Raw genomic sequence first — 144,179 nt, 5'->3', positions numbered from 1 at the left:
TGGCGTTTAACCCTTTCTAACGATATAAAGTTATGTGTATTTATTTCTAAAAATGAGAGAAATATTACGTTTTTTATCTTTGTATCGAAGCGGGCCTTGATTTTGTGTTAACCTATAGTTGCCTAATTTTTTTTATCACAATTTAATATCAAAAAGAAGATAATTTAAGAAAAAGTAAATCAACATTCTATAAGTATTACCATTTATAATTAAAAAGCCAGGGTTCCAACTGCACTATTAAATGGAGAATTTAGAGAGAATTGGATTGGAACAAGGGATCCCATATCTTGATCTGCTAGGTCCTGTGATGTAACTCCTTTTGACTCTTTTTATGGGGGAAATTAAAAGGCCTTATGTATAAGGGAAGAACCATTGGGACGAGAGATGAATTACAGAAGGCTACTAGGCAAGCTTTTGGACTTATTACACCACTTCGCCTAATAAATTGTTGTAACTCTGTGCGCAAAAGATGTTTATTGTGTATTCAACAAGGGGGTGCACATTTTGAACATCTTTGATGATTTTTTTTTAGAAAACTATATTCGTCACTCAAAAAATACTTTTTTTAGTTTTATTCTTTGTTTATTGTATCGATTTCAATTGTAATTACTAATACTAATATAGAATGTTAATTTACATTTTTAAAAGTCTTTAATTATGCAGATAAATAATAATATAGAATATTAAATTGTGATAATAAATAATTACGCAAATAGGTCAACACAAAATCAAGGCCCGCTTCGATATAAAGATCAAAAACCTAATATTTCTCTCATTCTTAGAAATAGATGTCCATAACTTTAGGCCATTGGAAACGCCAGCATTATTTTAAGTTCATAGCCAACTATGATTTCCATTTAAAAATTATATTTTTTATTATTTCTGACCAAAAGAGCAAGCATATAAAAAAACTGACTACGCCACTGAATTGTGCCTAAAAAAGTGCCTTAATAACGTTTTTACAGAATTTTATTATTCCGCAAAATAAAAAAGTTATGGGTAATTTTCAAAATGGTAAAAAATTCAAAAAGACCCCGTGTCGCGGTAGGCAGGGAAAATATCAAGAGGGGGTTTACGCCATTAAACGTCTCTCAGAAATCGAGCCCATGGCATGTATGTCGGTTTTGCTCTATCTAGTCAGAAAATAGGTTTTCTCTGTTAAAACAGACCAATCTTGACCAACCTGTACATACACAATTCTAAAAGTTTTATTTCACATTTTTTTACATTTTAAGTCAATGCCGCGTTCTTTTTTTAAACGTTTTTCGAAATTTAAGCAATTGTTTTCTTTTAACCGCACGATTTCACCTAAACACCATCTATTTTAAAATATCCGTTCCAGAATTAGTCAACCACAGTTCATCATTTATCCATAACCAGAAAATTATGAATTATTACCTAGACAAATTTCGCGCTACACCTCAAACCAGATGGGATTGTTTTCGATATTAAAAATGTAAATATTGCTTTTATATTGACTAAACCAAACATTACACGCGATAAACGATACAAAAACCTAGGTTGTTTTATAATTTAAGTTTTAATAAACACCCACACTGCCCAAACGGCGAAATTTTTCCAACGACTGAAATCCTTTTATGAATGAAGCGGTCAATGGCCAATATAAACTATATCTATATCACCTTAACCAGTTATATTTTCTATACGTAGTATACCTTACCTTGTTGGCATTACGAGCCGCGGCATTTGCAGTTTAATACGTGCAAAACATAGCAGGAACGAAAGACAAAATGAAATTTTGACCGGCAGTAGAGAAAATTGGTAAAATAAAACGTTTTGAAGCTAAAATTGGACAAATTGATGGTTTCTGGGAATAGTTTAGAATATCTTAGGACGAAAAAAAGTTATTTACAATAAGCATAATTTAAATAGGGTTTTTCTAATTTTCTTCTGATTTTTTTGAGGGGGCATTGACCATTTGTCGTTATGGTTAAGCCGCCGCTGCTTTTTAGTTTACGATCATTCACAATATTTAAAAAACACAATTAAAACTAATGGAATATCCTAGCAAGAGCTTGCGTTAGTCAGTTGTATCCATAGAGAAAGCCTAATATTTAGCTTATAAAACAATCAACTTTTGATTTCTAACCACAATTTCTCTTGACGAAAGATAGTCAAAGGTCAAAATGACATTTCTCAAGTATAATTAGTGAAAAAGTTAAAAGTTTGATAACTTTTTCTACTAATTGAAAATGTCTACCACTGAATGCTTACATTCAAATAAAAGAAACTAACTTCTACTTCAATTGAAACCACTAATTTATTCCACTAATTGCGAGATTCTGAATGAAGCTTTAGAAAAAATATATTAGTTTTAGAATTTAAAATCTTTATTTTCATGTTTTCTTAATTTTTTCTAAAACAGTATGGAAATTTGGAAAATTATAAAGGGTGATTTTCAGTATACCTTCCGTTTCCATTCTATATCCATTCCATATCCTTTCCGTATTTTTTATTGTATTGACGCTATAACTAAGCTTCCGTTCCGTATCAATTCCATACTTTTTATTGTACAATTTGTATCATTACGAAAGTTTTATTTTAAAAATTTTAATCTTTTGAAAAAGGTAATAGATTTAATTAAGAGGTGAAAGAATAAATAAATATCAGCAAAATGTTCACAACGCTCTTTCCGATACGCTTCAGTCCGTTCGTCAAAAAAATGTATGGGAGGAAAGGATATGGAACGGAAGGGAAACGGAACGGATCGTGTGCATTGTCCTATTCATTTACATGATATAATATTTTATGTAAACGGAAGGGAAATGGAAGGGAGCTGATACTGAAGGTATAGTGAGTATCAACCTTAAACTGGATTAGGGGCCATTTTAGAGGAAGCAATTTTTTTATGAAGAATGTATTTTTCTCAAAATGTTAATAATAAAAAAGTTGTTCCTCTTGTAAAGACAATCCAGGGACATACTGTATAAATTACGATCCAAAAAAATAGAAAATGTCAATAGTTTTGCATAATGTAAGCCATTTTATTAACATTCCGTGAGTGTTTAGTTAATAACGTCGAACAAATTTAGAGCATTCAGTTATTTCGGAAGCTAAATATCTTTCAGCGACAGAAGACGGAATTGCACTACTAAACTCGATATACTGCGAATTGAATTGAATATCTGAATATCCGATCGAGGACTCCGAGTTAGATTAAATGACTTTAAATTCAAAGCAAATTTTAATTATCAATTTACTGGGGGGGGGGGGCTATTTAGATTGACTATGGACTACATAAATGCAGCAGTTAAACCTGTGTGAAGGAAGGCGAAAAGAACGTCATGGTAGCCATTTTGATACACCTTTTTTGTCCGCTTTGTCTGAATATTATTTTGAAGAATTTAAAATTTAGTAATTTCTTAAATTTTATGTTTCATCATAATCATTATTTTCAGCTTACTCAACCATTTCCAATTAGGGTGTAACCTAACCCTCACATATATTTAGATACTTTGTTGTTGGGCCCATTGTTGTCTATTGTTGGCTATGCGGGCCCAAGTTATCCCTGCTAATTTCCTAATATTATGTTCCCATATCATGTTTGGTTTTCCTCTAGGTCTCTTGATTTCTCGTGGGTACCATGCTGTAATTTTTGTAGTCCATGTGTTGTCTATCCTTCTTGCCAGGTGTCCTTCCCATTGCCACTTTAGGGATTTGATGCTGTGGATGACATCTATTACCTGGTCGTATCCACTCTTTCGTTTTACGGTTTCTCTTGGTTATTCCCAGCATATTTCGTTCCATTGAGCGTTGTGCGACCTGCAGTTTCCTTATAAAGTATGTTTTAAGAGTCCAGGTTTCGCATGCATAGGTCATGACTGGTAGTACACATTGGTCGAATATTTTCTTTTTTAGATAGAGTGGCATTTTAGATTTAAATATAATTGAGTTTCTTCCATAAGTACTCCATGCTAACTTAATTCTTCTGTTAATTCTGGTAGTAGAGATTCCGAGCTGTGTATTAGTTGCCCCAAACATAGAGGGTGGCCCATCGAAAACGTTCCGCAAGGCATAACGGCCAGGGAATTTTTTTTTCAGAAAATCCAAAAACACGTCAATTTTGTTTGTGAGGGGGACAACTTTTGCCCCAAAAATGATTGCAAAATCTTCAACCCTCTAGGCGGGTGTGTCATCCCCCAACTTTTTTCATATGGGAAGGGGGGTCAAGTGGCGCCGCAAGGAAAAGATCTTTCTATTCTCTATATTTTCCCACTTCGTTTTTGAAAATCGGTCGAGTCATTGAGAAAATAGGAAGGATTGAAATTTGAAAAGTTTATTTAAACATTTATCAGAGTAAATGATAAGGATAAATTCCTTCGACCAATTTGCTGTTTTTTCTTGTTATTTCTAGATGTTTACGCATTTTTTCACTTGCCACAAGGTTGAACGATCATATGCGGTAGTTGCTAGATAGCTGTTCTGTGACTTGTGCGTAGAAGTTCTTCTCAATATCGTTAAACGTTTTAACAATTATGGTGTACTCACTTGCAGAAAAAGTGAAAATAATCGAACTATATTTTAAAAATAATGAATGTGACAATCGGTATGCGCAGATATTCAATGAACGCCATCCTGACAAACACCTTTATGGCAAAATTGTTCGCGAGTTAGTAGCAAAATTTCGCGAAACTTATGTCAAATAATGCGTTCCGTTATGAATAAAAAGAGGCAGAGGGAAAATCCTGTAGTAAATGAAGCTATGGAGGTATTCGTATTGGGTCAAGTTGCCATGGATAGTACGCTGAGTATAAGAAAATTAGGCATTGAGACCGGCGTGAATCGTACAAGTGTCCAAAGGATATTAAAAAAACACAAGTTCCACCCGTACAAAATTCAGTTGGTACAAGAACTCAACGAAGACGATTTTGATCGTCGCGGGCTGTTATTTTTGGAAATTCTATTGTAGGTCAGTTTAACGATATTTGCTGCCCTCCATTCGCAAACTTCGAGTTCCGGGCTTTACGCCCTGGGGCTACTCGATAGCGGTTCTGAAAGGAGCGGTGCGCGATAGCTTGGTGCCTCCATATGGCGCGGAACAGTTCTGGAACTTTATGACTCAATTGTATGGAGTGAGAATATCGCGTTTTTGAACAGTTCAGAGCTGCTCAATTGCGTGAAAGGAGGACAGCAATTGACACCGCACCTGATCGTTCAACCTTGTGGCAAGTGAAAAAATGGGTAAACATCTAGAATATATAAGAAAAAACAGCAAATTAGTCGAAGGAATTTATCCTTATCATTTACTCTGATAAATGGTTAAATATACTTTTCAAATTTCAATCCTTCATAGTTTCTCAATGACTCGACCGATTTTCAAAAACGAAGCGGGAAAATATAGAGAATAGAAAACTCTTTTCCTTGCGGCGCTACTTGACCCCCCTTACCATTTGAAAAAAGTTGGGGGATGACACCCCCGCTTAGAGGGTTGAAGTAGTAGTAATCTTTGCAATAATTTTTGGGGCAAAAGTTGTCCCCCTCACAAACATGATTGACGTGTTTTTGGATTTTTTGAAAAAAAAATATATCCTGGCCGTTATGCCTTGCGGGACCTTTTCGATGGGCCACCTATATTCTTCTACTATTTCCAGTGTTGTGCTAGAATAAACTAAATTTTATGAAAACATGAATCAGTAAGTAATCAGTAAGTAAAAGTCAAATAATGCCCATTTATTATTCGACAAGAAATAGCATTAATGTTGTAGACTCGGAAAAATTAGCTTCCAAACTTTCTTTTATTCGCTTAACAGGATTTTCTGAACGTAGTAAGTCAAATGAAATAATTGAAAAGACATCGTTAAGATAATTTATGAGGGTTTATATTCGCTTGAAGTGTTTTCACGATTTTTCTTAAAAGTCTAATTATAATCAACAGTAGTATAAATATTCTAATAAAGGGAAATTGTAAAAAATAAAAAAATGCTAGGATTTGAATGTTTTTAAATGTTGACAGTTAAACAATACTAATATTTGAAGAGATCCTTAAAATTTTAATAATAGAGCATTTGTTATGCAATTTAATTAGTTAAATATAGTTCATCTTAGGTTTGGTCTTCTTCTCGGTCTCTTAATTCCTCTTGGGTACCATGTAATCTTTGTAGTCCATCTGTTATCCGTCCTTCTTGGCAGGCGTTCTGCCCATTGCCACTTGAAGGATTTGATTCTGCAGATGACATCTATTACTTGGGTCTTTTGTTGTATCCACTTTTACGGTCTTTCTTGGTTATTTCCAGCACATTTCGTTCCATTAAGAGTTGTGCAACCTGCAGTTTCCTACAATGTTCGATTTAAGTGTCTAGGTTTTGCATGCATAGGTCATGACTGGTAGTACACATTGGTCGAATGTTCTCTTCTTTAGATAAAATGGCATTCTAGATTTGAATATCATTGAGTTTCTTCATGCTTCAAGTACTCCATGCTAACTTAATTTTTCTGTTAATTTCTGGTAGTAGAGATCCCATATATAAACAGAGAGAGCTGTGTATAAGTGGTCCAAAATATATAGAGTTCATATCAAATATGTTGTAACTTTTAGTCACGTGATTAAGATTGACTGGCACAACGTTGTCCACTTTTACATATTTTCTTTTAATCAAAACCGGAAAAGTCTAGGGATATTACAATTTTATCCAGCCATCGTCAGTAATTTTATTATTTGCATTTCTGATATAATAAAATTAAAATAAACAAATACTTTACAGGACGTATTGGAAATAAAAATGCGAAATTTACCAAATTTTTCAAATTTACCTTGATTTTTATTGAACTCAAAAAAATACACACATTTTTTTTTATTCTAAACTGTGAATTAGAAAAAAAGATAAAACCATGTTTACTTAATAAAGGGTATGGCCACCTCTACTGTTCATTACAGCCCTACATCGTCTCTCCATGCTCCTGATCAGGTTGTCGATCTCTTCTTGAGGTACAGCCTACCACGCTGCATTCACGGCCCGAACCAGATCCCTACGAGTTTCACGAGGCATACCCATTTTCAAAATTCTTCTTTGGACCGCATCCCATACGTGCTCGATGGGGTTGAGGTCAGGAGATTGTGCCGGCCAGGGTAATATGTTTAATTGATGAGCATTGAAGATAAACTCACTTACCACTCAGGCTGTATGAGGCCGTGCATTGTCATGCATGAGAATGAAATTTCTCCCAAAATCATTGGCATATGGTGACACGACAGGCTCAAGAATTAAATCACGATATGTGATTCCTGTTAGAAACCTTTCAAGAAAAACGAGATCGGTTTTTCGGCCTAACTGGACTCCTCCCCAGACCATAACTGTTCCACCTTGATAAGGGTGCACTTCCTGAACATGATCCAACCGAATAAGATTTCCCGGTTCTCTCCATACCCTAAGCCTTCTCGAATCCGGATGAATTCCAAAGCGTGACTCATCCGTGAAGAGAACATTGGCCCATTGTTCATTCGACCACTGAACATGATCTTGAGCCCACAAATATCGTACCTCTCGATTTCCTCTCGTTAAGGGTTGAGCTCTCCAGGGGCGTCTGCTTCTTAAGTTGACCTCTCTTAATCTATTGCGAATAGTGTCAGGACTAACGGTTACATTATGTGTTTCCTGGAGAATTAAACTAAGCTTTGTTACTGTAAGAGTCGGTCGGCGTCGAGCATTTAATTGTAAAAAATGATCTTGCTGAGGGGTAGTAATGAGATGTCGCCTTGTGTGCCTTTCAGCAACATCACCACTTTCACGGTAGCGTGCACTTAATCGCGATATTACACTTTGCGTTGTATTTAATGCTCTAGCTACGTCGATTTGGCGCATTCCAGCTTCAAGCATTCCCATGGCTCTTAGCATTTCGTCTCTGTTGAAATGTCTACGCTCCATAATGTCGTTTAATACTAAACACAGTTTTTTGAATGAATTCTGGCCAGTTATCATAAAAACATAGCCAGTACAGGTTAAATTCGAACAATTGATGCTAGGTGCTTTTTATACATTTGACAAAAAATGCACAAACACTTCTGCAAATATCCCAAATTTAGAAATAACTAGTGCGACTACTTCGTTTCAATCGAAGTAGAAAGAATCGGCCTACAAATATGTGGTTGTTTATTAAAAACATTTATTTTTAAATTTAATAAAATGATATCCCTAGATTTTTCCGATGTGTGTATTTTAGAACACTAAAATAAATTAATTATAATAAAAGTTATTATTTACATCAATAAAACTCAACTTCTTAACAGTACTTAAGGGACATAAAGGGCCATTACTACCGCAATTCCGTTCAAAATATTCTTATAAGGTTGTGAGGTTGGGAGCCACTAAAAGAGGTTCTAAAAAGAACAATGTCGACTGCAAGATCTGCTAGTACAAATTTTTCAGCTTAAAGTATCACAACACAATTCATTAAAACCAAAAACTTGTAACACAAAACTAAAGTGTCAAAACGAATAACAATGTTAGGAAATAAAAAAATGTGGCAACTTGACATTTTTTACAGCTTACCACCTGAATCCCCAGCGAGAAATTTAAATTCCAGTTAGTTAGCCCGGCACAGAATATGTCCATGGTTGGCAACAATGAATTTAAAAATTGCGCCCTCGATTACGTAACTAAAAGTTTAAGTGGTATCGTTTATATATAAATTGTTATTACAATTTTTTAGTAAATTATAATGTGACTATCTAAAAGCAATATGAATTGATTCTTATTTTTTTTTATTAATAACCTAACCCGCAATAACCAACAATACACTTATTAAGATGTATCCTACGAATTTTTACTTCATCATCGTTTTAGTTTTTAAAGCAACACGGTTACTTTGATGTCACATTCTTTCCCTAGCTTAATTCGTAGCGTGTTTGTTTACGAGTAAAATGCCAGGAGCAAGGTGGTTTTCGTTGGGATTCTTATTAGAAGAGTAATTGACAAAAATAGAGAGGAATTTAGTAAAATAGGAATAGTAGAGGAATTTTAAAAAAAAATAGCTTGTCAAACTCTTGCCAAATTATATATAATTTGAATATAATTTGTGTGTAAAAAAAAACAAATAAAAAGTTAAAATGTTAACCACCCTTTTAAAATATTTTCCCAAGTTCTTTTGTTTTGTTATGGGAGAATTTTTAAGTTGTAAAATAAGTTTTTAAATTGTAAAATAATTTTCCAATAACGTTTCCAATGTTTGTCTGGTTGCAGATGTACCATAATAATTTTAGAAATTTAGAAATGTAAAAATGATTTGTTGAGCTTTTCTTGGGTGCTGCACGAATATTGTTTTTTTTTTGTCTTTATATTATACCGGGTGCGTAATGTCAAAAGTTGACATATGATATGTCATTATATTCAAAGTGTTATTTTCTATCGAATAAAGTAAAAAAATATCGATGGTGCCATTTAAAAATCAAAAGTTGTAGTCATTTCCGTTGAAACAGGAAGTGACCGAAAATAATTGAATACGTCAATCAATCCCAATTTATGTCATATACTAACATACCAAATCTCGTTTATTTAACTAAAAAAAAAAATAAAAATGTTATAGGGGTGAGCCACTTTTGAGACGCACCCCGTATACTTGATGGTTTCCCATCATCACTTAAACAATCCAAAAATAAAGTCAAATAATCTTCTACGCAAACGTGCAAGAAAAGAGACGACAACCCTCGTTTGCCATCCATAGATTACATCCATTTTCACATTGAAATTTAAAATAATAACAGATGATATGATATGAGTCTTGTCATTTATCAATTGTTTCGCACCTTCATGTCATAGATTTTGAGTCGCCAAATTGTTTTGGGTCGCGACCGAGGTACGCAATCTGGCGCTGCTATAGCGGTTGCTAAGAACAACCGCAAACAAAAACAGAAATAATTTTCATTTGTCAGTATCTCTTGTCAAAGTCAGAATCTTCAAAAATTATAAAATTTTTCAAAATCTAAACGGCTCTCATTGAAAAAATTTCGAAAAGTGTTTAAAACGTCCATTTTCAAAGTAATTACTATCTTGTGAGTTTAATTTAAGTTTTATTCGCTCAAACCCGTGATATTTGTGAAAAAGTGGTATTAAAAACCTGTGCTGTGAACTATGAACTGCAAATACCATAGTGGATCGTGGTATAACGTCGGTTTCCAATGTTTCATAGGAATTTCGTACATGTAATAATATAAAATAAAGTTTTTTGTATGCAACACACTGTATTTTATTTATAAAATCAAAAGAAAATAATAATAAATTTGAATAAATAATATTTGGCGATATAATTTCGGAAAAAGCCGAACCGCTCTGAAATTTTCAAAAGCTTTGGGTCGCGACCGTTGCAAGAATAGCTCCAAATAGTGTTTACATTGTCCTTATGGGCATTTTCCAATCTAAACTTGTTTTATTTATCTATGTTTCATGTTTAAAAAATTGAGACCGCCGCCGCACGCCGTTGAAATGCCTTCGATTTTAGTCTCCTGAAGATGACATAAATAAATTCGGAAAGCTTGACAATTAACAAAGTGTATTAATTTAGTCCATACCCTTCCGATTGCAACCCCACTAGTTCTTAGATTCTTCTTCGTTTACATTATATCTTACTAGCGTGTACCAGCGACTTCGTCGAATTGTAATGGTGATGAGCAAAGCTAAGGAAGAATTTCCATTAACATACAATATTCCATTAACATACATTTTCTCACATGAGAAAAAACAATATGGCGATATTATTATATAACTTGGTAATATTTGAGGGGTAGTTTCATCTCGTTGGAATTTGACTTTCGAAAAATCCGTTTGCCAAAAATAAGCTTTTTACGTGAAGCAGTTAAAGCAGAATCGTGGTTAAGAAATCACCCAACTTTTTGGAACACCCTGTATGATTTTTCAAAAAATTTCAAAATATGTAAAAAAACCTAATAAATTATGCTTGTCCAAGCGTTTTCGCGAAAGACTAACCGTTTTTTAAATAACAAATATTCTAATATTTGAGGGGCGTTTTCACATATTGTAATATTGAGGGGCGTTCTTGGAATTTGATATTCGAGAAACCCCTCCTTATCGAACCTCTACACTCCACAGTCAATCCGTTTGCCAAAAATCAGCTTTAAACGTCAAGCAGTTTAAGCAGAATTGTGATTACTCAATGGTCATATTTTATGAAACACATGTATAAATTTATAAAAAATCTTAAAATATGTAAAACAACAAAATAACATATACGTATTTAAGAGTTCTTCCGAAAAACTCACCGGTTTTTAAATAAAAAATATTTTCATATGTGAGGGATAGTTTCACCCCCTTAGAATTCGAGTTTCGAAAAATCCCTTCTAATCGAACCTCTACACCCTAAAGTCAATCTGTTTTCCAAAAATCAGCTTTTTACGTCTAGCGCTTTAAGCAGGATCGTGATTAATCAATGACCAGACTTTTCGAAACACCCTGTACACATTTTTAAAAAAAATTTAAATGTGTAAAAAAACAAAATAAAATATACGTGTTTAAGCGTTTTTTCGGAAACTTGACCGTTTTTTAAATAAAATATATTGTAATATTTGAGGGGTGGTTTCACACTCTTGGAACTGGAATTTAGAAAAATCCCTTCTTATCGAACCTCTACACCCTAGAATCAACCTATATGCCAAAAGTTGCTGTTGAGCTTCTTACGTTGAGTGGTTTGAGCAGGATCGTGATTAATCAGTATGTCAGTCACTTAAGGATTTTATATAAGTATAGATTACAAAGTCAAACTTTAATCCAGTAAGTTTTTTTATCTATTTTTAGTTTTCAGTCGTATTCTAAAAGTTTTTCCCTTTTTAGTTTGTGTTGCAATGTTGCAATGCCAACTATATTTTAAAAGTTTCGGCTTAGAAGCTAAAAAGTTTCACTGCTAAACGGCATTAATTTGAATGTATCATGAATAATCGGGAATTCCGAGTTGCAACTTTTGACCGTTGAAAAATTTAGTGACTTCCTAAATTTTATGCAACCTTTGCTCTGCAAAGAAAATTCAATTATAATTTTATTTTAAATTTAGTCGAAAAATTTGTATCTAAGAAAGTTCTATGAGTTACAAATAACAATAATAGTAGTGAAATATATCAATAAATTTCAAAATCAATAAATATGCACAAACATTTAATCATTTACAACATAAGATATACAGTCTGTTGCATCACATGGAAATAGGAAATCCATGTAAATTTTAAAAATGGTGAATAAGTTTTCCACATTTAATTTTACATAAGAATGTATTTGAAACTTTTTTATATAACTCCTTAAAATAAAGCAAACGGTACATTTTCAATAGATTCTTTTGCAGTATTTTTCATACTTCCTATTGCAGTATTTACAACTCATGTTAAGGTTTTAGCATATTCAATGAAGCTAATGAGATATGCAGTTTTTACTTGGAATGGGGGGGGGGGAGATATGTTTTCAAGTAACTACAATTAGTGGAGAGATTTTCTTGTCAGTGTTTTAATTATAACATAATAAGAAATAGGAAGATATTTTAACTATATACAGGGTGGCGCACCTCATTCGCCTCGGTTGATTATAGTGATGTGTCGGTAATTGAGTAACGCGATTTTGAAGAGGTATTTTTTTGTAACGCCGTGTCGCGCTCCACAACGAATGGGGAACCTGTTACTGAAGAACGACGATCATAATGACGACAAAATTATAAATTATTTATAATCCCTCTTGAAGTTAGCTTGAACCGTAGTAACCGCATAGCGACGTGTTTAGCGTCCAGCCGTCGCGATTTCGTCGGTCGCCTACAATAGTTACTGGAACTGTACGTAGAGTCGCGCGTCGCGTGGTCTCGATGGCGACGGCGACGTGTTCGCTCCAGCCGTCGCGCTCCTAGAGTTGTAGTTCCCTGTCGCGTAACTGCTGTAACTGGGCATCGATGCTCGACCTCGGCGGCGCGGCGCGACGGCCTACTTCGCTCCAGCCGTCGCGCTCCTAGAGTTTTAGTTCCCTGTCGCGAACAGAAGTAACTGCTGTAACTGGCTATCGACGCTCGACCTCGGAGGCGGCTTACTTCGTTCCAGCAGTCGCTGGAGCGCTTCTAGGGTTTCGTTTTCGCTTGTAGCAATTGGGTCGGTTACTATTGGCGTTGGTGCTCCCGTCGCTACGTTACTTTTGAAATAGCGATTTTGGTATGTATTAAGTATGGTATAAAATAGCGTTGTTTAAAAGATGAAACGTAAAAGCAAATAAAATAAAATGAAAATTTTATTTGATTTTATACATTTATATAAGTTTTATTGTTTTTTTCTATTTTTAAGGTCTGATGATGGCTGGAATTGGCGAAACCGGTCACCAATAAAGATTTTTTTTGACAGTGGTTTGTGGGACTAGGTAGGTAGTATAAAATAAAAGTAGGTACCAACGCCAGAAATACTACATAAGCGAGGACCGCGACACTTAGGAAGTTGGAACCTCGATTACAAAATCGCTGTATTTTGTCGCGGTATTTTTCCGGAACGGTCGCTATTGTAACGCGACTCATGTGGAACCGGTATTCCCATCACTAGTTGATTATACGAAAACGGAAAGATGTAGAAACAATTTTTTTTATGGGTATATGTAGAGAGGTAATGTGCATAATTCAAAATTATTTTCAAATGTACGGGGTGTGTCAGAACTAAGATCCATACCAAAGTTGTATTTTTTCTTACGGAACACCCGGTATTTTATTTCATTTTTGGATTCTTAGGCATAAAATAAGGCATTTATTATAAAGGTTTAATATGTTTAAATGCTTTGGTTTTTAAGATATTTAAAGATATTTAAATATGCATGCTATAATAAAAACGTTTGTCAACACCCTGTACATTACTTTTCAGAGTTCAGAGTTAATTCTTGTGCTGACTTTGAAGCCAGAAAAATAAACTTTACTAAAAAATGTTATTGCTTCCTTAAATGTATACAGGGGTATCAAAAATTGCTGGGCTATTTTAAATAAGTCGAAGCAGATTTAAATGCTCTTTCAAACTATATTAGGGTTTCCTATACCTATCTGGCTCAGATTTTGAATAAAAAGCGATTTTTCAATAAAATGGCAATCAAGATGGCTGGTGTCGCCATGGCAATTTGCTAGTGACAGTTAGTATCTATTTTCAAAATCTACATTACTTGATGGACTATTTAAATTTATAAAAGTTAACTTTTATTTAATTTACCTACAATATCGAAAAATCGCGTTTTATTCAAAATCTGAGCCAGATAGGTATAGGAAACCCTAATATAGTTTGAAAGAACATTTAAATCTGCTTCGACTTATTTAAAAAAATACATAGTGTTGTATTTGAATAACGAAGTTTTTATGTAAAATAAATATTTAAAATAGACCAGCAATTTTTGATATCACTGTATATATTTAAGGAAGCAAAAACATTTTTTAGTAGAGTTTATTTCTCTGGCTTCAAAGTCAGCACAAGAATTAACTCTGAAAAGTAATGTACAGGGTGTTGACAAACTTTTTTATTACAGCATGCATATTCAAATATCTATAAATATCTCAAAAACCAAAACTTTTAAACATATTAAACTCTTATAATAAATGCCTTATTTTATGTCCAAGAATCCAAAAATGAAATAAAGTACCAGGTGTTCCATAAGAAAAAATATAACTTTGGTATGGATCTTAGTTCTGACACACCCTGTACATTTCAAAATAATTTTAAATTATGTACATTGCCTCCCCACATATATCCATAAAATATTTTGTTACTACATTTTTCCGTTTTCGTATAATCCACCGAGGCGAATGAGGTGCGCCACCCTCTATAACATAAAAACTGTATGTACAATTTAAATGTAGTAGGGGAAGGTAAAATATATATATGGCAGCTAGATAGACAACATTTTTAATAAAATACGTATAATTTAATAAAAATAATTATTAGAATTATTCAATTGAAAATCTCCATATAATTATATAAAATTGATAAAATAAATACATAAGAAAAAGTAAAAAAAAAACATTTTTTTGTAAATAAATATGAGCTACTTTTCGTTTCTTGGATAGTGTTTGACAAACATTGGTGGACTTAGTAAAAAAATTAACCATATAAAATAGTTTATTTTAAATATTTTTTAATACTTTTAAGACTCCCTTAAATATGTGTCTTAAATATGTGCAAATATTTTTAGGGGTAGTATATTCCGACATCAGAAACATGGAGGTTTATAGCTTTTTAGCTTATAGGTTATGAGGTTTTTCCACAAAAAAAATTAAAATTTTGAATTTTTCGAGAAAAAAAAATTGGAATATTTTTTAGTTAGAAAACATAATTTTTTGATAATTTGGCAACATAGGTAGTAGATTAAATTTACAAAAGAGAAAACTCAGAAAAGATCCTGTGGTTCCCAAAATTTAAGCAGAAAAATAATTTTTTTAAACTTTCAAAGTAAAATAACTCGGTTATTTTGGACTTATTTGATAAACAATAAGAAGAAAATATGTTTTGTTTATCGGGATCTACCAGTCCTTGAAATATTTGTACTTATTTAAGACCCCCACTGTTTAAATATATTTTTAACATTTCTGCATAATTTGATGCGCTCTGATTAACCGTTTATAAATATGTATAATATATTTTTTTTAAATATGTATATTTTTTACTTGAAGGCATGTTAGATCAAAATTCGTTTATTTAACTAAATTGAAACACATAAAAGCCTCCATAACAAAGGTAAAATTTGACAGAAATCTGGACACTGGATTTTTATAAAGACTTAATGATATGCTTAAGATTTATGATTATCATTACTACTATTTTGTTAAAAATAATTATAATGAATAATTATATTAAGAGTTATTCATTTTTTTTAATTCATGTTTTGCTGATATTTTATAAAAAATGTTAAAAGGCATATAAAAGGTCAATTATTTTTGAATAGTTAAATTTGTGATAATGAACTGATAATAGAGAGTATTGGTATCATACTTTTATAATATTTCTTTATTTGTTATTTTACTAAAATTATTAAAAAAAAATCTAAATATTATTGAGTTTTACGTAATAATTTGAAATGTTTTAGAACTAATAAAAAATCACATATTATAAAAGTTATATAATTCTTACCTTTATAAAACTTGTAGATTTTTTGTGCGCTGGCAAACTCAGAGCTTCTGTTTTCCAAATATTTAAAATATTGCTTTAATATCACAATCGCTAGAAACAACAGTACTAATAATATTCAACAGTTATTTTTTGAATAGCACTCGAAGCAACAATGTTTAATGTCTTTCTCTAACACTAATATTTGCTCTACAGTTATATCACGAACTAACTTTCTTATTATAAAAACGTATCACTTTCTGATTTACGGTTATATTTTTAAGACGTATTTAACAATTTGAGCTATTTTGAGCAAAAGAAGTATCTCGTGATTGATTTTATACGAACACGAAACCTAAGGCCTATTTATAAAACTGGTCTAAAACGTGTAAAAGCGATTTAACAAAGTCAACTGATCACTAAAAGTGGACCTAAAAATGTCCAACAAATACAACGTCACATTTATTTTTACCTTATAATTAAAATATTGTAACAAATTTCAGTTTATATAAGGTTAGAAAATATTGCTTCTGATTATGTTGAGGTTGAAATATGTATTTGGCGGGTTTCAACGAAGATGGAGCCACATGTTGGTCATATAGATTATTGATTTTTCCTGCACGCTGCTCGCCTGGGAGCCAGTCGACAGTTGTGCTTTTTGCAGGAAAAATCTCTAGCTGAAAGGATTCAACTAGGTCATTTCCATCTATGTGCCGTAAAATTAACTAATCGACAATAAAATATATATATATATTACTTTCAGTAAGCCTCCTTTATGTATACCATTTTTTATATAAGTACTGCCATTTATGGAATACAGTTTAGCTGTAATACTAGATTATTGATCATATACTGGGTGTCCCGCTTAAGATGGATTAGAATTTTTAGAATTTAGAATGAGTGGGAGGGGGGTTAATCACTTCGACCTTACAGATCCATTGTGTCCCCCTTTCTTGAATCATAACTCATCATACAGTCCCAGGGCTATGACAAAAGCCAGTATCTGGGACGGTTTTATAGAGGGTAGTTCTCCATCTCCAATATCAGTCGTACCAAAATTCATGGCACGAGTGGTTGTCGTCTCAGCTGCACTCCAGTGATGAGGTGTACTGGTGTTTCACCATCTTCCCCGCAGAATCTGCATTCGCCGTTTCTTCTTAGTTTCAATCTACTGAGGTGTTCATTGAGGAGACAGTGTCCTGTTAAAAACCCCGTGACAATCCGAAGATTGTTCTTACTCAGACCCAGGAAGATCTGTGATTTTTCTTGATCATAAGCCCTCAGAAACTTCTTCGAGCTTAAGATGGATACAAGCCAATATCTTGCCAATAACAAGCCGATGCTTGTTGAGCGTTCTTTTTCATCTTCGGCAGGAGGCTGTATGGCTATAAGACGTACATTTTGCCCAGGGTAAGAAATGCGATACTTCATAGACGTACGTTTTAATGGGGTTTGATATTTTTCGAGTCAAGAGTAAACTTAGGACAGTATTTATTTCAAATATGATAAATTACATTTAATCCTCCTTACCTAAGATACTTAAGTTCTAATTGAGATAAATATTGATACAGGGCGTGTCATTAAAGTAAGACATTTTTATTTTTATTATATTTTTTTTAAGTACTTAGGTTACTTAGATTCGCCCAAATTTTATAATAAATGCATTCGCCCAAGTTTTATAATAATTTAAATTTTTTTACTGTCAATGTATTTGTGTACGGATTTATGTTGCTTTTGTAGTCAAAGTATACTTGCTTTATTTAATTTTTATGGAAATTTAATAAAACTAATGCGTGCAACTATGCGTGTGTTAATAAAAATAGAATAAACAATAATTGATGACATGTTATAGAGAGTTAGTTATACAGGGTCCGGCAATAGTGCGTCGGGCATCTGTAGAATTCGGCTCCTAGAATAAAAAAATTGGAAGTGCAAACCTAAAATATGTTCTACGATGTATTTCAGAAAAATATTTTAACTTCGACAGGGTTGCTCAAAAAAGTGTGAGTGGATTGAATTAATTTTTTTAACATGGCACACCCTTATATTATTGCATTTTTGGCTTTCTTTTAGATCACTTTACATAATCCTAAGATAAAGTGAGTAAATATATTCTGATAGTTCCAGAGATGTTAATCAATAAATAAAAAATATATATTTTTAAGCCTTTCTTAAAAAAATCATTACAAATACAAGAACTGTCCTGAAATCAAAACTATAAGAGGTATTTAATTTAGATGGTCTGTACTTAATTTGCTATAAATATCATAATATTAAATCATACAGGGTATTCTACGCCAAACTACAAAATTCTACGCCAAACTTTCTAAAATATAAAATACTTTTTCATAATTTTTTTTTTAAATGGTACACCTGTATATTAATTTTTTTTTGATGGAGAATTAGTTTTTTTGTATTTGCAGTATTTTAAATTTTTTAACGATTTCGCAGATACTCGCGGTATTATTTAATATAGTTCTTTCATTGGGCGACTTTGATAAAAATTTACTGTCGAAAATGCCATATGAAATATAAAATCGCAAATACCTGCAAAACTGTTAAAATTTTTGAAATACTCTAAATAAAAAAAATGTTTATTTTTTAATTCTCCATCTATTAAAAACTGATATAAAAGGTGTTCTTTAAAAAAAAGAAGAAAAATTATTTTATATATCAGATAGTTTGGCGTAGAATTTTGAAAACCTTGTATGATTTAAGATTTCGGTATTTATAGCAAAGGTAACAAACCATTTAAAATAAATACCTATTTTTTTTTATTTCAGGGCAGTTCTTGTATTTTTAATAATTTTTTTAAGAAAGGCTGAAAAAAAATATTTTTTATTTATTTATTCATTTTATCTTTGAAACTATTGAAATATATTATTTACTCATATCTTAGGATTATATAAAGGTGATCTGAAAAGAAGTCAAAAATGCAATAACATACAGGGTGTTTCTTTAAAAAATTATTCCGGTCCACTAACACATTTTTGAGCCACCCTGTCAAAGTTATAATATTTTTCTCAAATACATCCTAGTACATACTTTAGGTTTGCACTTAAACAAAATTCCCAAGTTTTTTTATTCTAGGAACTACAGATGCCCGACGCACTATTGCCGGACCCTGTATAGAATTTTCTTCGTTTTGACAGTAGACATCGCGAATGGTAATGCTATGGCTCAAACAAAAAATGAGCGGACATTGAACTTAAATGGTATCTAGGGTAGACGCCAATAATGCAAAAGCCAAAAGTTTTATATATTCTTAAAAAGGAAAACTATGTTTCTGAGAAGTTAATGTATACCAAAACTTAAATAAATAAAAAATAAAACAATTCAAAACTCTAGAGAACTTTTTGAACGTAAGTTTGCTTTTCGTTCTTGTTTAGTACAACAAAAACGTGTTTGGAATTCGATTTTTTTTAAATTTGGGAGATGTGCTTAGATTTTGTAAAATAAATAAAGCAATTTATAACAGTTTATTTTAAATAATTTTTATAACAGGTAAAAATATAATTTTTAACATTAGATACTAGAGAAGTGCTCTTACATCAATATTTTAGTACAACCATAGAATTTCAATAAACATTTTAATTTGTATATTTATTAGTTATCACTGGTACAAAATTTAAAATATTAATTCTTAAGGCACATTCAGGCTGAGAGCGTCGAGCGTCGCGTCGCATTTGCATCGCGTCCGCCCCATTGAACTCGAACACCGACGGTTAGCGGACGCTAGCGCAACGCCAAACTTAATTGATTCCATTTCGACACGCGGACGCGACGCAAACTCGACGCGACGCTCAACGCTCTCAGACTGAATGTACCTTTATTCTTAGTGCTTATAATAAGCAAATATTCCCACTTTTCCCTAACGAAACTTACATTATGGTAAATATTTAGATAATATTTCATTTCAGTTGGGGGTTGTTATTTTTAATATTTTATTAGAAATTAAAATATTATCAAAATGTCATTAAACCAACACAATAGTTAATAAAATATATGTCATATATTAAAAAAAAATGTATTTTGTATCAAGAACCAAAAAAAACTTCAGACCAATAAAAAACATACAACAAATCTTATAAAAATAATGTGCAACAAGAAGAAATTATTAGATCAAAAACTATTTGTTTTTGTCCAAAAAATTCCTTTCAATGGTAAATTTGTGGCTTTTAGAGGTATTTTTATAGTATTTTTATCAAAGAGAGACTAAGTATAATTTACAGTATCATTAACTGACTAAGTAGTCAATAAATAGTAGTCATATTATTAGTTAAACTTAACATTAATTAAACTTAAAAATAAGAAAATTATACACTTCCACACTACACTAAAACATTTTTATACCGGGTGCGTCTCAAAAGTGGCTCACCCCTATAACTTTTTTATTTTTTTCAGATAAATAAACTAGATTTGGTATGTTAGTATATGACATAAATTAGGATTGTTTGACGTATTCAATTGTTTTTGGTCACTTCCTGTTTCCCGGAAATGACTACAACTTTTGATTTTTAAATAGCACCCTCGGTATTTTTTTACTTTATTCGATAGAAAATGACAATCTGAATAGAATGACATATCATATGTCAACTTTTGACATTCTCGCTTAATAAAAAATTGTATTTTAAAATCCAATCTGGAGTGCCATGGCTATGTTAAAAACACTAATTCTCAATCAAGGAGCCTTGGAAAAATAGATTTGATCGTCTAATATTTTTATTGTCTTGTCCTGGCCAATTAGAAAATGCTCAAATCATATTTTAAATCATATCTCAATTTTTTCAAATGGAACGAGGGTGGCTCATCAGCATATTTGGAAAAAGCATTTTTTTATGAATAATTTGATACCACACACTTGGTATTTTGAGTCAAATTTTCGTTACGAACCGCAAGTTATAATTTCAAATAAATAATATGCGAAAATGTCAAAAGTTGAGATGTATGTCATTCTATTCAGAGTGTTATTTTCTTTGGAATAAGGTAAAAAAAATACCGAAAGTGCCATTTAAAAATCAAAAGTTGTAGTCATTTCCGGTGAAACAGGAAGTGACCGAAAACAATTGAATACGTCAATTAATCCTAATTATTCATGTCATATACTAACATACCAAATCTCGTTTTTTAACTGAAAAAAGTAAAATGTTATAGGGGTAAGCGACTTTTGAGACGCACCCGGTATATTATTATATTTCTATTATGTAATGTATAGTCTTTTCTGCCGTAACCATGATTAATTATAATTAGTTTTTATTAACCTAGCCCAAGAGTAATATAAAAAAATGTTTAGAGGAAATAAAAATGCATAATTTTCTGTTGTAATATTAAAAGTTTTTGCCTAAAAGTTAATTTAAATCTTAATAAGGACACAATGAATGCCTATTTTTAATAAATAATACATTTTACTACCGAAACTACAAAAAGAAATGCCTATAAAATTGACATCTAGATCTAGACAACATATCTAGTATCAGCATAAAATTATTTTCTGTTTGAATCCTAATATTTGATACTAATGCATACCAAGTGTTTAAACTAAAAATATTTAAATTATTATGCTATAGTAGAGTTGTCTGAAATAAGGAACTAGATATTTCTTCTTATATTTTTAGGATTTACTTTATAATATTAATTATATCAGTAATATAGAGTGAGTCTTAAATAAGTGTAAATATTTTCAGAGCTCTTTACCGTTAAGTCCAAAATAACCAAAAAATTCTAATAAAAAAATCCAAATTTTCCGAAAACAAATTTCGCGAAAAAAAACCATAGCCGCGTTTCTGAGGTAGTATATTTCGAATACTACCCCTAAAAATATTTTTATTTATTTAAGACTCACCCTGTATAATTCAGGAAAAAAAGAAGGTTGTATTATTTTAGTTGGGAAATGATAAAGATGAAAATAAATTTAGATAACATTAATTTTGAATTACTATAAACATTTAAAAATTATACTGTGTAAATATAAGCTGTTTCACAATTTAATACAGCCTAATAAAACTTGCGCATTAACAGAGGCTATAATATATTTATTAGAAACTAAATATTTGTCTAATTTATTAAAATATAGTTATGTGCTGATTAGAAAAATCACTAAAATTAACATTATGTTAAATAATATAAGTGCATATATACAGGCAAATTATAAGATAATAGAAATTACAAAATAAAAAATATTTTGTACCAAATATTTGTTTTAATAAGTAAATGAAAAATATAACAAACTTATTGATTGTTATTTTAGTAATCTCTAATAATATAATTCAAGGTTTACGTATCAGATATAATATCATGTAGATTAGTACCATTAAAAAACTTTGTACTATAAACGAATATTCATATAACTACATATATTACTAAGAATATGAATCTAATCTTTCAGTATCACATTCCGGTATTTAGATAATATATTTATTCTTTGTTTCTATTCTATATACAAATTTTAAGAGAACCGCATTTTTTCAATAATGCCTGCATTATTGTGTAATTACAATTAAAGTAATTAAGTTATTTGAGTTGTACCAATACCATGAAGTAAGTGACCACAGCACCAAGAACCTGAAAATATTCAAAAAATTATTAAACAAAAATATAAGTTATTATACAGGGTGGCGCCTCCCATACGCCGCGGAGGCTCCAAATGACGCAAAAACTCAAATATCTAGGAAAATCTTTGTCTGAGGGGTAGGCTCAATAATTAATTATAATATTTTGAAGATATATAAATTCCCCATTGAACACCGGAAAAATATACACCTTGTACAGTGGGATAATAATTGTTAATAAAGTGTTAACTATTTTTTACATTTCATAGATTATAAATTTTTGAAGAGAAACTTCTTTACGCGCGCTGGGAGTAAAAATTTAAGGCCGTGACACACGAGCTAGTGCGACGAAATGCGTCACGAAAAGTGGTAACGATCGAAAAAGTGGTAAGTCAATGAGGAAGTTGAGATGGGTCTTTAAAGCGTCGCGTCGTAACTCGGGCTCTATGTGTGTATTTCGACGACGTTTCGTGCACTATGAAACCTCATCATCAATAGCGAAAAAATCGTCCGATTTAAATGAAACTTCATGAGTCGATAGATTGGACCAAGGCAAACTTGACCGTATCGACACGTGGCATAGTGACAGTTAGTTTTGCCGTAATGAATGTCAAAAGTTGATGTCGTCCGATCTCTATCAAATTTTGTGGGTAGGCTACAAGAACGGTAAACTAATAGGATTGCTCATCCTTATAATTAATAGCAATAAGAGGCAAACGTACGTTTGCCTCTTCCCGCATTTCAGCTGACAGTTGTGACATCATTGTAGTCCTTGTCATGATAGTGTGTATTATTGGTTGCCTATGGTAAAAAATAACAGCTGAAAAATGTTGAGTTAATTATTTTATGGATTTTAAAGGTGAAAAAGGTGTTTTTAAAGTTTTTAGAGCTATAGAGTGTATAAATACGTCCATTTTGTGTTATGGATTGTGACTAAGTGCTTACTAACTGCCTATGATATTGTTTATTAATTATTTTAAAGCAAAATAAGGAAGTACTCTAAAAAGAATGCCTGCGAAAGGCAATGCTGGGAATTGCTGTTCTTAAAAATGCATTATCCGAGTGTTTAATGCGATTTATACAGTTAATTTTCTATACTGCATACATACAAAGTGTTTAAATAAATAAACTAAATAATAAATGTTTTGCATACGGCAACCAATATAATACATACACTGTTATGACAAGGACTACAATGACGTCACAAAACGAGGAGTTTTGCATGCACCTGGCAGACACTTTCGACTGAATGAGCAATCCTATTAAGTTAACTGTTCTTGGGTAGGCTATGCGAGCGACAGTACACACGGTCTTGCCCTGCAACGTTGGATAAGATGTTTTGTTTACATCTTGATCAGGGGTGATGACTAAGGATTTGATATTGAAAAAAAATATGGGTCGATTTCGGCATAACTGGGGACGGGCTACAGGATGACGCCCTCGACGTTTCGAACCGATGCTTTTAAATAGACGAAATCATCAGGATTTTTCTAAATCATGAGTCGATTGGAACCAAACTCGGCATGTGGATAGAGGTACCCGAATGGAGTACTCATATGGACAGACGGTCATTTTAATACAAATTTTGTGAAAGAGAATGAAATTATTTATTAATTTTTAATGTATTACTTTTTCAGCATTCCAAACTACACTCTTTCAAACATGTCCTTCAAATCCTTCAATTTAATAGCTGTTAGTAAGAAGTTTCACTTCAAATATGCACACATGTGCATATTCAATTTTTTTTAATTTTTATTTTAAATTAAATTTTAAATATAAACAATTTAGAGAAAAGAGCATGAAAATATTTTACTTACTGAGGCAAACAGATCCAATGAAATGGTAAAAAATTTCGCCCCGGATATTGATAGAGCTTTCTGACATTGTTGACATACGATCTGAACAAACGTTTTAGCTTCCTCTGATCCGTCATACCAGTGGCAACTGTAGGCTGCTTCCATAACAGAAGAGCTCTAAAATTGCAATTTTTGAGTTATCGTTATAACGCATGATTATAAGATTGTATCGAGTAAAAGTGATTTATTACCTCTTCAATCAGACGGTTTCCGAATATGCAAAAGTGAAATACTTGAGCCAAAGAGTAGATTAAATATCCTAATGTAGTGGCAGCGTAAACGTTGACTCCATCAATCTAGAGAAATATATACATTTTTTTTTATAAATTTTTTAATTTATTAACATACATATATACATTATATACATTTTTTAATTTAACAACAAACAACAAAATATATAATGACCAAACAGTAAGTTTTGGATGTCAATACCTAAATAATTTATAAAAATAATAGTATAGAAGAGATGTATTTATGTAATATTAAGGTATCGATTAATTTTTAATAATTCTGTCATAACTATTCATTTTATATCCATTTTACTTGTATTAGTCAGTTTATTTGCATAATAAATTAATAAACTATATGTACAGTTTGACAAATATAGGAAGAGACTTAAGGATAGCACCGGTCGCGCACACGATAGAGAGAGAACGCATTCGGCGGAAGATAGATGCAGTTACGCTACGACAAATCTGATCAAAGCAAATTTGTTTGCTGTTCACTGCGCATCGAGGGGCGTCTCTTATTTTTTTTATATTTCTCACGTCTCCAGCTATACTTGTTAAGTTGTACATATAGTTTACTTATAGTTTCTACATTTAAGAGCATTAGCCATACCTAGAAACACCTGAACAAAAAATGTTAAATTTAAGGGTAAAACTACTTGGTATCAATGAAATGGTAAAGAATTTCTCCATAAAGAACATTATTTATTATTTATATAATTATATTACTTAATATATTTATTATAAATTTATTAAGATTATTTAAGAAAGGGAGATTTTCACAAATCTAATATTTGTCAGCATCCATGGGACACAGGGCACAGAATAAATTTTAATATCGCCAAAATTATAATGAAAGAAGTTCTACAATCTTCTACAATCTAATAAAAATAAATGTATTGCTCATGCATCTGTAGATGTTAGTAATGTATGGCAATCGCTTCTTTGATTTTAAATGACATAACATAACTAAACATAACATACGTAAAAATTAAAAATAATTATACAGAAAGTTTGGTTTGGTTTGACTTTTTGGTTTTACCTTATTAAGTAATTGTTATCAGGTAGTAATTGTTAATTTTGAAGTTTAACTTGATATAATGTCATTTTAACAGAATGTCAACTGTTTTTGTAGACGTATCTGTTTTAAAAAACTAAAGTGTTCTCGAATAGTTGAATTTAAATATTTTAAATAGTTTTTTTCTTTTATTCTATTTTTTCTTTTAACTGTTCGTTAGGCAAATTTGTATATCTGTATACCTAACTTCTGATAAGTAGTTTCCGTTTGGAATTAACGCAGAAGTGTTTACAAGTTCATATTAGTTTTAGTAGTTCATATATTATGAAGATAATATGTGAGATAATACAACTAAACCAGCAGATTACTAAGATAAGTATACTTTTTAAATCTAACAGCGTTGAAAATTAAATCAATTATTTAACTTGTTTTGATTATAAATATGCATAAAATGGTTCTCATAGTCTCACAAATTATGTCTGAAGGTTGAATATGATATAAGTAATATAAATAAAAATATACCTATGACGTTTACTAGATGTAAACATATTTTATAGAAGTAAATTAATTCAAGTGTTAAATGATAATGTAATACTCTTTAAATATTTAGCTTATTTTAGTACAGTTCTAATACGTCTATGATATTATAAACTTTATTGGTGTAACATTAATTTTATTTCCTACATCGCTCATTTTAATCTGTGTCTCTGTCTGTTAACTGAAGAATAATACCGTATGATCGAAAAAAAAATGGCGTCCAGTTGGCTTGGTAATGACGATCTTTGTGTTTTTAAAGCTTCAACTTATTAAAACCTCACCTCAAACCTTTGATATTTGAAAGTTACATACATAAGTTACATAAACTACACCCTCTACATAAACTACATTACATGTAGTTAATGTAATGTAGTTTATGTAGTTTTTAAAAGTAACATTTTGTTTTCCGAACCCTGCTTATATACTTTAAAATCCCGGTCAGGAACTTGGTTGGTATATCAGTTGTAAATGTTCAAAGAAGCATTCTGAATGTTTTATCAATGTTTGTAAAATTTATTTAATAATGAGCGTTTATGTAAACAAATTTGACTCACCTTTGTTGCTTCGTAGGCTAAGAGGGTAAGCATAATAGTTGCTGTTAACATATGCAGAAGAAGTGCTACCCCATATGCGTCACCTATAGCTGTTACCAATCTAAAATATAAAAGAAACGACTAATTAGATATAAATATACAGAGTGTGTGTTTAAGACTAATTAACTTAAAACTCTAATTTAAGACAATCCAAGACAAAATTTTCAATAATCAGTTAATTTTATGCGATTTTCTTCGAATGATTGTCAAGTGCCCAACATCTAAAGAAACACGTTGCTAAATCAGCTCCGTTATTGGATAATTTAAAAAAGCATAAACTTTTCTTTATGATTATTATTGCTTCCAAAATTGGATAATTATTTACTATCCGGTTTTTTACTATTTTGCAGTTTTTTTAAGAAACTACCTATACAGGCTTATAGCCTAGTCAAATCAGAAAAATCGGTGGAAAAAAATCCCACAGTTTTGAAAATGGTTTTAAATGAGTCCTCTAGGCTTGGGCTGATATGTGTCAAAAGTCCCCGAAGATAGACAATGAGCTTGAGGAGAGGGGAGGTGTTAAATGTCACTTTTATAACATTTTAGCGGCTTATATCTCAGAAAATATGGCACTTACGAAAAAATACTCTATATAGAAAATTCTCTACAAAATTGGTTCAATGCATTTTTTCATAGGTCTAGCCTTTTAAGAGTTACAGTGTTGACAAAATTAACACTATTTCTCATATTGTATTTTCACATTTAAAATAATATTAATGTCTAAATTTAACCTTTCATATTAATTGAAGTTGTATATTAATTGATGATATTCTACATCATTTCTTCCTATAGGTATAGGTGTATTATTTACGTACTTGCACTACTCAATCCATTTCGCAAATATAGTATCAGTCTTTCCTCGCATAATTTCAAAGAGTCTTAAAAGCGCATATCGTCGGTGAAACGTGATAAACTGCTAACTCCATTATTCCTAATTTTACAGGAGAGCAAAAAAACGGTACAAAAAAATATGGACACATGTAGGAAGTATTTTGATGCGTTAATATGATAAAGAGATAAGAATTTTATTTGCTGGGGAACAATAAAACTCAATATTTCGTGTTACGTCATTTTTTTTAGACACAATAGGGACATAGCAGATATTCGTCTTGCAGAAACAAGAAATAAAAATATACTTCTGGAGATAGCAACCTTTATTGTTTAAAATTTTGAAAATGGATATGAATATTACCCAAACAGATGTAGAAATAATCAATTAAATTTAAAAAAATATGATATTCATAACCATATATTTATAATATCGTCGGTCTAGAAGTAAAACATACAAGTCCAAAAACGAATAAATTTTTAATGAAAATTTTAATTTTTTTTGCATTTTAGTGAAGTAGCAGAATTTTTTTACTGAAGTAGCAGAATTTTGGACTTGACTGAATATGAAAATAATTTAAAAATTAAACTTATAATTCTTAGAAAATATGGTAGAATCCTTCCATGCTTATCCTAATTTTTATACAACGGTAGTAGACCGAGCTTGGAAGACCAGTGCGTGATTTTATTAAATTTTTATTACTTTTCTCCTTATTTTTTTAATTTTTATTAAAATTATGTATCATTTACGTGAAAAAACGTTGAAAAAAATAAAACTGATTAGGTATTATAGTTATATAGTAATGTTATTTAAACTATTTATAGCACGCCGATGAATTGCTCGTATATAGAATTTCGTGTTTCCCCTTACCTTACTTTACGGATACCCCGTATTTAGGGTCGGACTGGCCATATTATATAGATAACTATTAGGGGGAGCCCAGTCTTCGAGAGCCCCCTTTATAGTTCATTATTTATTCTTAACAATATTTGCTTTTGCATAGCATTATGGAATTTGCATTGCATGGGTTTACCTTGCATTAGGGTAGTTCCCTGATTTCTATACAGGTTGAGTCTTAAATAAGTGCAAATATGTTCAGGGCTGGTAAATCTCGATAAAAGAAACAAAATATTTTCTCTTTACCGTTTTTTCAAATAAATCCAAAACAACCGAGTCATTTCACTTTTAAAATTTCCAATTTTTTGCTATAATTTTGAGAATCATTGGATTTTCTTTCTTGTAAATTTAATCTACTACCTATATTACCATATTACAAACAAAGTATGTTTTTAAAAATTAAAAAAATATTCAATTTCGTTTTAATTCCAAATTTTCAAAAAAAAACTCACGCAAAAAAACCTCATAATCGTGTTTCATGGGTCGAAATATACTACCCTAAACTTATTTAAGGCTAACCCTGTATATAATAGGGAAAAATTGAACAAGACGTAAGGCGAAAAAATACGCAAAAAAAACATACGGGCCCCTCCTTACATTGCCACCCGGACCCCTTTGGCCTAGTGCGACCCTGGATCGACGTACTGTACTAAAAAAACATACGACTAAGAATCTGCGTGTTTGCTTTTGCGTGAACGTAACAGAAATTATGGAGTTAGCAGCATTTCGGTGGCTATTTTAGATCACTAGGAGTTAGCATATATTATTGAGTTAAAATAAAAAATGTTCTTTAATGAAAAAAAATGTGTTTGCTTTCCCTACTTATAGAGAATTTTTTCTCTTTCTAATGGCATAAAAAAACTTATTAACGTAAAAAATGGAGTTGGCAGGTTATCACGTTTCACCGACGATATAAAAGTGTGATTTCTGAATGTTCTCAACCTACAATATTGAATATAATAATGGTATCCACATACTTCCACATTATCCGTTTTAGACAAGTAATTTGTATTCAGTAAAAAAAGTGATTTTAATTTACTATTTATAATAATGCAATATCGCTTACTTTTTTAATTTAGAAAGTCCATCATATTCTTTTTTAATTTTGTACAATATTGTATCATATATTATGAAATTTAAATTACCAAAAATCTACATTATTAAAGATAAAGTTCATTATAAAACTTTTAAATTGAAGAATTTTATGAAGGTATTTCTTATTTCCGACACAAAAATTAATTCAGAAACATAATAATTCACTATTATTATATAAATGTATTATTATTTATTTTGTTTCTTTAATATATTATATACATAATGTCAGTTTTGATTCTTTTAATTACACAAAGGTATCAAGTAAAGCAAAATAAATGAACAGAGAGCATTATCCTTGTTAACAAATAACTTGTGCAGTCAAGGAGTGATTTATGTGAACGCATCATGTCTAAAATTTATAAAATCACCCCAAGTAGCATCTATCTGACTTCGAACTAAATCTGACCTGAAGCGACGTAAGACTTTGTGCAAATTTAGGTCGGTTGCTCGTGATACGACCTGTGACGTCGCTTTCCTATTAAAAGCGACGTCGTTGGATCCGAGTCGGTAAATCCAACGATCTGTCGATGTACAAAATAACAACGTACCATTTTTATTAATTTCCCAACGTCGTTCCCACGTTGGCTTGCACGACGTACATATACTTGAACTAGCCCGACGTCTACCCGTTGTCCGAATAGGATACGTCTCACTGATAATCCCTAAACTAATGTCCAATTATATTTTGTTGTATTTTATGTTCATATTTATAACCTAATTTACGTATCTCTATTTATGTCCGTAAATTCAACCCATTAAGTAGCATTTGCGACCTAATGAACATCATGAACATAACCTAATAAAAAGTTTTTGTAAACAACCTTAAATTTTTTATTATGCCTAAAAAAACACTAAAAAGGCATTTAGACATTCATCTACATTTTACAGAAAGAGGTCGTGGCTTTTGCAAAATAATAATAGTAGTAGTGATGTCCCACCCGTAAATGCTTTTTATCCGGAAGAGATGCTGCATTACACTGGTGCATCTTAATTTCATTTTTAGCTTAGGATACCAGCAGACCCCATCCTCCTCCGACATGTGAGGTTAGGCTTAAAAAGTGGCTGCGCATTTTTTTAACGAGAAAACAAAAACTAAAATATAGTTGCACAAATCCACAAATCACTGATACGCAAAACGCAAAGTGAGGTTACGTGGCGTACGTTGGAATTATATACGTCATAATACGATTGCCGGTTGTCCGGTTTGATGACTTCGGTCGTGTGAGACGACTAATGTTGGAGACCCGGTCGGAATTGGTATATTGGTAGTTCATATTAAGTCGGACACAGAAATCCGCCATTCTTAACACGTATCCGATTGTCGGCCATTTTAAAATCGTTTTTTGTTTTTAAAATTTATATTTACATTTCGATTTCTAGTAGAATAATATTGATAAGGTTGAGTTTGGGGGGAACCACAGTACAATTTTATGATTAAACCAGCTAGAAAATTAAAAAAATATTTTGCGATTTACTTTTTTATAGATATTTTTATTTCATAAATCTACCTAATTTGGAAGGCGCTCGTGGTTTTCCGGAGTATTTTAATCAGATATATCAAGAAAGTGACTTCCTTTGACAAAACTGATATCTGGATTAATGATTCAGAATTATTATAATATGAAATTAAATAAGCACTTATAGTTATATTCGAGGAGTGATTATGAATCCATTTGTAATTAAGTAGTTTGGTTAGGTTTTTATGTATTCTTGGTAGCGAATATGAAACCAAACGTAACGTAAGTGCTTAGCGACGAATTTTAAGTGACTAAAATCCAACGTAATATGACGTTGGTAATTGGTAGAATTACATTCCCTATTAGGTCAGATACCGACGTCGAGGCGACCCGAATCTGTATTCGCCATTTAGGTGCAAATAAGGGTCGTCAGGCGGTCGAACCGACGTTGGTACCCGACGTCGGGTTTATTGAACGTGACGTATACCCGACGTTAGATAACGTCCAAATGCTACTTGGGACAGTATACTCTAAAAGTTATACTTAATACTTAAAAAATCATGATATCGTACTTCTTCAACGCTATTTGAGCTATAAACGTGCAATGAAAAAAAATGTGTTTGGTACGGATTTGGAATATGCCATTTGATTTAGTATCGAAATTTATGAAGGGCATAGTTCGGAAACCATAAGTCCGGGAACAAAAATGTATAGAATCATTTTTATAGAGAATTTTATCAGCTTTATTCGTATATATAAAGCGTTTTTCGGTAGATGTCATAGTTTCCGAGATATAAGCAAAAAAGAGTGAAAAAATTGACATTTAATTCCTCCCCACTCCTCGAGCTCATCGTCTATCTTCGGGGACTTTTGACACATATCCGCCCAAGTCTAGAGGAATCGTTTAAAATCATTTTCAAAACTGAGGGAATTTTTTCTACCGATGGGCCTATTTTTAACTAATTTGACTGGGGTATATGTTATACTGAAGATTCAATTTCAATTTATCTATTGATTAAGTTTTATATTGGTCATTAGTAGTGCTTATAAAAGAACTAATTTATACTTTTGCTAATACTCTTCGTTTTTTATTTAGAATGGGAATTTTAGCACATGTTCGGTTTCCCCTTCAATTTCAGCTCCGTTATTAAACATCGATTCCTTTTATATTTTATGCTTACGTATACCTTGATATTGAAAACTTGAGGACAGCCAATCCGATATTAGATTATAACATCAAATAACTCTAAAATTAATTATTTAAGACTAAAGGGTCATTTGATGAAACTAAAATATTATAGCGTAGTTTGAAACTGAAGAAAATAAAATGTTAAAATGATCTCTTAAAATTGGGTTGCTTTACAACACATAATGTAGGAGTGAAAAATCGAACAAATATTTAAGCACACAAACTTCATTGTTTTTTTATAGAGCTTATTAAGTGCAAATATTTTTAGGGATGGCATAATTTGCCCCACTGGTTTTTATTCGCGAAAAAATGTTGAAAATATTGTATTTTTTTAATTGTCCTGTTAAACTATAACTTATTGGTAGAAAAAAAATTAAGTAGAAAACTGCGGGAACTCTAATATTAAAAAAAATATAATATATATTTTTTATATTTTTAAACAATATAAGTACATAACTCGGCTATATTAGACTTATTTGAAAATGCAGCGAGAAAGTAGATATTTGTATATACTGGGTGGTGCATCGTCGTTTGGAAACATAGGAAATCTCATGCAAATTTTGAACTGTCTAAATATTATCTCCTCTGTTGATTTTACAGCAAAATCGTAATTAGGTTTTTAAAGGTCTGCTTATGCTGAATATGTGTGCTAAATTTGAACACTTAACAAGGCGATTTTAGCTAATTTAAGAAAATCTGCATTTTTTTTTAATTAAAACTGAATACGCAATAGTGTATGCCAGGCAGATGCTAACATACCTTAAGTTGGCAATCTATAATTTCGTGAATGCAAAATTGTGTTTTTATACTTTAGGCTTTTTCCTAATTCGAAAAAGTTTTAAATTACAAAAATACATTTCGGGGACACTAACCTTTTATTTAAAAATAAACATATTTCTTTACATTCAAAACATTCAGTTTTAAGACACTCTGTATACATAAATTAAAATTATTGATTTTTAAATTATTATCAGCAAAACCAGAGAAAATCAGACGGCGAACAGAGATCATAGGTGTTAGGTAATAGCTTATATACTACCGTTCTCGAACGTTCACAAAACTTATATAATAATAGCTTCTCTATACCGAGTGTTGCATCGTCGAGCGGGACATAGGAAATCCCATGTAAATTTTAATGGGGTCTATGTAGGTTTATTGAAGAGCACTAAAACCCACATTCAAAAGAATAACTTTAGATATTTTTGATTAGCCCGTTTACGAGTTATCACCGATTTCTTTTTAAATATTTCTCCTTTCTTATGGCCCTGTATTTACTTATGAGCACCGGTCAAGGTAAAAAATAACTGTCAAATGAAGTTGTCATTTCAGAAATTTATCTATTTAGTGCTTTATTATTATTATTATTAAAAACTCATACCTACATCGAAAATATTAGCCATGAATTACACTACCGAAGAAAAAGTATTGATGATTAAATGGTATTATCAAGGAAATAGTTATCAAAAGGTGTCGGACATGTTTGCTGCTCTGTATCCGAATAGACCGATACCTGGAAAATCTACAATCGCAAGGAATATTCAGAGATTTGAGACCAAAGGTACCCAAATAAATAACTGCAGATGTGAAGCAAGGCAGGAACAAAGAGAAGATGCAAGAAATGATACCGATTTGGAAGTTCTATTGTGCGTGGAAGAGACATGACAATGGCATGAGAATGGCATGACATGACAATGGCATGACGATGGAAAGATCAGTTCAAGAAAAATTGAGGATGAAATAGGAATAGATCACACTACAGCGTTTCGAATTTTGAAACGACATAAATACTATTCCTTTAAATATGAAAAGCACCAAGAGCTACGAGATGAGGACGAAATACGGCGGCAGGCGTTTTGTTTTGATATGATGGAAATAGCAAACACGGATAGGGAATTTTTAAAAGACATATGTTTCACTGACGAATGCACGTTTACCTTAAATAATGAACCCAATGTTCAAAATTATCCAATATTATATATTGGAACGAAGACTCTACTACTCTACTATAAAACAAATACTCGAAAATCATATTTTACCTGCTTTACATGATGCCGCTAGGGAAAATCAGGAAGTCAAAAAATCAGTACCAAATGGATGGCTGCACGCCACATAGTACCCTGGCTGTTCGGGAATATTTAGACAATAGTTTTAACGGAAACGTTATTGGCCTAAATCATACAGTAAATTGGCCAGCAAGATCTCTTGATATTTCGCCAAATGATTTCTTTCTCTGGGGCCATTTAAAAAACAGGATATACAAGGATAAAAAATACCCAAATCTAGGAGTTAAAAAATGCCATTTCTGCCAAATGCAATAGAATTTCAGTTTACCAACTAGCGAATGTAACAAAAAAAAATTATGATCGCCTGGGTTGTTGTCTAGCAGTCAATGGAGGAATATTTGAACATGTTCTTAAATCTTAAAGTTCTAACAATTTAAGAGTACCTAAATTAATAAGTTATTGAATATTGTAATAATACTATAATTTACATTGTAATTGATTACTTTATTTTACTTTAATTCATTTTAATTGGTATTTATAAATACATCTTTAAGATTTCCGATGTAGGAATGAGTTTTCAATAATAATAAAGCACTAAATAGGTAAATTTCTGAAATGAAAACTTCATTTGACAGTTATCTTTTACCATGACTGGTGCTCATAAGTAAATACAGGGCCATAAGAAAGGAGAAATATTTAAAAGGAAATCGGCGATAACTCGTAAACGAGCTAATCAAAAATATCTAAAGTTATTCTTTTGAATGTGGGTTTTAGGACTCTTCAATAAACCTAAATAGAATTATTCTCTAAAATAATTAGGGAAGTCAACAATTGACCCCATTAAAATTTACATGGGATTTCCTATGTCCCGTCCGACGATGCAACACCCGGTATAGCGTTTAACGCCTTGGGAGTAGCAAGGTACAACTTGCTATACTAGAGTCGTTCGGTATACAAGGAAGGTAATGTGGCTAGCACTACGCTTCAACCGCCTATTATTACCTCAGGATTGTGAATCCCAAGTACTCATCTAAGGCTGAGTCGACCCAAGTACCCAAACTATTTTTATTTAAAAAAAATAGTCGGCTGATGAAATGCCGGGTGTGGGATCACAAAACTTACAAACCAAAAAAAAAACGTCAAAAAAATATTTTTTTTGGATTGTAAGTTTTGTCGCAAAGAATGTTATTAAAGGGAAAGCAAATGTTTCCTCATTATTTAACTAGTTTTAACTAAAGCATATTATTTTGTTTTCCTGTTATAATATTCTGTTCTAAAGTATTTCTTATTTATTTGATTTGACAATGATGATATATAACATGTGTGTATTTTTTAATGGATTCGATTTATGCTGTGAATAATTGCAGTTTAACGGTAATCTAAATACAATCGTTTACTGTCCATTCGTGTCGATATTTTTTGTTCAGTGTGACAATAAGAGCCTTGTTGAATGTACTAAATTTTTCGACCGTGAATGGGCGAATATATTAGCTCACAAAAGAGCAAACAAAATAATAAATAGAGTAAATCATAGAATAACTCAAAATCTAAAGATATTTGCATAGAACCTTCAACTTTAACTTGAGTTCCGCAACCAGGGCATTAGTACCTGTGGGTGGGGACCCGCTAAACTGACGAAAACCTCTTCCGTTTTGAATGTAATAAATGTGACATGTTTGTGAATGTATTAAACCTCAAATCTTGGTGTGAAAGACAGTACTTTTATTATTATTATTTTTATTTTATTAAAGTACATAACAGCATAGATGGATTCTTTGGAATATTGATCAAGGTTTTCTCTGCCTTGCTTTTTTACATGTGAATTCCAGGCACTCCTTTCATTTCATTTAATAAAATAAGTAGTGCTATTTACAAATTTAGGATTTGATTTACATAACCTATTCTCCTCAAATTATGCTCAAATTTTCCAAAATATTGCTTCTGTCAAGCGCATCCGAGGTAAGTCTCAATAAAAATACTTTTAACCCAACGTAGGTTCCTTTATTTCATTTAAATTGTTTGTTATACAGTTGGCCAAAAATATTACCTCTTCAACTTTGTTGAACGAACTTGGGTTATTAAACTACAAACCTAATTATGAGTTCGCCGTAAAATTAACAAGGGAGCCAATATTTTGACAGTTCATAATTTGCATAAGATTTCCTATGTTTCTAACGACATTGCACCACCCGGTATAATTTTTTAATAAAGCATTTTTGAATTGTTTATACCTTACAACGTGCTTATGCCTTTCTACCCAGTACTTAATGGCTGATCTGACCATAAGCTCTTGCTTCTTGCTAAGACCGTTTGGTCCAACGCCACCACCTCCTTGTCCAAAAGTCTGCAAAGCACCGCTTCTAAAATTCAAATTTCCCAATTCCTGCCTTGTGCTGTAAACTCCTTTTAAGTTTAGTTCATCATTTTTGGGATTATAGTCTACGAGAAGATTTATTTGTGAAGAATTTATATATTATGGTGCGTGTTATTACCATTTTCTATCAAGTTATCATGAGATGTAGCGCTGGGTGATTTAAATAAATCCGCACTTTTGGGAACATACGTATCCAAAGAAGCTGATAATTCCTAAAATGTTGTTATTTGTCATTTTATACAGGTTGTTTCAAAAAATATGTACCATCTCTTTTGGGGAGATTCCTCGTGTAAAAATAACATTTATTTTTTATATCAACATAGATCCGATGCTGCTTTGTTTCGTAGTTACATCGGGTTAGTCATTCTCTAGTTTTTCTATGGTTTTTTTTCAATTAATTATAATTTTCTTTCATATTTTTAGCGAATAAAAATTCGATTTTGGGGTTAAAAGTTACCATAAGTGCTATATATTTTAATGATAAAAAATGTCGACATTGACTTTTTTCTTTTGTTAGCAAAATACACTCAGATGCAAAAAAATAAAGTGTTATACAGGGTGTCCCAGAAATAAGTGCAAATATTTTAAGGGGTGGTAGATCTCGATAAAAGAAACATATTTCATCTTTATCGTTTTTCTAATAAGTCCAAAATAACGGAGTTATTTTACTTTGAAAATTTCTAAAAAAAAATTTGCTAACATTTTGAGAACCACTGCATCTTTTCTGGATTTTCTTTCTTGCAAATTTAATCTAAAACCTATGTTGCCATATTATCAAGAAATTATGTTTTTTAACTAAAAACTAAAAAAAAATCCCAAAAAATTTCGAATTTTCAAGATTTTCTTTTCGCAAAAAAAACCTCACAGGCGTGTTTCTGGGGTTGAACTATACTACCAGTTAAAATATTTGCACTTATTTCTAGGACACCCTGTATATTTTTTTTAGAGCAATATTAATAATTTTTTTGAAAAGATATATAAATATATCAACTTTAATTCGTAAATTCTGTTTTTTATAAATTTTAGTATTGGGCTTTATTTTACAGGGTTTATCGAATTGTTGTTTATTACCTTAATTTTAAAAGACCCTGTGCAATAATTTCGTGAGCAAATTTTCCTAAAACAATATTTTTCTCTCAGAACCATGTCTCCTGAGTATTTACTTTTTTATCTCATGTTGAGTAAGTAAGTAAGTAAGTAACTTACTTACTTATCTCATGTTCACACATGCTTTGGTTCATTTTTGAGAGCGACATGAATTTGTCACCTACAACTCATAATTTTTTCAATTATCATTACTTTTTAATGTTATTTTTCTATATGACAAGGTAGCTTTGTTAACTATTGTCGTAATGTCATATTAAGCTGCATTGAAAACTCTATACTAAATTTAAAAAAAAACGTTAAAGAGAACGATACATTCCCGATACAGTTTTAATGAACATTAATAACTATAACAGAACTAACGATATTAAAGAAAATATACAAACTGAAAAATATTGCCAACCTGAGCTGCTATAACTGCCTATGGACGTTCGTTCATACTACCAATGAGGCTATACTGCCGGTGAGGCTATACTGCCAATGAGGCTGTACTATATCATATTGCGTTATTTTTTCCCATTTTTTTTTAAGGACCAAGCAAAGTTTATGAAGCTGGTGCCACTTCGCAACCTCTAACCTCCATACCAAGCTTTTCCAAACCTGTTCTATAGGGACCAGATCTGTCGAATATGTTGGGCAGTTCGTAGGTATATATAGTGCACAATAATCACCAAAGCCACCTCGTCGTATTGAAAAATAACATCAAAAAGGAATAATAATAAAAAAGTGTAAATTGTTGGTGGCAAGTTCATTTCGCTCTTAAAAATTAACCAAGGCATGTATTGGCATGACACAAAAAAAGAAAATGCTCCGGAGACATGATCCCGATCGAAGAATAATGTTTTAGTAAAATTGGCTCATGAAATTATTACACAGGGTGTTTCAAAATTAAGGTAAAAGCAACTTCTCAATTAACCCTGTATAATAAACTAAATAGGTACTAAAATTTATTAAAAACTGAGTTTACGAAGTAAAGTTGATATATTTGTATACAGTTTGCTAAAAAAATCATGAAAATAGGGCTAAAATGTAAAAAATACTTATGAAACTTTAAATTTCACGAAACATTTTTGCGTTGCGTTTTTTTTTACATCTGATTGTAGTATAGGCCATTTAATGTCTATTTAAAAGTTGTATCTTAAATAAATAATATCTTAATCTAAAATTAATAAATTATTTATTTAATCCAATTTTTTATTAAAATGACGATATCAAAAAAGTATCTATTATGAAGGAAATTTTGTGTGAATTTGGAATCCATGTTGATAAAAATTATACAATAATTATTTCTAGTAAACTGTAAAATATATACAAATTACCATTAAAGGCTTCATTATTTCCTTAAGATGCTGCAGTTGTTCACAGGCAAAAATCAACCACGAACAGAACAAACTGTCAAGGAGATTTGCCTGTAGAAGTGAGAACAAGACATAATATATTTGAAATACCTACAAAGAATTGTTTGCTGTTTTATTCAACCACTGGGTATAATAAATTATTGTATAAGAAAAATATTAAAAATATTACCAACGCTATATAATAAGACATTCCAGACATCGCGTTGAAAGGATACCATGATTTTATTAATAATCTCGGAATTTCTTCTGGTATAGTTTCGTTTTCATTATTAGGATCTTTTACGAAATGAACACTGTCACCCACGAAAGTAATTCCAGACCATGCTACAAAGTTATGGTATAATTATCATTATTAAACTATACAGAGTCCGGCAATAGTGCGTCGGGCATCTGTAGCTCCTAGAATAAAAAACTTGAGAATTTTGTTTAAGTGCAAACCTAAAGTATATACTAGGATGTATTTTGAGGAAAATATTTTAACTTCTATAGGGTGGCTCAACAAAGTGTAGGTGGATTGGGATGATTTTTTTTAAATAAAACACTCTGTATATTATTGCATTTTTGGGTTCCTTTCAGATCATTTTACATCCTAAGATATGAGTAAATACATTTCGATAGTTTCAGAGATATTATCAAATAAATAAAAAAATATGTATTTTTCAGCTTTTCTTAAAAAAATATTACAAATACAAGAACTGTCCTGATATCGAAACTATATTAGGTATTTACTTTATATGGTTTATACTTACTTTGCTATAAATATGGTAATCGTAAATCATTCGGATATTCAATATTCTACGCCAAATTTTCTAAAATAGAAATTATTTTTTATTCGTTTATTTTTGAAATACCCATTTAATAAAAAAAAAATAATATACAAAAATTATTTTATATTTTAGAATGTTTGACGTAAAATTTTGAACACCCTGCATGATTTAAGATTACGATATTTATAGCAAAATAAGTATAGTCGATATAAAGTAAATACCTAATATAGTTTTGATTTCAGTTCCTGTATTTGTAATAATTGTTTAATGAAGTTTAAAAATATGTATTTCTTTATTTATTAATATCTCTGAAATTGTCAAAATATATTTTCTCATATCTTAGCATTATCTAAAGTGATTTGAAAGGAAGCCAAAAATGCAATAAAATACAGGGGTGTTTCATTTAAAAAAAAATTATCCCGATCCACTCACACCTTTTTGAGTCAACATATAGAAGTTAAAATATTTTCCTGAAATACATCCTCGTACATATATTTTAGGTTTGCATTTAAACAAAATTCTGAAGTCTTTTATTCTAGGAGCTACAGATGCCCAATGCACTATTGCCGGACTCTGTAGTTTTATTACATTTTACCTCCTGCCGAAAATATTGTTCCTATCATAATTATATAAAGTAAATTCCTCATTTTTTTCAGTGCTAATGCATGATATCTGTTATTCGATTCAACAAAAAGTGGATGACTGTTGGCTTGGTTCCAAATTCCTAAGGTTCTGCAGAAACAATTTAATATTATCTTTAGTAATGAGTAAAGGTACATTCAGGCTGAGAGCGTCGAGCGTCGCGTCGCGTTTGCGTCGCGGTCGCGTGTCGTAATGGAATCAATTCACTTAACTTAAATTAGACCGTTCAGGTAGACAGCGTCGCCTTTGGCGTTGCGCTAGCGTCCGCTGAGCGTCGAGGTTCGATTTCAATGGGGCGTACGCGACGCGACGCTCGACGCTCTGAGCCTGAATGTACCTTTAGTAAATATTGAGACGGTACCTGTAAAATAGTTTAGATCTTGCAGCGAAGTAAACAAATTTGGTAAGACAGTGAGTGAAGAACAATATTGTGATGGTATTTGCAGCTAAGTCGTTTACGTTGTCTTTCTCCACCACTAAGTTGCCAAATATGCATCTAAAATTATATTTTTATAAAAATCAGTTTACGTACAAGGGTAGTTGATTAATAAAATAAGGTCTGAAATATTACGCAGTAATAAAATGACAGCAAATTTTATAATTACTTATAGCTTATATTATTTATCATTACTTACTTGCAATTCTATAAACTACAAGAATATTTTTTATATAGCGGGTGCGTCTCAAAAGTGGCTCACCCCTATAACTTTTTTATTTTTTCAGATAAAACAATGAGATTTGGTATGTTAGTATATGACATAAATTAGGATTGATTAGCATATTCAATTGTTTTCAGTTACTTCCGGAAATGACTACAACTTTTGGTTTTTAAATGGCACCCTCAGTATTTTTTTAGTTTATTTGATAGAAAATGACACTCTAAATCGAATGACATATCATATGTCAACTTTTGACATTTTCGCATATGGTTTATTTGAAATTGTAACATGTGGTTCGTAGCGACAATTTGACTCGAAATACCGAGTGTGTGATATCAAATTATTCGTAAAAAATGCTTTTTCCAAATTTGCTAATGAGCCACCCTCGTTTCATTTGAAAAAATTGAGATATGATTAAAAATACGATTAGGGCAATTTTTAACCGACCAGGACAAGGCACTAAAAACATTAGACGATCAAGTCTATTTATCCAAGGCTCCTTGATTAAAAATTAGTTTTTTGACACAACCATGGCACTCTAGATTGAAATTTAAAATACAATTTGTTTTTGAGTGACTATGTCAAAAGTTGACGTGACATGTCATTCAATTCTGAATTGAATGTGAGTGTCATTTTCTATCGAATAAAGTAAAAAAAATCATTTCCGGTGAATCCGGAAGTGACCGGAAACAATTGAATGCGCCAATCAATTCCAATTTATGTCATATACCAACACACCAAATCTCGTTGTTTTTTTATGAAAAAATAAAAAAGTTATAGAGGTGAGCCACTTTTGTGACGCACCCGGTATACATATATTTTTAAGCTTCTTTGGAAACATTTTTTGAAAAGATACAGGATGAGTCATAAATAATTTAGGGGTAGTATATTTCGATCCTAGAAACACGATTATGAGTTTTTTTTGTAAAAAAAATTGAAATTTTTTGATAATATTTTTGGATTTTTTTTTTAATTTTTAGTTAAAAAACATAATTTGTTGATAATATGGCAACCATAGGTAGTAGATTAAATTCACAAGAAAGAGAATACAGAAAAGATCCAGTGGTTCTCGAAATTTTAGCAAAAAATCATTTTTTTTTCGGAAATTTCCAAAGTAAAATATCTCGGTTATTTTAGATTTATTTGAAAAACGGTAAAGAGAAAATATGTTTCCTTTATCGAGATCTACCAGCACTGAAAATATTTGCACTCATTTAAGACTCACCCTGTATAACTCAATATCTAGTAACATAATAATATCGATGTCATCATTTCATACAGAACTGCAACACATTTGGATCTATCGTACGATCTACCGGATCCAAAAAGTCTCTCCGGCTGAGCATCAACTCAGACAAAACCGTGGTAGTGCCATTCACCAGAAAGCGAAGTCTGGAAAACTTGAAAAGAATTCATTTAGATGGAAAGAAAATACTGCCATCACAGTAAGTCAAATATCTGGGAATAAGCCTGGATAGTAAACTTCTCTGGAACAGGCATATTAAGAATTTTACTAGCAAAACCACAAAAGCTCTCATGGTATGCAGAAGACTGGCCAGAAACATTTTGCGCTGGATGTATACCATGATAGTAAGACCCATGATTACCTATAGAGCAGTTGTTTGGTATACAAAACTAGAGCAACGGACAGCAAGGCAAAATCTGGGAAAAGTAGAGAGACTGCATCCCAGGTGCCTTGAGAACATGTTCAACAGCAGCAATGAAGATCATCGTAGACCTAACGCCACAGCACATTGTCGTCGGTAGTGATTAGAATGGTCATTTTATCTTAGATAGGAACTATCGAAAACAGGAAATAGCCATCAAGCCATCCTATCCGATAGTCAAGCAGCATTAAATGCCATCAACTCAGTAACCGCCAATTCGAAGTTGGCCAAAGAATGCCTAAAGAAGCTCAAAAAATTAGGCAAAAAGAAAATAAAGTCCTTCTACTCTGGGTGCCTGCTCACCAAGGGATAGAAGGCAATGAAAAAGCAAATGATTTAGCAAGAAAAGGAGCGAACACTCCACTAACTGAACCAGAATCGTTCTGTTTTTTAAGCGGGAACCAATTGAATCCGGAACTGAATAATATGGAAGACTCCATCCGTAACCTGGAATGGACGTCCTCCAACGGTCTAAGACACTTGAAAAAGTTCCTCAGAACTTACGACGGAGATAAATCAAAGATTTTCCTTGACTTAAGTGAAAACAATCTTCGGATTTTCACGGTGTTTCTAACAGGACACCGGCTCCTCAACGTAACACCTCAGTGGGCTGAAGCTGAGAAACAACGGCGAATGCAGATTCTGTGGGGAAAATGGGGAAACACCAGAACATCTTATCACTGAGTGCGTCGACACGACGGACGACCATGAACTTTGGTACGGCAGATGTCGAGAATGGAGAGCTGGCCTCTGTGGAGCCGTCTCAGATATTGGCTTTTGTTAAGAAGTTATATGTGATAAATACTTCTTATTTTTGCTCTCTCCGACTTACTAGATTGCCATATTTAATAATAATATTATTAGATATACCTAGGTTAGATTATAGGTAATTATAGCTATGCCTTCGTGTAATATAATATAATAATTAATATTATTTGTCTACGTTACTTACCCGTATTGCAATAAGACGAACAAAAGATGCACGCAAGGATAACCTAGTCTGAGGGCATGCAGAGCTCCAGAATTATCTGCATGATAATTTAGCATAAAATGTCCCGAAGCTTGAATTAACCTAATGTTTGGCATTAGGTCGGCCACCAGGCCCGTCACTTTGAATGTGTTCATCATCTAGTTTTTATTGAAAATTACCGAAATGTTATTTTACTCTTCTAAAGCAATTTTTTATAAATATAAAAAATACAAAAACTAAAATTTCATGGAAATTGAAATCTCAGTTTAAAGATATATTTATATTCTTTAAACTGTGTTGAAATAATGTGTAGTTAAAATATATACCAAATATTGTTATCTGAATTTAAGCAGAATTTTCTAATAAAGACTTTTTAAAGAAATTTTTATTCTACAGGGTAGTTCTAATTGTATTCGGAAAACTTCGGCAACATATTCTACAAATTCCTAAAATGATTCGTTTCGGAGATACAGGGTGTAGAAGTTCCATTTATATTTGGATTTTTTCAAATAATTATTCTTTCTTTCTGTAATGAACTAACTTGATATTTGGATGAAAATTAGTGTTTGGGTGTTTTTTGACATACGAAATTTCATTTCGATGTTAATATGACTTCTCCTTGTAGAGGTCGCCTTTTATATGGTTTTGAACTGTTTTGAAAAGTAATAAGATTTCGTCCGTATTTGTATTATTACTACTGAGTGAAAACATAAATAATATTTCCGCCGTTTTTTACGCAAAATAGTTTATGTGGTAAAAAGTTGTACGAGTAATAGTTCTAAAGATATTTGAAATCGAAATCATTGACAAAATTTAAACATGATGACTAGATAGTTATTAGAAATCTGGAATTTTTTTGTGCTAAAGGTTTAACAGAAACATAATTGTTATAGGAAAATTTGTGATTAATTAAAAAAATAAAATAAAAAGTTCCCAAAATTTTCATTTCAGACAAATAACTGATGTCTAGTCAATATATTTATTTTTTAAAAAATGTCTATACCTATGTGGCGGATTCATCTCTCCAAAAAATCCTAGATGGGTATTTCGCCACTGCATTTTTAACAGAACGTCAATGGTTTTTGTAGACGTATCTGTTTTAAAAAACTAAAGTGTCCTCGAATAGTTGAATTTAAATATTTTAAATAGTTTTTTTCTTTATCCTTGGTATTTTTTTGCTTCCGACGCGACGGCGGATAAACTTTCCGAAACGGTAAGCATTTTTTTGTTCGTTAGACAAATTTATATATCTTTAAACCTAACTTCTGACAAGTAGTTTCCGTTTGGGATTAACGCAGAAGTGTTTACATAAAATGGCGAAATACCCATATAGAATTTTTTGGAGATATGAATTTATTTTTTGACAGTGGTGACATGTATTTTCCAAAAATCTTGAAAACGGTTGCTCGTAGAGATTCTTATCAAGAGACATTTTTTACGTAAAAAACCTGGAATTATATATTTTTTTTACTCAGTACTTTAATACAGGTACTGGCTGAAAATTATTACTATTCAAAACAGCTCAAAAACACGTAGGTGGTGTCCCTTACCAATAGGAATCATATTGATATCAAAATCAAATTTTCATGTCAAAAAACACCCATACACTAATTTTCATGCAAATATCAACATTAGTCTAAAAATTATTCGGAAAATATCGAAATAAAAATTACATTTCTATACCCTGTATTTCCGAAACTAAGCATTTTAGGACATACATTTATACAAATTGTTTTATTTATACATATTTTTATCTGCAGAATATGCTGGCGAAGTTTCCTGAATTCATTTCGGGTTACCCTGTATAGGAGGAGGAACTAAATATTAAATTGAAAGAAATTAAATCAAAGAATATTTTTGTAGTAGGAAGTTATAAATATGATATCCACTTCTCAAGATAAAGAGTTTTTAAGTATTTTTTACGTTTTTCGGGAGACTTAGTGAACTTTACTTGCAAATATTTTGAAATTCGATGTAGACGAAAAACTATGCTTAAATTTAGATCACTTTTTTATAGTTTGCTGGATGCAAGTAAACAAATTTATAGAAAGTCTTTTTCATATATGTATGTGTCGAACATTTACCTCTCTACTGTTATACTAAGTGACAACAAAATCGTTGCGATTGCTATTTTACTGCTTTTTGTCTAATAATAATTTTATATGGGACAAGTTCATGAAACTCACATTTTCCATAAAAAGTATCGCTTGCTAAATCTATTTTAACCGAAAATCCAAACGAAGAATTTTAATAGCCACTAGGTATATTTTATCCCATAATTTGGCACATAAAGCTTAAAGTTCTCTTTTTAATTGCGGTGTGGAATCTTGGATCTACAGGATCTACAGGATCCGCCTGCAGGATTATTACGCTCATCACGTAGTTAATCAGAATTTAATTTTTACATATTATATTTATGAATAAGGGAATATACTTTTAACAGGGTGCCAATCAAAAAGTTGCTTTATTTGCAGCAACTTTTTGGTAGTCATGATTAGTGTTGCACAAGACAAGAATTCTTGTCTTGAAAATCAATTTCTTGTCTTGTCTTGAAATTCAAGACAAGAAATTTTCAAAGTCTTGTCTTGCAGATGTCTTGAATGGCAAAGTCTTGTCTTGTCTTGCGAGAGTCTTGAAATTTTTTGTCTTGAAAAATTTTACATTCTAACAAAAAGGTAATAATATTTCTATATTTTATTTCATAGAAAGAGTCGTATACAAAATGTAATATGGAAAAATGAACAACAACGATGCTAATTTTAGCAAAAAAAATCTTAACGGACCGCAAACGAACTACGTCAACTCGCCCGTTTGACGAAACAGGATTTGTTACTTTTATTTTTTATGGTATTTATTTTATTTTTTTTATTATGGAAGATTGGTTGGAAAAGTTTCGACATAGGGTGTACGGAAAGGTCATGCTAGAGTGTACTATTTGCACTATTTAATACTACTTTTTGTTCGCGGAGCCATTTCGTGCATGAAAAGTAGTACCAAATAGTACGAATAGCGTGCTCCACGAACGCACCATTAGCTTCAACAACCGCTAGTTTTTTTTTATAATACCATTATACCAATATAATTTTGTGTATAATACCCTTGTTTATAAATTCATATACAAGGATAATACTAATTACCAATATACGGTTTGTTGCCTCGACTTTATTTTATTTCATTCTAAACTCTAAAACACTGGCTATGATAGAAAAAAATCACATCACTGGTCAATATTAATGCCGGGTTTATACAACATTTGCATAAGTAATCATAATCACAGTCTTAATCATCGTCATAATCACAACGCAATTTTAATGTGCGTTTAGAGAATATTTTCATAATCATAATTTTTCATCAGTGAAGTTGGATAACATAATTAAAGGCTAAGTTCATCGTAGATGTCAACAGGTTTATAAGAAGTGGATAGTTTAACTTTCATGATGACTATGATTGTGATTACGACTATGTAAATGTTGTATAAACCCGGCATAACTTGCGCAAAGACTCACTTAAAAAAATGTATCATTTCCAACTTTCAAGAAATCTTGAATTCAAGAAATCTTGCAAGAGTCTTGAAGTTTCTTGCATATTAAAGTCTTGTCTTGAAATTCAAGACAAGAAATTTTGAAAGTCTTGTCTTGAATTTCTTGCAAGAGTCTTGGTCTTGCAAAACTTTTTCAAGACTCTTGTGCAACACTAGTCACGATTCAAAGTCGTTCCTACTATTTTATACTAGGCCGGCAACAGTGCATTGAGAATTCAGAAGCAATTATTTGAGTAAATTAGTGGTTTCAATTACACTTTATACTTTTTAGTTTACGATCATTCTTATGTTTAAAAAACACAATTAAAATTAATATAATATCCTGGCAACAGCTGGCTGTAATCAGTTGTATCCATAGAGAAAGCCTAATATTTAGCTTTTGAACAGTAAGCTTTTGATTTCCAGCCACAATTTCTTTTGATAGTTAATGAAAGGCCAAAATACCATTCCTTTCAAATTTTGAACTATAATTATTGTAAAAGTTTAAAGTTTGTTAACTTTTTCGACTAATTGAAAATTACTACCACTAATTTTGACGTTTTGAATGCTTACATTGAAATTAGAGGGACACATTTCTATTCTAATTAAAGCTACTAATTTTTTTCACTAATTTGGAGGTTCTGAATGAATCTTAATTGAGAATTACTACCACTAACTTTGACTTTCTAATTGAAAGTAGAGGACTACTTAACTTCTACACTAATTGAAACCACTAATTTGTTCCACTAATTTTGAGGTTCTGAATAAAGCCTAACGAACACTAATTTCGATGAAAATTTCGAATTTATTAGACAAAAATCAATAAAATAGTATGTCTGTATAATGATACTGATTTCTATGAAGCAAAAAATGTATATTTTCAATTAACTATTTGTACTTAATTAAAAATCACGGAAATGTTGTGAATCTTACTTTGAGGCCGTTTCTTTTTCCGTTAACTTTAAGCGGTAAATAAAAGATTTAACAGTTCATATCACTTCAGAATCGTCTCGCACTGCCCACTCCATTCACAACTCAAAACAAAGAATAACAAGAGTTCGAACAGTTACTCTTGACAATAACATTATAGAGTTGCCGATTTTTCAATGTCTGTCGTGGACCAATCGGAAACCTTGATAATTTTGCTTGGGTGGAGACTCTAGATCCAATGGCTTGATAGGTCCAGTGGCGGTGTCAAAAAATCCGATTTAAATTTTAATAAGACATATCTGCAGGAAAACCTTATCTTATCCAATATTTCTATTTTATTAATACCGTATGATCGAAAAAAATGACGCCCTTCCGAAATCGATGCAAACGACGATCGATGATATTTCCCTTATAATTTCACATACAAAATGACAGCTATATTCATTTGCGACCCATCTCTGACGCCGGATTTTTTTTTCACATAGCATAGTACATTGTACCATATGATCGAATAAAAACGGTAAAATATGTTTGCTAAAATTTTTTTTTTCGAATTTAAAACTATACCATTTAAAAATAATTATTTTTACTCAAATAAAAATAAATTAGAACCTTCTTAAGGCCAACAGGCAGTAAGCGCCATTAAAAAAATAAAGTAATACAGGGAGGTTTTTGAAGGGAGTATGAGTAGCTACTTAGTACGTATACGGTAGCTACAGGTATAGCTCGTTACCATCTATTGAAAATATTTTCTATAATAATTTAGATTTTCTAAAATATTTTCTATAATAATTTAGATTTTCTAAAATATTTTCTATTCAATATGTATTTTGAGTCCAACAGTTAGTTATACCAATGCGACAATGATTAGAATTGTCATTGACGGAAACAGTGCTGGGAGAATTTTCAGGTCAGGGGCTTGGAACACCCCCAAAAAGAAAATTCTACTTCCCCAACTCCCAGTGGATGATACCAAAAATTTACAACTTTGAGAAACACCTCACTGTAGTATTGAGTGATAAAAAGGATTGGAAGGAAGAAACGTTTGCTCAGCATGAAAAAGACCATACCATAACGTGGTATACTGATGCTTCCAAAACCAAAGCAAGGACAGGGATAGGAGTACTTGGGCCGAAAACTAAATACTCCAAACCAATGGGCATCTACCCCAGCATCCTTCAGGCAGAAATTTACTCTATAATATTTACTCTATTACTATTATCGAAAGATGCGTACAATTTATCTTAGATAGGAACTATCGAAAACAGGTAATTGTCATCCTATCCGATAGTCAAGCAGCACTAAACGTGATCAACTCAGTAACTATCAATTCGAAGTTGGTCAAAGAATGCCTAGAGAAGCTCAACAAATTAGGCAAAGAAAATACAGTCCTCCTACTCTGGGTGCCTGCTCACCAAGAGATAGAAGGCAATGATAAAGCAACTGATCTTGCTAGAAAAGGAGCGAACACTCCACTAACTGAACCAGAACCGTTCTGTTTTTCAAGCGGGAACAAATTGAAAGCGGAACTGAATAATCTGGAAGACTCCATGCGTAACCTGGTTAGTAAGTTTTCCTTGAATTTCCATAAATTTTTCCTAACAGAATACTGTCTCCTCAACGAACATCTCAGTAGGTTGAAGCTGAGTAACAACGGCGAATGCAGATTCTGTGGAGAAAATGGAGAAACACCAGAACACCTTATCACTGAGCGCGCCGAGACGACGACCATTCGTGCCATGAACTTTGGTACGGCTGATGTCGAGGATGGAGAGCTGGCCTCTGTGGAGCCGTCTCAGATACTGGCTTTTGTTAAGCGCTAAGACTGTATGATGAGTTATAACTCGTTATAACTCAAGAAAGGGTAACACACAACAGATCTGTGAGGTCGCCGTGATTAACTCCCGTTCTAAACATTCTACATTCTACATGTTAAAATTTACGACATTCGACTTGTTGTGTTTAGTGACAATATCTAGATTTAAGATAACTCTCAAAAAATTGAGGCACATAGGGGAAAATACAATGTGGGAATTTATTTTACGATGTACTTAAACAGCCGTTAAACGGTAGCCTACTAAAATGCCGTTAATAGATATTGTGACGTCGTTCATGTCGGCGCAAAGTAATGCCTAGCCTTAAGCATTTGCAAGAGCACCTGTGGGTCAGTGGTTGAGGCTATCGCTTCGTAAGCGAATGGTCCGTGGTTCAAATCTCACGCCGACCAAGCTTTTTTATATTTTTTTTGCTTATAGCGTGATCTTATTGCATTGGTTTCACTCTTTTTGGTTGGATTGGTTTAGTTATTTGGTTATTTGGTCAGTGGTTGAGGCTATCGCTTCGTAAGCGAATGGTTCGTGGTTCAAATCTCACGCCGATCAAGCTTTTTTATATTTTTTTTGCTTATAGCGTGATCTTATTGCATTGGTTTCACTCTTTTTGGTTGGATTGGTTTAGTTATTTGACGGGTTGGTTAGCGTGGTTATTTGGAGGGTGTTAATTCATTGGTTAGTTGGTTATTTGGTGGGGTTGATTGATTTTTACTAATTTATATTTGTTTTTTATATTTTTTATCAGTGTCGAGGTTAGTTGCGTTGGTTAAGTTGGTTATTTGGTGGGGTGGATAGCGTTGGTTAGTCCTTATAAAATTCCTATATTTCATAAAACCATCAAGTGCGTTACATCAACGACGTCATACGTATTAACGGCATTTTAGTAAGCTACCGTTTAACGGCAGTTTAAGTACAGCCTTTATTTTATAAGTGTTCTTATATTTTGAGAAAGCCGATAAACATTATTAAAATTAAAGTAGTTTAACACTAAAATTTATTTTGTAATTATTTATCTATTTGAGCATCTATTTGATGCAATAGTTATTATTATTTTTATTTTGATGAGACGTCAATGTCATCTAATAGTACGCAGTCTTATAATATTTACATAAATGATTGTAAGCTGATGTATAAACTCCCAATCTACAATGAAGGTTATTATATTATTATATTTTTTTATATTAATCTAGTCAGCGATGGCTATGAAATGAAAATCGCTGTCATTTTATATGTAAATTTATATGGGAAATGTCATCGATCGTAATTTCCCAGCCAACTAGACGCCGTTTTTTTTTCAATCATACGGTACTATCTACACTGATTTTTTACAACTTACAACTACACATTTTTTACAAATTACAACTAATATATGGCTTTGAAATAAAGATTGCCGTAATTTATTATGTAAAATTATGGGTAATGTTATTACTTATTATTTCTAAGCCAACTTGATGCCGTTTTTTCATAGGGTATGCTACAGAAACAAACTATTCGATTACTATAATATTGTAGCTTGTAGAATAGAGATTATTGCAAGATATATTTAGCGTATAAAAATATTTATCTGTCTATTATTTAGTAAGATTGCAAGAGTTACAACTAACTGTCTATTATTTTACAAAAAAATGAACCTTATTCTTAATTAATCTTATAACTTTTTTATATTAATTTCTATTTATTCCATAAATATATAAATATATTTCTTATTCGGTTCTAAATTTTGAAATGGTACATAAATTAGCCAAGAAAATGCATTCACCAAAACATCAAGAAAGTTCAAGAAATAAACGAATTTATTACCAGAGACTAAACTTACTTTAAGTTAGTCTGTGGTATTACGAGTACATAATTTTTTAATAATTGCACCAATAACAACTTGAAATGTTTAAAAATCTTTTTTCCTTATTTATAATCATTTTTATGGTTCGCCACTGGATGTACTAAGTCTTTCACTACCGCACAAGTTCAGGATGAGCCGTAATTTTATCCCTTTCAATTATTAATCGGCATTTAATATTAACGATTATAGATAGAAGTTCTTTCTAGGTCTCTAATGTTTTTTCAATATCGGTTTTAAATAATGTCCCTGTGAAAACAATACTTTTGATCGGAAAGAAACATTTCTTTCTGAACGCCTTGAATTTGTGATGATTATTAAGTTTATAATTTGTTTAAAAAAAATATTGGTACGAAAAAGAAATAACAGTATATTTAGACTGGCGGATTAAAAAATCCTGATAATAAAATTTAGACAATTACAAGGTTTTAGTCATTTATACGTTTGTTCGGACAATTAATACAATAATTATACGTTATTTAAAACAAACTATATAAATCTATCACTAAAAACTGTCTTAATCTTCCACAGACAGGACAGATTGCGTTAGGGTTGCCATCTGTCAATTTTTCAAAAGGACAGTCCTTTTTTGGAACAAATTGTCCTTTTTACTTTTTTAGACCTAAAAACTCCTTTTTATTTACGTACCGGGTGGCCAACTAAGAATGGACGCCGGCTGTATCTCAGAAACTACTTATCGTATAAGTTTGGGAAAAAAATTCTAACAAGTAAATCGACTAAGAGAAATCGCTGGAAATTATTTTCAAGTTCGAAAAATATCCGCTAGGGGGCGTTTCTCTGATAGCCAATCAGAAAACAGGGGTTTTCTCAAAAATATGCAGGTGAACAGGTATTTTAAATATTACTATTGTAATCATCGGAACATTTGTAATTTTTTTGATATAGAGTTTTTTGCTCTAACTCATAAAATAAAGTGGTGGGGGAAGGTTAAACTTGCTTTTATTAAAATAAGGATAACTCTGGTCTAGATTAACCGATTTAAACAAACTAGGGCTCATTTAAAAGAGCTTTTTTTCCTTAATGATCTCCAGTGTAAATTTTGTTTCCATATTTTTTTTCGTGGTAGCTAGAGGGCGCTGTTTGACATCATAACAGATATTGTGCTTTTGCATAAAAAAATTAAATAGGAGGCTATATTTCTCTTTGCGCAGTTAAATAGAGCACAACATTTTCAAAATATTAGCGCAAACCGTAACTTTCTATCCTCCCTCTAACCGGAGATATTAAGAGAACAAATCATGTTAGGCTACCGCTTAGGATTATATGGTCTAAAAATTATAATAGTAGGCTAGGAAACAAAAAGAGGCAAATTGGTTTTTCTTGGTCGATTCTTGGTCGGAGGCAGCGATTTTTCTTGGTCGATTTACTTACTAGAATTTTTTTTCCAAAGTTATACGATAAGTAGTTTTTGAGATACAGCCGGCGTCCATTCTTAGTTGGCCACCCGTTACCTGTTCTCCCTGAGAAATTATTTACAGCAACAAGCAATATTCCTTTCGCCCAAATTTAATTAGACATATTATAAAACTTATTAATAAAATCCCGGAAATGTATATTTTTTCACTCAGTAGTTTTATACAGGTACGGACGAATAGTTTACTCTTCAAAACAGTTAAAATACATGTAGGTGGCGTCCCCTACAAAGAGGAGTTTTATTGACATCAAAATCAAATTAATTTCTCATGTCAAAAAACTTCCAGACACCAATTTTCATCCAAATATTGACGTTACTGCAAAAATTATTTAGAAAAAATCGAAATAAAAATGAAACTTCTACACTCTGTATATCCGAAACTAAGCATTTTAGAACATACATTTATACGAACTTTTTTACATTGTTTTACCTGCAGAATATGCTGCCGAAGTTTCCGGAATACAGTTCGGACCACCCTGTATATCCCCAATAATATTCAAATAATAAATTATTTATAAACAGAAAACAACTAATATTATAACAATATGTAGAAATTAACTAACAATATAATAATGGCTTTACTTTTAAAACTGCATTAAGAAAGTCTTTGGGATTTCTAAAATCATTCATTGGCTTTAAAGTGGGATATTAATTGCTGGCTAATAACGTAATTAAAAATGTTTAATGTTAATATATTTTCAAGTGGATCTTGTTCGCTGTAGCAAAAAATAAATGCAGTTTCTTTTGCTTTAGTTATGTTATTCAATATTTAGGTTAAAATATCTTAAATAAAAATATGAAATGTGTTGAATATTTCCTTTGATTCCTATTTGGAAGCATAATATGATTGGATTGGTTGTGAAATAATAAATAATATAATTACTATGCATTGGATGTTATTATCTGTCTATGTCTATAATTTACTTTTTTGTTGTCATTTTTGTATTTTCTGTCATATTTGGATAATATCTGTCGAAACTATTTTCGTTGTATAGACTGTAGCTATATACCATTGAATGAAATGAAGAACTGTATCCACTAAATTTACACCCTCAAGGAACTTTAATATGGCTAAGTTAAACTACGGCTTATCAGTGGCGTTCTATTTTTTTAAACAATTGTTAATATATAAAAGTAGGACACACTCAATAATTTGCTGATATTGTTTTACGTTGAGTCAGTCAATATTATTTATTATAGTTATTAAAATTGTATAAACATAAATTTAATTCAAATTAAATAAGTTAATATAAATATTTAATAACAAGAATACGACTCCTCTCAAATAACTACTAAGCAGACTATTAGTAAATAAATGCAAAAATGCAAGGCTAAAAACAGATAATTAGTTAATTCTAAACAAATTTTATAATCTATTGGTTTATTACTCGTAACATATACAGCTAAACTTCGCCCACAAATTGTAACTATCTTTTTTTGTATAGTACAAAAAAGACGATTTATTATTATTATACGGGGTGTCCCAGAAATAAGTGCAAGAAATTTAAGGGGTGATAGATCTCGATAAAAGAAACATATTTTCTCTTTATCGTTTTTCAAATAAATCCAAAATAACGGAGTTATTTTGCTTTGAAAATTCCAACAAAAAAATTACTTGTTGCTAAAATGTTGAGAACCTGGATCTTTTCTGGGTTTTCTTTTTTGTAAATTTAATTCTACAACCGATGTTACCATATTATCAAGAAATTATGTTTTTTAACTAAAAACTAAAAAAAATCCAAAAAATTTTTCAAAAAATTCCGAATTTTTAAAAAATTTTCTTCGCGAAAAAACCTCATAGGCGTGTTTCTGGGGTTGAATTATACTACCAGTTAAAATACTTGCTCTTATTTCTGGGACACCCTGTATTATTATATACAAATAATATACAGGGTGGCGCACCTCATTCTCCTCGGTTGATTATACGAAAACGGAAAGATATAGAAACAAGATATTTTATGGGTATATGTGGGAAGACAAGGTGCACAATTTAAAATTATTTTGAAATGTACAGGGTGTGTCAGAACTAAGATTCTTACCAAAGTTATATTTTTTTTATGGAATACCCGGTATTTTATTTCATTTTTGGATTCTTGGACATAAAATAAGGCATTTATTATAAGGGTTTAATATGTCTAAAAGCTTTGGTTTTTGAGATACCTATTTAAAGATATTTAAATATGCATGCTATAATAAAAAAGTTTGTTAACACCTCGTACATTACTTTTCAGCATTTATTCTTATGCTGACTTTTAAGCCAGAGAAATAAACTTTACTAAAAAATTTGATTGCTTTTTTAAATGTATACCGGGGCATCAAAAATTGCTGGTCTGTTTTAAATATTTATTTTACGTAGAAACTTCGTTTCAAATGCAACACTATGTATTTTTTTGAACAAGTCGAAGCAGATTTAAATGCTCTTTCAAAATATATTAGGGTTTACTATACCTATCTGGCTCAGATTTTGAATAAAGAGCGATTTTTCAATATAATTGTAATCAAGATCGCTGGATACGCCATGCCAATTGTCTAGTGACACTTAGCACTTAGTAGCTATTTTCAAAATCAATTAAACAAAAGTAAACTGTTATATATTTAAATAAAGTCCATAAACTAATGTTGATTTTGAAAATAGCTACTAAGTGTCACTAGCAAATTGCCATGGCGACACCAGCCATCTTGATTGCCATTTTATTGAAAAATCGCTTTTTATTCAAAATCTGGGCCAGATAGGTATAGAAAGCCCAATATAGTTTGAAAGAGCATTTAATTCTGCTTCGACTTATTTAAAAAAATACATAGTGTTGTATTTGAAATAACGAAGTTTTTATGTAAAATAAATATTTAAAATACACCAGCAATTTTTGATACCCCTGTATACATTTAACGAAGCAATACATTTTTTTAGTAAAGTTTATTTCTCTGGCTTCAAAGTCAGCACAAGAATTAACTCTCAAAAGTAATCTACAGGGACTAATGTTGACAAACTTTCTTATTATAGCATGCATATTCAAATATCTTTAAATATCTCAAAAACCAAAGCATTTAAACATATTAAACCTTTATAAGAAATGCCTTATTTTATGCCCGCGAATCCAAAAATGAAATAAAATACCGGGTGTTCCATAAGAAAAAATATAATTTTGGTATAGATCTTTTTTGGAATCAAAAAGTAGTCTTGGAAGTGCTTCGTTTGTCCGTTCGAGGGCACCAAACTTTAAATAAACAAATACATTTTTTAAGATATTTTAACAAGCGATATTCTGATTTGAATGAGATTTGAAGTGTATATGTTTTGCAAAGCTCTTTAACATTTAACTTTTACAAAATGCAAGAAAAAGTTCGGCAATGGTGAAAACTAACCCCACTAACCCACCCCTATATAAATTTTAGGAGATATACTTTCCAACTCCAGTAACGACTATTTTCTTTTGTAAAATTGTCCTCCTATTATTTACTACATTTTTGTCTATATATTTTCGCATAGTTTTACAAGAGATACCTATTTTAACTTAATTTAAATAAGCATTAAAAATCTAACGCCGATATGACGAAAAACTATAACTTATCTAACAGGAAGACATAATTATATCTATTTTTTACATTTTTATTATTTAGGTTGCCATACTTAAATTAACGAGATCTTTTATATAATATTTCTTCATAAATCATATTGTATTAATTTAAAATATAACAAATCCAGTAATTACTCAGAAATCGTATTAACATCACTAATGACGTTTGCAGCAATTTCTGTTACATTTATACTTATTCTTTTCTTTATGCAATACAAACGAATATGATTCAAATTGTTGTCGCGGGAGAAAGCAAACCACGTGACCCAGAAACCGGTTGTACCATTGGTCAAGTACCTTCTAAGTGGGATACGATTGGTACAGTTGGACTCATACACCTGAACGCTGTTTTAGTATAAGACGTGCTAAGTTTGCGCACTTTCACAACTCGTTTGTGGGGCATTAAACGTCTTCTGGTCAGTTCTGTGCTTTTCCATTTTAACCATTCATATTTTGGGTTGTGTCCTCATTGGAATTTAAAATAAAAATTCAAGTAAGTCATGCCACATCATTTATTCACAAATATAGGTACAAATCAAACATTTATATTTAACTCGTTAGTATCTAAATAAAGACAAATTAAACGTTTGCCTAATATAACAACTTTTTAACATTTCATAAGAATTTGTAGTATTTCAACTGCTAGTATTTACGTTTCTTCTGTAAAATTATTTAATATACAGGGTGGCGCCTCTCATACGCCGCGGAGGCTCCAAGGAGAACAACAGTTTGTATTGAAATGAAATTTTGTGAACATATGTAGGTTAACTCAGAGCACTTTTTAAAAGTATAGAGAGTTCTGCAGAGTGTCCCCAAAAAAAGTTACATATCAAAATTGTGTTTTTTCAAAGAGAAGTATATGACTAAAATGTAAAGTTTTTGACATATTTAACATTTTCTATATAGAAATAAAGAACAATTTTTAAATTACAATAAACGCTACCTAAATTGGAATTTACCCGGTATAGCCTAATATGTAGTTAAATTAACTATTGTACTTTAAATTAAATTAAAATTTGATCCAAAAAGTTATACAGGGTGAGACAAAATTAATATTGAACATTGGCCACCTTTAAAAGCATGTTACTTTTTTTATTTTAAATGGAACACCCAGTATTATTATTCCGATATTCAATGGAGAATTCATGTCTCTTCAAAATACTATTAAGGTTGCCTACCCCTCAAACAAATATTTTCCTAGATATTTTCATTTACATGATTTGATCTGAGTAGATCTTTATTATTTGATAAAATCTAGGTGGCTGTGATATGGTCTGACGTTACTTCAACATAGCTGTCTAATTAGTCCAACTTTAACAACTAGTTATCATTTTGTGTCAATGAAAACAAAAAAAATTCTCAGAAATTTGCCGAAAATGCAAACTTATCCTACATCAGAAAGAACTGATATGATTCTAGAAGTTGGTGAATGCAGTGTGCATTCAGAAATTAATAGAATACTTAAATGCTCCTGATTTTATTTAGTATGGGGTTTTTATGGGATATGTTAAAGACAGTGTTTACAAAACATGACCAACTATTGTCGACAACATCAGAGAAATTATTGTAGCTGCTTTTCGAGGTAGAACTCCACATAATGCCTTTTAAAATGAAAAGATCCTTTTGAAAAGAGAAGCATTTTATGCAGTTAACAGGAAACGAAGAATTTTGAGCATTTTATCTCATCTGGCTAATTTTTGTCACATAATTATAGGTTTATATCTAGTTTTAATTCTGTAATAATTAAAATATGTTAAAACGTGTATCTTTTTATTACCGGTGAGTACTTTACTATACACTCTTTAATTTTTGTTTTAACAAAAGGTATATCACAGAGCCACCCTAGATTTTTTCAAATAATTAAGATCTACTCAATCTACTCACTCAAAATCATAAAAATTAAAATATCTAGGAAAATCTTTGTCTGAGGGGTAGGCAACCTTAATAATATTTTGAAGATATATAAATTCCTTATTGAACAGCGGAAAAATATACTGGGTGTTCAATTTAAAATAAAGGAGTAACTTGCTTTTAAAAGTGACTAATGTTCCATATTAATTTTGTCTCACCCCGTATAACTTTTTGGGTCAAATTTCAATTTGGTTTAACATACAATGGCTACTGTAATTAAATATCAGACTATACAAGGTCAACTAAAATTTAAGTAGCTGTTATCGAAATTTAAAATTTACTCTTCATTTCGCCACCCTGTAGATTACCTATTTTTTAATTTTTTATTTTAATAAATACAAAGTGAATCAAAAATTTTATTATCATGCCTGCTTTACATTAGATTACATTAGATTGTTTAACTGTCAAAATCAACGCCTGCTTGATCAGACCTTTCGGATCATACGATTATCTACTAAATGGGATATGATAACAAATATGATAATAATTACACACTAAGTTTTTAGGAATGCTTTTAGGTATGATGAGTTATAACTCATCATACAGTCAATAACTCATCATACATGGGGATCTTCCTGCTAAAGTGCTAGAGGGGATTCCCCCTAGTAACGACAAAGTCTCGCATCTCCTAGAGGAAGAATTTTCGATTATTTAAATGCCAAAATATAGATAACCTTCATAGAAAACTGTAAAGTAATGCATCTCTTCCTATTATAAATGTGTTAACAAGCTGTAAACTAAAGCAAATTAACAGAGCAACTTTTTTTCTACTATTCTCTCTTGTCTACTAGGGAGATTTTTAGAATTTTTATTCATTGTAATAATAAGTAATCATAGAAAAATAAAGATATCTAACCGTTTTAATATTACTCAATACTACTATCGTTTAAAGGTATACTATCTTGTGTCTCTATATATTTATATGAAAGAAGAATGAAATTATTGGGCAAATCTACAGTAAGATTAGCCATGAAATATGGCTAAAATACGACTACCCGTAGACACTTAGTGTTTCTGCCTTCCGGCTTCAAATGGTGCCGTTTGCAACGTGGTTAAGCAGTAGCTCACATCGCCTAGTACCCCGTTTGCTTCCCTTTTTCTTTTTTCAGGATCGCTAGTTCATAGTTGCTGATTCCTCCTGTATTGATGAAGTCGGAAGGCAGAAACACTAAATGTCTACGGGTCAGGATTGATTGACTACGGGATATTTTAGCCATATTTCATGGCTAATCTTACTGTAGGTTTGCCCAATAATTTCATTCTTCTTTTTTATTATAATCCCCACAATAACATCTTTTGTTTATATTCATATGTATATTTTTATCAAATATTTGACTGTATTTTCGTATTTACGTACTTAAGACAAACTTACTGCTTATTTCAACGTATTATTCTAAAAATATTCTAAATTTTTTAACCAAAACCAGTTTTTGGCGTTTGTTGTTCGTTTATAACCTTTCTGAGGAGAGCTTTATTTTACTTAATGTCTATGAATTTGATAGTCATATACAGGGTGGTCCCAAATGTATTCCGGGAACTTCGGCAGCATATTCTGCAGATAAAAATAAGTGAAAATAATAAAAAAATAAGTGAAAAAGTTTGTGTAAATATATGTCCTAAAATGGGGTTAGTTTCGAAAATACAGGGTGTAGTTTCATTTTTTTTTATTTTTGCTAAATAATTTCTGAAGTAACGTCATTATTTAGATGAAAATTGGTGACTGAGAGTTTTTTGACATTAGAAATTTGATCTTGATGTTAATATGACTCCTACTTGTAGAGGGTGCCACCTACATATTTTTTAACTGGTTTGAAGAATAATAATTTTTTGTCGGTACCTGTATAAAACAACTGAGTATAAAAATGTACATTTACGACGTTTTTTACGTAAAAAAGACCTCTTGGTAAAAATCCTATCTACGAATTATGGTTCTCGAGATAAAGAATCGAAATTATCAATACCTATCATCATTGATATAAATTAAACATGTTGACTAAATAGTTATTAGACTGAAATCATAAATTTTAAATGTTTTTGTGCCGAAAGTTCAACAGAAACTGTTTTATCATCATTTTTTCGGAGAAAAATTTGTGATTAGTATAAAAAGATATAAATTTCTTAAATTTATTTTATTTCAGTCCAATAACTATCTACTATCTACTCAACGTGTTTATTTTTTGCCAATAATGACAAATGTGTATTGACTATTTCCGTTCTAAATATCTTCAGAACGATTGCTCATAGTGATTTTTACCAAGAGACATTTTTTTACGTAAAAGGTTACAGAAATGTATATTTTTTCACTCAGTAGTTTTATATAGGTATAGACGAAAAGCTATTACTCTTTAAAAGAGTTAAAACACATGTAGGTGGCGCCCCCGACAAATAGGAGTCATAATGACATCAAAATCAAATTTCTCATGTCAAAAACTTCCAGACACCAATTTTCATCCAAATACTGACATTACTTCAGAAATTATTTGGACAAAAATCGTAATAAAAATTAAACTTCTACACCCTGTATCTCCGAAACTAAGCTTTTTAGGACATACATTTATACGAACATTTTTGCTTATTTTTATCTGCAGAATATGCTGCCGAAGTTTCTAACTATTCTTATAAAATACATTTTTTCTATTCCATTTCATTTTTTATTACATGGATAATCTAGTTGCCTTTACCTAAGCTCACATTAGCACATTATTATTTATTATTTTTATAATATAGTACAACATTTTTAGCACAAACCCTTTATTAAAAGAGATATTCTATATCCAGATACGAGTTAGGTAAAGTTTATTTTGCAGATTATTAACTCTTCTGCCGGATATTTTTTTTCTAATCTACTTAAATTATACAGGTTTTCTACGTTGTTCTCTATATTTTGTGAGGACAAACATATGCGCCTTTCGGATCTTTGAAAAAGTTTAGGGTTTACTAGATATCTAAAAACTAAATTTCGACTAGTTTTAAAATGCTTCCTAATTCCATTATAATCTATTTTAGACGAAAAGTTTTCAGATAAAAGTTGTAGATAATCACATCTTTAATGAGATAGTCATTTCAGGTAAAAAAATACTTCACCCATTTCAATTTCTTTGTGTAGGGATAGAAGGAAATTTATTTATAAATAAACCAAAAATGACTTCAATTGTCAATGTGATACGTCTTAGTTTCATGGCAAACCAGGTCGTTGAAAGCGCGCACCACTGCATTGGTACCAGCACGACGGACGGTTGCCAAATCGAAAATTATTATATAATATTAAGGCTAAAATCTTGGCGATGCGTGTATGTTACAATACACAGTTAATTTTAGGATGTTGGCTAATATTTTTGTTAGCGCGTCATATTTTCTTCAGTTTGTAGCAAACGTTACTCAATGCCGCAATTACCTACGCATGTGTTGTTGGTAAATTTAATGTCTATATTATATTTTTCTTAAGCTCATTAAAATCATACTACAACTTTAATATTATGGTAAAAGTATACCGGGGCGTCTCAAAAGTGGCTCACCCCCTATAACTTTTTTATTTTTTCAGATAAAAGACGATATTTGGTATGTCAGTATATGACATAAATTAGGATTGATTGACGTATTCAATTCTTCTCGGCCACTTCCTGTTTTATCGGAAATGACTACAACTTTTGATTTTTAAATGGCACCCTCGGTATTGTGTTTTACTTTATTCGATAGAAAATAACATTCTGAATAGATTGACATAACAGCTTTTGACATTTTCGTTTAAAACAAAATTGTATTTTAAATTTCAATTTAGAATGTCATGGCTCTGTTAAAAACACTAATTTTTAATCAAAGAGCCTTGGAAAAATAGATTTGATCGTCTAATGTTTTTATGTCTTATTTTGGCCGGTTAAAAGATGCTCAAATCGTATTTTTAAGCAAATCTCAATTTTTTCAAATGGAACGAGGGTGGCTCATTAGCATAGTTGGAAAAAGCATTTTTTACGAATGATTTGATACCATACACTTGGTATTTCGAGTCAAATTGTCGTTATGAATCGCGTGTTGCAATTTCAAATGAACCATCTGCGAAAATGTCAAAAGTTGACATAAGATCGAATATTTATTATTTCTATCGAATAAAGTAACAAAATACCGACGGTGCCATTTAAAAATCAAAAAAAAAGTTGTAGTCATTTCCGGTGAAACCGGAAGTGACCGAAAACAATTGAATACGTCAATCAATTCTAATTTATGTCATATACAGTACATCTGCTAGATCTGTGTCTATGAAAGGAATGCGGACAAAAAACATTTAAATAAACAGCAATATATTTTATACGTCGATTTGACGAGTGCGTCACCGCAAATCGCTCCGCCCGCTCATTTTATTGGCTACTTGCAAATTTGTTGAATTTTTATTGATGGGACGCTTCGTCTAATTTTTTACAAAAAACCTTGAGTGAATATCGTTTCTCCTCTCACGGATACCCCGTAGCCACAGAACGGACAGACGTACTGTACTAACATACCAAATCTTGATTTTTTATCCGAAAAAAATAAAAAGTTATAGGGGTGAGCCACTTTTGAGATGCACCCGGTATACAATTATTTTCAGCGTTACAGGTGTTGCCCTTTTATAGTAAAAGTGATAGCATCTTTGTTATTTTAAATGGAACACCCGGTATATTATTATTAGCGGACCATACCAACAGGTATGGTAGGCTATTAAGATCGGAAAAAAAGTGTTTTTAATTTTACTCAAAGTGAGTTATTTGGGTCACAAATGACCTAAATACAAAATATTTTCATGGTGTCTGTTTGTCTGTCTGTCCGTCTGTAACATGATGACTCAAAAACCCGCTAAATCGATTTTAACCAAATTGGGTACAAAAATACTGTGGCACCCGAGAATCTGGCCATTAGTTTTTGGTGGGGGTGGGGGGTTGGTAAGGGGGTATGGGAGGGGGTTAAAAAATTTAAAAAATCGTAACTCCAAAATTACAGTAGGTAGCGATACGCGGTTTTCAATCTAAGATTAGGAATCATATTTGCAACAAAATTTGTAATAACATCAAAATCAGTCAAAGTCGCAGTTTTTGAGATAAAAAAAAATTGGAAAAATTCCTTTACTTTTAAACTAAAAGAACTGCCTACCAACTGTTTATTAACATATTTTAGTATGGGCGGCTATACGTGCCTCCCGGCGCCAATTTTTTTTACCTACCTATCTAACCTAACATCCCCCGGTATATTATTATTTTTTTTTGAAACTACATTCTTATCTCATAATTTTTCTATTATACTAACTTATACCTATCTCTAAGTTTTTGAAATAAAAAATAAAACCTGTGTAAAATTGACAAAAACATGATCTTGAACGATCGTTGGTTAAATCATAAATTAGGTATATTGAAAAAATCTCACAATTATATCACCGGTTCACCAAAAACTTTTTTATTATTAACATTTTGAGAAAAATGCATTCTTCATAAAAAGTTTTGCTTGTTTTAAAATTGTTAATCCTATTTTCAATGTAATTTAGAACGTCAAAATTAGTGGTAGACATTTTCAATTAGTAGAAAAAGTTAACAAACTTTTAACTTTTCCACTAATAATTATACTTCAAAATTTGCGAGTGTCATTTTGGCCTTTGATTATCTTCCGTCAAGAGAAATTGTGGTTAGAAATCAAATGTTGATTGTTATTTATTTATTTATTTATTTATAAAGTGTAATTGAAACCACTAATTTATTCCACTAATTGCGAGTTATTGATCAGTTTTGTCCATAGAGAAAGACTAAATTTATAGCTTATAAAACAATAAACTTTTGGTTTCTAACAACATTTTCTCCTGACGGATGATAATCAAAGGCCAAAATGACATTTCTCGCAAATTTTAAAGTATAATTAGTAGAAAACTCAAAAGTTTATTAACTTTTTTCCTTTGAATAAGAAGACTAAGGAAGGAGCACAATGCTATCCATGTATTCATGCATGGTGGGCGGAAAAAGCACCATAAAAGCACTCTAGGGTGGGGATCCTTGACAGTTCTGTTTGACGATTCATTTGACACATTTGAATTTTATTTGAAATTTTGTGGATTTGTCAGTCTGTACGGTGCTTATTTTATGTTATTTATTATTTATTCTACTACTGATAGTTGTATAAAGGTAGTAAATCTAGATGGAAATTGTGGCAGAACTTAAATTAACAGTGACTCTATCGCGATTTATCGTAAAAGACTCTAAAATAGTTGGTTGTGTAGCGTGCGGTAGATCTCGGCAAAAATTGAGTGAAATAATGGAACAACTTTTCGCTAGTAAGTGACTATATAATATACATACGTGTAGTAAACCGATCATTTATGAAATTCACTTAAATTAACTAAATTATATATTTTTCTTGCATTTTAGCTTTTATTTATTACTTGTCAAAGATTAGATGTCTTAGAATTTTAATAACTACCAACATTTATTCACAACGTAAAATAAAACAACAAATTATTGAGTCTACCCCACGTCTACCCTACATCATAGTTTTACATTTTTAAATAAAATTAGAACGACACTGATAAACCGGAATTTAAGTCGGCCATATTTGAGGCCCATCGCGGTGTACCTAAGATTTTTGATATGCTCCTTCCTTAGTCTTCTTATTCAAAGCTTTTTTCACTAATTGAAAATTCCTACCACTAATTTTGACGTTCTGAATGCAAATTAGAGGAACAAACTTCCAAGCTAATTGAAACCACTAATTTATTCTACTAATTGCGAGGTTGTGAATGAAGTTTTAGTCCTAAAAATTAAAAAGCCTTTCTATGGTAATAGAATTTCGATTTCATTCTTTGATAGATATTTAGTTATTATTTATTTTGATTGACGTCATATTTTTGCTGTTGTTAAGTATCACATTTTCCGATAACTATTATCACCCTTTCCGTAGCATTGAACTAAATAAATTTTATGCATCTTTAACATTTTAAAACAGCAACAAATATGACATTAATTAAAATTCTATCAATAACAATCTATCAAAGAATGAAATCGAAAAACTGTATTACCATAGAAACGCCTTTTATTTTTTTCCATATTTTTTTCTCAAAATGTCAATAACAAAAAAGTTTTTCCTCTTCTAAAGACAATCCGGGGACATACTGTATGTATAATTGACTATTTTTTAACATCACAGTTTTTTAAATTATTTAGTATTTATTTACAAAATTTATCGAAAATTATTAGACAAATACTTCTTTAATAATAAATCTCCTGACACGCTAATCCAATTGCACAAATCAGCTGTGTCCATGAACGGTTTTTCTTTACCTGAACTTTTTCCTCCTTGTCAGACCTGTGAACGATACTTTTACTTTACTAGCACGATAATTGGACCGTAATAATTATGATTAAATAACGCGAAAACATTAACTCATGAATCATCGTTCAGAAATTCAAATGAAAGTAGAAGATATCAAAAAGCTTATTAGAATCTCAGTACGCTTCTTACTATACAGGGTGTTATACTATCTAATACGGGAGAAAATATTTCACTACATCAGAAACCGATAAAATTAATTATTACATTTTTGGTTTATTAGAATTTCAATGTCACTATGACCAGCTGGCTTAGTTCTAGGAGAGTATAGAAAACTTTTGCTTTGTTAAATTTGTAAAATACAATAAAATATCGTCGTCGTCGTATCCTTTTTCGGTTTAGGTTTAAAAACCTGTTCGGCTTCACCATGTCTATAGTGGTCGTCCAATACTTCTCCTTCCTGGAGGTTGATATCGTAGCATTTTGTGTGGAATTCTATCATCTGCAATATGGCAAGTATGTAACATGCATCTAGCAAGTTACGTCGAATTGAACGAACGACAATAAGTGTGTCAGCGCACGCTGAAGTAGCGCTGTCAGAAACGTGTCATTTGTCTTTGTAGCATGCCATGCCACTGCTTCAAAAATAGATCTGGTTCTACTCTTCGCCACGTCCTATTAACACGTTACTCGAATTTAGTAAAAATGAAGGACTATTTGGACTTTAATATACGTTTTGTATCATTGATTGAGGCTTTTCTAGCTAGCACATCAAAGGTTTCTTTTTTCATTTTATAAAATGCTTGAACGGTTCTTAAAATATCTGCTTTTTTCTGTCTGATACCCTCTAGCGGTAACCTAAACGAAGCACTTTTGTACAGAGGTATATTGAGTCAAATGAACTTATTTTGATTCCAAAAATACGTAGTACCTAGTTCTATATCCACGGAATATTGGGACACCCTGTATTTTTTAATGTATTTATACATAAATATAGAAACAATATCTTAAAAACGGGGTAAATAGCAAAACAACTATTAGAAAAATCAAATTTAGGAATAGGAATTTTAATAAAAATCGATTTTTCATTTATCTCCTTTGAACTTTTCTCTTTCTATTCAAATGACAGCTCAGTCGGAAAATTTTTTTCCTTCAATCAATCGACAAAATAAAATACAAATACCTCGAAAACGATAAATAGTGAAATGAGGATTTACACCTCATTAAACGGAACTATTGAAGCTTCTCAATCGTCTAATTTAAGCTTTGTCTGGAAAACGAAGAGTTTCCGATATATTTTAAGATAAAAGTTTTCAATTGTTAATTTTAGAGGTAGAATTTGGAAGAAATCCACTTTATATTTTTCCCTTTTTCGCTTGAAATGGATAGACTTTCTTAACCAATGTTAGAACCCTTGCTAGAAGGGGATTCAGGTGGTAGCTCTACTAAAAAAAATGTCAAGTTGACCCTGAACACATTTGATTTTTTTTTAAATGTATCGATCTATATAAGAAAATCTAATTTTAGTGATTACTAAGAGCGAATAGTACTGGTAGCTGATGCTCTGAGATGGTTTTTAGTCAGTAAAAGTCTGACATAACCAGCAAGACAACTGATACCTCTGGCATCTTTAGAAGCTTTTCCACCTCCTCTCAAAAAATCTCGTGATATATGTATGTTTAACATATATTTTTTTATTTTAATTTACTAAATCCTCATCTGGGACTGATGAGCTTACTCTCAAAATGCTCTTACTACTTTAATTAACGAGTCACTCCAAAAAGGATTTTTTCCAAACTAGCTTAAGACAACATTAAATTATTCCTCTGCATAAAGGAGGAAATAAAGATCAAGCTTGCAGTCCTGCCCACATTATCTAAGATCATTGAAAGATTGGTTAGAAAAAAAGGCTTTTATATTTTCTCCTTAAATATAAAGTACGTACTTACTACCCATCAATTTGGATTTCTAAGTAACAGTTGCAGAAATGATGTTATGTTCGACCTTTTTAATAATGTATTTTAGCCTGATTAACCACCACTCTACAGCTACAATTTTCTGTGATTTCTCTAAGGCTTTCGACTATGTAAATCATAATATCTTAATTAACAAATTGCAATACTAAGGATTCAGGGGAGGGCCGCTGGAATGGCTTAAATCATATCTTGGCAACAGAAGGCAGCTTGTGTGGATTAATACGTCTATGTCTTCTTGTAAGCCTATAGAATGTGGTGTCCCTCAGGGTTCAGTACTTGGCTCTATTTTGTTTCTGGTGTTTATCAACGACATTGCAAATCTAGACATTAGCGGTAAAATCTGCCTCTTTGATACTAGTTTCACTTGGAGCGGCCCAGATGTTACGGTACTATATAATACTATATCCAGTGACTTACACCCTTAAATCTTGGTGCGATTTTAATCTCCTATGCCTCAACCTATCAAAAACTGAAGTTTTGTCATATATAAAAGTCCCATACAACCTTTTGTACTTAATAGTACCACTATTGACGTCGTGGACTCTGTGAAATTCTTATAGGACTTGTTGTAGGCAACTCGTTAAAATGGGACATGCACATCGAAGCTTTATCAAAGAAACTAAGCGCTGCCTGTTTTGCGCTAAGATCAGTTTCTAAGGAACTTAACTTATCAACCTCTAGAATAGCCTATTATGCCCTTTTTGAGTCACATCTTCGTTATGCCCTTCCCTTTGTGCTGCGCAACAAAATGTGATCGCATTTTCAAACTTCAAAAGAAGGCAGTTCGATATTTATTGGGACTGAACAGTAGAACTCACTGTCAGAATTTCTTTAAAAATTTCAAAATACTGACTTTTCCTTCTTTATTCATTTTTGAATCCGTTTGCTTAATCCACTAAACTATCCACTTAGGAATGCGGAGCACGATCTTTATCTGTCAACCCCGAGCTCAGACCTAGTTAAAGGCTCAATACTGTACAATGCCAAAAAAATGTACAATCATCTGCCTTTGAATATCAAGTCGCTTTCATTCTTTTCCGCATTTCGCAAAGCTCTGAAATCATACTTACTGAAGAGAGCCCTATATGCGGGAAACGACTTTTTTTTGTTGTTGTTTAATCATGAACAATTTTGAATTTTAAAATTTTGATCATTTACACACTGATCAAAAGTCGAGTTTACTCTTAAAATTATATCCTTTTACAATTAATTTTCCTATTGTAAAATTTTATTGATACCTATGCCTTTTTTGTGTTCCCCAATAATTGTTCATGTATGTTCTATTTGTAATTTTAATGACTTAAATATTTTTCGAATTGTATGATTTGTATTTTATATTTTTTATCATTTGTATATTTTGTGGGCTTTTGTTTGTTTTGTAAATGCTTTCTCGATGATGCTATTTTGTCTTTTTGCACAATAAAGCGTTATTTTATTGATTTATTATTAAAATACAGTCTCCAGATTTAATATTCGTTCAAATAGTATTTAACCGTCTTAGTTTAATAGTAACCCTTTCTATTTCCATTCAATGTACCAAATATGTTAAAAATCAGTGGTTATAGTGGTTATGTAAGGTACGGCTACAAATCTATGAGTCATCGGAGAAAAAGTGAATCTCGGTTTGAAATTTAACCCAAAGTAATTAAGTTTACGAGGCAAAATATACAAAAAGCAATTTTGTAATGCGTATTTCATGCTGTTCGAATGGGCTGATTATAGAGGTGTATGCGTGTTCATTGAAATGATACAAGAAATATAAGAAAATAAGAAACCAATTATCAATATTGCGAAATGCCTTCAGCACTATCTGTTTTTCTAGGCGAACAAATAATTGATATTTCTTCCTGATTTTTGAGCAATCTTTAAATAATTGATAGTATAAAATTATTTTACTTTTATTGAAAATTATTTATAAGCAGAGATTAAAGGTACAATGTACAATTAATACAATATAAGCAGGTACATTAAAATTTGGGTAAATACTATACAATTTTTTTACAAGATAATATTTTCTTTAATTTTAATTTCTAATTTAATTTCATATCTGCATACAAATAACGCTTTTAGAATATACACGGATGCGTCTCAAAAGTGGCTCACCCCTATAACTTTTTTTATTTTTTCAGATAACAAATCGAGATTTGATATTTTAGTATATGACATAAATTAGGATTGATTGACGTATTCAATTGTTTTCGGTCACTTCCTGTTTCACCGGAAATAACTCAAACTTTTGATTTTTAAATGGTACCTTCGGTATTTTGTTACTTTATTCTATAGAAAATGACACTCTGAATGGAATGACATATCATATTATGTCAACTTTTCACATTTTCGAATATGGTTTATCTGAAATTGCATCATGCGATTCATAACGACAATTTGACTCGAAATACCAACTATGCTAACGAGCCAGCCTCGTTTCATTTAAAAGAATTAAGATATGATTAAAAATGCGATTTGGGCATCTTTTAACCGGCCAGGATAAGACACTAAAAACATTAGACGATCAAAAAAAAAATTCGTGTTTTTAACACAGCCATAACACTCTAGATTGAAATTTAAAATACAATTTTGTTTTAAGCGAAAATGTCAAAAGTTGAAGTATGATATATCATTATATTCAGAGTGTCATTTTCTATGAGGTGCGAGGGTGGCATTTAAAAATCAAAAGTTGTAGTCATTTCCGGTGAAACAGGAAGTGACGGATAATAATTGAATACGTCCATCAATCCTAATTTATGTAATATACTAACAACCAAATCTCGTTTTTTTATCTGAAAAAATTAAAAAGTTATAGATGTGAGCCACTTTTGAGACCCACCCGGTATACGGGTCATATTTGCATTTTCAAAAAATACAAAGTCTATGTTCGTAATAAAAATATACACTCTGTATAAACATTGTCTGGCGGGTATGCTGAAGGTTATTCGCACCTTGCTCGGTTCATTGTCAGATGAAAACCATTCGCATCTTTGCTAATACACATTTATTGTTTACATATTTACATATTAAGAAAATACCGGGTGCGTCTCAAAAGTGGCTCACCCCTATAATTTTTTTATTTTTTCTGTTAAAAAAACGAGATTTGGTATGTTAGTATATGACATAAATTAGGATTGATTGACGTAATCAATTGTTTTTGGTCACTTCTTTCAGACAGGTCTGTTCCCAGAAGAATCTCTAACTAGTCATCACGTTTCTCATTGGTTGAAATGCGTAGAAACCTGATTCTTAGTCTGGTTTCTACACATTTCAACCAATAAGAAACGCGCTGACTAGTCAGGGATTCTAGGAACAGGGCCTTAGTTTCACCGCAAATGACTACAATTTTTGATTTTTAAATGGCACCCTCTGTATTTTTTTACTTTATTGTTGACATATCATATGTCAACTCTTGACATTTTCGCTTATGGTTTATTTGATATTATAACTTTTTCGGTTCGTAACAAAAATTTGACCCGAAATACCAAGTGTGTGGTATCAAATTATTCGTAAAAAATTCGTTCTCAGACAGCACATAATATCTTAAAGACATCTTTTTTATATCTTAATTAGATCTTAACGCCTAAAGACTAAAATAAGATAACTTTTGGACATCATTTTAAAGATATTCATAAGATGACGAAATAAAACATCTTTAGGACGTCTCTAAAATGACATTAGAAATGATTAGAAATTTTAAATTTAATTTTTTCTATTTATCTCGTTTTTTTTTCTAGAGTAGGCGATAATCATAAAAAAGGAGAGTATAATCATAGTATAATCTGGTATAATATGACAGAAATAACTAATCTTAACAGAAATAAAAAACATTATCCGCAAATATGACGATTGACAGGCGTGACAGTTATCTTCTGTGGTTGTGGTTGATGTTGATGTGAGGTTATGTGATCGAAAATCTCTGAAAGTTGCCTTATAGCAGAGCCATCATAAAACAAGAAGAAGAACCTCGCAGAAAATGTTTGTTCTTGTCGTTGTTGTAAGTTGTAAAAAGGCGCGCAAAACCGTTTGGCAAAGGGACGTGATATAAAGTTTCATCAGACAATTTACCAAAATTTCATCATTAAAGCTGATCAAAGAAGTTAAAGTTGATATTGTAGGTAAGCCAGGTAAGTTTAAAACATTTAGGTTGTTTGATATATTTGAACAATTATCTTATTTCTATGATTCATATTTTAGATGCGCATGATAACACATCTGAAGATGTCCCTCCAGTGGTTGTCCAAGAAGAAAATACCCATACATAACATTTCGGTCAGATATATCACTATTATAAAATGTTAACTGTTCACTTCATATTGGTCAGTGTATCATCTGAGAGAAACATGCTTAGTTTAAAAATTAAAGACAATGCCAGTCCAAGAATATGTTTTATTTTATAATTCACCATTGTCTCCCACTTTCATTCATATTAAAAGACATCTTAAGTACATTGTTAAAATATATCTTAAAGATATAGTACTCAAGACGTCTTAAAGATGTTGGGTTTTTTAACATCAGACGTTGGTAAGATGCCTTTAATACATCTAAAGGCAAAAATAGACGTCTTTGAGATGTCAGTAATGTTGAAACAAGTTGTTTTATAGATGTCTTTAAAATGTCACTGTGCTGTCTGGGTTCTTTTTCCAAATATGCTAATGAGCCACCTTCGTTCCATTTGAAAAAATTGAGATATGATTAAAAATATGATTTGAGCATTTTCTAACTAGCCAGGACAAGACACTAAAACCATTAGACGATCAAATCTGTTTTTCCAAGGCTCCTTGATTAAGAATTAGTGTTTTTAACATAGCCATGGCATTCTAGATTGAATTTTAAAATACGCTTTTTATTAAGCGGGAATGTCCAAATTTGACTTCTGACATTCTATTCAGAAGATCATTTTCTATCGAATAAAGTGCTATTTAAAAATCAAAAGTTGTAGTCATTTCCGGTAAAACAGGAAGTGACCAAAAACAATAATTGAATACATTAATCAATCCTAATTTATTCATATATTAACATACCAAATCTGGTTTTTTATCTGAAAAAAAAGTTATAGGGGTGAGCCACTTTTGAGACGCACCCGGTATACTTTACAAAAAATATGTTTATATAAATATTAATTTTGTTAATATATTTTCACTTCCTTGTTATTAGACAAACTTTAATGTGTATTTTTTATATTACTTAGACCTAATTAAAAATATCTAAGTAATATTTTTAGTACTTTACTCGGACCTATAAGCTAGACATCAATATAATAATTTCAAAGAAATTATTTTTTTTATATTATTGTTTTTGTTACACCGCGCCATGTTTTAATTATTATATAAAGGTGTCATATATTATTTAACAGGAAAATTTATAAAACAAAACAAAAACTATATAGGTATATCACATTACATGCTTATTATAACTCAATATTTTAAGCTATTGTAAACATATTCTGCAATACAACCATATGAATGTCTACAGATTTCTAAAGATTCATTATCGTTAAAAATTATAATAGCTTTTGTGTTTATCTAAACATTTTAGTTATACCTAATTGTATTTTTTTTCTACTCTTATTCTTATTATTTCTTTAGAATATTTTCTTTCGAGGTAATATATTTATTGTTTAAGCTTCTAAGACTACTCTACAAAGTAACTGCGATTAGTTTGGAGTGACCTATGATATTCTTTTATCTATAATTTTGATCTTCCTTCTTGGTTATTTTGATATCATTTTTGTAATTCTGGGTGGAATTCTGTTGATGCTTTTATATACAGGTGTATTTTTTAACTATATATTTCTTTAAAAGCTTGTTATTTGTAGGTATTGTGAGTGGCTAAATTTTACTCCTTACTATCTAATGACAGTCTACGATTTAACATACGCATATGTAATAAAAGTTGTTCTTATAGTTAGATGTCATTTTTATTATAGGTCCGTATGATAAAAAAAACTACGTCCAGTTGGCTTGGAAATGACGGTCGATGACACTCCCTACAGCGATCTTTATTTCAAAAAGTTTGTTGAGTTTTCAATTTTTTTTTCATTTCTTCTGATAGGATTGGTTGTATACTATATGGAATTAAAAAAACATCGTGCTCTTGTCTTAAACCTATAGAGTCTGAAATGAATTGAGAACAACTTGTCACTAATACATAAATAAAATTCAAATATCAAACTTAAAAAAGGTAAATATGGTGAATATTAAATTCACAAGACAAATTATACGATAGAAAGTATATAAAAATAATACAAAAAACTATCTATTTCTCCAAAACTGATCGATCCTATAATACCTAATTTGAATCATAAATTATTTATGTTTAATTGTCCTAAGGCTTGACACATTTTATACATTTCTTCATTGACGAAATATCGAATGTTTTTAATTAACAAACCTTGTCCTTTTTGTTAAATCTGCAAATATTTTAGATCAGCCAGAATTTTATAATACATCGGATGATCACTGAGTTTTATGATTGAGTGCATCATGCAAAGCCGCTTAAGCATTGACTTTTTGGATCATCTTATCTATAGTAAATAAATAATATTGGTTTAGTTCCTTAGCTGATTTCTTTAGTATAGAGTATTGATTGTTTAATAGTAAATTACGGATATAATTTATGTTTATAGTCCGGTCAATTTAGACATTCGAAGGTACAGGGTGGGTAAAAGGCGCTTTTAAATGGAAACACCCTTTTCTATAGGAGATAGACGAAAACTAGTATCGGTGTCTGGAGCTCAATTTTTATCAAAAACATGATGGTGAAAACCGCACATCAATATCTGTTACCGTTTCGGAGTTACGGGGTGTTTTTCAAAAATGTGCATTTTTAACAAATCGCTGTAACTTTTTTCCTATGGAAAATTTTGTATTTCTATGAAAACATTTCCAAAGCACCTTTTTACATAGAATTTAATGGTTTAAGTATAATTTTTTTAAAATTAATAATTTAAGAATTATCAAGAGAAAATTTGATTTTTTATATGGGACACTCTGTATATTTTTAATTTATTGAAAAAAATTTAAAATTACCTTTCCAAAAATATAGCACACTTGATATTTTGTTATAATCCCCTTCGAAATACAGAATTTTTAAAAAGTTCGCCGCTTTTAACTAGTAGGCTTTGGACCCCTTATTGATGATAATGCACTTAAAATGGAACTCGAAAACATATTTTTCCAGCAAGACAACGCACCGCGTCTGAACGCTAAAGTTATCAGCAAATTTTTGAAGACAATTTCAAGAATAATTGTAGCTATTCAATCAAGATCCGAGCCGTTGGCCGTCGAGGCCGCCTGACTTAGTGCCCATGGATCTAATCCTATGGATATATTGTATAATCTAGACTAGAATTAGAAATACTTAGCAGTTATGAGAGAGTATCTTTCACCCCCATCGAGTTAATGAATTCCGCGAGAAATGTTCAAAAACTGCCCCGTCTGTCCATAACAGAAAACGGTCAATCTGCCGAACACCTGTAGCAAAATCTCATGTCTTGGTTTGGTATTTATTTTTATCGTTATTAAATATAGTTTAAATGTCTTGATGTTGGTTAAATATATTTTAAATTGTTATAAAATTCTGCATCTCTCATAACAAATATTATTTTCGTTTTAATTGATACTCACAGCTAGAATTTTTTTGCATTACAGCCGGTGCCGTTCAAAGTCTACTTATTTAAAGCGGGCGAATTTTTATATACTCTATATCTCGAAGAGGAATCGAGCAAAATATCAAGTGTGTTATATTTTTGGAAAGGCAATTTTAAATTCTTTTCAATAAATTAAAAATATACAGAGTGTCCCATATAAAAAATCAAATTTTCTGTTGATAACTCTTAGATAATTATTATTAATATCAAGTGTGTTATATTTTTGGAAGGGTAATTTAAATTCTTTTCAATAAATTAAAAATATACAGAGTGGCCTATATAAAAAATCAAATTTTCTGTTGATAATTCTTCAATAATTAATTTTAAAAAAATTATACTTAAACCATTAAATTCTACGTAAAAAGGTGCTTTGGAGATGTTTTCATAAAAATACAAAATTTTCCATAAAAAAAAGTTACAGCGATTTGTTAAAAATGCATATTTTTGAAAACATCCCGTAACTCTGAAACGGTAACAGATATCGATATGCGGTTTTCACCATCATGTTTTTGACAAAAATTGAGCTCCAGACATCGATATTAGTTTTTGTCTATCTCCTATAGAAAAGGGTGTTTCCATTTAAAAGCGTCGAATTTGACCCACCCTGTACATAAATTTATGCATATAATTGTTTAAAGCTGAAAATGCATATAATTGTTTAAAACATAATTAAAAATAATATTTTAAAATTCCGCATCATTCCGGTACCCGCAAAAGAATTTATGCGAGGTCAAAGGTCAAAAATTTCAAAAAAAAATTTGTTCGCGATTTTCGGCAAAACGGTAAGTTTTATATCATACCACCATTACTCGCTGACGAGTACTTGACACGCATCAGAAGATGGTCACGCAAGGCGTTTTCTTTCATGAGCTTTTCTGTAACTGAAAAACCCGATACGTGATGTTATCTGTCTACCGCACTCCAGACATTCAAAAATCTCATTGCTTTGTTGCCTCTCTACTTTTTGGTTGTCGCTCTTAACTGACTTTACAATTCTTCTCCATTCCGTTCTATTGTGAGCTGCCTCTTCCTACTCATTCTGTAAGTTTTATAATAAAATTACCACAGAGAAAAATTATAGATCATAAAATTCTCTATCAAAAATGTAACAATACTTTTTTTCCTTAGAGTCACTGTTTCTGAGATATAACGAGTCAAATAGTTGTAATTGCCATAATATGCACACGTTTCCACGCCACCTACGAGGTAGTGTCCTTAACGCGTTTTTTAACGTTGTTTTCCCAGTAGGCCTATTCCACATGTCTATTGTGATTCTGTTTAATTGAAAACTATTGCAGAATAAAAAAAATATTAGTAAGGATTGGAAATTATAAAAGCGATGGAAATAAAAAAAGAGTAATTTACTAGTCTGATTCATAACCTTCAAATACTTCTTCATGTTGTTCTTTTTGATCTTCGTCTTGTTCGTTTTCTTCATTCTGGATGTAAGTAAATTGCGTGAATAGTGATGTATCGCATGTTTCTTCGTTGGTATCAAACGAATCCTCTACTATTGGTGATTCAACATTAGAACATGACCGGCCTTGACAATTTGTACATGCCAGAGAACAAAACAGTCCAACTTTTTTACAACTACATTTAGCACTGCATCCCTGTGTTTAGCAGTTTTTCGAGCGCAGGTGGGAGTAAAATCTGAATTGGTTCTAATCTAAGGTTCTAATGTATTGTCGACCAACTTCCAACGCCAGTCTTTTGGGTTTAGCTGATAACCAAGCCACACTTGAACTTGGTAATATACCCGGAAAAGATTTTGATGAGCAGCAACTAAGGTTGGAGGAAGACAAGCTAATTGCACCTGGTTTTTATTTCGAGTGTTTTTAACGAAACATGCATATCGATACTTATCTAGCAGGTGGTTTTTTTCGGAGCTCGCGAAGAAAGCGTTTTTCAAACATTTTAAAAACTGTTGTTTTACCCCTCCTGTAAAATACAAGCATCGTATCACAGCCAGTTATTGCGTGTAAAAATAGTACACCATTTTGACTCTTTGCAAAAGTAGATAAACTTTTTCTTTTCCTGGTTTTAAGAAGAAAATAGTTTTTTTTCAGCTGGAGTTCGGGCAGTGAGTAGTACGAGTAAGCCTGCATCTTCATCAACAACAATAGTTGTATTTGTCAAACTAAATTGCTCTATAGCTGTTTCAACAATCAATACATCTGCATCGTTATTAGCCTGTTTAACCAATATATTTTCAGCAGTGAACTTATCTTTTAACATTGAAATGAACCAAGATTTGTTGTGAGCATTTGCAAGAAATTTCTGTTGACTGGTAGGAACTGTCATAAGTTCATCAAATAGAACATCGCAAGATGAAGACGTTGCTAAAGTTTGACAACGTCGTTCTGCAGCTTTATTATTTCTCGTGTAATCATCATAGCCATCAAATACGACAGTAATTCTGGCTGTTGGACTGTTTTGTTCTCTGGCATGTACAAATTTTCAAGGACGGTAAACGGTACAAATTGTCAAGGCAGGTCATGTTCTAATGTTGAAGCACCAATAGAAGAGGATTCGTTTTATACTAGCGAAGAAACATGCGATACATCACTATTGACGCAATTTACTTACATCCAGGATGAAGAAAACGAACAAGACTAAGATCAAGAAGAACAACAAGAGGAAATATTTGAAGGTTATGAATCAGACTAGTAAATTTCATTTTTTTTTTATTTTCATCGCTTTTATAATTTCGAATCCTTACTAATATATTTTATTCTGCAATAGTTTTCAATTAAACAGAATCACAATAGACATGTGGAATAGGCCTACTGGAGAAACCACGTTGAAAAAAAAACGCGTTAAATACACTACCTCATAGGTGGCGTGGAAACAAATCAAGACCATAATTAGCTTTCCAACACTTTTTTCCAAGTGAACCCTTTAATTTGATTGGCCTATAAAAGGAATTTGCAATAATGTTTTTTTTTAACTGTTGACATATTCGGTATAGGTTTTCCGAAAACTGAACTGCGAACATATCTAATACCGCGGGAATTTCCAGCAAAATGCCGTTTAACCATCGTATCTTTTTCAGAAGCTGCGAAACTTATAATTATTATATACAAAATTACTCTGTTTGGTAACTTCAAATTTTTGTAAACAAAATGTGACATCTAATTTAACAATGACACAATCACATTTTTTGCTACCGGTATTTTAATTGTAGCTTTCTCTGGACCGTATTATAAATTTTACTAATTAGAAGGTAAGCTTTTTGCAAATAACTTTTAAGTGACTATTCCAAATGAAACGAAATTCTACACAAAAGTACAACTCTAATACAACTTTTGTATAAAATTATTTGGGGAGATAATATTTGATCCTTTCAAAATTTACATGTGATTTCCTATGTCCCGGGTTCCGATATTCCGAGTATTCCGGTATAATATAAATATTTGCAGTTCGTTTATTTTTTCGATCTTTTCTTTGTAATTCTATACAGGGTGTCCCAGGCTGAGCGTGCATTAGAAGTTTCTAGAGAACTATAACATCTAGCTCGGAGATTTTTTGCACATGATAGTTTTACAACGAGATCTATCGATTAAAAATATTTTCAATATGGCGGCACTTCCGGAAATATCGGAAGTTGACAGCAACTTTCATATTTTAAATGGGTGCCTCCATTTTTTATTATGTATTTAAGTTCTCTGTAAAATTTTATGAATTTCCATATTAAATACTCTAACATTAACCGTTTTTGAGGAAAAAATTATTTAAAATTTTTGAAAAAATCTGCTTGTCAAAAATATGTGTCTAGCCTAAACGTCAAATTTAGTGATTACCACAGCTACTGTGCCATAAAAAGGAAACATGTGGCTATCTTTTTAAAATATTAATGGTGTATTCCGTTGCTTACCTTGGTTATGGTTTTATATTCCGTTTCAATCGGTTTCCTGAAAGTTTTCTTATTACGGAACACGGTTCCTGAAAAATTCGGTTATAACTGTCACTAAACTAACCAGCGCGAGAAGGCTGGTTTTTCTAGTTTTGTTTGTCAATAAATTTCATTTATGTGACAAATCAAGCAAATATTGGAAGTTCGAGTGGAACATCCCAAAGCAATGGAGGTAGGCGGTAAAGGTAAATAAATTTCATTATTTACTTTCTTATTCTTTTCATTATTTCATTTCAACTAAATAGAATGACTTTTTAGGACCATTTAAACTCATCATGCAGCCATTGTTTCTTAAAGTCAGGAACATTTAAAGAAAACATGAAAAACAAGACAACAAGTAATCGTGAATGTTTTGTAAGCTAATAAAATATAAATATTGATTAGATTTGTTTATTTATTATTGATCTGTTTTAATATTGGACCTACAAATCTTCACTTGAGCTGTCTAACGAGTTTAACAGTTTATTAATAAAGTACTTTTCAATATTAAACTCCATTGAAAAGAAGGAGCAAACGTAAAAGCAGAGAATAGGTACATTAAAAATGCATAAAAGGTAAATTTTATAATAGAGGTATTGAAATTTAGAAAACGTCAACATTTGACGTTTCCAGTATTTACCAAACCGTTCCCTATCAAACCGATGTTTTTCAGGAACCGCTCTTTACCGTAACCTACCGGTCTGGTTCGCCTGGTTTTGCAACGGAATACAGCCTACATTATATAATAATGGCCGCAGCTGTCATAGAATTGAGCGATTAAAAAATTATCATAAATCATTTTTTTTCAAATGGAAACCCACTTTTTTATTTCACTAGTGAAAAGGCTTTTCGATTCGTTACTTTTTAACTATACAGGTTCCTATACCTAAGATTTAGTTTTAAACCGTATATTTTTCTTGATTTTAACCAGTAGTCTATGACTTTAAACATCAAGTGATGTAAAACACTAGATCTGGCTATGTCATATTTTGACGCTTTGTTCAAAAAGCAGCATCATTTTCGAGCCAACTTTGCGCTGTTTTTTTTTCGATCATACGGAATATTAATAATATCAGCTATAAGATATCACTAAAGAGCGAAAATACGAGATATATTTTTATAAATACACTTTTTAAACTCTTAATCGCAGGCAGTATTTGTACTATAGGAAATTCAAATAATTCGTTTTCTGACAGATGGGATTAAATTGTTTGACACTTAAGGTCAAAGGAAGCTAGATAAAATCAAGAAAAATATACGTTTTCTAACTCAATCTTAAATAACTTAAAAATGATTTATTTTAGGTATAGGAACATGCATAGTTAAAAAGCAACAAATTGAAAAACCGTTATATTAGTGGAATAAAAAAACTGGGTTTCCATTTGAAAATAATGATTTATGATAATTTTTTAATCCCTCATTTTCATGACAGCTACCGCCATTATTATATAACATTTCAACAAGTTAATTTTTGAAATAGATAGCCACATGTCTTCTCTTTATGTCACAGTGGCTGTGGTAATCACTAAATTTGACTTTTAGGCTATACAAATTTTCTTGACAGGTAGTTTTTTTCGTCCACAAATTTTAAATAATGTTTTTCTCAAAAACGGTAAGTGTTAGATATAGTTGGTATAGTACATAATAAAAAATGGGGGCACCCATTTAAAATAAGAAAGTTGCTGTCAACTTCCGGTATTTCCGGAAGTACCGCCATATTGAAAATATTTTTAATCGATAGATCTCGTTGTAAAACAATGATGTGCAAAAAATCTCCGATCTAGTCTGTGGTTCTAATCTGTGGTTCTCTAGAAACTTCTAATGCACGCTCAGCCTGGGACACCCTGTATAGTTTGTCTACCAAAACAAAAAAAACTAAATAGGATAAAGATGGAATAATTCCTATACATCTGTTTTTCGAATCATAAATTATAGTCTAGAGTTTAGATAGTAAAACTTTTCTTCGTAAAACTTTTTCTATTCTATATTTAATTGTAATAACAGTATACTTGTTGTAACAACGAAAATACAGAATAATTTATTAAATGCACATAATATGAATATGTAACAACTCATAACGTAATTGAGTCACTAGTTTAAAGTACCATATTCGCATTAATGATGGATATCATATTGAGGAGCGTCCATTTTTCAATCGATTTCTATAAATTATTAGCTTATTATGGACGCGGCTGAGTTTGGCCATTGCGAAGGTCTCACGTTTATCAATATTTTAATTAAAAATTTTCTTTTCGTGACGTCAAGTCTAAGGTTAATATAATTCCATATCTCGTTTTTCCACTTTTTATTTCACACTTGACGTTTTTTTCGTGTAAATTACATAAAGCTATTAATAAACAATTATTGATAAATTACTTTTACAATATTAGTCATTAGGTCAGCAACATTAAAGTCATTATGGTTAAATATTTTCCATGAAACTAGTATTGTCGCAAAAAAATAGATATTTATTTATTAATTAATATAATATGGATTTATGTATATTTAGCAAAAGGTGATAAAGCACAAGAATTAAATATAATTTTAGATACAAAAATATAAACAAACACAAACATCAATAATTATTAAATGCGGAGCGATCAATAATGACTGAAATAGTCGGCTATCCTGATTTTATTCGTTTGGTTGGCATAAAAAAACGAGATTTGGTATGTTAGTATATGACATAAATTATTGAGTGATTGATTGACGTATTCTATTGTTTTAGGTCACTTCCTGTTTCACCGTAAACTACAACTTCTAATTTTTAAATGGCACCTTTGGTATTTTTTTACTCTATTCGATAGAAAATGACACTCTGAAGACATATGAATTTCAACTTTTGACATTCTCCCTTAAAAAATCGTACTTTAAATTTCAATCTCGAGTATTTTCAATCTCAGGCTGTATTAAAAACACTAATTTTTAATCAAGAACCCTTGGAAAAACAGATTTGATCGTTTAATATTTTTAGTCTCTTTTCCTGGCCGGTTAAAAGATGCCCAAATTGTTGTTTTATGATCTGTTGTGTTTGTTTTTGTATATTTTGTATTATATACTCGTGTTAACTTTAAGAATTTATTGACTATTCCTATACAATTGTACATTGTTTTATGGAAATAAATAAATGATTGATTGATTGAATAATAACTAAATTTTTTCAAATAGAACGAGGGTCGCTCATTAGCATATTTAGAAAAAGCATTTTTTACGCATAATTTGGTACCACACACTTGGTATTTCAAGTTTCGAGTCAAATTGTCGTTGAACGGAATGTTACAATTTCAAATAAACCATATGCGGAAATGTCAAAATTGCACATATGGTATGTCATTCTATTCAGAGTGTCATTTTCTATCGAATATATTACAAATATACCAAGGATGCCATTTAAAAATCAAAAATTGTAGTCATTTTCGGTGAAACATCAATAATTTATGTCATATACTAAACAATAACATAACAAATCTTTTTTTTTATCTGAGAAAATAAAAAAGTTATGGGGGTGAGCCACGTTTGAAACCCACCCCGGTATAATATCTTTTTTTCGGAAATTTTCAAAGTAAAATAACTCAGTTTTCGACTTATTTGAAAAACGACAAAGAGAAAATATGTTTCTTTTATCGAGATCTACCATCCTTTAAAATACTTGCACTTATTTCTGGGACACCCTGTATAATTCTATATTTTAGTTCCGTTACTATTTATTTCCTTCGACTTTTTTTTGCACAAATTACTTAATGCAATTAATAACCGATTAATTTTTTCTTTTGTTTTTATGTACCTTTTTAATTTCTTATTAGTCATCAAGTGAGACATTGGCGTCATTATTAATAATTTTATATAAAAAATATTGTTATAGTGTTTTATTAATTTTTATTAACTATTGAAAGGTACTTTGAAAGTTGTATATTTGATAAAACTAATAAAAATGTCAGCTAAAAGTTGTTTTAGAATATCGAATAAACTATCTGTTAAATATTTTCTTACAAATTAGCATTAAAACTTAAAGTTTCCAGACACAAATTAAAATGAAATATAAAATGTATTTATTGTACCTATATTATCAAACTTTTTGTATTGTAATGATTTCAATGTTATTGTTTGAAATAAAATTATTTATATAAAATATTCAAAAATAACTGTATCTAATTAATGTTATTTTTTTGCAGATATGACATTAGTTCAGCCGTCACCTGATATGCAGGTTCATATCAGGAAAGCCCTCAACGAAGACGTTTCAACAAGAGAATCAGATCTACAGCATATCAAAGAATGGTTATTGAAACAGCCCCACTTACCTGACACATGGGGTAATAATTATTTTTTATGTTGTTTTAACAAATACATATTGTAATTTGCTAAGCAAAAGAATAACTATTAGGTATACTTTGACCAGATATACGACATTTCATATACAGGGTATACAGAATATCTCATCGATCTTCGTTTCTAAGGCAACTTGACGAATTTTTGCATCATATATCGCACAAGTGACAAGTTGAATAAAAACTAAATTATTCTACACTCAGATGCAAAAAAAAAACGTAAAAAGTTTTGGTCAAGCTTAAAATGTTATATTTTTTTATTTTTATTTTTATTTTTATTTTTATAAATACATATATCAAATTTAATAAAAACTCAGTTTATTTTAAACTTTACTATTTGACTTATTATAACTTAATCGAAGAGTTGTGAGTTGTTTTTAAGTGCAAAATAAACATGCCACAAACATTTTGCAATGTTTATTTTATTATTTTTGGCGCTTACATGTGTTTCATAAACCTGCAGAAAGCATTTGATCGGGTTCAATCAGAAGATTACATTTACTTTATGACAGACAAATATCCCATAACTTAATTAAAGTCATAGAAAATATACAGTGCTGACAAAATCCAGGCTAATATCCACGGGTATCTTACTGAACCAGTACCTTTAGAGAAAGGCATACGACAAGGCGATTCATTAAGTACACTTCTTTTTAATATAATCATGGACGAAATAATCAAACAAGTGCGCCATTTAAATGGATGCAAAATGGGAAACCGCAATATGACAATTCTATGTTATTCCTACGGCACTGTGCTATTCGCAGAAAATGAAGACGACCTCCAAAGACTAGTATATCGCTTCAATCTAGTAGCAAAATCTTATAAGATGATAATCTCTGCATCCAAAACAAAGAGCCTGACAACATCAAAAATACCTATCAGATGCAAGATTGTCATAGATAACACAATAATACAGCAACAAATGAAATTTAAATATCTCGGTATAGAGTTATCCGGTTATGGCGATATCGAAACAGAGGTAGGACAACAAACAGCAAAAGCAACGAGAGTGGCTGGATGTCTGAACGATACCATATGGAAAAATAAATACATAGGGGTCGAGGTTAAGTCAAGAATATACAAGGCTGTCGTCAGAGCCATAATTACCTACACCGCAGAAACCAGACCGGATGCAGCAAAAACAAAAAGATTCTTGAAAACAGGCGAGATGAAAATCCTCCATAAAATCACAAGTAAAACGCTGCTAGATAGAGAACGAAGCGACAACATAAGACATTCTTTGACCAATTCGAAATTGGTCAAAGAATGCATAGAGAAGCTGAATAAATTAGGCAAAGAAAACAAAGTCCTCCTACACTGGGTGCCTGCTCACCAAGGGATAGAAGGCAATGAAAAAGCAAATAATCTAGCTAGGAAAGGAGCGAACACTCCACTAACTGGACCAGAACCGTTCTGCTTTCCAAGTGGTAACCAACTCAAGGCGGAACTCAAGAACTTGGAAGATTCCATCCGCAACCTGGAATGGAAATCTTGCAATGGTCTAAGACACTCGAAGAAGTTTCTGAGGGCTTATGATCAAAAAAAATCACAGATCTTCCTGGGTCTGAGTAAGAACAATCTTCGGATTGTCACGGGGTTTTTAACAGGACACTGTCTCCTCAATGAACACCTCAGTAGATTGAAACTAAGAAGAAACGGCGAATGCAGATTCTGTGGGGAAGATGGTGAAACACCAGTACACCTTATCACTGAGTGCGCCGAGACGACAACCATTCGTGCCATGAATTTTGGTACGACTGATATTGGAGATGGAGAACTACCCTCTATAAAACCGTCCCAGATACTGGCTTTTGTCAAAGCCCTGGGACTGTATGATGAGTTATGATTCAAGAAAGGGGGACACAATGGATCTGTGAGGTCGAAGTGATTAACCCCCCTCCCACTCATTCTAAATTCTAAAAATTCTAACATAAGACAAACATGCAAGGTGGATAACATTAATGAATGGGTATTGAGCAGAAGACGCGAATGGAATGAACATATAAGCCGAATGGACGAGGGAAGAATAGTAAGGTCAGCTCGAGACAAATGACCACTGGGAAGAAGAGGTACGGGAAGGCCAAGAAAAAAATGGTGTGATAACCTTACCATCGATTGAAACTGTAGGCATGATGTGAAGAATCAATAGTCAATCTGCCTAATATAGAGTAGGAAGAAGAAGATTTTGCAATTTTTTCAATTATTGCTCCTTACTACTTTCTGATGCCATGTTATAAATATTCGCTTGGTACTTGAAGAAAAATGGAAAAATATAACACATTATATTTGCAGCCTCATTAACAGTATGATCCGACATCTATAGACAGTTATAGCACCCGGGGAGGCAATACAAAGTAATAGAGTATTTTTTCAAGTTTTTTGTTTGTTTGTACACTTAGTTATTAGTTATTTTTTTTTAATATCCTTAGTTTTATTAGTGTTACTAATATTTTTTAAACCCAAGACTATATCGTTAATTTTTAACTTTATAAAAATGTTATATAAATTTTTAACGTTATAAAAAACTTTAAACTTTCATATCGAGTTCGAATAAGTGTCGATATGACATTACCACAATAGTCTCCAAAACCACCTCTTGATATTAAAAAAGAATTATCATAAAGTAATCATAGTTTAAAAAATTGCAAATTGTTAGTGGCAAGTTTATTTCACCCTTAAACTAGCCAAGACATGTGGTGACATGAGTAAAAAACAAAATGATCAGGAGATATATGGTTCTGATCGAAAAATAATGTTTTAAGAAAATTTACTCGCGAAATTATTGCACAGGATATTTTAAAGTTAAGATGAAAAACAACCCTTCAATTAACCCTGTATAACAAGACAAATACTAAAGTTTATGAAAAACTGAGTTTATGAATTAAAGTAGATACATTTATATATACAGTTTGCTAAAAAATCATGAAAACAGGGCTAAAAGTAGAGAATGTAGATTGTAGAATGAGTAAGAGGGGGGGGGGGTTAATCACTGCGACCTTAAATATCTATTGTGCCCCCCTTCCTTGAGTCATCACACAGTATATAACCCATCACACCGCTGTTGTAGAGGGGACATGGTATTTCTCATCTTCCTCAGACAATAGTTCTTCCTCCGAGGGTACACACCCTTCCACGGTTGGAGTTTGGCCCTCTGTGCCGCCCTTCACAGTCGAGGAGCTTGCCTCCGGCTAAGGAACCCGTGAGGTGGAAGCTGGAGGATCTGTCTCCATTTTCTCCACCTCTTTAACTTGATCTCTCCTTAGACCTGATACCGGTATTGTCCCGTATCTATAATAGAGGATACTAATAATCCCTCTTTCTCTATTGTCTCCTTGGATTTGAGGTTAATTCCTATTGTGAGGACCTGACCATGACCCTCCTCCCTCGAGTTGATGACTCGCCAACTCGATGTCCTTACATTGAAGTTCTGACCCTGGATAAAGGCTTAGCAGGTAGGTGGTGTCTTTTCCCTTGCTCCTCGGCACAAAGACCGTGATGGTCGCCCCTTTAGGGATGTTTTCTCCCTTCACTGCAACCAGTTCCGGCCCTTTCCAATTAAAAGGCTAAAAGTAAAAAAAAATAACACTTTAAACTTCACGAAAAAATTATCCGTTGCGTTTTTTTGCATCTGCGTGTATATTCCCAAAATTTTTTTTAACAGATTATAATCTATTTAATCTGAAAACTTAAGTATCTATAATTGTATGTTAAATAAGTAACTATTATATTTATTTATTATATTCATTAATAAAAGTATTGGAATAAAATTGAAAGAATTATTAAAACATAATATGTAGGTACGTGTGTATAAAGCTGAATTATCCATAAACCCCATAGCGTAGCATATAATATTCTTTCGATTCTTATTTAATTTTACGCATATTTCAAGGTTAAAGTGTCTATTGACTTTGAAGAAATAAATGTTACATAACACGTGTAACTTTTGAGGTCAGTTAGAAAATATCGCCTATTTTCGATCATTTCACTCGATTTTAATTTATTATACATGCTGTCCCGTGTAACCATGAATACAATAATTATTCCTAATTATTAGGAATAAAAAAGTCAGAAAAAAGAAAATGATGGCTTCTACACTCAGATGCAAAAAACGCAACGGAGAAATTTTTGGTCAAATTTAAAGTGTTATATTTTTATTATTTTTAGCTTTATTTTCATAATTTTTTTAGCAAGCTTTATAGAACTATCAACTTTAATTTCTTATTTGGCGTATTATACAGGGTTAATCGAGGAATTGTTTTCTTTCCCTAACTCTAAAACACCCTGTGCAATAATTTCGTGTGTAAATTTTCCTAAAATAAAATTTTACGGTCAGAACTATGTCCCCGAGCATTTTGTTTTTTGGATCATGTCAATACATGCCTTGGTCGATTTTTAAGAGCGAAATGAACTTGGCATGAATAATTTGCAATTCTTTCAATTATCATTTCTTTTTGAAGTTATTTTTCAATATGACAAGGCAGCCTTTGCTGATTATTATGAACTACATACTACTATGAACTGCCTATCATGTTCGACGTTTGGGAAATGCTTGGCAGGAGGGTTAGAGGTTGCGAGGCGCTACCAGCTTTAAGCTGGATTTATAAACTCGGGAGTTGAGGTTCAGTTGCCGTTCAAAATGTTCAACGCTATGAAATGAACGCGCGCATTTATAAAGTCAGTTGGTCGAAAAGTTAGCAGTTCGTTTTACGTTCAGTGGAGTTCAAAGATGGTCAATGTTTATGTCGGCAGTTGCGGGCAGTTGGTGACCGCTGGCGACGTTCGGCGACAGCCAATGAATAAGCGCCTGTCGATCACGTAAAGCACAGTACGCCGATGCATTGGAAAATGACCCTTATTGTTGTTTCATTATTTCTGTTAATGTGATGTTTATATTTTGCGTAATCGTGGATTACTGTCTTTGAACTTTGACAAATACCAGAAGTATTTTTAAATCGAAAGAAAAACGTTCGAAATTTTCACAATTCCAAACCTAACCTACAACCGAGACTGACAGTTTATAAATGCAAAAATATTGAACCTCAACTGCCGCGAACATCCAACTGCAACTGAACCTCAACTGAACGCCAACTTCCGAGTTTATAAATCCAGCTTTATTAAATGAACTTCACTTTGTTCTTAAATAAGAATGGGAAAGCATGACGCAATATGATATATGCAGCCTCAATGACAGTATGAACGGACGTATACAGGCAGTTATAGCAGCAAAGGCAATACAAAGTATTAGGTTATTTAAAAAAATCTATTTGTATACTTGAGTAATACAGATTTTTTTTCTTAATATCGTTATTAGTTCTGTTATCGTTATTAATGTTTATTAAAACCAGGACTGTATCGTTAGTGTTTAACTTTTTTTTTAATTTACTACAGAGTTTCTCCAATATAACGTAATATGATGTTACGACAATAGTCACCAAAACCATCTCGTCATATTAAAATTATTACATCAAAATGTAATGATAATCGAAAAAAATTGCAAATTGATCGTGATCAGTTCATTTCGCTCTTAAAAATTAACCAAAACATGTATTGACATGAATCAAAAAATAAAATGCTCAGAAGTCACGTTTCTGACTCTAATTTAAGCAATTAGTTTCGTGTATTTAACGTAGGTAGGTAAATGAAAATATCAAATAAAATAAATCACCAAATCAAGTTATTTGAGTTGGTCCTAAAAAGTTTCCAAAAATCAGTAAATGAATTAAGTAATCGGATGTAATAATAATAGCAATAGGAATCAGTTGATAATTGTATAGGTACATCTTTTACAATCAAAATTTTAAATATATGTATAATAACGTCTGTTCCAAAAATTGCAAAGATGATAATTTCTAAGCAAATAGTAATTTTATTTAAATTTCTTTCGTTATTATACAGGTTCTATACTCGGTTCTATATTAGGTGATCCATTTGAAAATTCAACTTTTAAAGAGTTTTGTTTTAATAACCATTTTTAAAATAAAGATAGCTAATTTTAAAAGATAAATAGAAAATAAATTATAGCTAATTAACTTTTATCTAAAAATCGTTCCTTCTCTCATTCGGCAGACTTTACATACTGAGTTGATTAAGAAATTATAGTTGCTAATATTCATATAACTAAATATTAATTTATATTTTAGATGAAGAAAGATTAATGACCTTCCTTAGAGGATGTAAATTTTCATTAGAGAAAACCAAAAGAAAATTGGATATGTATTTTACAATGAGGACCGCCTGCCCAGAATTTTTCAGCAATAGAGACATCACATCTCCAGATTTGCAACGAATTGCTAAACTCGGGTAATAATCCCCTGCATCATGATATCTTTTAAATTATATTTCAGTTATATTCTTGCATCTATCTTTTATATTTTTTTTCTATTTGCAAATTATTACAAGTGTTATACCCCAGTCAAACTAGTTAAAAAAGGCCCATCGGTGGAAAAAATTCCCACAGTTTTGAAAATGATTTTAAACGATTCTTCTAAACTTGGGCTGATATGTGTCAAAAGTCCCCGAAGATAGAAGATGAGCTCGAGGCGTGGGAAGGAGTTAAATGTCATTTTTTCACTTTTTTGTTTAAATCTCGGAAACTATGACATCTAACGAAAAACGCTCTATATATAAAAATAAAGCTGACAAAATTCTCTATAAAAATGATTCAATAAATTTTTATTCCCGGACTTATGGTTTCCGAACTATACCCTTCATAAATTTGGATACTAAATAAAATGGCATATTCAAAATCCGTACAAACATTTTGTTTCATTGCACGTTTTTCGTTTAAAGAGCGTTGAAGAAATACGATATCCATGATTTTTTAAGTATTAAGTATAACTTTCAGTATAGGTATACTGTGATTTTATAAATTTTAGACGTGATGCGTTTACATAAATCACTTCAGGGAACCAGACCTAAAATTCTAATGCCTCAAATGTTTCGTGCTACTTTAACATTAGAAAACTCTACTGCAGGCGGTGATAGAAATCTTCAACTCTGAACAATCATGGCCATGGCCATAAACCATGATTTTTGGTTTTCGTATACTTTCTACAATATTTGCAGCTGCGCTAAATACTAATAATAAAAAATACAGTAAAGCAGGCATGCATTAATTTTTAACTTGCAGTTATTGTTAAGTTCTGTGTGCACTAGTACTCTCCAAAGGAAGACAAAATGTCGAAAAGTAACATAAGGACCCCTTAATATTACCATTATTAATACGAAAGGTTAAATTTAGACTAATTGGATTTTAAATGCGAAAATGCATTATGAGAGATAGTGTTAATTTTGTCAACCCTGTAACTCTTAAAAGGTGAGACCTATGAAAAAACGCATTCAACCAATTTTGTAGAGAATTTTCTGAGCTTCAATTTTCTGTATAGGGTATTTTTTCGTAGGCGTCATATTTTCCAAGATTTAAGTTAAAAAATCATAAAAATGACATTTAACCATTCCCCTCTCCCCGAGCTCATCGTCTATCTTCGGGGACTTTTGACATATATCAGCCCAAGTCCAGAGAAATCATTTAAAACCATTTTCAAAACTGTGGGATTTTTTTCCACCGATTTCTCTAATTTGACAGGGCTATTACTCTAATCGAAAGCAATAAAGTTCAAAATAAATCAAATATTCAAACGTTTTGAGATCATTGAAATATTTTAGGACGATTCCGCCGTTGCCAGGTTTAACTCCAGATGGTAAGAGGGTTGTAGTACTTAGAGGAAAAGACAAAGATATAGATACCCCACCACTAGCCGACGTTGCAAAATTAGTACTGATGATTGGTGATGTTCGACTAGCTGCTGAAGAAGTTGGAGTTGCCGGTGACGTGTACATCCTCGACGCGACCGTGGCAACTACATCGCATTTTACCAAAGTATCTCCAGCTATGGCCAAAAAGTTTTTAGTCTGCGTACAAGTAAGTTTAATTTGTATTTTATGCAAAAAATATAAAAACAAATTTGCGTTTCTTAAGGGCCGTTCAGACTCTCAGTTAATTTGCACACACCAAACTGCACCAATATTAAACTTATAAATCTTATAACACTCACCCATAGATAAAGAAAATAAATTTAGATTGGAATGCCCGTCAAAATATATAATTGTTTGCTCTAATGTTTTTAGTGTCTTTCCTGGTCGGTTCAAAGATGCCCAAATAGTATTTTTAATCATATCTCAATTTTTCCAAATGGAACGAGGATAGATACCATACAGTCCGAGTAAAATTTTCGTTACGAACCGCAAATTATAATTTCAAATAAATCATATGCGAAAATGTCAAAAGTTGACATATATGTCATTCTATTCAGAGTGTTATTTTCTATCGAATAAAATAAAAAAAATACCGAGGGTGTCATTTAAATATCAAAAGTTGTAGTCTTTTCCGGTGAAAGAGGAAGTGACCGAAAACAATTGAATACGTCAATCACAGTCCTAATTTATGTTATATACTAACCTACCATCGTTTACCTACCTATCTCATTTTTTTAACTGAAAAAATAAAAAAATTATAGGGGTGAGCCACTTTTGAGACGCACCCAATATAATTTTCTGTATACAAATACAAATGTTTACAATTGCTGAAACAATTTAATAGGGCGTAAATTTAGTAGCCAAAACATCATTTTTATTCGTATTTCCTGTAAAAGGTCATATTTGAAACATCAAATAAGATAAATTTGATATACTCTTTTAAAGCAAAAGAGATCTGTCTAACCCAAAACGTGTGCAGTATATTCATATTTATATTTTCCCTCAAAGAAATTGGAGAAATTGCAGAGTCAGGTCAAGCACTATTTTCCAAATGGAATTTATTGAAGAATGCTTTTCCATATATGAGAAAAATGAAATCACTTTGATGTAAAATGGGTGGCTACTAAATGTAAACATGTTTATGTAGGAAAATAGTTTGTGATATTTATGGCAAACAAAACGAAATATAATTAAATAGTATTATTACAGAGAACTGGAAGGGAAGGGAACTGGAAGAACTATTAGGCCATTGTCTCCGTTAATACTGTCTTTACATTTATTAATTTTGAGGCTCTCATATGCATCTAATTGCCTATATAATGTTCTTTAAATCTAGTTAATATTGATCTTCTAGTTTGTCCAACATATTTCTGATTACAATTTCATGAATACCCAACCTTTTCAGTGGAGGTGTTTTATCTTTAGGATTACTTAATAATTGTTGTAATTTATTATTAGCACTATACACAAGTTTATCATTACATTCTTAAAAATTATTTTTAAAACACTGGATAACTCCCTATCAGACGGTATTGGAATAAATTTTGACGTATCTTTCTCCAATTGAAAAGTCGAATTTCAGAAATCACAAACTTATACCTACGTTTTCGAATTATTTTATGAACTAATCAAGAAACATATTCATTATACTCCAGCTACATTCCTAATGTATTTTTTTCTACTTCATGTCTTTCGTTGGTAAGTGGAAAACTAAGTAATCTACTAACAAAGAATTTTAAACTAGCCATCTTATGTTCAACACTATGATATGGCTCATTAGGAATATATCTGCATTTTGTATTATATTTTCTATAGATATCAAATTCCAGGCAATTAGTAGTATTTCTAATGACATATTATTTTTTAAGGAAGCTTATCCAGTAAAATTAAAAGAAGTTCATGTTGTGAACGTGTCTCCCATAATCGAAACCATTGTACAGTGGGTGAAACCGTTTGTGAAGGAAAAAATAAGAAACAGAATTCATCTCCACTCGAATTTTGAAAGTTTACACAAAATGGTGCCCAAAGAGATTCTTCCGGAGGAGTATGGTGGAACTGCAGGGAAACTTCAAGATTTTCATGGTAATATATTCTAATTACAATTAACATGTTGTAATTTTTTGTTGTAATAAACAAACAAAATACAAGAAGCGGAAAAGGGGGCCAAAAAACCCTACATATATGCTTATTCTCTGCATTAAGTTCATCAGACTGGTGGTCAGGCCGCTGGTTTTAATTTTGGCGGTACGATCTGTGATTGTCACAGCTACCGCTAGATGGAGGGAGCGTCTAGCACTATCCATAGTAGTACGTTTTGTACTCAAATGCTATTCTTTGCTTTTCGTTTTATCAGATTGATGGTTACAGCAAAGTCGGTCTGACAATGGAGATAAATCTCCGAAACCGGTCGTCGAATGGCTGTTCCCTTCAGTCTGATGAACTTAATGCATAGAATAAGCATATATGTAGGTTTTTTTGGCCCCCTTTTCCGCTTCTTGTATTTTGTTTGTTAACCCTAATATAGTTTGAAAGAGAATTTAAATCTGCTTCGACTTATTTAAAAAAATACATACATAATGTTGTATTTGAAATAACTAAGTTTTTATGTAAAATAACTATTTAAAATAGACTAGCAATTCTTAATACCCCTGTATACATTTAAGGAAGCATTCAGATTTTTTAGTAAAGTTTATTTCTCTGGGTAAAAGTCAGCTCAAGAATTAATTCTGAAAAGTAATGTACAAGGTGTTGACAAACTTTTTTATTATAGCCATGTATATTTAAATATCTTTGAATATCTCAAAAACCAAAGTTTTTATTTATTTAAACATATTAAATCCTTATAATAAATGCCTTATTTTATGCCCAAGAATCCAAAAATGAAATTAAATACCGTATGTTCCATAAGAAAAAATATAACTTTGGTATGGATCATGGTTCCGACCCTGTACAGGGTGGCACGAATTCGACGCTCATCATTGGGATTTCGGAAACCGTAAGAGATACAGGATCGGTTAAATGGAGGCAAAGTTACGCAATTTGATGCTCAATAAAATGCCGTATTGCTTTTCGAAAAATTCCGATTACTTCCGAATATATTCGAAAAAGAACGGAATTTTCAATTTTATTTTGCTATTGTTTCCTTGGCTTTATTTGTTGATAACTTAAAATAAAAAACACATTTTCATGGCCACTTTTTCTGCTCTATAACTCTGTGTTATTAAATATTGACTCTGACGTTTCGGCTTCTGGTAAAAATTAATTTAAATACGGACCTGATTTTTTCTGGTTCCATCACCTCAATATTTTATGCAAAAAAAATCACCATTTATCCTAAATCCCAATGATGAGCGTCGAATTCGAGCCACCCTGTACATTTCAAAATAATTTTAAATTATGCACATTGACTCTCTACATATACCCATAAAACATTTTGTTTCTACATATTTTCGTTTTCGTATAATCAACGAATGAGGTGCGCCACCCTGTGTAGGAATCTTCAGTATTATTTCAAAAGTATTACTTACTCTTAAAGATAAAATAAGACTAAAGACTAATATACTCCAATATAAAATAATTCTAGATGAGATTAATTATGCGTTTGCGCTTGCGATGCGTTTGGCTTGTAATAAATAAAAAATAATTTGTTACAGATCAGTGGATGAAGAAATTGGAAGAATATGGTCCCTGGTTTAAAGCACAAGACAATATCAAGGCTGACGAATATAAACGTCCCGGCAAGCCGACCAACTACGAAGATTTGTTCGGTTTGGATGGAAGTTTCAGACAACTGACAATCGATTAATTTTTTTTGCAATAATTTTATACATAAATGTTTATACCGTTAATATTTTTAGCTAATTGTTTACATTTTTTGTACTAGAAAAAATTCGATAAGTTTAAAAGAGTTGTTTTTGTTACCTATCAATAACTTATTTACTTAATAATGAATAATGAGATTGCAATAAATAATTAATAAGTTATATATTACTGCATAATGTTTCCACTTATAATAATTATTATCAATTAATAAGCTGTCCTAAATTATCAGAAATAACTAGATATTTATACAGGGTCGCTTTTATGGTATGGAAACGGTCGATTATTAGGTAAAATATAGGAGGTACCGCAAAAAGTTAAATACAAAAGTTATAGGATTTTTAAATATCTATTAATGAGTAATAAATTTCAGTATACAGGGTCGTTAGTAAAGTCGTGGCATATCAGAGTTATTTTTTTTTAAATTGAACCCCCTGTATATTAATACATATTTCAATTCTTCCTTCAATTCTAAGCAAAAATCGAAATATGCCCAATGTACCCCAAAGAAACCATTTCCGAGTTATTGACTTTTGAAAATATCACTTAAACAATTCGATTTAATTAATTTCGATGTGTTTGGTTTGATTTAATGATGCCATTCTGCCGAAAATGTGATGCTGTTGTCATGCGTTTTTAAATTCCAATTAGTTACTAGTAAATTTAAGTATACAGGGTCGGTCATAAAGTTGTGTATCATGAAACTTTATTTATTGCATATTTCAATAATTGCGTTAAAATTGAAGGAAGAATTATTCTTCCTTTAATTTTAAACAATAATCGTAATACACAATGTACATAAATGGAAGAATTGAAATGTTAAACGAAAATTTTGAAATTTCCAGACTTGCTATACTCTCATTTTATGCATCTATAAATGCTAACTTAATAAACGACAATAATTCTTGTCTTGAAAATCAATTTCTTGTCTTAAAATTCAAGACAAGAAATTTTCAAAGTCTTGTCTTGCAGATTTCTTAAATGGCAAAGTCTTGTCTTGCCTTGCAAGACTCTTGAAATTTCTTATACTGAAAATTTTATTTTGTGACAAAAAGGTAATAATATTTCTATATTTTAATTAATAGAAAGCGTCGTATACAAAATGTAATACGGAAAAATGAACAACAACGATGCTAATTTTAGCAAAAAAATATTAACGGACCGCAAACGAACTACGTCAACTCGTCCGTTTGACGAAACAGGAGCCATTACCAAATAAAAGCTGAATAAGAATGTACGGAAAATTCATGCTAGAGTTACTATTTGCGCTATTTGATACTACTTTTTGTTCGCGGAGCAATTTCGTGCATGAAAAGGAGTACCAAATAGCGCAAATAGCGTGCTCCACGAACCCGCCATTAGTTTCAACTACCTTTATTTTTTTTATAATACCATTATACCAATGTACTTTTGTGTATAATACCAATTACCAATATACGGTTCGTTGCCTCGACTTTATTTTATTTCATTCTCAACTCTAAAACACTGGCTATGATGACTGGTCAATATTAATGCCGGGTTTATACAATATTTGCATAAGTCGTAATCATAATCAGTGGCGGACTAAGTCTGTCGGGGTCCCGGGGCGGCGAAGCTAAATGTGGCCCCGGAAGTACCAGAAGTTGACAGCAACTTTTTTATTTTAAATGGGTGACCCCATTTTTTATTACGTACTTAAATTCTCTGTAAAATTTTATGAATTTTGATATTAAACACTCTATAACTAACGTTAACCGTTTTTGAGAAAAAAAAAATATTTATAATTTTTGGAGGAAAAAAACTGCCTGTCAAAAATATGTATATAGCCTAAACGTCAAATTTAGTGATTGTCACAGCCACCGTACCATAAAGAGAAGACATGTGGCTATCTATGTCAAAAATTAAATTGTCCGAATGTCTTATAATAATGGCCGCAGCTGTCATGGAATTGAGCGATTAAAAAATTATCATAAATCATTTTGTTTTTCAAATGGAAATCCACTTTTTTTATTTCACTCGTGAAAAGGCTTTCGTTACTTTCGTTTTTAAAATTTGTTACTTTTTGACTATACATGTTCTTGTACCTAAAATAAATTTTTGTTTTTAACTTATTTAAGATTTAGCTTTAAAGCGTATATTTTTCTTGATTTTAGCCAATAGCCTATGACAGCATATTATCGATCAGCATTTCCAAGCTAACATTGCGCTGTTTTTTTTTTCGATCGTACGGTATATTATTAAAATATCAACTATTAGATATCACTAAAGAACGAAAATACGAGATATATTTATATAAATACACTTCTTAAACTTTTAAGCAGCAGTAGTTATAATATAGGAAATTCAAATAATTAATTTTCTAACAGATGGAAATAAATTGACTGACTGTTTGACACTTAATGTCAACGGAAGCTAGAAAAAATCAAGGAAAATATACGTTTTTAAACTAAATCTTAAATAACTTAAAAACGATTTATTTTCGATATAGGGATATGTCTAGTTAAAACGTAACGAATTGGAAAACCTTTTCACTAGTGAAATAAAAAAGTGGGTTTCCATTTGAAAAAAAAAAATATTTATAATAATTTATTAATCGCTCAATTCCATGACAGCTACCGCCATTATTATATGACATTTGAACAATTTAATTTTTGAAATAGATAGTCACATGTCTTTTCTTTATGTCACAGGGGCTGTGATAATCACTAAATTTGACTTTTAGGGCTGTACAAATTTTTTTGATAGGTAGATTTTTTCGTCCAAAAATTTCAAATATTTTTTTCTTAATAATGCTTCCAGGGAAATACCGCGACAAAATATTATTTTATTATATTAAATATTGATAATTAAGTAAATATGTGTTTCCATTTATACTGTTTATAGTTGGCGTATACGTATGGTTTGCATACTCCACCTACAAACTGCTTTATAACTACTGAACACATATTGGCTTTGTTTGCCAGTTGAATAAAAAATTACTTAATAACATTCGGAGGCCCCCTAAAAGACGGGGCCCGGGGCGGACCGCCCCTTCCGCCCCTCCCCTTAGTCCGCCACTGATCATAATCACAGTCTTAGTCATCGTCATAATCACAACGCAATTTTAATGTGCGTTTATAGAACATTTTCATAACCATAATTTTTATCTCAGTGAAGTTGGATAACATAATTAAGTATAGGCTAACTTCATGGTAGATGTCAACAGCTTTATAAGAAGTGGATAGTTTTTTAACTTTTATGATTATGACTATGATTGTGATTACGACTATGTAAATGTATAAACCCGGCATAACTTGCGCAAAGACCTAGTTATCAATAAAGTGTATCATTTCTAACTTTCAAGAAATCTTGAATTCAAGAAATCTTGCAAGACTCTTGAAATTTCTTGCATATTAAAGTCTTGTCTTGATATTCAAGACAAGAAATTTTGAAAGTCTTGTCTTGAATTTCTTGCAAGAGTCTTGGTCTTGCAAGACTTTTTCAAGACTCTTGTGCAACACTTAATAATCTATTCTATTCTAGCATGCAAATTTAAATATCTTTCAATATCTCAAAAACCAAAGAGTTTAAACATATTTAACCCTTATAATAAATACCTTTTTTTGGGCACAAAAATCCAAAAATGAAATAAAATACCGGGTGTTCCGTAAGAAAAAATATAACTTTGGTATGGATCTTAGTTCTGAAACACCCTGTATGTTTCAAAATAATTTTAAAGTGTGCACATTGCCTCCTTACATATACCCCTAAAATATTTTGTTTCAATATCTTTCCATTTTCGTATAATCAACAGAGGCGAATGAGAATATAGAGGGTGGCGCACACCCTGTATAAAGTTTTTTTTTAATTTTAGCTGGAATAATAAATTATAATAGAAGTTAGACATTCTGAAGATATCAAAAATATTTACTTTTTATTTTTATTTTTTCCAAATTATACTTCCTAAAACTTTTAGATTAGGTATACTAAGGGCTGGCAAAGGTTAGTCTTGGGTCGAGATTTCCGTATGTAAGAAGAGTACAATGCGTTTATAATGTACTGAACAAAGAGATGACAGTAAACACGTTGCCAAACGTATGAAATAAACCGAGAAACTGTGCACATCGCTAAGAGACGTGGAAGGGGATATGGCAGATTTGTCGCAGTTTACCGGTCGACCCAATCAATACCTCTGTCAGTACTTAAAGTTCTAGGGAAAGGTGTACGTCATGCGTTCAGCTTCGCGATTTAATTACATCTCGTGATATTTAATTTGTTTATTTATTAACGAGTCGTTGTAATTTTCCCTATAGCTTGAATTTTTTTAAGTGCAAGCTAGAAACACTTGCATTTTTGGTAAAAATAAGTGGCATTGAGTGGGTGTTCGATAGTGGTCGCGCTATTAGAACTATGAATTCAAAAATCGATATCTCGAAATCTATTAGAAATAATAGATTGTAGTTTTTTCAAGAACTTTGTTAATATTTCTGCTGTATTTTCTTTGTAGACAGTATGTGAAAATCTTTATCAATAAAAAAATTACACGATTGCTGAAAATTGCTCTAAAAGTAAATGGATGGACTGTTTACAATTTTTGAATGGAAAAAACAACCTTATCGAATTTTTCTTATGCAAACATATTGTAAAATATCCGATCTTGAAAATAAAAAAAAAGTTTCAATATCTAAAGTGGTTCTTGAGTTATGGCCTGTTATGTGTTATAAAGTTGAGTTTTTAAATTATCGCGATTACTGACGTTTTCTCGTTATAAAAAAATAAACCTTAACGATATCCTTATAATTCCATTTCAGATGCTCAGAAACATGTCTACTGATTTTATCTAGTTATCTTTTGAAAAAAAAGTCTTTTAAAAATAAGCGGTTTGCGATCGTGATTTTACTTTACTTGATAGGGAAAGGCGTATCGGCAACGCCGCAACAGCACACCGTCGCGCGTCGCGTCTGTCGGTCGCATTTCTCTCACTCCGACTTAATAAGATCCCTATGCGATTTACTTCCACACATGTAAATGCCGACCCAAAAGTAACAGTTGCCAGCACGGTATAATAAATATAAAAACAAGCTCCTCGACTGTGAAGGGAACTGAGAGCTAAACCCTAACTGTGAAAGAGAGTATACACTTTTAGGAGGTAGGGACACTCCTCGGATGATGAACATCTGTTGTTAGAGTAGGATGGGAAATACCCTGTCACCCCTACAACAGAAAGATCCCCATATATGATGAGTTGTAAACTATATGATGAGTTATAACTCAAGAGAGACACAATAACCAAATATTTCTGGTTTTTCTCTATTTCAAAAGTTCGTTTATTAAAAATAGGGAGTGTTACAGTTGGCGATTGGACCTTTTGGTATTGCAACAGCAAAATAAAACACTAAAGCTTCATTCCGAACCTCAAAAGTAGTGGCCTCAATTAGCGTAGAGGTTTGTTCCTTTACTTTCAATGTAAGCATTTAGAACGCTAAAATTACTGGTAGTCATTTTCAATAATTAGTAGATAAAGTTAACAATCTTTTAACATTTCCACTAATTATGGTTCAAAATTTGCTAGGAATGTAATTTTCGCCTTTAATCTGTTAAGAGAAATTGTGGCTAAAAATCAAAAGTTGATTGTTTTATAAGCTAAATAGGTATTACGCTTTCTCTATGGATACAACTGTTGCTAGGAAATTCTATTAATTTTAATTGTGTTTTTTAGACATTGTGAACGATCGTAAATTAAAAAGTATTGAGCTTCATTCAGAACCTTGAAATCAGTGGAATAAATTAGTAGTTTCAATTAGCCGTAGAAGTTTGTTCACCTAATTTTCATGTAAGCATTCAGAACGTGGTAGTAATTCATACAGTGGTAGTAATTTTCAATTAGTGGAAAAAGTTAACAAACTTTTGACTCCTCCACTAATTATACTTCAAAAAAGAAGAAATTTGCGAGGAATGTCATTTTGGTCTTTGATTATCACCCGTCAAGAACCATTTTGGTTAGAAATCAAAAGGTTATTTTTTTATAAGCTAAATATTATGCTTTCTCTGTGGCTACAACAGACTACCGCAAGCTGTTGCTAGCATATTTTATTAATTTTAATTGTGTTTTTTAGAGATTGTGAATGATCGTAAACTAAAAAGTATTAAGTGTAATTGAAACTACTAACTTATTCCATTAATTGCGAGGTTCTGAATGAACTTTTATTTACCACAATACACCAAAATACTTTACTTTTGTACTGGACGCACCCCGGTTTTAACTATCTGCAAATGATGCTAATATGGTCGCGGAAGGCTCGTCCAGTCCATAAGTAAAGCGTTTTGGTGTATTGTGGTGAATTAGTGTTTTATTTTGCTTTTGAGATCGTGTTTTCGTCTATTTTTTGTAATTTATGTCAAAAATAGTTCATTTATTTTCGTAGAGAAGATAGATATGAAACTTAATAGTAAAATCACGGCACATAAAACAATCGGCACGCCAACTCTACTCAGATTCCATTGTTTAAAATTTCTATAAAATTTGACCTTGTCGGCGCCATTATGGTTTCCTAGTCAGGGCCAGATTAAAACGTATTAAAAAATTTCTCAGAAAATACGACAGGGTCGTATTAAAAAAATACTGTAATTGACTGAAACTAAATTTTATTTACAATACTTTTGTCCAAACAAATGAATCGTTAACCGCGCATACTTCTCGAAAAGTAAAAATGAAAAAATCAATTAAATATTTCACTGTAGAGAATAGACAATTAAAATTAAAAAACATGCAACTAACAAAAACATGCCAGAGTTACAAACAAGAATTAAAAAAATACCAATAAAATATTTATTGAACAATATAAAGAGGCTACGTACAAATTATGCCCATCAAGGGGCGTAGCAAATTTTATTAATATTCAAATTTCACAAATTAATAAATCCACAATTTTTTTTGAGAAACTTCTATTTTTTTCATGGCAGGAAACAAAGTAGGTACCGCATTGTATTTTATACGGTTACAAAGTGAATTGGTAAACATTTTAAATTCAAAGTGAACAGAACACAACCTGTACCTTTTCTGGGCCTTATTTATATCTTCAACCAAGTCTTCTCTATTAGATGCAATTGCCCATGTTCTTGCCCTAAAAATGTATTGTTAACTTGTTACTAATCTATTGTTATTTTCGATATACTCATTTTATTTATTTTTATAATTTTATTTAATAATTATTAATATAATTATTTTTGAATTTAATGTTGAATGTCTAGATACAACATTAAATTTTACTAAATATTTAACATTTTAATTTTGCTAATATTTTATATACATATAGGGTGAGTCTTGAATAAGTGCAAATATTTTCAGGGGTGGTATATTTCGACCCCAGGAACACGTTTATGAGTTTTTTTTTGCTAAAAAAAGATATTGAAAATCGTGCATTTTCTTTTAACTTCCCTGTATATTTTTCGAAAACTTTTTAGAACTGCCTGTTCACCGCAAATTTTCCCACGGTATAATTTCTTAATCTCTGATATTACCATAGTTACGGCTTTACTCTATGGTTGCGGCACTAAAAGGGATGCAAATACAGGAAAAATCCGGTGGCTCTCAACTCAACATTTAAAAAAAAATCATTTTTTTTTAAACTTAAATAACTCGGTTATTTTGGATTTATCTGAAAAAGTAAGAAAATATGTTTCTTTTATCGAGATCTGCCAGCCCTGAAAATATTTGCACTTATTTAAGACTCACCCTGTATATAAGTTTGTTAACATTTAATATAGATGCTGAACTTGTATATTTTTAATTAGATCTTTCTATTTAGCTGAATGTCCTAATATGTATACTACTGTTTTTTTTTTTTAACTAAAATATGTTAAAATAATTAATCACATATGTATATACATACCCTAATCGGATCTCTAGGAAACAGAAAGAAACTTTTATTGCAGTTTAGTCTTCTACTCGGGCAGTTTTGCTGCACAACTTCGCCCAGGCATTTTAAAAAACACGTAAAATTAACGATTTAAAAATGTTCAGAAAAACAAAAATAAATTATATAACACAAGAAACGAAAATAAACTAGAAAAACCAAATATATAACACAATAAACAAAAATAAAACAACAACTATAAAATATAACTCAAGAAATAAACAAAATAAATTAATCCGTACGCTACTGACTCGAATCAGCCGAAAGTGTGCGCAGTCGACGAAAGAAACTACGACACTGGTTACTTTCTCTTGATGGAAACCAGGCGGATGAAACTGCCATTTGAATTTTGGAAACACGGCGGAGTTTCTGCCAGTAGAGGGATAGATGGCGCTGCGTAGAAATTTCATCTAAAGTCCCTAGATATTCATCTAGGGACTTTAATTTCATCATGATTTTATCAAGTCATCCACAGAGTATAGTTTAATTAACAATTCGTTTGATTCTCTGTGGAGTAATTGGAGTAGTTGGAGTAGTTGAAAAATATAAATATTTATATAAAATGTTGATAATTTTACAGCGATGTGCTTTGTTACCCTATGAATAAACATTGATATGAAGTTGCTTTCGCCAGAAACAATTATAATTAAATAATTTAATAAAAATTTAATTTCTAAGTGACCCGGATCAGTTAGATCAGTAAAATAAATTGAAAAATAAACGTCATTCCATATCTGGCAATGTCTGTCAGTTTCTGTGAAGTGGAAGTGAATTGTGATTTGTTTTTATGGGAATATTTACGGATTTTTGCGAATTTAGAGTATTTTGGACGATAGGATTGTGAAATTTAAAAGCCAAGTAGTTTCATATATAAGATTAATTAATCCCTGTGATAATTTTTATGAAATTTCTCATAATCAAAACAAATTCTTTCAACAAAATGGCTGTCTCAGAAATTTGGAAGATCATTAATTTTAAAGTTTTATTTAAGTGTATTTATATCGAATCAAGAATTTGTATAACATATTAAAAGCTTAATTTTAAAGGTTGTGCAGTAATTTATGTAAGTGTACGCTTTTAGATAAATATTAAATATACAAATTTGCAAAGACAAACAAGTAATTTTAAAAAGATCATTTATTTATTTAAACGAGTATAATCATTAATCATTAGGTTGAAAATATATTTGTATTTACTTATTTATATATTTTCTATACCCTTGTATTATTTATAAGCCCTATATGTCCTGTTTTATTTGAAAAAAAAATGCTTCGAGTCATCGAGAATAGATTTAATAACAATTTTGTCCCTTGGCTTTGTGTATTATATAATGTGAATTGTAAGATGTTTCTATTTGAATAGGTCATTAAAGTTGAGATTAAAGTTATACCAAATTATATTCACGGTAACTATATGTCTTTTATATAATAAATTATTTATTTATAATTTATAACCTTTTTTATAATTACTTATAACTGATTGTATAAATTCTGATAACTTTTATATATATACTTGTATAGTGTTGAATGTGTTATATGTAATTTTATTAACAATGTTATAATAAAATAATCAAGTTACAAATTTTTCGTGTTTTATTCTAATTTCAGGGATAATTTCAACCTAGATTATTAATTTATTTGTATCAAAATACATTACTTTTATTTTGTAAAATGTTTTGTTACAAATAAGTTCATAATCTAGATTGAAATTACCAAATGTAAGTAAAAAACTTATGAACTGGCAGTAAAGGTCCATTTAAAAATATGGCGCTAACTTTTAGTTCTGCCAGTAGCCCGCTTGGATCGCGTCGAGCGCGTGTTTCCAGGCTTTAACATAGGAGTTTTCATTTCTTTCAGTTAGTTATTCTATGATGGAAACCCTAATGGCGGCGTGCGCGACGGTATGCGCGTAGCGTTCCCGCCAAAGTGAGTTAGCCTGCCGTGTGATTTATATGCCGTGGTAAAATTTTGGGTCAAAGCGCCCCTCCGTGTTTTTAGTAGAGACTACGTTTAACCCAGCGCCTTCGCCTTTTCTGCTGTAAATGTTTTTTATGTTTATATTTGAATTCAAAGGATTTATTTTTAAAGTTACACTGATAAGTATATAAGTTATTAAGTTAACACTGATAAATATAAGTTACACTGTATATAAAGTTACACTGATAAGTATATCAGAGTAACTTTAATAAAACATAAGAATATATATATTTTACAGTTTATTTTTTTATGTATTTTACAGAGTTTCATGTAAACGATCGTAAGTCGACTAGCTGTCTAATGAATAGACCGAGATTTATAGATTTTAAAGCGAACGAAAAAAAATCAAACAACGAATACATACCATATATTTTTCTTTTATCTAAGATACATACCTTATCGTCTTTTGGAAACACGTGAATTTTGCAGTTTTGTTAGTTTCTTTGCAAGATGCAACACAACAAGAAAACACCATTTTTACAGTTAATAAATAATAAAACTATTTCTGACTATGATATTTAAAATTTATATAGATAGAAAATTAAAAAACAAACCAGTATTTGCAGACCCAGGCCCAAATTCAATGAAAATGAAAATTTTTCCTGCGAAAATCAGGCTTTTTTTTCACTGAAAAGGTATTTTTTGATTAATCAGCAATCATTGTCAAGTTGACAATATAAAGGGTATTTTCGAATTAGTCTAAAAAAATTGTGGTGTGATTCCTCATGTGTTCTTAAAACAATTTTTATAAACCATTAGATCTAAAGTACTTCCTTTCTGATCTACAGGGTATTAAAAATTAAAAAAAAATCGATTTGTTTGTTTAACATAAATGGTACACTACTGCTTTTTTAAAGAAAATATATTTTTTTCTTGACTGACCATCCTTTTTCAACAAAATTGATCTTTTGAGTTTTTCTTGTTCATCAAACGGTTGTCGAGAAAAAAATAAATATAATTATTAAGAGCCCGCCTTAATCCGTTTTCTAACGATTTTTTATTTTTTAGATTAATTAGGAAACACCCTGTATATGCATATCACAGACAACCAAATAAACTAGTAACCTCTAAAAATTATTTTTCCTACCACTAGCGATATACCGTGTTTTTAGTATGTTCTAAATTATTTTATCAAATTTCACCATATAAGTTTCCAGGCAATGTCGTAGAGTAACGAGTATGTAAGTACCTGTTATTCGGTTAAATAAATTACAAATAAATGTCATATAAGTGCTATGTAAATTTTAAGACAATATTTTATATCTCTTTATTACAGATTAATAGTGATTTTTAAAACAGATAACTTATTTAAAAATGTTGATAAAAAGTTCCACAAAATATAAACGGTGTTTCAATTTATAAGATGACTATTTTGCAAACAGTAAATGAATTTTGTTTTCCCATGTATTACTCAGAAAACGAACAACAATATAAGAACATCCTGTATGAATTTACCGCAACATGATGAATCGCCGATGGTCAGCTTGTCATCTCTTTTTAAAAGTGAAAAGAAACATAATTATTAAACAGAGTATCAAGTGGCTTCTACACCATACAATTTTACAATACAACGCGGATAATAACGAAGTGCAAGTTATTTCAATTATTTGTTCAACAATCAAGTGTTATAACAGGTATATGAATAAAAATGCCTATCGTTTAATTATTAATTACTAAGGTAAGTAGATATATATTAATATTTATTAAAAATGTTTATAAGAAATTATCAACAAAATGTGCCTATTATTGATAATCTATTGGGGATTGATATATAATTATTTATTTATAATATTCACTAGCATATAAACCATATTTTTAATATTTAATAATTATGTTTGTCAAATCTGTGTTTTACTTAATGTAGAAATTTTATTTAAATTAATAGCATTATATACTTAATGTTTAAGCGGTTTTGTAATTATGCTCTTTCTAATATACAGAGTCTTAAATATGTATAAATATTTTTAGGGATGGTATATTTCGACTTCCCCAAGCACGTCTATGAAACTTTTTTCGGGGATTTTTTTTTAATTTTATGATGTTTTGTTAATTTTTAGTTAAAAAACATAAAATCTTGATAATATGGCAACATTAGGTAGTATATTAAATTTACAAGCAAGAAAACCCAGAAAAGATTCAGTGGTTCTCATTTATTTTAAAGTATAACTCGGTTATTTTGGACTTACGTTAAATTGGGGCAAATTTGCGGTTGAGGATGTTCACCAAGATGACATCAAAAAAGTTTTAAAAACTTCAAGGATTGCTGAGTTTTTTTGGAAAAAACGGATTTTTTTGAAAATCTATTTAATTTTTTTTTGCCGTTAATTTTTAGAAGCTAAAAAATTGCACATTCTCATAGCCATTTTACTAGGACTATCTGAGAGTATTTTTAGATTTTTAAATTAGCTGATAATTTGTGAGATACAGAGGCAAACTTAATTTTTTTAAATATGGACCTCCTTTTTTCGTTTCAGGTTTTCAAAGAACTCGGTCTCCTGAGTACAATGATATGCCACACTTAATATTTTTGTTTCAGACATTTGTACACAATTTATTTAAACTAATTTCAAATCCGGCTCTGTTATTTTTTAATATTTAATCTATTCATCGTTACAATATTGATAAGCTTTCAAACTTAAGAATGACGTTTACCCCACGTATTCAAACACCGAATACGAAAAATCAAATGCAATAAAATAATGAAAAGTAATATAAATATAATATAATAAAAAAATACAGGGTGTCCCAGATAAGTGCAAGTATTTTAAGGGGTGGTAGATCTCGATAAAAGAAACATATTTTCTCTTTATCGTTTTTCAAATGAGTCCAAAATAACGGAGTTATTTTACTTCGAAAATTTAAAAAAAAATATATTTTTTGCTAAAATTTTGAGAACCGCTGGATCTTTTTTGGATTTTCTTACTTGTAAATTTGATCTACTACCTATCTTGCCATATTATCAATATGTCTTTTAATTAAAAACTAAAAAAAATCCAAAACATTTTTCAAAAAATTTCGAATTTTCATAAAAAAATTTAGCGAAAAATACCTCATAAGCGTGTTTCTGGGGTTGAATTATCAGTTAAAATACTTGCACTTATTTCTGGGACACTCTGTATAAAATATAATAAAAAATGTATTCGGTTTGGTTAAGAAGTAGGTAAGTATAAGAAGAAGATATGCCCAAAAAACTATAAATAAGATTGAACAAAAAAAAATGCATTAGGGAGGGCGGTAACCCTTTCATGTAGGAACATGTAGAGCATTAGAAACTAGTTTGTAGAAGTTGATTTATTTATAATGACTACGATTAATATTATGCATATTATTAGATCGTACACTGGGATTTCAAATTCACAATAAAAAAAGTTAAAAATATCTTTAAATTGCTGACTTGGATATTAATTTGAATCTTTCAATTGGCTCGATTTTCCTTATTCATTGTTAATTAGCGCTGATCCATATTGTTGCGATGAATATAATCAGATTCAGTAGTTTAAAAAATCAGATTCGGACTTGCAATTATTTTAAATAATAATTAAATAGTTTTGTTATTGTTAAGGTACTCAAAACATCATCAGGTATTCAAAAAAGTATCAAGTGTGGCATATCATTGTACTCAGGACACCGAGTTCTTTCAAAACTTCAAATAAAAAATGCAGGTCCGTAGTTAAAAAAATTAAGTTGGCCTCTGTATCTCGCAAACTATCAGCTAATTTGAACATCTAAAAATACTCTCAGATAGCCCTAATAAAGTGGCTATGAGAATGTGCAATTATTTTTTTGATTTTCGAAAAAGTAACAACAAGAAAAAATAAAATTGATTTTCAAAAAAATCATTTTTTTCCTAAAACTCAGCAGGCCTTGACATTTTTAAAGCTTTTTTATTGGCATCTTGGTGAACATACCAAAGCGCAACTTTGCCCGAATTTAACCATGTTCGCATCTATTTCGGTTTCCGAGATACCAATGTTCGTACCTCGAATTTGTAGCACCGTGTATAGTATAATACCGTATGATCGAATAAAAACGGCGTCAGCAATGGCTATGAAATGAAGATCACTGTCACGTTATATGTAAAATTATATCGGGAATGTCAACGATGTTCATTTCCAAGCCAACTGGACGCCGTTTTTTTTCGATCATACGGTATCTTATATATGTTACGGCTAAAATGCATACTTAGCTAGTTTTCAAACTAGCCAGCTACTTTGCAAACAAACAGCTCAACCAACGCCACAAACTGACAGCTAACCAACAAAATAATAGTGCTTTTTGCAAAGTAGCTGGCTAGTTTGAAAACTATCCAAGTATCCATTTTAGCCGTAACATTTACAGGGTGGCGCCTCTCATACGCGGAGGCTCCAAGGAGAACGACAGTTTGTATTAAAATAAAATTTTGTGAGCATATATGTAGGTTAACTCAGAGCACTTTTTAAAAATATAGAGTTCTATAGGGTATTCCTAAAAAAAGATACATATCAAAGTTGTGTTTTTTTGTAATGGAACACCCTATATATTAATTGATTTTCAGATTCTGGGAGAAAAATAAAGGTGAGTTTTATAAGGGAAAATATGACTAAAATGTAAGGTTTTTGACATATTTAACATTTTCTAGAAATAAGGAACAATTTTTAAATTACAATAAAAGCTACCTAAATTGGAATTTACCCGCCTAATATGTAGTTAAAATAATTATTGTACTTTAAATCAAATTAAAACTTGGTCCGAAAAGTTATACAAGGTGAGACAAAATTAATATTGAACATTGGTCACCTTTAAAAGCATGTTACTTTTTTATTTTAAATAGAACACCCAGTATATTATTCCGATATTCAATACATAATTCATGTCTCTTCAAAATACTATTAAGGTTGCCTACCCCTTAAACAAAGAATTTCCTAGATATTTTCATTTACATGATTTGATTTGAGTAGATCTTTATTATTTGATAAAATCTAGGTGGCTGTAATATGTCTGACGTTACTTCAACATAGCTGTTTAATTAGTCCAACTTTAACAACTAGTTATCATTTTGTGTCAGTTAGAACAAAAAAAAATCAAAGAAATTTGCCGAAAATGCAAACTTGTCCTAAATCAGAGAGAATTGATATGATTCTATTAGTTGGTGAATGCAGTGTGCATTCACCAATTAATAGAATACTTAAATGCTCCTGATTTTATCTAGTCTGTTTTTTATAGGGATATGTTAAAAACAGTGTTTACAAAACTCGACCAAGTATTGTCGACAAAATGAGAGAAATTATTGTAGTTGTTTTTCGAGGTGGAACTCCACATATGCATTTAAAATGAAAAGATCCCTTTGACAAGACAATCGTTTCGTGCAGGAAAGAAAGCATTTTGAGCATTTGATTTCATCTAGCTAATTTTTGACACATAATTATATGTTTATATCTAGTTTTAATTCTCTAATAATTAAAATATGTTTTAAACGTGTATCTTTTTATTACCGTTGAGTATTTTACTCTACAATCTTTATTTTGTGTTAAATTAACAAAAGGTATATCACGACACAGCCACCTAGATTTTTTCAAATAATAAAGATCTACTGACGCAAAATCATAAAAATTAAAATATATATATATATATATATATATATATATATATATATATATATATATATATATATATATATATATATATATATATATATATATATATATATATATATATATATATATAGAAAAATCTTTGTCTGAGAGGTAGACAACCTTAATAATATTTTGAAGATATATAAATTCCCCATTGAACACCGGAAAAATATACTGGATGTTCCATTTAAAATAAAGGAGTAACTTGCTTTTATAAGTGACTAATGTTCCATATTAATTTGATCACACCCTGTATAACTTTTCGAGTCAAATTTTAATTTGGATTAACATACAATGGTCACTGTAATTAAATATCAGGCTATACAAGGTCAACTAAAATTTAGGTAGCTGATGTTATCGCAATTTAAAATTTACTCTTCATTTTCAGAAAATGTGAAATATAAAAATCCTTAGATTTTAGGTATATGCTTCTTTAATAAAACTCTCCTTTATTTTTTTCCTAGAATCCGAAAATCAATTAATATATAGGGTGTTTCATTAGAAAAAACACAACTTTGATGTATAACTTTTTTGGGGGACACCCTGTATAATTCTATATATTTTTATAAAATGTTTTAAGTTAATCTACATATGCTGTCAAAATTTCATTTCGATATATATTACCGTTCTCCTTGGAGCTTCCGCGGCGTATGAGGGGCGCACCGTATGATCGAAAAAAAAACGGCGTCCAGTTGGCTTGGAAATGACGATCGATGACATTTCCCATATAATTTTACATATAAAATGACAGCGATTTTCATTTCATAGCCATCGTAGACGCCGTTTTTATTCGATCATACGGTATTTGTTAAAAATTATTTGTGAAAATAAAATGACACTGGCAAATTAAAAAAATATGGTATTAAACATTTTCATGGGAAAAACTATTTTGTCGGCACGATTGACTTCGCACACAGTTCTTCATAGAATTGTATGCAAAGTATTTGCGGTTGTCGATAAACTCATAAATAGTTGAGAATAGATCTAATTGTTATTCAATGTGTGCGCTCGTTACAATGTAATGATCTGGTCTTCTTGATATCGCTAGGAGCTGACTAGCAATTATAATAAACTGAATTTTTCATGTATAATTAAAATAGTTAAACGTATTTTACACACAACCAAACTTATATGGAATAATTTATTATTTTTCAGATGTATGAAAATTTTGTGTTTTTGATTTAAATTTAAATAATTTAAAAAGCAAAAACAAAAAGAAAATTGATAATTTTAATATTCCTTGTTGCCACCTCTAGCCCTTAGGGAAGCTTCTATCCGCGCTGGCATGCTTCTTATTAAATTATCAATGCTGTCTTGGAGTATGATTTCCCATTCTGCTAATGCTGCATCAATAAGCTGTGCAAGATTTCCTGGATTGTTTCGAAGAGCTCTAACCCTTTTTGAGCTAGTCCTACTAGTGTCCGATAGGGTTTAGATCTGGTGAACATGCAGACCAGTCCAAAACTATGACATTTTCCATTTCAAGACATTCTCTAGTCGCTCTGCTGGTGTGTGGAAATGCACTATCGTACAAGAAGTTAAAATTATCCCCAATTACAGCTCTCTAAAGACTAACGATTTGTTCTAGCACCAAATTAACATATCTCCGACCCGTTAAATTTTGTTGAAGTGGTAACAGTGGAGTTTTTTCTCCCAGTATAATACCTCCCCAGAACATTACAGTTCCTCCTTTATATCTTGGTACAGATTTGGCAGCCTGAAGTCTCGTTCGTCTTCCTGGAGCTCTGAGAACCCGAATTCGATGGTTATCTGATCTTAGGCCAATTCTGGTTTCATCCGAAAAATGAACATTTTGCCAATTCTTAGTTGTCCAGTTTTAATGATGAAGGCATCAATTTAGCCGGTCAATTTTATTTTGCCGAGATAACTGTGGGACCGGTAACTCTCTCCTACTGTAAAACCCTCGAGCACGAAGCCTTTTTCTTATGGTTTCAACTGAAACGTTCACACTTGTAGCTGCCAGAAGTTGTCTTTGTCGCTCTGGATGAGAAACATTGGAATTTATTCTAGCAATTTGGCACACAATGCGGTCTTATTGTTCAGTTGTGACTCTTTGATGACTTTGTTTGGGTCCATCCTTGTGTGTTCCTAATTCCAAGTACCTTGCATATGTTTTCGATACAACACATTGGGTACAGTCTATTATCTATGCTACGTTCCTTTGGAGTGTTCCATTCCTTGCTCGGTGAGAGCAATAATTCTTCCCCTCTGTACATCTGTTAATCCAACTTAAGGCATTTTTTAATTTTTTTTTTTGAATCGAATAATAATTACCGGACAATAGTGATTTTACTGCTTAACACATAATACAAAAGAAAATAAATCGCAGCAGTCGTTTAGTCTTTTATTATCATATTTATTTAAAACAAAATGCCTTATCTTAAGTTGTATACCAATTTTTATTCTTGCAAGAAATTTAGTCAGAAATAAAGAGTGATTCTATATAAGTTTGGTAGTGTGTATATAAAAGGTTAGTGATTGCGGTAAATAAATTTCTATAGAAGCAAGCCGACTAGACTTGAATGAGCACATTTTATTATTTTTACTAAGTACAAATAAATATTTCCAGTTTAAGTTTTATATTAATCTTTCGGAGGTCGCGCTTTATTTGTTACATGAAAGGGGGGGGGGTCGTGCGCCGACTGTGAGTCCGCATGCTAATTTCAAGAGATCTTAAGCGTTGCTTGTGGTGTAAAGACATAAAATAATATGATAATTAAAATAACAATTATTTATTGACTTGCTTCATTACAAATAGCAATGATAAACATAAAATATATAACATAAAACACGCAAAAAACAAATTAATAAATATTATTCAAAAATAATTAGTAATAATGGAAAAATCAATCCGTATAACAGTGATTATAGAATATTTGTGTGTACTCAAAACATACGAAATTTTGACACTGTACAAAGAATAACGAGTTGGTCTGTTTTTCCGCCTATCACAATTCTGTTGTGCCGATCCTCTGGTAATACTGTATTCAGTGCTTTAGAATCTGAAATTTATTTTTCAGTATCAGAATTTATTTTGGGCCCTTGCCTTTCTATAATTCCTAATTCCTAATAATTTCTCGTTCTTCCTTTTCATCGTCATGTTCAGTAGGTAATTTCCTTTGTAGGTATTCGTCCAAACAGTCTTGGCAATTTTTAGTAAAAAAACAATTCTTCTTCATGCAACATGGGTAATAGATTAAATTTACAAGACGAAAAGATCCAGTGGTTCTCAAAATGTAAGCAAAAAATATATATTTTTTAATTTTTAAAGTAAAATATCTCGGTTATTTTGGACTTATTTGAAAAACAGTAAAGAGGAATATATTTATTTTATCGAGATCTACCAGCCCTGAAAATATTTGCCCTTATTTAAGACTCACCCTGTATACAGGGTGTCATTGAAATGGTGTAAAAAAATTGGGGGGTGATAGTACACCTAAAAATAGTAAAAAAAGTTCCTATAAATATAGGGTGGAAAATGCATATTAAGGGATTTACTGGCACTAAAAGGGTGCATTTAAAAAACGGTTGTTTTGAAATTGTAGGCTTAAAAAACGAGATAAAATTTCGAAAAAAACTCCTCTACCATAAATTTTGACCCTAAATCAAATGGTGGTACTGAAAAATTATTTGGAAAAGCGGAAAGGGTAGTTTTTGCAAGTGTGGAGGGTTGTTTGGTGAATAACTTTTTTGAGGTTATTTTTTTGCAACGTGAGTTCATTTTTTGAAAACTACATACTTTTTCCTACAAAAAGGTACTCTTGTTGCACATCGCCCAGAGCGATTGTTTTCGAGAAAATTGAAGGCAAAGAGTTTGCTCTGATGGGTTGCTAACTGGTTAATCAACATAAACTTATGAAAGTTATGACGGTTCAAAAGTAACCAAGTAGTTATCAAACAATTAATTGAAAAATCAAAATTTCATGATTTTTAAAACATTTATTGCTTTGAAAAAAAGAAATAATCCAATTACCAAAATTCCTTATTAAAATAATGCATTCCTTAATTCATTCATAGTAAATGTTCAAAGTGACCACCATTCATTTCAATGCAGACATCTGATCTTCTTCTCCACGATCTGCGTACCCTGTCAAATATCCTTGGTGTTGTCCGAATTTCATTGGAACAGTCACTAATGCGTTGCCGTAGTTGCTCTTCAGTATTAATCGGCACTGAGTAAACCAATTTTTATTAAAACCAAAAAAGTTTATTTCGTTCGATTTTTTTACACCATTTCAATGACACCCTGTATATTCGAGTTTATATTGGAGTCAAAATCCAATAGAGAACGTTCAGCAAAATTTATAAGTAAATTATAATTTTTAGAAATATGAAAATACCGAAGTTATAACTTAACCGACGTGCACCTGAAACTTTCACTAATACCGCTAATACACAACATTTAAGTGGTATTTTTATAAATGGTTTTTAATCTGCTCTTAATTTTGGAAATGTCGTTAAGATCATTAACTTACCTGAGAATTGCGGTAAGGATAATTATCTAAACTGATGTTACGTAATGGAATTAAGTACCAAGTGGCAATCCAGTTGTGTGTTTCAGTTTAACTAACTAGAAACACTCATAGACTTAAAATAAAATATAGACTGAGCATCTCATTCATAAATAGCTGGAACATGCGGTCAGACAATATCTTGTTATTGTTGTGTTATTGTTTTAGGTTATAACGAGTGCGACACGAGCGATAGATAGGTTGTCTCTGTCGTAACGGTCGTTCCCTGACGACTCTGCCGAGAAACACAACACTGTCTTTCGTTTCTCAAGTACACCTGAACTCTCCGTATCATAGCCGGGTAATTTTTATATTTTAATGAAGCTATAATTAAATTAAAAATATATCGTATTTAAACTTTTTTATATTTTATTAAGATTTAGGACAGGTTTTTTAAATAAAAGTTTAGAAAAAACGTCTTAAGAGTCCAAAAAGGATAAAAATAATAAAATACACGTTATAGAAGAAATTTTATAATCGAAATTACGTAATTTTTGAAATTAATAATAAATTATTAATTTTAGTCAAACATTTACAACCCCTAATATTAATCAAAACAGGATCTATTCCACAGATATAATAGAATCGGCGACAGGGAGAGAAAAAAAAATGATTGTTGTAATTTTTTTCTGGTTAAGTGATGTCTTATGTAAATTAGAGAAAACATAAATCTGTTCCATTAAAGCAAGGAAGGTGATAGGAAGTGGATAAAATGAAAACTACATTTATTTAACTCGGTACTGTCTTTATTATACCGGGTGCTTCCCAAAAGTGGCTCAACCCCATAATTTTTTTATATTTTCAAATAAAAAAACAAGATTTAGTATGTTAGTATATGACATAAATTAGGATTGATTGACGCATTCAATTGTTTTTGGTCACTTTCTGTTTCACCGGAAATGACTATAACTTTTAATTTTTAAACGGCACCCTCGGTATATTTCTACTTTATTTGATAGAAAATGACACTCTGAATAGAATGACATATCATATGTCAACTTTTGACACTTTCGCATATGGTTTAATTGTAATTGTAACACGTGGTTCATAACGACAATTTGACTCGAAATACCAAGTGTGTGGTATCAATATATTCATAAAAAAATGCTTTTTCCAAATATGCTAACGAGTCACCCTTGTTCCATTTGAAAAAATTGACATATGTATGATTAAAAATATGATTTGTACATCTTTTAATCGGCCTAGACAAGACACGAAACCCATTAGACGATCAAAACTATTTTTCCAAGGCTCCTTGATTAAAACTTAGTGTTTTTAACAACACCATGGCACCCTGGATTGAAATTTATAATACGATTTGTTTTTAAGCGACAATGTCAAAAGTTGACATATGATATGTCATTCTATTCAGAATTCTATTATCATTTTCTATCGAATAAAGTAGAAATATACCGAGGGTGCCTTTAAAAATCAAAAGATGTAATCATTTCGGTGAAACAGAAAGAGACCAAAAACAATTGAATACGTCAATAAATCCTAATTTATGTCATATACCTACTAACATACAAATCTGTTTTTTTATCTGAAAAAATAAAAAAGTTATAGCGGTGAACCACTTTTGAGACGACCCGGTATATTAAAAAATATTGTCTCATAATGTAATATCATATTAAAATTCTTGTATGTTATTTTAGATTCTGAAGATAATTTTAGAATAAACCGGAATATATTTTTAATAAAAACATTATTAATTATTAACAGGGTTATAATTATGATTTTGTTACAATGTAAGTAAGTAAATAATGTAATATAAGAGAAAAAATTCAGATTTTACATTTTACTAAAATATTATCTAAATAAGCGCCTTTCTACAACAACGCCACTGACTCCCAATGGGTAAATTGAGAGTTGCCTACCGGTCAAAAAGTCGTTTCAAGACTTAAATGGATTATTTATGTCAAATTTCTTGCAAATTTGGCACTGGCGAACCATATTTTATAGTTTTTGAACAGAAAAAGTCAATAAAATAAACACTTAAGGACTACAAGCTAAGAAAATGCGTTAATATAGCCGGGGAGATAGCGGCAACAAAGCTTTACCGCACACGTGCGACACGTTCTACAAGGTAATAAATGAATGAATAGGCTTCCTCGCCTCTAATCGGTGTTGTCATATTGTAAAGAACTTATCCTTATTAAACAGTATCCGACTTATAATCTAGTAGTATAAGGACTATTTAATACATCTATGGAATATTAAAACCTACTTTATTAAACTGTAGTATTAATATCTCAATAAATGTGTATAACAAGAAAAAAAATATTGATAATATTAAAGACGTGACAACATAGGCTGGATGAGGAAGGCTCGGTCGACTGTACCCAGAAGTAAACATGTGTACAAAAAAGGTTGTTTGTCCGCGTTGAAATGTAAATAGTGTAGTCTATATTTTATTTTTAAGTCTATGGAAACACTTATATCATATTTAACACATTCCATTTTATTCTGTAATTAAAAGAAAGATTATAATTATACAGAGTTATCTTAGCGAATAATTATTTAAGGATACTAAATCAAATGGAAAATATTAATATTTTTTTAAAAAATATTAATATTTTCTACTACTATATACAGGGCGGCGCACCCCATTCACCTCGGTTGATTATACGAAAACCGAAAGAAGTAGTAAACGGTATTTTATTTCATTTTTGGATTCTTGGGCATAAAATAAGGCATTTATTATAAGGGTTTAATATGTCTAAAAGCTTTGGTTTTTGAGATATTTACAGATATTTAAATATGCATGCTATAATAAAAAGGTTTGTCAACACCTTGTACATTACTTTTCAGAATTAATTCTGTTGCTGACTTTCAAGCCAGAGAAATAAACTTTACTAAAAAAATTGATTGCTTCCTTAAATCCTTTTAAATGTATACAGGGGTATCAAAAATTGCTGCTCTATTTTAACTATTTATTTTACATAAAAACTTCGGTATTTAAAATGCAACACTGCATGCACATGTATTTTTTTAAATAAGTCGCAGCAGATTTAAATGGTCTTTCAAACTATATTAGGGTTTCCTATACCTATCTGGCTCAGATTTTGAATAAAAAGCGATTTTTCAATAAAACTATAATCAAGATGGCTGGTGTCGCCATGGCAATTTTCTAGTGACACTTAGTAGCTATTTTTAAAATCGACATTAATTTATGGACTTTATTTAAATTTATAAGAGGTTATTTTTATTTAATTTACCTACATTAATATTAATAACTAAGTGTTTATTATTTTATCAAGAAAAATGAAGCAGTATCTGCTGGAGGAAGGAATGTATATGTTACTAGTTATTTTAATTTGTGAGGACAATTGGTCTTGTTAGCCTAAAAGGCTTATGCCCAAAGATATCCAAATAGGAATCTTTCTAATAAGCGTTCCTTTGAAAAACTACTTTCCTATTTCGCAGAGCTGATAGTGTGGTATATGAAAAACCTATTAGACAGAGACATGTCGTTGGAATTAATTTACCTTAATTTGGTTCTTTTATAGAAAATCCAATATATCTGCAAGTCATCGTAATATAAAACAAAGTCACAGTTTTAGTTACATCCTCTGAAACAACTTGACCGATTTTGAAGAAATTTTATATGTATACTAGCGTGTACCAGCGACTTCGTTCGCGTCGAATTAATCATTTGTAATGGTGATGATAAAGCAAAGCAAGAATTTCCATTAACATACAAACTGGATTAAATTTTCTCACATTTATGTCAGCATGAGAAAAAACAATACGGCGATATTATTATATAACTTGGTAATATTTGAGGGATAGTTTCATCTCGTTGGAATTTGACTTTCGAAAAATCCGTTTGCCAAAAATAAGCTTTTTACGTCAACCAGTTTAAGCAGAATCGTGGTTAAGAAATTACCCAACTTTTTGAAACACCCTGTATGATTTTTTAAAAAAATTCAAAATATGTAAAAAAACCAAACCAAATAAATTATGCTTGTCCAAGCGTTTTCCAGAAAGACTAATCGTTTTTTAAATAACAAATATTGTAATATTTGAGGGGCGTTTTCACCCTCTTGGAATTTGAGATTCGAGAAACCCCTCCTTATAGAACCTCTACACCCCACAGTCAATCCGTTTGCCAAAAATCAGCTTTAAACGTCAAGCAGTTTAAGCAGAATCGTGATTACTCAATGGTCATATTTTATGAAACACCCTGTGTAAATTTATAAAAAATCTTAAAATATGTAAAACAACAAAATAAAATATACGTGTTTAAGAGTTTTTCCGAAAAACTCACCGGTTTTTAAATAAAAAATATATTAATATTTGAGGGATAGTTTCACCACCTTAAAATTCGAATTTCAAAAAATCCTTTCTTATCGAACCTCTACACCCTAAAGTCAATTTGTTTTCCAAAAATCAGCTTTTTACGCCAAGTGCTTTAAGCAGGATCGTGATTAATCAATGACCAGATTTTTCGAAACACCCTGTATACATTTTTAAAAAATCTTAAAATATGTAAAAAAACAAAATAAAATATACGTGTTTAAGCGTTTTTTTTCGGAAACTTGACCGTTATTTAAATAAAAAATATTGTAATATTTGAGGGATGGTTTCACCCTCTTGGAACTGGAATTTCGAAAAATCCCTTCTTATCGAACCTCTACACCCTAGAATCAACCTGTATGCCAAAATTGAGCTTCTTACGTTGAGTGGTTTGAGCAGGATCGTGATTAATCAGTATGTCAGTCATCTAAGGATTTTATATATTGGTATAGATTCAGTATGTCTGAGAATAGGTTGTTATCTATTTTTATACCCCTAACTGATAAGGGCGGTACACCCCAAATTCTCTTTTTTTATTTTTTGGACAAAATTTATCTATTTATTTTTTTTTATAATGTGGCATTAAAAAATACATACAACCCTAAATTTTCTACCATCAACTCCTATTTTTTAATAGCGTTATTAGTGATTCAATAATTTTCAACCCCTGTGAATAAAAATTACTGTAAAAAAATGACGATATAACAAGAATTAAACAAAACGGAAAACAAAAAAGATATTTCTCTGCTAGAGCGTAGCGTTAGAGAAGAGTTTTTCAATTAAAAAAGTTATATTTCCTAGTTAGCCTTGTCATTTAATTAAATAAAAGATAGTTTCACATCAGTATGTACATATAGTTACATATTTTAACGAATCTACTGAGAATCAACGATACTAGTCAAGGTTGTACAATTTAAGAAAATACATATGCATTACTGATTGATCTGATCGGAATACTAAAGTTTGACGAAAAAAAACTTGTTCATTTCTAAATTCAATAAAACAATTGTAGATATTTAAATCACTTTTAGTATTTCGCAGCATTCCCACAGTAAGTTGTTAAAAATTGACAAAAAACTACAGTGATTATTTTGAGTTTTCTTTATAAGCAATATATATTTCTTTTACAGATGCGATACTATTTGACTGTGTTAACTATTGTCTTAAAGCTTGCCATATGCAATTGTGAAAATTTTGTTCCTGACTACAAATTAGCTTTAAAGTATTCAGTACTGTTTTTCGAAGCACAAAAATCTGGAAAGTTGCCTTCTAACAATAGGATACCATGGAGGGGAGATTCGGGTTTAAACGATAGTGGTGATAATGGAGAAGACTTATCTGGAGGATATTATGATGGTAAATTATTAATATACATTTAAAATTTGTAAATGTTACTGTAAATGTCAGAAATGCGGTAAAACCTAGGATAAGCGCGCTAAACCAAGGATTTACCAAAAACATGTGCTAAAAGCCCGAAAACTATATATTTTGCTTCCATTTCGGACTTTTACCGGAACCAAACAGTAAATCTTAGGATTTACCACATCGCATTGGTAAAAGTACGAATAAGCAAGTGGTAGTAAAAACTAGTGTTGCACAAGACAAGAATTCTTGTCTTGAAAATCAATTTCTTGTCTTGTCTTGAAATGCAAGACAAGAAATTTTCAGTCTTGTTTTGCAGATTTCTTGAATGGCAAAGTCTTGTCTTGTCTTGCAAGACTCTTGAAATTTCTTGTCTTGAAAAATTTTACATTCTAACAGAAAGGTAATATGTAATATTTCTATATTTTATTTCATAGAAAGCGTCGTATACAAAATGTAACACAAAAAAAGAACAACGATGCTAATTTTAGCAAAAAAAATCTTAACGGACCGCAAAAGAACTCGCCCCCCGTTTGACGAAACAGGAGCCGTTACCAAATAAAAGCTGAATAAGAATAGAAGAATAAGTAAGGTTAAGTTCGATTTATGGGTTTTGCCAAAACCTAAAACCGTTTTGGGTTATTATATCGATTTTTTTTGTACACCGGCTACTTCTGTTCCTGCAGAAAGGCTCTTTTCGATAGCAGCACTGGCAATAAGGAAACACAGAAACCGGCTAAATTCTTTCTCTTTGTTTGAATTGCTCGATGGATGAATTTCCATAAGTTTATTTTTTAGTTCTAGTTGTTAATTCTTGTAAGTTTATTATGTTCTACGTTTGTTACTTTTATTTTTTATGGTATTTATTTTTTTTATTATGGAAGATTGATTGGAAAAGTTTGGACACAGGGTGTACGGAAAGGGCATGCTAGAGTGTACTATTTGCGTTATGTGATACTACTTTTTGTTCGCGGAGCTATTTCGTACATGAAAAGTAGTACCAAATAGCGCATATAGCATGCTCCACGAACCCACCATTAGTTTCAACTAGGTACCGTTAGTTTTTTTTATATCATTATACCAATATAATTTTGTGTATAATACCAATTACCAATATACGGTTTGTTGCCTCAACTTTATTTTATTTCATTCTCAACTTTAAAACACTGGCTATGATAGAAAAAAAAAGAACACTGGTCAATATTAATGCCGGGTTTATACAACATTTACAAGTCGTAATCATAACCACAGTCTTAATCATCGTCATAATCACAACGCAATTTTAATGTGCGTTTATAGAATATTTTCATAATCAAAATTTTTATATCAGCGAAGTTGGGTAATATAATTAAAGGCTAAGTTCATGGTAGATGTCAACAGGTTTATAAGAAGAGGATAGTTTAACTTTTATGATTATGACTATGATTGTGATTACGACTATGTAAACGTTGTATAAACCCGGCATAACTTGCGCAAAGACCTAATAATCACTTAAAAAAAGTATCATTTCTAACTTTGAAACAAAATTTTTTTAACTAAATCTTGAATTCAAGATATCTTGCAAGGCTCTTGAAATTTCTTATATATTATATATTTTAAAGTCTTTTTTTGAAAGTCTTGTCTTGAATTTCTTGCAAGACTTTTTCAAGACTCTTGTGCAACACTAGTAAAAACCAACCAACCCCACCAAATAACCACCTAACCAATGCATTAACAACCCCCAAATAACCAAACTAACCAATGCATTAACACCCTCCAAATAACCAGGCTAACCAATGCATTAACACCCTCCAAATAACCAGGCTAACCTAATCAGTTAATGCTTTTGGTAAATCCTAGATTTAGCGCGCTTATCCTAGGTTTTACCCCATTTCGCACATTTACAGTGACATAAATCAAAATAAATATTTGTATTTTACAGGTCCAGATTTTGTTAAGTTTAGTTTTCCACTTGCCTATTCAATTACTGTTTTATCCTGGGGTGTGATTTTATATCCTGACGTTTATAAGTCGATAGGTATGTAATATTTTGTACTATTTTTTTTTAATTTGTTATACCGTGTGGTGCATCGGAACACGGGGCATAGGAAATTTCATGGGCATTTAAATATTATTTGCAAATTTATAATACGGCCCAGGGAAAGCTACAATATGATCTGTGAATATGATTTAGTTATAGACATATTTAGTTATTATAAAATTCGATATCACATATTGTTTACAAGAATTTGTGTGGTTTGGAAAAGCTGATTTTTTTCTAAATGTTTTTGACATACAGTATGATCGAAAAAAAAAACGGCGTCAGCAAGGGCTATGAAATGATGATCATCGTCATTTTATATGTTAAATTATATGGAAAATTTCATCGATGTTCATTTTTAATAGACCTGTTCGGTGTTGAGTTTTAAACACCGGTGTTTGGTGTTGATGACCACCGGTGTTTCAGTCGGTGTACCGGTGTCAACACTGACACCGTTGTTTATTACAGCACCGGTGTTCATCTACAACACCCGTGTTTATCTCAACACCGGCATCGCGATGAACACCGGTGTTGAGATCAACACTTGTGGCAGTGTCGATGTCTATGGTCCCGTTTGTTTGTTTCTTTAGATTTTTTTATTGCAATATTTTTTACTTTATTTTGCAAAAAGAAACAGCTACGAATTTTTGTTTTCTTATGTTTTGTTTTTTGTTTGTTTTTGATTAAACAATTTTTTACTTTATGTCGGTGTCGATACCGGATAGGCCATATTTGGCCACCAGCGTCAGCCCAACACCGGTGTTATAAAATATCTTCTAACTGTTCAATTACTTCACATTAGAGACCTCTGTACAAAATTTTATGCTGCTAGAACAGACTTTATTTTTTTTTGTCTACAACATATTCACCTCATTTCACCCCCTTAGAGGGCGAATTTACAAAAATCGCCCCTTGGTACTCAATTACGAATTCACTATGATAATGGAGGGAGATAAACCTTCTAAAGATTTTGTGTTTGTTAGGCAAATTTGTTTAATATAAAGAGTAAAAAGCCACTAACAAGCTGGTTTCTGGTTGGTTGGCATTATATTTTTTTACATTTTACATTAAATAAGTATTATAACAAGAGAATATATTTAAATAAATCTTTAGTAAAAACTTAAATGCAAAATTTAGCCAAAAAGTTAGGTTAGGTTAGGTTAGGTTGCTGGGGTTTAGTATCATGTTTCATCCCTCACTCGGAGGCCTTGGGCCCATTGCGAACCCCTGTTATTGTTGTACCAAACCTTCCTCTCATTCTTTCTTTGCGTTAAAGCACTTCCAGCTCTTCGCAAAGTTCTCGATGTTGCTGATGTTGGCTTCTGCTGCTTCCTCTAAAAAACCTTGCCCTAAAGTTTTAAAGCGTCGGTATTTCATTGCCGGACAGTGGCACAGCAGGTGCTCTATGGTTTCTTCTTGCTCTCCGCATTCTCTGCAGTAGTCGTCGTTGGAAATTTTCCATCTCACGAGTTTTACCCCCGTAAGACAGTTTCTAGTGACGACACCTACAATTATGCGTACTAGGTTCTTTTTGTGTTCAAGTAGTTGTTTTGTCTTTTTGCTATTTACCAGTGGCCATAGACCGAGCTGTGGCGCAGTCCTCACGGTGTTGCCACGTTACCAAACCAAACCAAAGCCAAAAAGTTAAATAACGCATTTTAATTTTAGGGGAATACGAATCAGTATTAGATATTATAAAGCATGGTACAGATTACTTTATGAAATGCCATGTATCACCCAACGAGCTCTATGGTCAAGTTGGCGATTTCAAAACGGACCACAAATATTGGGGAAGACCTGAAGAAATGAATATAAGTCGTCCAGCATATAAAATTAATGAAACTAACCCAGGTAAAAGTTAAATTTAAATTTAGATTTTGATATTGTATTACATATTTATATATACAGCATTGATTACACTAAAAATAAATTATAATAGCATCCTGAGAGTATTCAATGTTTTGCATTATTTAATGTAGGTATATTCTTCTGATTGATTTCCATTGCGGTGATGTCAGCTTCAAATTTAACTTAAAATTAAGCTTAAAATTAAAAGTGGTAATAAAATTAAGTAGTGGTTAGGAAACAAGACATATTAAGAGAAATCATTATGGAATTAATACAAAACAAAATTAAGGAATGATTAAAGTTTGTATGAATTTTCAACAAACTGTTTTCTTTCATTATGTACTCTTCAATATGTTGTGATTTTATCCCATTTATTGCACGTCAACACATATTCTTCATTTGTTTCTATGACATGTTATGTGTTATCACATGGTATATATGTAAAAGTCAATGACTAAAGAATCCAAGGACAAATTACACCCGAGAGCAAATTGTGCCGATGTTACCAAACAGTGCCGTGGCACATATTTTTCTTAACCTAGCTGTTTGAAGCAATATTTATATTTTTTGGTAATTGTTTTGACTACGCCTGATTCATTTAGGTTTAGATTTAGGTTTAGTTTTCTCTTTTTGTATTTTTTTTCTTGGTTTTTGTAAATTTGATATTTAATGTTTAGTAACAACCTATTGTTTAGATTGTATTTCCTGTAAGTGGGCTCTAATTGCCTGTTGGAAATAAAGGCTATTATTATTATTATTATTATTATTAACAAAAGGTACAAAACTAGTATCGAGACGTATAGCACATATCAAGTACATATAGATGTTAATTGAAATTGAAGAATAATTATCGAATTCATAAAGAAAACTCTAAAAAGTTGGAGTGAAACATTTACCTATGAAAGGTAACTCCTGGCTCTTTCTTATCGCTGCTGCTTTTACACTTGAAAGCTGAACAAGTAATCACCATTGTAATAAAGTTTATACAAAGTGCATTACACACAAACTATTAAAAATCGCTAAAATTGTCGTTGGTGACCAAATGATGACTCATTGTTTGCCATCAAAAGAATGGCCTCTAAGGTCACAAATTCTGCTGCAGCCCGTATATGGGCGTTACATGTCCTTATATTCTTTAGTCATTGGTAAAAGTAAATACAGTTATTAGACTTAACCCTTGATGTCAACTTTTATAATTCTAATCCGTACTATATAATTAATTTAACTGTTTACCCTTTTGTAACTAGAGTCTGAAGGTTTTCTTTTTGTAGGTACTGATCTAGCTGCAGAAGTTTCAGCTGCTCTGTCATCCGCTAGTATAGTTTTTGAAAACATTAACAAGACGTACACTGAAGAACTGCTAAATCACTCAATAAATATGTACAATTTTGCGAAGGATTACAGAGGTCTTTCGAAGGATGCTGTTCCTGGAGCAAAGCAATTTTACTATGAGTAAGATTTAAACTTATATTTATCTAAAAATAAAATGTAAATATATACAGGGTGGCGCTCCTCATTCGCCTCGGTTGATTATACGAAAACGGAAAGATGTAGAAACAAATTATTTTTTGAGTATATGTGGAGAGGCAATGCATTTTAATTCTGATAATAGTGACTAACTGTCACTAGAAAATTGATATGGCGGTACCAGCCATCTTCATTCCCATTTTATTTAAAAATCGCTTTTTATTCAAAATCTGAGATAGATAGGTATAGGAAACCCTATTATAGTTTGAAAGAGCATTAAAATCTGCTTCGATTTATTTAAAAAAATACAGGGTATTGCATTTGAAATAACAAAGTTTTTATGTAAAATAAATCCTTAAAATAGATCACCAATTTTTGGTGCCCCTGTATAAATTTAAGGAAGAAATAGCATTTTTCAGTAAAGTTTATTTCTTCACCTTTAAACTCAACACAAGAATTAACTCTGAAAAGTAATGTACAGGGTGTTAATAATCAATTCTTTTGTAGCATGCATATTTAAATATTTTTAAATATCCCAAAAACCAAAGACGTTAAACATATTTAACCCTTATAATAAATGCCTTTTTTGGGCCCAAGAATCCAAAAAATGAAATAAAATACCGGGTGTTCCATAAGAAAAAATATAACTTTGGTATGGATCTTAGTTCTGAGACACCCTGTATATTTCAAAATAATTTTAAATTGTGCACATTTCCTCCCCACATATACCCATAAAATATTTTGTTTCTACATCTTTCCGTTTTCGTATAATCAACCGAGGCGAATGAGGTGCGCCACCCTGTATAAACATAATCATCATCATTTTCAGCTTATGCAACCATTTCCAATTATGGAGTAGCCTCCCTCACATATTTAGATACTCCTTTTGTAGTTGGGCCCATTGTTGTCTATTGTTGGCTATGCGGACCCAATTTATCCTTGCTAATTTTCTATATAATATTCTGGTCCCATTTTACGTTTGGTCTTCTTCTAGGTCCCTTAATTTATCGTGGGTACTATGCTGTATTACAAGATCACCGTACAAACATTTCAATACTCGAACAACTGAATATCGAATCCAGACTATCGATATCAATAAATCAATCATACTTAAGATACTTTGGCCACATATCCAGGAACACCTAGAAAAACTAATTGTTGAGGGGAACGTGAACGGGAAACGTCCTAGAGGGAGATCTCCAAACCGTTGGGTGGACCAAATGAAGACGATAATAGGTTATAGTCTGCAGGAGGCCAGTACTGCTGCGCAAGACAGAACAACATGGAGAGACACAATAAATGCGATATCATAATGTCACCATACTCTTATAGAGTAATAGGAAGGAGGAGGACTATGCTGTAATTTTTGTGGCTCACCTGTTGACCGTCGTTCTTGCCAGGTTTTCTGCTCATTGCCACTTGAGGGATTCTGTGGATGACATCTATTACCTGGGTCTTTTGTTGTATCCACTCTATTCTTTTACGGCCTTTCTTGATTATTCCCAGCATATTTCGTTCCATTGAGCGTTGTGTGACCCGCAGTTTCCTTATAATGACCGTTTTAAGTGTCCAGGTTAGGTTGTGCATATGCATAGGTCATGACTGGTAGTACATATTGGTTAAATGTTTTCCTCTTTAAATAGAGTGGCATTCTAGATTTGAATATGATTGAGTTTCTTCCATAAGTACTCCATGCTAACTTAATTCTTCTGTTGATTTCTGGTAATAGAGACCCCCAGCTGTGTATTAGTTGTCCCAAAGTATATATTCTTCTACTATTTCCAGTGTTGCGTTATTTATCAGAATGTCTTTTCTGTCTATCAGTTTGTACATTACTTTAGTTTTTGCTAAATTCATTATGAGACCTACTTTATTGCTGACTGTATTTACTTCATTAATTTGTGCTTGTAGTTCTTTAAGGCATTTGGGACTATGTCATCAGCAAATCTTAAGATGGTTATAAGATATTCTCCATCTATTTTTATTCCTTTGTTGGTCCAGTTCAGTTGACGGAAGATTTCTTCTAGTATTGCTGTAAACAGCTTTGGGGATATCGCGTCTCCTTGTCTTACACTACTCTACTGGCAGTTGGGAAATCTGGGACTCTGGGGTTGTTTGATATATTATTATAATATACTCTTGCTTTGGCTTCTTTAAAAATAAACAAAATACTCATAAATAGTTGTTTCTAAGTGTTATTAATATGAAAACTAATTCTAACAATATATTTTTGTAGTTCCTCCTTTTTTTTTAAAAAAAACCGTTTTTTTAACTTATTATTAGATATAGGATTTATTAAAATATTATACTCAGTTTATTTTTTTTTATTATTGCAGAATATATTTTTATGGTGATAATCTAATATGGTCTGCCCTATGGTTATATAGAGCCACAAATAATACACAATACATACGAGATGCTGAGCTGTGGTACTATGATTATGGACTCCAGAATTTGACATCCCATTATTTTTATTTCAACGATCATACACTTGGCATCAGAGTGGGTATATAGATTTTGAAAAAACGCAAACTTTTATAGAACACTTATAATATAAAATTGTTGCAGTGTAGAACTTTGTTATCGTAATACCAAAGATACTCTAATTTAAATTGTTAATTGTTAGCTATTATTATGTTGATTCGTTGTTCAAACCAAACCAAATTACCAAATAACTTGAGATTGTAAACAATAAAGTAAAGTGATTGATTATGTTATAAAATAGTGATTAATTTTGTTTGATTAAATAAGTAATTATTCAAAATTATTTCTATTATAAATTGAGTAACCATAAGACCCACGTTGTGTGAATTATTTCAAAGTACTCTATAAATACCATTGATGTTACAACTTACATGCCGCTCTCATATTATTATAATTACTCAGTATATGATAATATGTTATATATTTATCTAAATTATATATTTCACAATAACTACACATGTATTGTTATAAGATTTAAAATTTTATTAATATAACATCTTTTATTATTGATTTTATTTATATTATAAATTTATAATATAATATATTTTAATTATAATTTAATTCATTTTAATTTATAATATAATTTATTTATATATAATATATTATTATACAGGGTGGCTGATTTGTAAGGCAACGGTTGATTATTAGGTAAAATATAAGAGGTACCGCAAAAAGCTAAATATAAAAGTTATATGGTTATTAAATATCTATTAACGGGTAATAAATTTAAGTATACAGGGTCGGTCGTCAAGTCCTGGCACATCAAAGTTTCATTTTTAATTTATATTCATAGGTACATAATCATAATACACAAAATGTATGCAAATTCAACTATTTCCGAATTATGAAGTTTTAATTTTGAAATGTTAAACAAAAATTTTGTAATTTCCAAATACAATCTCATTTTATACATCTATAAATGCTAACTTGAGAACTGATGTCAAATATTATTAAGTATCACAGTTTCCGCAGAATGGCGAACACATCGAAATTAATTAGATCGAATTGATTAAGTGATATTTTCAAAAGTCAATAACTCGGAAACCGTTGGTTTGAGGTACATTGTGTGTATTTCGATTTTTGCTTAGAATTGAAGGAGGAACCGATATATGCAATAATATACAAGGGATTCCGTTTAAAAAATGTAACTTTGATCGGCCACGACTTTATGAATGACCCTGTATACTTAAATTTATAACCCGCTAATAGGTATTTAAAAACCCCAGAACTTTTATATTTAACTTTTTTTGCCTCTTATATTTTACCTAATAATTGAGCGATCCCTTACATATCAGCAACCCTGTATATTTTTTATTTGTTTTTTTTTATTTTTATTTATTTAAATATTTGTCCCTGTTTGCTAAATATTTCATACTTTTTTAATTTTTTTTAGCTTTTGCTACGAGAGATTACAAATGATGAATCCTATTTGAAGGCAGTTACGGATTTTTGCGACTATTCAATAGATATCGGTTTGCGAACACCGAAAGGACTGATTTTTAAAAAGAAATACGGTGTCCTTCCTTTAGCTGCAACCACATCCCTTATATGCCTTGAAGTAAGAAATACAATGCCAAATTTTTTTCTGAGTACTAGCTTTTAAGAAACCTCTGTACAAAATATCACACACCTAGAACTAATTTTAAAAAATGTCAAATACAAAATTTCTCCTCCACTTTCATCCCCTTAGGACAACAATTTCTGAAAATCGCTACTAAGTGTTTAATTACGCTACTTAAGGGATCTTTGTGCAAAAGTTAGAACTAGGACAGGTTGTTTTATACTACATTTACCTTATACAGGTTGTTAACTGGAGAGTTACTTATAGAGGAACAGAATGGCAACACTGCCTATTGAGAACGCATGCACTTATAGGGTTTTCTGCCGACCCGTCCCGTCGCATCGTCTATCGACGAGCGGGCCGAAGTTGCCATATTTCAACCATAAAGCTCTTGCCGCGAGTAATAAACAAATTAACAACCTTTATAAAGTCACCCCCTTAAAGGTCTCCTAAAGAATTTCTCAAAACCGCCCTTTGTGAATTTCCAAAAATTGCTTCATAGAGCTTCATCGCTTCATTATGTCATGTCACATAAGGAACGCCTACCCGGAATTTCATATTTCTAAAATCAATTTTAACAAATTTTGTTTAGATTTTCAACCCTTATTTCACTCTCTTGAGGGATGCATATCTAAACAACTGTATATACATTGCCATAGATTAAATATACCAAATGCGATACAGCACGCCGCGCCGCAAACAACCAGTGGTCTCTTATTTAACGTTTTTTGTCAATTGTTCTATTTATTATTATAATTTGTCTCTTACGGAAATCCTACGGAGATTTGCTGTATATGCATTTGCTATATTTAATTTAAGAAAAATATGTACTTAAGCTTAATTAAGAACCTCGAAATTAGTGGTTTTTATTAGTATAGTTATAATATATTATTATTAATTAGTAATACAATAGTTATATAATTTATCTCAGGGGCGGATATAGAAATTTATTTTAGGGGGGGGGCCAAATAAAAAATAATGCCAAATATGCCTTTTAGGGTGCCATTTTTAACCCAAAAGCCTAATATTTAACCTAATTCACAGATTTTACGGGGGGCCAGGGCCCCATGGCACCCCCCCCCCTGTATCCGCCACTGATTTATCTTCTTCTTTTATATATTTGAGATCTTTCGATCTGTTAATTTTAAGGTTGCCTCTGTTTGGGAGATGGACTGTCAACTGTCTTTCTATCTTTTTGGAGGTGTTCCCGGTTGTCTCTTACCCAAGGTTATTAAAAGGTAAGGTTGTCTTGTAACTTTTGGACCAATAGAAGCGAAGCGGAATACTGTGACGTAGACAGAACGTATAAAATCATAGATAAACAGAATAAATAATAGAATGCAATGGATAAAGAGACATAAATGGGCAATGTAATAAAGAAAAGAAACATCAAACAACTAAAAACTATGGACGCCATACACCATATACACAATGAATATCGATTCGGAAATGCACCGTCGGACTGTCGGCAGTTTTTATCCCTTTATCTATGAGCGGTAGCATCCCTGTGACGTAGTAGATGACGTTTCCAATAATGGCGGATCGAGTTACGAGACAACCTTATCTTTTAATAACCTTGTCTCTTACCGTGGTAGCCTGTTTTCTTCCATGAGTTTTCTTCTTCCGTGTGCGAACCATTATCTTTTTCTTTGCCTACCCCATCTCACTACGTCCTGTATTCCACATTGTTGTCAGATATTTCTGTTTCTAATTCTGTCTCTTCTAGTCTTCTCCATTATGGTTCTTAGGTTCTTCATTTCAGCGACTCTCAACATGCTTTTGATCTTGTTTGTTTCCTCTCGGATTTCTATGCCATATGTCATTATTGGTCTGATGCAGGTCTTATAAATTTTAATTTTGCTGTCTTAGAATCGTAGCTGTCTAGTATAGAATTTATGTTATCTACTTTAGAGTAGGTAAATTGAAAATAGTTTCAATATCAGCATTCAGAACGTCAAAATTAGTGGTATTAATTTTCAATCAGTAGAAAAAGTTAACAAACATTTAACTTTTTCCACTAATTATAATTTCAAATTTGCGAGTAATGTCATTTTGGCCTTTGATTGCGATATGTAGGGTTTCCATAAAGGCTTTTAGAAATTCCGGACAAGTGAAGAGAAATCTGGACAAAATCCGGACAGATGAACTCTGAAATCCGGGGAAAATCCGAAAGTCGCAGAAAATAACTATAAATTTATAAAAAAAATGTTTACAAAGTATAGAAATGGATACTTTCGAATATGCGTCGCTTAAGTAGAGCTATAGCATCGTAGAGACTAAAATATTCAACAAAGAAACTGAGAAACTAATCCAATTATAACTGTAAAATATTTTACTAAGTTAAAGAGATTTAACTTAAGAGATATTGTGGTTAGAAATTAGAAATAAAAAGTTTATTGTTACAATGGCGGCTGATTTAAAAAAGTAAATATCAAAATTATGTGAAAAACATTAACCTTAAATATGTCTAAATGAAATGGAGGCGTTGAATTGTTTATAAATGTTTTAAAATTCTTATTTAAGAAGTATATAGACAAAATCGGTCAACAATTGGCGATCGGTCACTAATTGGCTACTTACCTTAAAGTATAATTGAAACTTGACTCCACTAATTTATTCTACTAATTTCGAGGTTCTGAATGAAACTTTTATATAAAGTAAATATTTCCTTAAATATTTTATTTAAATTACAGGCATCTAAATACGAAAATGGTTCCTTTAAAAAATACATGGAATTCGCGAAAAGTCAGGTTGATTATATGCTTGGATCAACTGGACGTAGTTATGTTGTGGGATACGGAGAAAATTATCCTAAAAAACCATATCATGTGGCAAGGTAACTAATGAAACTAAAAGTATTTCTCAGACTTCCATAGTGTCATTATTTATTTTAACTTACACAACCTTTCGGTCAGATGTATCACTGGTCGTTTTCAAGTGTAAACATTACTCTAAAAGCTGTAAAGTAATGCGAATCATCGACATTTTGAGAAAAATGCATTGTTTATAAAAACGTTTGTTTGTTCTAAAATGGTTAATTACGTTTATACTTTTCCAAATTTCCAGTTTTGGAGAAAATAAAAGTCGAAAAGTTGAAAATATGGTTCAATTTTATTCGAGTCCTAAAAATCATAAAATAATTAACTAGAAAGAAGTGTCAATTCTGTGTTAAATCGTGGAAACACGATACGCCACCGAAAGCCTTCGTTGTCGTCTGGAGAACTAATTTTCCAATTGACAGGTTGACATGATGGCTTCATTTTTATTTCCGTTTCCGGTTATTCAATGGCGGGCCTTCTTTCAGTTTAAATGTATTTTGTATTTTTTCTTATCATAAATAAAACAAAATAAAAATTTATTTAGCAAAATAAAAACACTAAATCACCACAATACACCAAAACACTTTTACTTTTACACTGGACGCGCGTTTCGCTAACCATGTTAGCATCATCAGCAGATGATTATAAACTGTCAATTTATAATCATCTGCTGTCAGTTTTCATTTTGCTGTGTAACACCATAGACAATATAACACCAAAGGTTCCAACCCTCAACTGTAACAAACATATTTATTTGAAATATGAGACAATGTGACTAAATAAATTAAAAAATAAAGAATTGAATAATTTATATATCAATTACTTAATTATATGCAGTTTTAACGTAAATTCGTAAGGTATAAGCATGACTTACAGTATTTTGTAAATAAATACACGTATTCACAGACTTCAGGGACAGAAAACGTGGGCAGGAACATGAAAACGGGATCCTTATACAAAAACCTGAAAACACAAAAATAATTTTTTTTTATACTAAAATTAACAATGTAAAAATATCAATGGGTATAAAATATAAATATACTATTTAAAAAAAGCGTCCATTATTCCCAAAGAGACCTGGTTTATAAATCCAAAAGAAGCAATAAGAGACTTTTAGTCGGATAACAATCAGATTGTATCAGTTAGATTTATTGTATTATTGACAATAAATCGCACATACTGGAGATAACTAATGTTGGCTATAGTTAAAAGTGATCTTACCTTGCTGTGAACTGTTTCCATTTTCAAAAAAAATCGCCGATCATAAACATAGAACAAAATTTTCATGCATCTAAAAAATATAGAAAGAGTGTTTATTTACTAACTATTTTTAATATACATGGGACATACCTCGTACTGCAGAAACGGCTTTTTCTCCAGGATTTTTCCTGTAATATATTTTATATGCTTTATTACCTTTATATTTATAAATTTCAGCCGAAATATCAAATTGAATTTACAAAACAAAACTAAACGGAGAGAATTACAATGGCGATGGCGTCGAAATTTGTTCTGGAACAAATCTGTCAATTCTAAACATGAGTAAGTAGATCGCCTTACTTACTCTGTCTAAACTGTGAAGTTAGACAATAGTTAGACAGAAACATTGCTTGACTTGACCTTGACCTTGACTAATGACTTTCCAATTCTCCTATTTCACCCCCCTGCTAAAAATCAAAAGTAAATAACTGTAAATAAATGTTGTGCTTCTTTAACATTTCAAAACAACAAAAAACATGACGTTAATTAAAATTAAAAATTAAAGAATTAAAATGAAATTATAGTACCACAGAAACGATTTTTGATTTTCAGGACTTCTAGGAAAAATTTCAACTATATTTTCTTGTTTTTTTTTTTAATTTTCTCTAAAACAGTATAGATATAAAACTATATTTGAAAAGGTATAATGGGATTGATTGGCCATTCTAGAATAAGCAAAATTTTTTTATGTAAAATGCATTTTTCTCAAAATGTATAAAATAAAAAAATACTAGAAAGTGTTTTCTGTTTAGTACATATTATATCTTAATCTTTATCTTTAAAGTTGTTAAAGAATATACAGTGTGAGTCTTAAATAAGTGCAAATATTTTTAGGGGTAGTATATTTCGAACTCGAAATGAAAATTCGGAGTTTTTTGAAAAAATTTTCGGAATTTTTTTTAGTTGTCACAAAACATAATTTCTTGATAATATGGTAACAGCGGTAGTAGATTAAATTTACAAGAAAGAAAACCCAGAAAAGATCCAGTGGTTCTTAAAATTTTACCAAAAAAAATATTTTTTTATAAATTTTCAAAGTAAAATAACTCGATTTTGGACTTATTTGAAAAAACGATAAAGAGAAAATATGTTTCTTTTATCCTAATCTACCAGCCTTAAAATATTTGCACTTATTTAAGACTCCCCCTGTATAGGTTATAACTCATATATTTAAAGGAAACCTATTTTCTAATTATTTCCTTGTTATTTTAGTTCCTGCCCTGAATTGCCTGCTCCTTGTGGATGGGAACAATACTATTCAATTGATTCAAATCCGCAAACCGTATACGGTGCCCTGGTGAGTGGGCCCAATATAACCGACGATTATTTTGATTTAAGAGAGGATAGTTACTTCGAATATAACGTTGTTAGCTTAGATGCAAATGCCGGCTTTCAGACTGTTCTAGCTGCATTAATTCATTTAGAAGAACAATATCAAAGAATTGAAGAAGAAACTTTACAAGTACAGCCACTCAACATCACTCATCTCACATGATTAATCATAGATTTATAATGATTAATTAGTAATAGATTATATTTGTATATTTTGTTAAAATAAAGTTTTATTAAGGCATCCTATCTATTGAATTTGGTTTAATATTATTGTTAAATTTAATTACATATACAGGTTCACCACGTACGACACGGAGTATTGTAACTAAACGATTAGATTTTTACAAATATTAAGTTTTGGGTTCGTTGAAGGACTATTAGAGCTACAATTTAAAAATAGAGTGTCCATATATAGAGTGTCCCAAATAAGTAAAAATGATCATAGTTGTATTTTTTAAAAAGAAACACCCTGTATATTATTCTATATTTAGATTCTACGATTGAAATAAAGGTAAATTTCATTGAGGTTTATCACACTTAAACCTTACCGTCTTTGAAATATTTTCAATTTTATGAAATTGCAGTAAAAATTTTAAGGCTTTATCTCTCCAAGGGGATCGAAGTTTTTAATACTAAATATTGACTGAAGTTTATTTATTGATCAGATATTGTTTTGCAATAATAACAATACTACTACCTTATACAGAGTGTCTAAAAATTTATATTAAATAATTAATAGCTTTAAACGAATGGATAAAATGCGTATTTATTACAACAGAGACGTTCATTTTCATAACTTATTATTGTATTGATTTCTGAGTCAAATCCACAATTATTTAGAATAATTTATTAATTAACATTAAGTATGTAATTAACTAATTTTTGGGCGGAAATAATGGTGGCATATTAATAATTAGTAATAATTGGTAATACTCTTTTACAAAGATTTAAATAATTTTCTTGTTGTAAACAAATGGGCTTGCAATATTATTATTTTTACCACCAGTGCATTTTGTACATACAGGGTGTTTCAAAACAAATGCGAAAAACTTCAGGGGGTGATTCCTTGTTCAAAATAAAGGGTAGTTTGCTTTATAAACGTTGGGTCAAAAGTCAACCATTAGGGAGATATCGCGGTACAAAGATGGCGGAAAAATAATGTTTTTATTTTTTATCTTGAAAACGAAAAGAGATAGACTAATGAAATTTTACGGAAGCATTACTGTTATGAAAACACACTTTCTGGTAATTTTTTCACTTTTTTAAAATGAGTGGAAGGGGTATAAATAAACTACCCCTATCATTCATGTTAATGAAATTTAAAGAAAAATCTTATCAAACACATGCAAAAAGTTTAGTTTATTTAGAAACTTTTTTATCTCTTGTGTTTTTTTGATAAAACTCACCGATTTGAAATTAAAAAATAAAATGTAAAGCATTACATGTCAGGAGAAAAAACATTTTTATATAAAGATTCTAGTGGGCAGCTGTAATTTTTTTAGGAAAAAATCTAGTCGGCCGCTGTCACTTTTTAGGATGTTTCTAATATTGTCTTATTTGACATTACCCTACTGCAATACGTTATTATCTAGATTATTATTGTTATCATTATTATCACTAGATTCTTAATCTAAAAATATTTTTAGTCCTGACATGTAATGCTTTACATTTTATTTTTTAATTTCAAATCGGTGAGTTTTATGAAAAAAATACGAGAGATAAAAAAGTTTCTAAACAAACCAAACTATCCAAATTAATTTTTTTGTATGTGTTTGATAAGATTTTTCTTTAAATTTCGTTAACAAGAATGATAGGGGTAGTTTATTTCAACCCCTTCCACTCATTTTAAAAAATTACCAGAAAGTGTATTTTCATAACAGTAATGCATCCATAAAATTTCATTAGTCTATCTCTTTTCGTTTTCAAGATAAAAAATAAGAACATTATTTTTCCGCCATCTTTGTACCGCGATATCTCCCTAATGGTTGACTTTTGACCCAACGTTTATGAAGCAAACTACCCTTTATTTTGAACAAGGAATCGCCCCCTGAAGTTTTTCGCATTTGTTTTGAAACACCCGTATATGTTGCTTTAAAAAAAATCTAAAATGTCAATATTTCAGTGGTATAGTGATAAATGAGGTCTAAATTATAAGAAAATGCATTTTCTACGAAAGCTTGAACAAATAGGCAAAAAATGGTATAATACAATTTGATGAAATTGAAATGTTTTACTACAATTTCACAAAATTTAAAATATTTCAAGAACGGTAAGGTGTGATAAACCTTATCAAATGTACCTTTATTTCAACTGTAGAATCTAAAAATAGAGTAATATACAGGGTGTTAAATTAAAAAAAAAATATAACTATAATATTTTTTACTTATTTGGGACACTCTGTATCTTATAAAATTATTTTTAAATTGTACCTCTAATAATCCTTCAACGAACACAAAACTTACAATTTGTAAAAATCTAATCGTTTAGCTACAATACTCCGTGTCGTATGTGGTGAACAACCCTGTATATTTTTTATAATTTTTGAGATACCTAATTGCTAAAGAAAACTTTATGACTTAGCAAAAAGTTTTAACAACAAATTTTAATTGATTTGGCTGATTTACTGGTTTGATTCATAACTAAACTCGCAGTCTGTGGAACAACTTAGGGAAGATATCGACAGACGATGAGAGAGAAAAAAGACAGAGGATACCATTACAATCCCTCTTTTCACTAAAAAATGTTTCCTATTTTTAATAAGAAACTTTGAAAAACAAAAACTTATAAATTAATTATGGATGGGTTTATTGACGGTTGAATTGTCGGCGTTTTCTCGAAATCTGTTAAAGTTATTCGATAAAAATTTTGAATAATATTGCGATAGCTATATACAGGGTGTCTCAGATTTTAATCGGAAAAATTTAATAGACGATAGAACTTGCAAAAATAAAACAAAAAGTTCATATCAACTTGTAAGATTTAAAACTTCCTTTTCGAGATACAGGGTGTTAAAGTTACTTAAAAAAGAAAAAAAAATTTGATAAAAATAAGATATAAAAAAACATATTTGAAAAACTATTTAATCGATTTTGATATAACTTGACCCGTTTATAATACTTACGATGGGACTTAATTTGATGTAATTAGATTTAAGTTTAATGGCCAGGGGCGGCGGTGGGGCATCACTGTTAAATTATTTTAAAGGAAAAAATAGGCACGCCACTGCTTTTTTAGAAGTTTAATATTATTTTTGGATTTAGTAATTAAAAATATAATTTTTTTGTCTCCTGACTTTTTTGTCTATCTTGCTTACTTCTTGCGAAAAAAAATAAATTCTAATTGGTAATTAATATTATAATTGGTATTCTAATGGTACCTTGTATCTCGAAAAGGAAGCTTCAAATCTTACAAGTTGATATGAACTTTTTGTTTTATTTTTGCAAGTTCTATCGTCTATTAAATTTTCCCGATTAAAATCTGAGACCCCCTGTATATTTTTACAGGTGGTAAAATGTCTATCAAAAGTGTCACATTTCAAATGCAATTGCGCCATATATTTACATATAATGTTCTTTGAATTGCAATTCCACTTTATTTTTTATGGTATTTGAACGACGCATACGCAATGTTTAGAAGAAAAAAAAGTAGTTCAGACACGCGTCGTCTCCTTTGTTGTAAAATGCAAGATGTCAATCTCGTCAAATATAAAAGCATTCTTAGCGATTACCTAATGTTATTGTGAGCAAAAGTTTAAAGTATATGCAAAACGACATATTTGAAATATTTATAGGTAGATGCTAACTATAAGGTATTTAATAGTTATTTTTTATACATTCGTCATCTATAAAACAATATTTTTTCCATAGCGAGTTACATTTTAAGAAATATTCGGAAATTATTATTTCAAGGAATTTATTACGAGTAGAAAAAATATTGTGCTGGGTTGGCATTGGTTTCTATGTAAATTAACAAATAAATAAAGCTGTCTCTTTAGTTGTCAGTTTTGAGTCAATATTTTTTAATTCTCTTTCGTGTCGATTGCTGATTGAATTGGAGCCAGAAATGGCTCAAAACGAAATAAGTAAATTAGCAACAGATATTCAGGCTGAGGCGACAAACGCCATATTCAAACTACTTCCATTTAAATCCCGAATAACTTATGAAAAGGAATACAAAAAGTTTCAAAAGTGGAAGCAATTATTAAAAAACGTGCGAGAAGAAATAAAGTTTTTAACCTATCCTCGCTGTTAAAGTATCATTTAATCTACCCTTGCGGTTAAAGTACCCTTTTATCTACTATTTTTGATAGATATAAGGCAATTTTAACAGTTGCTATGGAAAAAAGATAGCTCTGTTGAAGACCTAAAAGTGGCTCTGTTGAAGACCTAAATTATATTTTTTTAGAATGTCCTATATTTTTTGTTTAATTGGGAATTATATAAAAAAATTATTGAAATGGATTTTCCTACCCCACTTTCAATATTTACACTTTTGTCAAAGCCAAGTGAAAAATTAATAGAATTAAATTATAATGCTCAACTTTCTATTTTTTTATTTTCTTTTTGTTAAAGTTTCCGAATGCAGTCTGTTTGTGTGACCTCTACTCTATGTGCCTTTGTTTGTGATATAATCTTCCTTTCAGCCACTTCATTTTTCATATTTAATAAATAATAATAATATCATTTTCAAAGTCACCCCAGGTTACCTTCATAGAAGTTACTTATATTAAAATTTACCCATTATACATTTAATCATATCAGTGGCCTTAATATGGTTTAGAGCCAGTCAACATCTTGGTCACTCTCAAATTGAGCTGGCGATTGCCTTGTAGCAGAGCCATCATAAAACAGAAGAACACTGAAAAACAATATAAACAATTGTGCCACTTATTGACTATTTTGACATATGTCAAATTTCTAGATGTACAAAAAAACACAAAAATTAATAATTTTCTTTACCAATCTATAAAAATATATTAGCAATAACTACTATTAATAATAAAACTTTTCTCTTATGTTTCTGGAATAGTAGTTAAATTTATAAATAAAAATAATTTTAAGTAAAATACTGTGGCGCCATCTAGTCTGACCCCATGCAACATTTTATCCGCTCTAAGAAATCCCATAAGAGTTTCACCCGGCCTTTAACCTTTCCCTGTTCTTCTTCGCGTCAACGGATTCTCCCCAAAACTTCGGCAGCATACAAAATGGTAGACATCTGTTATTGATAAAAAATATGTTTAAATAATAATTATACAATTTTTTTCTTCGGATATTAACGTGCATTTTCTTTGTTCTGCGCGTCCCTTTGGTGGTTCGATAACCAGCGTACCATTAAATTAACTAGAGGTACTTCGTGTTTATTATAACGACGGCCAATATTCTGAGTTTGGTTTCTCCATAATGGACTAGTTCGGCATAAGCTTTGATACCGGTATAACATTCTCTCTGCTTTTGCAGCTACCGTGCTTATGTGCTGAGTAAAATTACCTCCAATTACCTATGTCCGTTATATTTGTTTTATCAAAAAAATATAAATAATAATTAACTTAGCAGGCCATGAAATATTAATCCGCATCACTCTCTGTTTCTTTTAGATATAAAATATTAAATACTAATAAAATACACTATAAAATACACACAACCAAACTTATATGGAATCATCTATTATTTTTCATAATTTTTGAGACGTATGAAAATTTTGTGTTTATTAATAAAACTCACTCCTTACAAATGACTTTTAATGAAAAATAATCCATATAGTTTAAAAAAATTAATCAGTTCCCAAAATAAACTAAATGGTATTTTTTGGTTTTCTAAAACGAAATTAAGATATAAATATTTAATTTTTATAATTTTTTAATTAAGATATAAATATTTAATGGCCAAAAAGCAAAAACAAAAAGAAAATTGATAATTTTAATATTCCTTGTTGCCACCTCTGGCCCTTATGCAAGCTTCTATCCGCTCTGGCATGCTTCTTATTAAATTATCAATGTTGTCTTGGGGTATGTTTTCCCATTCTACTAATGCTGCATCAATAAGCTGTGCAAGATTTCCTGGATTGTTTCTACGAGCTCTAACCCTTATTTTGGGCTAGTCCCACAAGTGTTCGATAGGGTTTAGATCTGGTGAACATGCAGGCCAGTCCAAAACTATGACACCTTCCGTTTCAAGACATTCTCTAGTCACTCTGCTGGTATGGGGTGGTGCACTATCGTACAAGAAAATTGTCCTCAATTGCAGCTCTCCAATGACTAACGATTGGTTCTAGCACCAAATCAACATATCTTCGACCCGTTAAAGTTTGTTGAAGTGGTAACAATGGAGTTTTTGCTCCCAGTATAATACCTCCCCAGAACATTACATTTCCTCCTTTATATCTTGGTTCAGATTTGGCCGCCTGAAGTCTCGCTCGTCTTCCTGGAGCTCCGAGAACCCGATATCGATGGTTATCTGATCTTAGGTCAATTCTGGTCTCATCCGACAAAAGAACATTTTGTCAATTCTCAGTTGTCCAGTTTTGATGTTGAAGGCATCAATTTAGCCGGTCAATTATATTTTGCCGAGATAACTGTGGGATCCGTAACTCCTTCCTACTGTAAAACCCTCGAGCACGAAGTCTTTTTCTTATGGTTTCAACTGAAACGTTCACACCTGTACCTGCCAGAAGTTGTCTTTGTAGCTCTGGATGAGACACATTGGGACTTATTCTAGCAATTTGGCACACAAGGCGATCTTGTTGTTTAGTTGTGACTCTTCGACGACTTTGTCTGGGCCTATCCTTTTGTGTTTCTAATTACAAGTACCTTGCATATGTTTTCGATACAACACCCTGGGTAACGCCTACTATCTCTGCTACGTCTCTTTGGAACATTCCTTGTTCGGTGAGAGCAATAATTCTTCCCCTCTATACATCTGTTAATCGAACATAAGACATTTTTTTTTTTTGATTGAATGAAAATTACCGGACAATCGTGATTTTACATGCTTAATTCAAAAGAAAATAAATCGCGGCAGTCGTTTATTCTTTATTATCATGTTTATTTACAACAAAAAGCCTTATCTTAAAGTTGTATACCAATTTTTATCCAAAAATTAAGTCAGAAATAAAGAGTGATTCCATATAAGTTTGGTTGTGTGTATAGGTATAGTATGTATAGTACGATATATTTTTAATATTTAAATATTAAAAGCAACAATCCACTTACTATAAAATAGCATAATAATACATAATTCTACTACGCTAGCTATATCTATAATAAATAGTTATTCGATGATAATAGCAATTCCCCCTTACACTCAAACAAAATTTATGTGCATTTCTTTGCACTTTCTTTTCTTGTAGACTTTGCTGTGTAGTCAGAGAGACGCTTAATGGTTCATTGAGCAATCGACTGTTGACAAATCGTTGAGGCAGGTAAAGCGATTAAAAAAATAACAACAAAAACGTACCACTTTCGTACAATTGGCCGATTTTTATTAACGATGTTTATAATTATGTCCGTAGGCGGTCTAAATCTAGATTAAGTTAAATGGTACTAGGCAGATTTTGGTTTTACGAAATGCGCATTGTTATGAACGGTCAACCAAGGTTGGGCCCATAGCAAGTCAAGAATCCATTAAGGTAACAAACTAGTATTTGATACACCCTAAAATATGTATTTCATGCTTATGAGATTATTTATTTATTAAATTAGATTAATAAAATGTTACATACCGTTGACACACATGCTTTAGAAGTAGCAAAAATCTGTCATTCAAGAGCCATAGGTGTGTTATGATGTGGCTACCACGCTTAATGTACATATTCTAACTGAAATTTAAAGACATATCTTATTTTTTCTCTCCAAAAAATCCTATATGGGTATTTCACGACTGCAAGAAAATCTACAAAATAAAATAGTTATTTTTTGTAAACACTTCTGGCGTTAATCCAAACGGAAACTATTTGTCAGAAGCTAGATTTACAGATATACTAATTTCCCTAACGAACAAAAAAAATGCTTAACGTTTCGGAAAGTTTCTCTTTCCGTCGTCGGAAGCAAAAAAATGCAAAGAATAAAGAAAAAAAAATATTTAAAATATTAAAATTTTTATACTATTAGAGAACACTTTAGTTTTTTAAAACAGATACGTCTACAAAAACCGTTTACG

The 144,179-nt window shown here is 31.1% G+C and overlaps 3 protein-coding genes across 4 annotated transcripts; 2 read left to right on the top strand and 1 right to left on the bottom strand.

The window, feature by feature from the left end:
- Window positions 1-21,938: 21,938 nt before the first annotated feature.
- Window positions 21,939-48,387, bottom strand: LOC115876024 (odorant receptor coreceptor). Its single transcript, XM_030891693.1, has 12 exons — window positions 48,298-48,387; window positions 43,827-44,002; window positions 40,910-41,044; window positions 40,502-40,638; window positions 39,309-39,463; window positions 39,101-39,229; window positions 36,796-36,889; window positions 36,535-36,742; window positions 26,795-26,894; window positions 24,650-24,754; window positions 24,420-24,575; window positions 21,939-22,615 (listed from the first exon to the last, which is right to left on the bottom strand). Exons 2-12 carry the CDS (start codon window positions 44,000-44,002, stop codon window positions 22,565-22,567), a joined length of 1,446 nt encoding a protein of 481 aa, XP_030747553.1. The 5' UTR covers window positions 48,298-48,387; the 3' UTR covers window positions 21,939-22,564.
- An 8,917-nt stretch (window positions 48,388-57,304) lies between these two features.
- Window positions 57,305-95,663, top strand: LOC115876023 (alpha-tocopherol transfer protein-like). The gene is made up of 6 exons (XM_030891692.1): window positions 57,305-57,466; window positions 83,845-83,985; window positions 90,144-90,303; window positions 91,669-91,924; window positions 93,627-93,840; window positions 95,412-95,663. The coding sequence occupies exons 2-6, from the start codon at window positions 83,847-83,849 to the stop codon at window positions 95,561-95,563; spliced, it is 921 nt and encodes a 306-aa protein (XP_030747552.1). The 5' UTR covers window positions 57,305-57,466; window positions 83,845-83,846; the 3' UTR covers window positions 95,564-95,663.
- Window positions 95,664-106,959: 11,296 nt separating this feature from the next.
- On the top strand, window positions 106,960-136,265 carry LOC115876022 (endoglucanase 1-like). Of its 2 annotated transcripts, none has more exons than XM_030891688.1 (9): window positions 106,960-107,105; window positions 121,001-121,226; window positions 123,154-123,249; window positions 124,921-125,103; window positions 126,372-126,552; window positions 128,904-129,069; window positions 130,445-130,609; window positions 133,306-133,448; window positions 135,904-136,265. In XM_030891688.1, the coding sequence occupies exons 2-9, from the start codon at window positions 121,001-121,003 to the stop codon at window positions 136,184-136,186; spliced, it is 1,443 nt and encodes a 480-aa protein (XP_030747548.1). In that variant the 5' UTR covers window positions 106,960-107,105; the 3' UTR covers window positions 136,187-136,265. The 2 variants fall into 2 exon arrangements, with proteins under 2 accessions (XP_030747548.1, XP_030747551.1); XM_030891691.1 differs by lacking the exon at window positions 106,960-107,105 and adding an exon at window positions 120,854-120,921.
- The last annotated feature ends 7,914 nt before the right edge of the window (window positions 136,266-144,179 follow it).

The sequence above is a fragment of the Sitophilus oryzae genome, unplaced genomic scaffold (genome assembly GCF_002938485.1).
Source record: "Sitophilus oryzae breed Bouriz unplaced genomic scaffold, Soryzae_2.0 scaffold_1396_pilon_pilon, whole genome shotgun sequence".
Lineage (NCBI taxonomy): Eukaryota > Metazoa > Arthropoda > Insecta > Coleoptera > Curculionidae > Sitophilus > Sitophilus oryzae.
Note: the sequence above shows the minus strand (reverse complement) of the source record. Positions and strands in the feature narration are given on the sequence as shown.

Coding starts and splice junctions, on each gene's coding strand:
- LOC115876024 (XM_030891693.1), bottom strand. CDS start 44,002: ATGATGAACACATTCAAAGTGACGGGCCTGGTGGCCGACCTAATGCCA. Junction 26,895..36,534: donor AGGCATAAGCACGTTGTAAG/GTATAAACAATT, acceptor TTTATATTTTAG/ATTGGTAACAGCTATAGGTG. Junction 22,616..24,419: donor CATTGGATCTGTTTGCCTCA/GTAAGTAAAATA, acceptor GAATATTTTCAG/GTTCTTGGTGCTGTGGTCAC.
- LOC115876023 (XM_030891692.1), top strand. CDS start 83,847: ATGACATTAGTTCAGCCGTCACCTGATATGCAGGTTCATATCAGGAAA. Junction 90,304..91,668: donor CAACGAATTGCTAAACTCGG/GTAATAATCCCC, acceptor GAAATATTTTAG/GACGATTCCGCCGTTGCCAG. Junction 91,925..93,626: donor AGTTTTTAGTCTGCGTACAA/GTAAGTTTAATT, acceptor TTATTTTTTAAG/GAAGCTTATCCAGTAAAATT.
- LOC115876022 (XM_030891688.1), top strand. CDS start 121,001: ATGCGATACTATTTGACTGTGTTAACTATTGTCTTAAAGCTTGCCATA. Junction 121,227..123,153: donor ATCTGGAGGATATTATGATG/GTAAATTATTAA, acceptor TGTATTTTACAG/GTCCAGATTTTGTTAAGTTT. Junction 123,250..124,920: donor TGACGTTTATAAGTCGATAG/GTATGTAATATT, acceptor TTTTAATTTTAG/GGGAATACGAATCAGTATTA.